The sequence below is a fragment of the Chenopodium album genome, chromosome 14, assembly GCF_948465745.1.
Source record: "Chenopodium album chromosome 14, dcCheAlbu1.1, whole genome shotgun sequence".
Classification (NCBI taxonomy): Eukaryota; Viridiplantae; Streptophyta; class Magnoliopsida; order Caryophyllales; family Amaranthaceae; genus Chenopodium; species Chenopodium album.
In genome coordinates, this window is record NC_137847.1 from 53,235,908 (window position 1) to 53,373,874 (window position 137,967).

The 137,967-nt window shown below is 32.7% G+C and overlaps 9 protein-coding genes, 1 long non-coding RNA gene and 4 pseudogenes across 11 annotated transcripts; 6 read left to right on the forward strand and 8 right to left on the reverse strand.

Annotated features, from left to right (window-relative positions):
• The first annotated feature begins 7,597 nt into the window (after window positions 1-7,597).
• Window positions 7,598-8,782, forward strand: LOC145579574 (uncharacterized). Its single transcript, XR_014099164.1, has 3 exons — window positions 7,598-7,689; window positions 8,559-8,635; window positions 8,746-8,782. It is a non-coding gene; the product is annotated as an uncharacterized LOC145579574 (long non-coding RNA).
• A 5,268-nt stretch (window positions 8,783-14,050) lies between these two features.
• On the forward strand, window positions 14,051-14,607 carry LOC145578372 (uncharacterized). Its single transcript, XM_081635702.1, has 2 exons — window positions 14,051-14,165; window positions 14,207-14,607. Exons 1-2 carry the CDS (start codon window positions 14,051-14,053, stop codon window positions 14,605-14,607), a joined length of 516 nt encoding a protein of 171 aa, XP_081491828.1.
• A 13,109-nt stretch (window positions 14,608-27,716) lies between these two features.
• LOC145577554 (uncharacterized) lies at window positions 27,717-33,434 on the reverse strand. 2 transcript variants are annotated; one of them, XM_081635040.1, is made up of 7 exons: window positions 33,203-33,434; window positions 30,875-31,147; window positions 30,676-30,795; window positions 30,400-30,558; window positions 29,395-29,567; window positions 28,442-28,547; window positions 27,717-27,896 (listed from the first exon to the last, which is right to left on the reverse strand). In XM_081635040.1, the coding sequence occupies exons 2-7, from the start codon at window positions 31,118-31,120 to the stop codon at window positions 27,867-27,869; spliced, it is 834 nt and encodes a 277-aa protein (XP_081491166.1). In that variant the 5' UTR covers window positions 31,121-31,147; window positions 33,203-33,434; the 3' UTR covers window positions 27,717-27,866. The 2 variants fall into 2 exon arrangements, with proteins under 2 accessions (XP_081491166.1, XP_081491167.1); XM_081635041.1 differs by lacking the exon at window positions 33,203-33,434 and having other exon boundaries at window positions 30,882-31,096.
• Window positions 33,435-35,169: 1,735 nt separating this feature from the next.
• On the reverse strand, window positions 35,170-42,427 carry LOC145577555 (dihydrolipoyllysine-residue succinyltransferase component of 2-oxoglutarate dehydrogenase complex 1, mitochondrial-like). The gene is made up of 15 exons (XM_081635042.1): window positions 42,254-42,427; window positions 41,979-42,027; window positions 41,749-41,832; window positions 39,179-39,239; window positions 39,063-39,090; window positions 38,854-38,921; window positions 38,690-38,764; window positions 38,505-38,560; window positions 38,375-38,419; window positions 37,981-38,265; window positions 37,773-37,867; window positions 36,787-36,877; window positions 36,593-36,703; window positions 35,725-35,919; window positions 35,170-35,632 (listed from the first exon to the last, which is right to left on the reverse strand). The coding sequence occupies exons 2-15, from the start codon at window positions 42,021-42,023 to the stop codon at window positions 35,441-35,443; spliced, it is 1,431 nt and encodes a 476-aa protein (XP_081491168.1). The 5' UTR covers window positions 42,024-42,027; window positions 42,254-42,427; the 3' UTR covers window positions 35,170-35,440.
• A 1,476-nt stretch (window positions 42,428-43,903) lies between these two features.
• On the reverse strand, window positions 43,904-45,402 carry LOC145579575 (putative F-box protein At4g22030 pseudogene; annotated as a pseudogene).
• Window positions 45,403-47,738: 2,336 nt separating this feature from the next.
• Window positions 47,739-51,559, reverse strand: LOC145579576 (peroxisomal membrane protein PMP22-like). The gene is made up of 7 exons (XM_081636815.1): window positions 51,252-51,559; window positions 50,994-51,092; window positions 49,865-49,966; window positions 49,159-49,234; window positions 48,537-48,607; window positions 48,355-48,440; window positions 47,739-48,236 (listed from the first exon to the last, which is right to left on the reverse strand). The coding sequence occupies exons 1-7, from the start codon at window positions 51,324-51,326 to the stop codon at window positions 48,185-48,187; spliced, it is 561 nt and encodes a 186-aa protein (XP_081492941.1). The 5' UTR covers window positions 51,327-51,559; the 3' UTR covers window positions 47,739-48,184.
• Window positions 51,560-56,317: 4,758 nt separating this feature from the next.
• On the forward strand, window positions 56,318-57,859 carry LOC145579577 (putative F-box protein At4g22030 pseudogene; annotated as a pseudogene).
• A 2,031-nt stretch (window positions 57,860-59,890) lies between these two features.
• LOC145579578 (putative F-box protein At4g22030 pseudogene) lies at window positions 59,891-61,138 on the forward strand (annotated as a pseudogene).
• Window positions 61,139-69,965: 8,827 nt separating this feature from the next.
• Window positions 69,966-71,430, forward strand: LOC145579579 (putative F-box protein At4g22030 pseudogene; annotated as a pseudogene).
• An 867-nt stretch (window positions 71,431-72,297) lies between these two features.
• LOC145579580 (uncharacterized) lies at window positions 72,298-74,536 on the forward strand. The gene is made up of 2 exons (XM_081636816.1): window positions 72,298-72,741; window positions 73,885-74,536. The coding sequence occupies exons 1-2, from the start codon at window positions 72,447-72,449 to the stop codon at window positions 74,256-74,258; spliced, it is 669 nt and encodes a 222-aa protein (XP_081492942.1). The 5' UTR covers window positions 72,298-72,446; the 3' UTR covers window positions 74,259-74,536.
• A 223-nt stretch (window positions 74,537-74,759) lies between these two features.
• On the reverse strand, window positions 74,760-77,087 carry LOC145579581 (S-type anion channel SLAH4-like). The gene is made up of 2 exons (XM_081636817.1): window positions 75,924-77,087; window positions 74,760-75,234 (listed from the first exon to the last, which is right to left on the reverse strand). The coding sequence occupies exons 1-2, from the start codon at window positions 76,830-76,832 to the stop codon at window positions 74,986-74,988; spliced, it is 1,158 nt and encodes a 385-aa protein (XP_081492943.1). The 5' UTR covers window positions 76,833-77,087; the 3' UTR covers window positions 74,760-74,985.
• Window positions 77,088-80,076: 2,989 nt separating this feature from the next.
• Window positions 80,077-81,372, reverse strand: LOC145578373 (mitogen-activated protein kinase kinase kinase 18-like). Its single transcript, XM_081635703.1, has one exon. The coding sequence runs from the start codon at window positions 81,370-81,372 to the stop codon at window positions 80,077-80,079; it is 1,296 nt and encodes a 431-aa protein (XP_081491829.1).
• A 2,956-nt stretch (window positions 81,373-84,328) lies between these two features.
• LOC145579582 (aspartic proteinase A2-like) lies at window positions 84,329-90,510 on the reverse strand. Its single transcript, XM_081636818.1, has 14 exons — window positions 90,380-90,510; window positions 88,796-89,167; window positions 88,647-88,707; window positions 87,870-87,964; window positions 87,674-87,786; window positions 87,210-87,378; window positions 87,088-87,127; window positions 86,831-86,895; window positions 86,145-86,258; window positions 85,686-85,750; window positions 85,235-85,382; window positions 85,032-85,151; window positions 84,719-84,807; window positions 84,329-84,623 (listed from the first exon to the last, which is right to left on the reverse strand). Exons 2-14 carry the CDS (start codon window positions 89,159-89,161, stop codon window positions 84,539-84,541), a joined length of 1,530 nt encoding a protein of 509 aa, XP_081492944.1. The 5' UTR covers window positions 89,162-89,167; window positions 90,380-90,510; the 3' UTR covers window positions 84,329-84,538.
• A 9,895-nt stretch (window positions 90,511-100,405) lies between these two features.
• LOC145579584 (putative WRKY transcription factor 31) lies at window positions 100,406-104,033 on the reverse strand. The gene is made up of 6 exons (XM_081636819.1): window positions 103,605-104,033; window positions 102,790-102,888; window positions 102,509-102,679; window positions 101,906-102,304; window positions 101,683-101,796; window positions 100,406-101,458 (listed from the first exon to the last, which is right to left on the reverse strand). The coding sequence occupies exons 1-6, from the start codon at window positions 104,016-104,018 to the stop codon at window positions 100,748-100,750; spliced, it is 1,908 nt and encodes a 635-aa protein (XP_081492945.1). The 5' UTR covers window positions 104,019-104,033; the 3' UTR covers window positions 100,406-100,747.
• Between the last annotated feature and the right edge of the window lie 33,934 nt (window positions 104,034-137,967).

Consider the following 137,967-nt stretch of genomic DNA (forward strand, 5'->3'; position numbering starts at 1 on the left):
ATTCCCACGCAGCCTCCTCCTACCTCCCCATCCCTCTTCTATACCCACCATAACCACCACCCCAGCATCTCCCTCACCCAACCCTGACAATCGCATCTAAAGGGTTTCGAAATTGGGGTCGAAAATATGCAAATGAGGGTTCTTTGTTCGAATTGGTGGTGCGACAGTGGAGCAGCACTGCAGTAGAGCAGCACCGCCGAATTGGGTGACTGGAATATTGACGGATGCTTGCGGTCAATTGGAGCTGCTGTGGTGGCTTAATTGTTGCCGGTTGTTGCTGGTGACTGGACGCGGCTGTGATGGAGTGTGCAAGAGAGGAGTTGCGACGGTGGAGTTGTTTGGTAAGGGATGAGTGAGGAGGTGGCTGCAACGGCGGCTAATTTGGGTGGAGATGGAGCAGGGAGTAGCAATTGGTGTGGGTTGGAGCAGGCGCGGCGACAGTATAATTGGTGGCTGGTTTGGGATTTCGGGCTGCTACTATTGGTTGGCCGTGATTATGGCTAGGCGGTTTGGAGTCGGTGGTTGCGGTTTGTAGGTTGCTGAAATGGAGGGTGGAAATGGAGATATTGGACGGTGGTGTGAGCTGGATTTGCTGATTAGTGGCTGTGACTGTTGTGGCGCGGCGGTGTGATTGTGTTGCTGGTTTCTCTGGGTTATGGTGGGCGGTGGGGATGGGGTGGTCAGGGACGGTGGGGATGGGGTGGTCAGGGAAGCAGGTGGGGTTGGCTTTTCTATTCCTTGCACTATTGGTGATGTTAATTTTTCTAAAGCTTTATGTGACTTAGGTGCAAGTGTGTCGCTAATGCCATTGTCTATTTACAAGAAGCTTGGTTTAAATGATTTAAAACGCACTACTATTTCTTTGCAACTTGATGATAGGTCTGTTAAATATCCTCTAGGCGTAGTAGAAAATGTGCTAATGAAAGTTGGTAAATTCATTATACCTGTTGATTTCGTTATTCTTGATATGGATGAGGATGTTGACGTGCCTATTATTCTTGGAAGACCATTTTTGGCTACTGCTGGTACTGTAATTGATGTTAAAAATGGCAAGTTAACTTTTAAAATTGGTGAAGAAGAAGTGCAATTCAATTTATTTAAATCTGCCAAATATCCTTCTTTTACTGACCATGTGTTTAGAGTTGATGTGCTTGATGAATTAAATAAAGAAATGATTGATTCTATTTCTAAAGATACCCTTGAAGTATGTCTAACAAGTGCAGGTACATCTCATAATGATGATATTGAGGTGTTGGAAATGGCCAATGCTTTAGAGGCATGCCCTCCATGGAAGAAAAGAGGTAATCAATTTGAGAAACTCGAGAAAGGTAATCCTCTTCCTCCTCCCTCTACTGTGCAAGCACCTACTTTAGAGTCAAAGCCTCTGCCATCACATCTAAAATATGCTTTTCTAGGTGAAAATGATTCCTTTTCCTGTGATTGTAAATGCTTCACTATCTGATGAACAATTAGATAAACTTTTGCGTGTTTTAAGAGAAAGAAAGAAAGCAATTGGTTGGACTATTTCTGATCTTAATGGAATAAGCCCATCTGTTTGTATGCATAAAATTTTGCTAGAAGAAGATTATAAACCTGTTGTTCAAAATCAAAGAAGATTAAACCCTAACATGCAAGAAGTAGTTAAGAAAGAAGTTTTAAAATGGTTAGATGCAGGAATAATTTATCCTATTTCTGATAGTCCTTGGATTAGTCCTGTACAAGTGGTACCTAAAAAGGTGGAATGACGGTTGTGCCTAATGATAAAGATAATTTAATGACATAAAATGAGTATTAAAATGTATTGTACTGTTCTTCACTTGTTGCACTTAGTAAAAAGAAGAAAATAGTGCGACTTTATAAGAGTACACCACTTAAAGGCTTATGATTTCATTATAAAATTAGAGACATTTCCTCCACGAGTGATTATTCTCACTTATAATATAAAACACACAAATACTTTGGGTTTGATTAGGCCTTGCTCAACTTTTGTTTAGTAAAATTAATTTTAGTTCAATGAAAATAAGTTCAATTTAACAAAAATAATTTCAGTTCAGTAAAAATAATTTTAGTTTAATAAAAATCAATAAACTTAAAGAAAAAATATATAAAGAATCTATATAAATAATTTAAGTTCCTGTAAAATAAATTTCAGTTTAGTAAAAATAATTAAATTCTGCAAAAATTAGGTAAACTCAACAGGACCTTAGGCCCTGTTCACTTCATCTTAAAAAAATAATATTAAGTAAAATTAATTTCAGTTCAGTAAAATTAATTTCAGTTCTGTAAAAATAATTCTAGTTCAGTAAAAATAAGTTCAGTTCAAAAAAATTCAGTTTTTTAAAGAAGAATTATAACAGAAAATCAGTAAAAATAATTTTAGTTTAGCAAAAATAATTTCAGTTCAGTAAAATTAATTTAAGTCCAGTAAAAATAATTTAAGTTCAGCAAATATAATCTTGTTTCAGTAAAAATAATTTCAGTTCAGCAAAAATAAAGTGAAGTGAACAGGGCCTTAGTCTATTAATCCCAAAATGTTAACATAAGATCTCCTCTATTATTTTCCACTTTTGGTACAAAATCAATATTGATTTATTACCTTTTTCAATTGATTCTATGTCTTTGTTGATTTATTTCCTAAAATACATATGTTGATGTGTACATCTAATCTCTCTTTGAATGTAGTTAACCTATTCTATGATTCTATCCACCAATAATTGCTCTTACTAGATAATGGGTGTTCAAATCCTTAATGGGTGCCTTTGTTCTTCCATCTTTATGTTGATTTTTATGTCATTGCAGTAATGGTGGGTAGGAAATTCAAGTTGTCAATCTCATTCATATAGCTCCAAATTTATTGTTGTAATAATTAATAATTAATTATAAATTAACAATAATTAATTATTAATTATGAATTAATAAATATTAGTCATTAATTAATACATAGTAATTAATAATTAATAATTAATAATTATTATTATTCAACAATAATTAAAACTTAATATACAATAATTAATAATTATGGAGTATTAATAGCGATCATTCTAACAATAAAAATAATAAAAAATTAATATAATAATAATAGTAGTAGTAGTAGTAGTAGTATGAAAATAATAATAATGCAGTGTCTTGTGGTGGGATGGTGGGTATTAAACATCGGCACAACGTTGTTCATGATACCCTAGTTGATATTTGTTTTCTGTTTGGGATTTCTGCAAGAAAGGAGGTTAACGTTGGGTTGACTAGAGGAAACGATGGGCTCTTCGACCTGCAGATGTGCTGCTTTATTCGTGGGACAGAAGTCTTGATGTTTGTGTTGACTTGAGGGGGTCTGCTCCTTTGACACAATCTGGGTTGTTTGACTTCATTCCTGGTCGTGTTGTGTCAGTTGCGACTCAGCGAAAGTGGGACAAGTATGGGACACATTGCAGGGCTGTTGGCTATGGATTTCTTCCTTTCTCTCCTTTTCTTCACTGGGGGAATTAGAAAAGGATGTTGCTTCGTTGCTGAAGAGGGTTCAAGCGTTCGCTAGGACTCAGGATATTGGTGCTTGTGCTATCGGTTTCGCTATAACTAGCTAGAGGGGCGGGGGCCCAGATTGTATCTCGACTCTCCATTAATTTCTTGTAAATTGATTGATTTTGTAGGTTTTTGTTATTTATAATAATAATAATAATAATAATAATAATAATAATAATAATATCTTATAGCCCGAAGCTCCCACCCTTGGCCACCACTAACTGAAAACCCTTCCCCTCTAGCACCATAATTGAAATTCCTTAAAAAAGGGTAGGGGGTCTCGCGGGATAGTCTAGGCAAGGGTTGTGGTTAGGATTGAGGGTCGGAGTGGTAAGGGTTGCGTGGTCTGGCAAGGGTCGGAGAAGAGGAGCGAGGGTTTTGCGAACTAGCGTAGGTCAGGGTCGAAGATAGGGAGATAGCGATCTAGTGCGGCAGGAAATAGATGGTAGGAGACTAGGAGGGGCTGAGAGCACTATAAGGTGGCTGACCAGGGGAAGGGAGATTAGAGGGGGGATTTTTTTGTAAAAAAAATTCATCAATTTTTTAAAAGAAATATGTTAAAATTGAAATTTAAAAATTCTAACCAATCATATTGTGGCATGTGTTCTTTCTTAACCTATGAAACCATTCACCGATTTTTTATCCTATTTGTGAAGATCGGTATCGAATGTTGTTTTATTAAAAAATAAGCAAAAAAATTGTTTTATTTATGGAAGATAGACTAAAGGTCATATTGTTCTTGACAATTTTTCCTATAAAATACTCATATTAGTTTAGATTAGTGACAATCAATTGAATAACACACATTATTTCTCCGTGCAAAGAGTGAGAATACGGACAAAGAAATTACAGTAAATAAATTATAATTTTAAAAAAAACTTGTTTAGGCGCGTGCACTACCATGAAAATCGACTAGGACATTTATGGTTTAACTGAAATGAATAATTTAGGATATTAAGATTAAGTTTTTTTTATTGGTGTTTAGAGAGCCACAAGGGCGGGATGATGAGAATCGAACCTAGAATCACCTGGAACCGAGAGGGGAGGTTTAACCACTTGAACTATCCATCACTCTCATATAAAGATTAAGTTATTAGTTGAATCCTGAGTATATAAGATTTTAGAACTATCCCTTTTTCAAAAAATAAAAAATAATTAATTACTTACTTTATACTAGGAGTATATATTCACTTCAACTTTAAAAATTTACAAATTTTTTTTTAGCTTAACCTAAATATCATGACAGATTAAAATCAACTTCAATTCTATAACATAGCACAATTTATATAGTACAACAGTTTCTTTAACCCTAAGCTAATCACATTAGGAAACTTAACATAAACTTATCTTTACAATGTGAGACAATAAGACATTTCTTAATTGTATCTTAATTAACAAAAGTGTAACCACTTTTTTGAAACACATGTGATACAATTAGGAATGATAATTACTCTAAATAATTATTTATGTTCATAGAATAAAATAGGAGTACAAAATCTTAGTACTACATGAAAGAATGGATTGAATTGATAGATGGTTCTTTCACTACAAGGTGAAGAATACTTCCTAATTTCTATATAGAGGCATTGTCCCCTTTTTAAACGGAAAGAATCTAATAAATTCTGAACCAAATTTATATACGAACTAGCATGGATGCATGCATTACAATATACGTTAAAGACAAACAATATGGAATCTGTAACTGCTTAATTATGTACAGTAATACTCTCTCTGTTTTTTTTTTTTTTTAAATGCATCACTTTTCTTTTGTGGGTGGTTTTTTTTTAATTGTATTACTTCCTTATTTAGTAACTTTATACTATATTTTATCATACCCCACTTAAATTATTTTATCATTTCTCACTCTTCCATGGTCCCCACTTATATAATAAAAATATCTACTCTTCCTCACTACTTACTTTTACATGGTCCTAATTTTACTTTTACAATAATAAATTATTAACCCACTCACAATATAATATTACACTCCTAAAACTCCGCGCATCACCAAGTGATGCAAATAAAAAAAAACGAAGGAAGTATATTAGTACGCATGCTTTTTAGTAATTGATTTGTTGAATTTTTAGTTTTCATCACATTTACATTTTTTTTTTATTACTTCGTACTTTTTTCAGGAAGCAATTTGCCAACCAATAACATTCTTATAGACATTGAACCCACATTGGATCTGATATGCCATTGCACTTAATGTGTGCTTATAAACACCCTTAAGGGTTCAGGATTGTGGGTCAAGGCATGAGTGAGATAGTTTTAGATCATCAAGTAGACCTCCCTTAGCTTAGATGTACCTTTATGCCTAGGTCTAAAAATGTACGTACTCTTATGGTTAAGTTAAGTTTGAAGGCTTTAACACACTAAATCGGACTATTTTCAAAGATATTTTGGATTTGGTGTCAAAAAGTCCAGAGATGGTAAGGGATGGATTCGTCCCAAGGAAATATTATTAATAATTTAGAACCGTATATGACCTGTTTATTACATCAAGGCCAGTGGTGACTTTAGTTAATGAAAAGAGGCATGTGTATATACATAACTAGTTAAATTTGTAATTTAAAACCAAAGTAGATGGTTCCCACTGCCCAAGGGAAGCACTTTGACTTCTCTTTTTTCAGACCTTGAAAAACTTACAAAAATTTCAAACTTAAAGCAAACTATAATTCATACTTTTGGATTCAAAATTTTTTTTCTAAATTGAAGTGAAAGTGAGAGGAGGGGGGGGGGGGGGGGATCCCTCTAGGTCATCACAGTTGGTTTGGAACCATAATAAATAGCAATAGGTCTACAATATCACAGTATTGAGTTCAATTATATTATATGGTTATTTTAAGTTTCTTGTGTTGTGATAGTTAAGAGTCATTCCAAAATTCCAATCATGTAATTGACTTAGCATTTTGAGGTCCTAATGTCCTATATAGGCTTTGAGAATTCTTCATTGGTTTATTAAACCCAAACACACGCCAACACCATTGTCCGTTCACTTCGTTGTTGCATAGGTTGTTTATAGTGCTATACAATCATGTTTGATTATGGTTGTTTACAATTGTTTATAGTGAAATCTTAGTTCATGAAAGTATACATGATGCATGAAACCTCATCGATCTCAAGCAATTAAGAATAATCAATGATAATTATGTATTGTAGGATCACTACCTTATTTTACTAGCTACTTGTATTATCTGATCAATTTTCCACCGTTTTAATGCCTCTAAATTTTTTTATTAAAAATATTTCTGTTCAACATGCACGACAATTTTAGTGGGATGAAGAGAGTATTAGATTATACGAAGTATTAGTGAGATTATTATGTTGAAAACAAAAATCCATATAAATTACTTGTAACAATTTCTCCTACAGAGGAGCAAGTACTATGCATGCATGTTGTCATCAATTGTCTGCATGTATGATAACCTACAGAAATTCAAAATTCACTGTCTTTATAATTACCAATCCCACTTTTTTCTACGGGATCATGAAAACTAAATTGAACATTCACAAATAAAGTCTAAAATTCCGTGAGGAATATTATGCCATTTCAAGAATTCATCCATTTTTCTTTTTTCATAATTCCTTCATTAAGTTGCACCTACCTCTTTTATATCGTGCATAAATTCAACAAATACTTTTATCATCAACAATGAATCAAAATTAATAAAAATTGATATTTTGAATGTTTAAGTTGAAACTATATCTAACATGATTATATATAAATTTTTTATTAATTGCTCTGTGCAAATTAGTTGCTCCATTATATTAGAACATTTTGTATGTAGAAGTAATATGAATTATCAGCGCAAAAATTAAAGGGGTGCAACTAATTAAAAAAACCCAATAAAAACACATAACTGACCATTATGTGCGCAAGCTAGAAGCCAAGGCTTTAGTATAAAGACAAGGCATAAAAACAGCCTATCTTTCTTCCCCTTCTCATTTTCTAGTCAGTAGTAAATATATTTATTCTCTTTTGTTCCATTCTTATCTCTCTTTTATTCTTTTCAACAGCAAGAAGAAACTAAGACTAGTATATGATGGAGATGAAAGGTAGATCGAGAGGTGTTAGACCGTACGTGAGATCGAACGCGCCACGACTTCGTTGGACGGGTGATCTTCATCACTGCTTTGTTCGTGCTGTTGAAAGACTTGGTGGTGAAGATAGTAAGCCTTACTTAATTACAAGCTTTAAATTAATATTTCTTATTAACTCTAGTATAAGTAATCACTTTTCTTGTTCATTATGTTGTATGTTTTTTTCTTGTATAAATATACTTGCAATTTTTTTTTTGGTGTAGTGCTCATGAATAAGTGTTTTTTTCCAAAGCATTTTGAAAGTATAGTACTTCCAATTATAATAATTAATATGTATCTTACAATTTTTCAATTAATTTATACATATAAATACTTGTTGTGTTTAGAAAATTAATAGATGAATTAAAGTCGCTTATAAATTATTTAGAGATAAAGAGAGTATTTTGTTATTAGCTAGGAACCATTTTCCTTGATCAAAGTACCCATGCACCCTTAAGAAGAACATGATACAGGCGTATATATAATACGAAGTAGGTTGCTTTAGAGGTAACGGATACCTCGCTCCCAAAATTTATCAGTTGGTATATATATATATTCTTATACATCAAATAGTAAGCTGAAATGGTGCTTTCTCTGTGTGGCCAGAGTTAGTTATTTAGGGGTTACTTAGTCGATCAGCAGTTACTTATAGAGGTTACTCAGTCGGTCAGGGATTACTTATAGAGGTTACATATAAATAACCCCTGCTACATGGTATAGCCAGCTACATATAAAAATTTGTGTAGCTGAAATAATTTCAATTATATCTTTTAGTTAATCAAACTTTACTCTAAGATGTCACAATAATCAGGTCATATATATAGTCTAATGTACTTTAAAGTGATCATACAACTCAGAAATATGTGCCATTAATCAAGAGTACAGTGAAATCCCTTAGTTTTCTTAGTTAGTTATTATTTTCTTTTTCTGACAAACATGATTATGGTTAATTAAATTAGGGGCTACTCCGAAAATGATTCTGCAAATAATGGGGGTGAAAGGCATAAGTTTATCTCATGTGAAGAGTCATCTTCAGGTACTCTATATAATCAATAAAATTATATTAACCACTTTTTATATACTTGTTGTATAGTTTTAATGTGTCCTATATTTCTAATTTATTCACATTCTATACTTGTAAAACAGATGTATAGAAGCATGAAGCAAGAGCAAATTATCAGAGGTAATTATTTTCTATATTATGATATCTATCTCTTATATTGAAGAATAAATATTAAAGAGATTAAAATAATGATTGGATAGTACTCATTAGGTCTACTTATTATATTTTAAGCACATAATATAGAGTGGATCAGACTAATAAAGTTTCTTTTACTTTTTAAACTAAACTACCGCTAAAATTTAACCTAAGATTGAGTATCGAATATGATGGCAAATGTCCCAAAGAAGTATGAAGTATTTTTTTTAATAATTGTGAAAGGTATGTACTTTTATCATTTCATTTTGAAGAAAAATACATGAAATCAACAAAAGTCTTCAACTAAAATATAGTACTTAAACTTACAAATTTAGGAAAAATCAAAGAAGATAGGTGCCATACGTTCAAAATTATTATTGTTGTAACATCTGTTCATTTTCAAAAAAGATATTATGCCAAAAATATACGGAGTATAATATTAATATTGTTGTAGGTAGGCACTAAGCGAAAAAAAAAAAAAAAAAAAAAAAAAAAATAAAAAAAAAAAAAATAAAAAAATTAAGCAATGTCAATATAACATTATACAAGTATATAATTTTCTTAATAAATATTTTCAAACATTTTGTTACAACGGACTATTCATACGTGATACGTCTATAGTCTCTACTAAATTTAATGAAAGAGTCCTATTAAGGTCATACATACGACAAATTTTCTTACACGAGAGGAATGTTTTTTGATTTGTTCAAATATTTCTTGTAATAAAAGTAATAAGAATCCGATATTTCTGCCTTGGAATTTTCATGAAATTAAGTGGAGCCATAATCAAGTTGTGGAATTTTATTCACTTTAAATTGCACAAAAATATATGCTCAAAAAGAGCCAAATTCGTGTGACTTTGGTTTAATTTCACGTGTATTGAACATAGAATAATAGAATAGAAATTACCAAGTAAACTAGTAAAAAATTGACGAATTAATTTCAAACTACTATGAAAGTTCCTCTTTTTATGGCTAATTGACTACTATGTAATTTTCAAAATATACTATAAATTTAATGATTTTATCATCTAGGGCTTATTATATAAATTTGAAACCAAATTATGGGGGAAAAAAACCACTATGGATATGGAGTACTTAACAGTACAACAATTAAGAAATACTTAAAAAAGGGAAAAAGCTTATACCAAATAAATCTTTTTGTATTAACTCTGTTACTTTGTGTATACATTAATAGGATCGGATATCTTAATTAAAGTAGTGTTTATTTTTTACTTCGTATTATATCCTTGCACATTTACTTATTAATATGATGATTAATATCTTCTAGACAAACGATCGATAACACCAATTTCATAATACTTTAACATCGTCGCCTTTGTAAAGCTAGATAAAGAAGCGACATAAGGTTGTAAATTTAAAATAAATAAATTATGTACTCTTTATAAGAATAATTGAAGTTTGTTTATTAAATTATGTCAAGAATTAAAGAGAGAGAGAGAGAGAGAGAGAGAGAGAGAGAGAGAGAGAGAGAATGGTTTTCATATAATCCATCACATATGCTTCGTATTATACATCCTCAATATTTCCTTTATTATAGAATAACATGAAAATAAATTAATTTAAAGAAAATCCCTATAATTATGAAACAATTTCATCAAATTAAAGTATCTTTTCACTAAAAATAATTTTTTTCCTCAACAAAATTATTAAAGTAAGACTTGTTCACTTCACCTTAAAAACATAATACTTCGTATTTAGTATGATATATCTCCTTTTACATTATATATTGGAAACATTTGTTTCGGTTTGATTTGTTTTGTTACCTTGAATTTTGTTTGACAGATATAATTGAAAATACGAAGATGAGTACAATTATGCAAGAAAACGTTCATTTCACTCTGTCACGTCCATTTCACCGCAGAAAAACTAAAATACCCATGTTTAAGGCCTTTGATCAAAATATACTTGTTCATGATCATTTTTCACCCCATGAAAATATTCCCATAAGTTGCAATTCTATGGTAACATCCCCTCATCAAGAGATAGCTACCACTTATAAGCAAGGTGACACGGTACAACGTTCACATCCCTACTTATGCTTCCACGATATCCTCAACAGTTGCCCTAATCTCGTAAGTTGCAATTTTTTGTATGTCTATATGCTCGATCTATATATCAGCTAGCTAGCTTAACTAGTAAAATTATTGAATCTTACATTTGAAAAATTTTAGCCTTAAATCGAATCTTGTCTTCATTATCAATTGTAACCTATATACTCCATACAAATATAAATCCAAGAGATTTTTTAAAATATTTTTATCAAGAGTTAATTTTACGATATAGTTAAGCTAAATAATAGACCAATGTATTATACTATTAGTGATATAATATTATTGATAACCTAATTTTTTTTTTGGGTGCAAATTAACGAGGGGCTAGGCCCTTAAAAACTAAAACAATAAATAGAAATTAGGGAGGGACAAAACGCGGCATAGCTACACATACACCATTATTATATAATATACGATATAAAGCTAGAGGAGGGACTTGTTGAAAATGCAACACTCGTATGAACTTAAGGTATAACTTTCAAAGTATATATGAGTATTATAGAAGGTGGCCCACTTGTCTATACATCCTTAAGTCAGGCCCATTTGTTGTGGGCTACAGAGTCCAATATAAGTTTGCAGGATCTTTTTCCTATATAAATGCCCAATACTCATTATTTAAGTTTTTATTTTATTTTATTTTATTTTATTTATTTATTTATTTGGCAGAAGGGCTACAAGCAAGGTGAAGAGTCTGGATGTACGTCTTCATCATCATCGTCGTTATCGTTGTCGTTATCGTTATCGTTATCGTTAGCAACTTGAATACCGAAATTAATTTAGATTGGAACTCATCATGTAGGATTATGGCAGCTGGTGTTCAAAATGTTTCTCTAGACCTTACTCTTTCTTAGCTAATTTTATGAAAGTCATGTTTAACTAATTAAGAGATACATTATATATTTTAGAACATTATAATAATTATTTAAGCATGCATGTTGAAAGTACGTAGAAGGGTTTGTAGCTTCTAAGAAAAATAATCTTCTTTAATGAATTAGTGTCTTTAAATTAAACTCAAATAGTCAAATAAGAATATATGAGTAACTAGTATGGTACCATATTTTTAGTAAAGTTAGTTAGCTTTTTTGGAGTAGAGAGAATAACAAAACGCAATGATATAGCTGAGATTTGATTCGATACAACGGAGCTAGGTGACGCCCATACTTCAATATACATACTTCAATATACATCTAGCTAGCAAGTAGAAACTATCCCATCCACGCGCACTTCGATTTATCCACAAAAAGAAAACAGGAATCAAGTGATTCTCTTAAATTCCAACCGCTTACTATGTCATATATTCCTTTACTACAAATGGAAATGCATAATTGTAGTATTCACGATGTTTTTGTTGAGGGCAAACCTAACAAAATTAATGTCGGTGTACTATATATAAACTCTTGTTAAAGGTACAAAGAAATAATTCCGACCATAAATATTACTATGAAAAAGGCGAAATTACTGTTAAAGTTGAATAAAAATTGGTTATATGTAGTTTTCAAAGCATATATATGATGTGACATAATATATACTTACCATATTTAGTAGAGCAAAGGTAGCACGGGCATAAAATGACTTGGATAAAAATAAATAAATAAATAAAAATAAAAGTAAAAAATAAAAAATTGGTGCTTTAATTTGTCAATTAATATTGCTTCATCTAGTTGCCCTAAAAATTTAATACGTACGTACCTATACATCTATATATATCCCCTTATTTGGAGTTACAATGTATAACATCCAATTTATTTAGGTTAACATATATATTACTATATTGTAAGAAAAAAAATATGGCTAACAAAATTGTTGTTTTAGTACTCATGAGTGCCCTTGTTTGCACCACCATTGATGCTAGGAAGCTCGTTGGTGGACTTGATGAGCAAAAAACCTTCCTTCCCAGTGAGCCTCTCCAACCTGGTGGTGGTGGACTTGGAATCGGGACGGGAGGAGGCCTCGGTTTAGGGATAGGTCTTGGTCATGTTGGATTGGGTGTTGGTAGCGTGTTTGGAGGTGGAATAGGGCTTGGGCATGGGGGTGGAGCTGGAGGAGGGTTTGGCGGTGGTGTTGGTGGTGCAGGTGGTGGTCTTGGTGGTGGTGGTGCCGGTGGTGGTGGAGGGCTTGGAAGTGGAATCATCCCCTAGGCTAAATATTCTCATGCTATATTAACTAAATTTATTGGCAAATGTTGCTAGTAATTATTAACTTTAGTACATCTAATATTATTGTGTTTTCTAATTTAGCTTATTAGCCTATGGGTTAACTATGTTCCCAATGTTGATATAGTGCCCACTAGGTCATTTGAATTATGATTAATGTTACTGTCTTTGTTGCAGTTAAATCATCTGCATTATTTCCAAGTAAACTAATAAAGCCATAAGTATGTTTCTACTAATGTAAGTTGTGCACTCGGTCACTTTTTAACGTGTTATATGAGCGATATAAACATGTATCAATGTATGTAGATTACGCACCTTTTTTTTAACTTTTTTTTGTTGCTTAATTAGCCTTTTTACAAAATTATTATTAAATTGTTAACATGTTAAAAATAATACACCGAGTCGTATAATAAGATTTGTTAAACACACTGAAGATACTGTGACTCATAGCAAGCCACACATCACAGTCAGTCACAGTAAAGCAGCTTAGCAGGGCTCCTTATTCTGTTATAGCAAAATGATCTAGTCAGCAGAGTTTATTACAAGGCTCTCCAGCCCAGTAGTTGTATTAGAAGTTTCTAGTCTTATTCGTTGCTTTGTAATAACAACATATATATATGCTTATCCTACTGTAATTGTTCATTCATTCAATTACACAGAAATAAAATCAATTTTCCCTATTTTTCTCTCTAAATTCTGGAATTCATATTGATTGATTGTGCTTCAAATTCCTCTTTGTTTCTTCAACAATTCGATCCTATCAAATTGTAACATGGTATCAGAGCTAGCAAATTTCGTTTCCTGATTTGTTTCTTCAAATTTTGTTGCTGCATTCAATCGATTCTACAATTTTAGTAAGATCTTCTGATTTCAACTTGTGTGTTTCCAGTTTTTCTTCATTCTGAGAGTTCTGTAAGCTTGCTACTGTGTTGAATCGTTGTTTGAGGATTGTTATTTTGCCGATTTGCTTCAATTATTGAGGTTTCCTGGAATTTTTGTTTGATTTCAAGTATTTGATCCTTGATAATGGCTGCACATACTGATTCATTGAGTGATCCTGCATTAGATCCTACTTCACCTTATTATCTACATACTAGTGATTCACAGTATAAGCTGGTTTCTGAGAAGTTTAATGGCAGTGGTTATAATGACTGAAAAGGTCTGTTATGATTGGATTATCAGCTAATAATAAGCTTGGATTCATTGATGGATCAATAGAGAAACTAGATACAACTAATTCTGCTTTACACAAAGCTTGGTACAGATGCAATGGCACTCTTATTTCCTGGTTTATTCAAGCTCTTGATGTCACAATTGCTCGTAGTGTTCTCTACTTTGATACTGCTAGAGAGATCTGGATAAACTTGGAAGAATGGTTTGGTCAAACCTCTGGTGCACAGATTTATTCTATACAGCAACAGTTGGCTAATGTTTATCAAGGTTCTAAGAACATTGCTACTTTCTTTACTAAGATGAAGATGCTTTGGGATGAGTATGATACACATAATCCTTTACCTGTATGTACTTGTGCTAATTGTACATGCCAAATTACAAAGAAAATTCTGAAGGCTCAAGAAGATTAAAGGCTTACACAGTTTTTAATGAAGCTCAGAGAAGAATTCAATCAAGTCAGGGCTAATATCTTGATGATCTATCCTCTTCCTACAATTTCTCATGCATACAGATTGTTAATGCAAGAAGAAAGACACGAAGAAGTGTACACTGCTTCTCATTCAGCAGAGGGGATGGCATTTACAGCAGCAAACAAGAGAAGGTTCTATGAATCTAACAATCAGCAGAGGAACAGGTTTACTAGAGTTAATAATGCTGGAATGAATAAAGCTGGTGGCTCACAAGGTTTTCAGTCATGGAACCAGTCACAAAGGAGACAATCCAACTATTTTTGTGATCACTGCAAGATCTCAGGACATTCTATTGACAGATGCTGGAAGGTTAATGGTTATCCAGCTCATTTCAAGAACAACTGGAAAGGAAAGGGAGTTGCAGCAGCAGTACATGGTGATCTTGATGAAGAGGAGTTTCAGAACAACACTGATGCTGGAAATACAGCAACAATTTCTTTAGAACAGTATAATCATCTAATTGCTCTTCTAGACAAGAAATCCGATGATGAGAAGACTAAAATAGCTGCATTGGTAGCAGGTACTTTCTGCCTTTTATCTTTCAGCACTTCTCAATGGATTATAAATAGTGGTGCAACTGATCATATGATTCATGATCTTAGCCTTTTTCATGAGTATTCCAGTTTAGATAATTCTACAAGAAATATAACTATACCAGATGGAAGAAAACTATCAGTTCAGAATAAAGGAACAATTAAGTTTGGTGACACACTTTTGCTGAAGGATGTGATGCATGTGCCTAGATTTTAGTTTAATCTGATTTCAATTCCTAAATTGTGCAAAGACATGAATTGTGGGGCTTATTTCTCCTGTGATGAATGTTATATTCAAGGCCCTACTCTGACCAAGCCACTGCTGCTTGGTAGATTAAGATATGGCTTGTATTGCTTGGAGAAGTCCTTCTTTCAAGATATACAAGAGTCAAGTTATGCTGCAGTTCATAGTCAATCACATTCCTACCTAGATTCTCATTCTATTAGTAATGTCAAGCTTTGGAATCTAAGATTAGGTCATATGCCTATAGCTCATTTGAATAAGATAAAGCAAGACTTAGACACTAAAGAATATCTGGTATCTTGTACTTGTCAGGTTTGCCACTTTGCTAGGCAACATAAGTTATCTTTTGTTCATAGCTGTATTAAGACATCTAATGTGTTTGACCTCCTACATTTAGATGTTTGGGGTCCAAATAAAGTGGCCACTCATAATGGTTGTAATATTTTTATGACTATAGTGGATGATTTTACAAGATTTACTTGGATATTTCTGTTAAAAAGTAGATCAGATGTTGTCCAAGTTCTTTGTGATTTTGCAGTGTTTATTGCAAATCAAATTGGGGCTAAAATTAAGAGTGTAAGGACTGATAATGCACCAGAATTATGTAAGGGTGATATGAAGAAATTCTATGCTAAGGAAGGGATTTTTCATCAATCTAGCTGTACTGAAACTCCACAGCAAAATGGAGTTGTTGAAAGAAAGCATAAATACCTCCTGGAAACAGCAAGGGCTCTCCGTTTTCAGTCTAAAGTGCCAGCAAGGTTTTGGGGTGAATGTGTCATGACTGCAACTCACTTAATTAACAGAATGCCCTTGTAGTGCCTTGGTTTTGTTTCTCCCTTTGAAAAATTCTTCAACAAGAAGCCAGATATTGATCATCTTAGAGTTTTTGGTTGCCTATGTTACATGTCTACTATCAAACAAGGAAGAACTAAGTTTGATGCAAGAGCTAACCCATGTGTGTTCCTTGGTTACCCTGCATCTCAGAAAGGATATAGGGTTCTAGACTTGACTACTGGTAAAATTCATATTACCAAAGATGTCACTTTCTATGAGAAACATTTCCCTTACACTATTCCAGAACCTAATTCATCATCAGTCTCACAGCTACCATTTCAAAATCTTCTGCCTATTTCTACACCAATCACACCTTCCTATGATGATGACATTCCAAATATTTTACGACCTACCCTACAAAATATCCCAAACACATCCCAAAATATCCCAAACATATCCTAAACACATCCCAAAACATCCCAAACACCTCACCTAATAACCAGAACATTGAATTTTAAAGTTGTCTTGTTCCTGTGCTGGATCAGGATACAGTGGATTCTTCTGCAGATATTGAACTCAGGAGATCAAATCTTCCTAGAAACCCTCCTAAACATCACAAAGATTATGTTTCTCATGTTAAACATGTTACTAAACCTACTACTCTTGCATCACAACATTGGTGCAACATGGTAATATTTGAGAATTTACCAGTACAACATAGAGCTTTCATTTGTTCCCTTGATAACATAGCTGAGCCAACATGCTATACTGAAGCTGCTTCAGATCCCAATTGGGTAGAAGCAATGGCTAAAGATATTGCAACACTTCAAGCTAATCAAACATGGATTTTAGTAGACCTACCAAAAGGGAAGAAAGTCATTGGGTGTAAATGGTTATACAAAATCAAGTTAAAAGCTGATGGCACTATAGAGAGGTTTAAAGCAAGGTTAGTAGCAAAAGGGTACAATCAGAAACATGGCATTGATTATCAGGAAACTTTTTCTCCTGTAATCAAAATGGCCACTGTTAGGTGCTTAATTTCCTTGGCTGCTTCTAAGTCTTGGCATTTGTTTCAATTGGATGTCAACAATGCATTTTTGCATGGTGACTTAGATGAAACTGTGTATATGCAAGTTCCTGCTGGTATTCCTAATCCTAATGGTAAGGTTTTTCTTCTTCAGAAATTCTTGTATGGTCTCAAACAGGCATCTAGACAGTGGTTTTCCAAGCTCTTAACCGAGCTCAGGACACTTGGTTATAAGCAGTCTTAATATGACAACAATCTGTTTATCAAGAAAATTGGTGATCTCTTAGTTCTTGCAGCTGTTTATGTTGATGACATCATTATTATTGGTAATGATGCCCATGCTATACAGTCCTTAAAAGCTCATTTGCATCAAGTCGTTACAATCAAGGATTTAGGACAGCTAAGCTATTTTTTGGGTATAGAGATTGGATATCTTGATAATGGGATTTCAATGACTCAAAAGAAGTTTACTAAAGAGCTCTTGAAGGATTCTGGTTTCAGTGATTTCAAGCCAGTTGTTACTCCCTTGCCTTTGAATTTGAAGCTGACAGCTGCAGATGATAACTTGCTAGATGAACCTGAATATTATAGAACAATGGTGGGCAAGTTGAATTTCTTAACCCATACTAGACCTGATTTAACTTATATTGTGCAACATCTAAGTCAGTTTCTTCAGTCCCCTGGTTCTACTAACTTACAGGCTCTTTATCATACTCTGAGGTATGTTGCTTGCACAGCTGGTAAAGGGATCTTGCTCAATGGATCAACAGAGCCTGTTCTACAAGCTTACTCAGATTCTGATTAGGGTTCTTGTTTGGACAACAGAAAGTCCATTTCTGGTTATGTTATGATGTTGGGTTCTTCTCCATTGAGTTGGAAGTCTAAGAAACAACCAACAGTTTCAAAATCTTCCAGTGAGGCTGAATATAAGGCCTTAGCTTCAACAGCTAGTGAGATTACTTGGCTTGTTAATTAGCTAGAAGAATTGGGTTTGGACAAACTCAGGCCTGTCACCCTTCACTGTGATAATCAAAGCTCCATTTACATTGCTAAGAACCCGGTTTTACATGAATGAACCAAGCATATAGAGATTGATTGTCATTTCACTAGAGACAAGGTTTTGGAAGGGTTGATCCAACTGAACTACCTACCTACTACAGATCAGTTAGCTGATGTATTTACAAAGATTCTACCCTCAGCACATCATGAGTTCCTTATTTCCAAACTTGGTATGATTGGATACCATCCCAAGTTTGAGGGGGGGTGTTAAACACACTGAAGACACTGTGACTCACAGCAAGCCACACATCACAGTCAGTCACAGCAAAGCAGCTTAGCAGGGCTCCTTATTCTGTTATAACAGAATGATCTAGTCAGCAGAGTTTGTTACAAGGCTCTCCAGCCCAACAGTTGTATTAGAAGTTTCTAGTCTTATTCGTTGCTTTGTAATAACAGCATATATATATGCTTATCCTACTGTAATTGTTCATTCATTCAATTACACAAAAATAAAATCAATTTTCCCTATTTTTCTCTCTAAATTCTGGAATTCATATTGATTGATTGTGCTTCAAATTCCTCTTTGTTTCTTCAACAATTCGATCCTATCACATTGTAACAAGATTGCATCTTAATATATTTTTCATGCATGTATATGTAGCGTTGAAGACTCATCGTCCAAAATCTCACTCTATATATATAAATGAAATTGAATAATCAGTTTATGTGTATACAAATAAAATGAAACAAAGGGAGTAGTTTCTTGAATGAAAATCAAAAGGTATACTAATATATGAGGGCTATACAAGTGGTTAAATACTTTGCATTAGTTAGCATAACATGCATGCTTCAAGAGAGCTAGATATTTCTCCATACATACAGATTAAGTTGGGGTTGCATGTGAGATTTATTATATGTTTGACTTTTATAAAATAGTCCTTCGATTAAAATAATTATCACAATTATAATGTAAATCGAACTAAGATCGTATTCTTTATCCTAATAATAAAAAATTGGACAACACTTTAAGGAGAAAAAATTAAGGAAATAAATTGCATACTCTATATTACTTTTTGCATGTTAATTAGTGAAGAAACAGCTGCAGAACATGTATGCATGTTCTACTTACCTCCTAATTATCTCGACAATTAATGATTATCCTAATATAAATCATATAATATGGTTTAATTTAACATACTTTTGGTATAATTCTTAGTTAATTATATTAATTAATAAATAGCCGCGGCGATTTGTTGGTTGTTAATGAGATCCATATTTCTGGGATATTTGCAATTTGAAAGAATAAATATAAAGCTTTGCATGCGACATTTTTTGGTGGGGAAATCTACTAATTTGAAATTAATACAGATCAAAATTATGATTTTTATTTAGACTATATTTCATTGTAAAGCGGATCTTAAGCTGTATCATCAATTATTGTTAAATTCCAACAACATAGCTTTACAGGAGAAAAATAAAGATTACTTTGTAAATTAGATAAACTTTTTGGTCGGTCAGAATACAAATTTAAGAGAATGAAAATGGAATTTGACTACTATCCAAGAAAAAAGGAGAAGCATTTAGATCATTTACATGTCTAAAGAAGGTTTCATCCTAAAACTTATTGACTTTAAATTAATTAAATACGAAATACTTGTATCGGTATAAGTTTAGCTAGAACATAGGTTGATATACGGAGTATAATTTCGAGAGATAAATTAAGCCAAATAGAGTACATGTAAGTTGTTCACGTGACTATTAAGCTGGCACCTACTTGCGAAAATCAAATATGGGAGATAGGGCGGCCGGAAGGCTGCCTAGCTTATTGTACGTAGCACAGTAGAGTAAACATGGTATAACATATACTACAATATAGTGCAATAGATGAATTGCAAGGAAATGGAGCTTAGATGTTGTTTTGGTAGTACATTAATTGAGATGCATCACAAACAAATGTCTAAGGGCCTGTTCTGTTTAGCTCAATTTCAGTTCACTTCAATTCAATTTAGCTCCAATCAGTTCAATTCAGTTCCTAGTTTCCTTCGCTCATAAACAGTTCAGTTCAGTTCAGTTCAGTTCAATTCAGCTCAGTTCAGTAAATCAGAACATGCCCTAAAAGGGACATTTTAGTTTACCTTCGAAAACGTTTTAATTAACACATGCATATTTTGCGATAAATTGATGGATATATAATAGTATCCCCTAATGATTTGAGAGATATTTGACAAATTAAAGCTTAGGTCCAATTAAGCTAGAACCTTCCCCGGCCCCTTGAATGTCTTGGAAATTATTGTATGATTACATAACATTACACTAATATATACATACATACAATGCAATGATACAAGTATAAGTTTGATTTCTATAAAGACAAGGAATTCCACTAAATGCACATCAAAATTGAGATTCTTGGTACTTGCACAAATTTAAATTGATTTTTCTAGAACATACATTAAGTAATTACAACAACAAAAAATGACTCTTTTTTGACAACATTGATCTTATCTTCTAGCTAGCTTCAAAGTCAATAACCATTAGGTTGATTATATTGGAGGTATGGGTAGCACAAAGGTAGTGGACCTGCATGCATGTGTGGAAGCAACGATAAGCTAGACCAAATCAGCTATAACTTGGTCAATAACACAATAACATAAAATTTGATATTGATATATTATGACAAAAAGAAAGGTTGTTATTTTTAGAATAATGTTTTGATGCCTAAAAGGTAACAATATTGGGTTCACTTTAGTTCAAGTTCTTCCAAATCTAGTACCAACTCCCACTAGTCCAATTGCCTTAGGAATTATAAGAGATTTAAATTAGTGAAATTTGCTAAAACTTTGAAAAAAAAAGTATCCCCAATCTAGCAACTAATTTTGCTCCATAAAGGTCTTTAGCCTTAATACTACATTCGTCTGAATTTTGTTGTCATATTACTAATTTGGCTAGCTTCATATTTAAAGTACTATATAACAAGGAATGGATTCGAGACAAGCTAGAGTGTGCAAATTTATAAAATTTGTTGTACTCCATCTTATCAATATGTATGTCGCTTTAGACAATTTATTTTGATCCACATTTATGTGTCATTCAAATATTACGGAGTAGTTAGAATATAACTCTGATATTATATATATATATATTACCGTTTAATTTTATCTTTTTAGTCAAATTATTAATGCATGAAAGTGACTAACGTTTGTGGGGAAAAAAAAATAGATTGTACTTAATTAACAAATATTTAGGACCAAGGGATGTTAAATCAGATTATGAATTATATATTATAGCCAATTCTATCTTTGAATGCCAAATAATTTTATTTTTTTTTTGAGGGAATTGAATGCCAAATAATTAAAAGATTGTTACTACATTATTTTGAAAATATAAAAATGTAGTCTATTATATAAAATATGATAAAAGTAATGTATTATATAATCGTGAGATAGAGACAAAATTGTATAAAGAAATTAAAATATGAGTGAAAATTGTAGAAAAGCAAAAAAAAAAAAAAAAAAAAAAAAGGAAATACAAACAAAAACCCAAAAATTCAATAATGAAAAAACATATTTAGCTAGTTTTTCAAACAAGGTGTCACATGGGCTTACTACCAAAGGAATGTGTTTGTTATTAATAATTTCTTTCTCTTCCAATTTCTATCAACACAAATCATACGCAATTTGTGCAGTTATGCTGTCTTCCAATGTCTATTAAGCAAGACAAAATTACAATGTGACCCACTATTTGGATATGTATGCCTGCCAATGCAAGTTATTAAAAGTGCTTTAGATTTTATTTTTTGTAGAAAAAATATCCATGTTTGCACCATTTTATGAGTTAACCCTAATTATGCTCTAAAGCTCATTAAACACAATAATTATGAAAGCAATATTGACTAAGACGGCTCTGTTTACTACACCTTATTTCTTACAAATTGAATCCACACATCAAGTATGTCCGATTGTCTAAAATGTTGATTAGTTTAGATAAAGAAAAAAGATATCAGTGGAGCCTTAAATAAGAACAAAGCCTCATTTCACCAAGTTTGAGAAAGCATCACCGAGTTTGAAAAAGCAGATGTAAATGCAAACGATTGCTAAGTATGCGCGGTTTTAAAGCAATTTAGGTATCTAAATAACTTAAAAGATGAAATTGATTATTGATTAAAGAAATAATTCTCTAAGCTGAGCTTTTAAAGTTGAGGGCTTCCTATAAAATGGGTGCAAATGTGGGAGAAATTTTACAAAAAAAAGGCTTAAATATACAAGTATGAGGTTAATTCCGATGTTATTTATATCATTTTAATTTTTACGTGCCAACACACATCATTGATTTATATATCTATTTCTGTGTTGATAAAACGTAATCTTGGATCAAATAAAGAAAAATTGAAATTTGTGGTACTTACATATATATGGAGTAGTAATTTTTATTCAATTTGAAGAAAAACAAAGAGCATTTATTTAAGGAATGTTACATATCTTAAGTATTTGGAAATATGAGAGTTCTAGGTGTTTTGAACTTTTGTTTTTTAGATGAACTTTGATTACTTGGCAACAATGAGATAATATTCATATTTTAAAATTTAGGAAATTTTGACAATTACCACCTACAATTGTTGCTGTTTTAGCAATTACCACCTACATTTTATTTTTTTTTTGAATTTTACTACCAATTATTTTTAAAAACATCAAAACTTCCCACCTACTTTAGCTCTGAACTGAAGTGTGATGTCATATGGGCCCACAAACTACCTTCTCACCTTATTTCCCTCCCTTTTTTTCTTTCTCACTCAATTTCTCATTCCCCTATATTGTACACCTCTCAAAATCGGGGAAAACCTCAAATTAAATTACATATTCATGTTAATTATTTCACGGATTGAAGTTTTTCTCCAATTTTGAGAGGAGTACAATACATGAGAATAAAAAATCGAGTGAAAAGGAAAGAAAGGGAGGGAAAAGGTTGCTAGTGGGCCCCACATAACGTCACATTTGAGTTGAGAGTCAAGTAGGTGGGAAGTTTTGATGTTTTAAAAAATAGTTGGTGGTAAAATTCAAAAAAAAATTACTGTAGGTGGTAATTGCATGCTAAAACAGTAACAATTGTAGGTGATAATTGTTAAATTTTCCTAAAATTTATTGGAAATGACATTCCTATATATATTTTTTAATCTACTTTCGTATATTTATAAAGTGTAAGATAATTCGGAAAAAAAAAAATTATAGCTTTTAGGTGTATTTAGATACAGACTTTGACATTTGCTCAAATCATTGGTAGCTGGTGCTAAGATGGTCCAATTGGTCTTTGCTTCGAAGGAATTTCATGAAGATATGGTCACCCACTCCACTATTTCTTGTTTCATCAAAAATATAGTATGCATATTAATTAAAAAAACACCTATATTACCTTTATAATTAAAATAAATAATTCAATAACTTTACCTGATTATGCATTATGCTACTATTATTAGCTATAAACCATATAAAATAATCAAGTGGAAATATATGCTAGGCAAGAAATTAATGTTGGTTTTCTAGTGAAGAAAATTTTAACATTTGACTAAAAATCAAGTGTGTACATCATGTAGCACAAACAATTGCTGACAGTACTAGTGTTGACATTGAGAACAAATGTAAGTTCACATTATACATTTAATTCATATATATATCTAATTGTATGTTATTATATATTAATTTATGTGTATTTGATCTTGGTAAACAGTCTAAACACTTATAAGGATTTTTACATGGTCATTTTCTTTATACAATACAATCGGTGGTACCTTGTAAATGGTATAACCAATTAACCATGTGGTTATTTCTTTACACACTTGTTTGTGACTTTTGAACACACATGCCAAAAAGTTGTCTTGGTTAAACCTTGTACCCGTTGTACAGTGAGTGTATACTTATGTTCATGTACTGATGTACGTAAAGATTAACAGTGTGATCGACCCATCATTGTGTCTTAGTTAGTTTATCTTTCTCCTTTAGGAAGGAGAGGTTGTTAATTAATCTGAGTAGGTTATATCGTACACAAGATATTATATTAATCTTGTGTTGGTAGATTGATCAATAAGACAAACAAAAATAATAAGCAATGATAATTGACTATGACTATTAAAAAAAAATGCCAATTTTTTTCTCCAACTTTTCTCCAATTATATCAATTCACATTATTAATTTAATATTATCTCCGATCGAATATATAGGAGATATTAGGTGTCAAATGTCAAATAGTGATAGTAATAGTAATAACTCAAAGAAAGGGTTTACAAATAAGTGAACCATATATGGTTCGCGTGAGATGTTTGAGATCTAGGCGATGATTCTTCGTTAAATTGAGTATATATATCTCAAATGGTATTATGAAAGTAAGCTTTGTTCTACTCAACTTATTTTCATCAAATTTTTCTTGTATTTTTGTCTAAAAAAATCCCTGAAGCGGAAGGAAGATTAAGTATAAAGAATAAAACAAGAAACTACGATCATATCTATCAAATGTTGTATAAAGAATATTAAAAGGAATGTCTACTTAATTAAAGAATAAAACAAGAAATTACTAGAATTTTATAGCATTATACTCATAGTGATATAGTGGTTAGACTAGGCAACTCATAGAATTGACCAATGTTGTATAAAGAATATCAAAAGGAATGTCTACTTAAATCTAATCAAATCAATGATTGAATAAATGGTATTTGTTTATTGGAACTTGAGACACTTGACATGTGTATATAAAGTACGGAAACCTCGAGCAAAAAATCATATCTATCAAACAAAGTGGGAGATAATTACTACAAAGAGAATCTAATCATATTATCACTTACACAACTAATAAGTCCCATTAAGAGACATGGCTTTATCTGCCAAAGCTCTCTATTCCATTGCACTTCTTCTCATGATAACACTTACCTCTTTAAGTAATACAATTCATGGTGACGAAGAAGATGGTGGTGGATTCTTTGGTCATTGTGCATATCGGTGGAGAGGTTGTGGAAGCTTCGTTAACAATGCATTTGGGGGCGGGGGGAGGCGTAGCTTTGGAGTTGGTAGTGGACAAGGAGGTGGTGGTGATGATAGCGAAGGTGGAGGAGGAGGTAAGAATAGGGAAGTAAGTAGCGGGTCAGCTTTAGGGCAAGGGTTTGGATTTGGAGGTGGCAATGTTGGTTATAGTGTTCAAAAGACTATTAATAGTGGTGGTGGTGGTGGTGGTGGTGGAGGGGGCAGTGGTAGTGGTAGTGGTTCAATAGAAGGTTCAGGTCATGCAGAAGGTCATGGAGAAGGTGCTGGTGGTGGAGAAACAACCAGCGGTATTGTTAGTGGAGGTGGAGGAGGAGAAGGTGGTGGTTCGGCTGAAGGAAAAAATGGTCATGGGGAGGGTCATGGAGAAGGTGCTGGTGCTGGAATTGGAGACACAAGTGGCAATACGGTTGGTGGAGGTGGAGGAGGAGAAGGTGGTGGTGCAACTGAAGGAATAGATGGTCATGTTGAAGGGCATGGAAGTGGTGCCGGTGCTGGAGTTGGAAGTACAGTTGGAGGTGATGTAGGAGGAGGTGGAGGAGGTAGTGGAGGAGCAATAGTAGAAGGATTAGGTGCACATGCTGAAGGGCATGGTCAAGGTCTTGGTGCTGGAGTCACAAGTGGGGGTGTAGCTGGAGGAGGTGGTGGTGGAGGAGGAGAAGGTTCAACAGAAGGGTTAGGTGGACATGCTGAAGGTCATGGAGAAGGTATTGGTGCCGGCATTGGAGTTACAAAAGTTGGTACAACAGGAGGTGGTGGGGGTGGAGGAGGAGGAGGAGGTTTAACGGAAGGATTAGATGGTCATGCGGAAGGACATGGAGAAGGTGTTGGTGCTGGAATTGGAGTCACGACTAGTGGTGCAGCAGGGGGAGGTGGTGAAGGAGGAGGTTCAGCAGAAGGGTTAGGTGGACATGCAGAGGGACATGGACAAGGTCTTGGTGCTGGTATTGGAGTCACAAGCAGTAATACAATTGGCGGAGGTGGCGGTGGACAGGGAGGTGGCTCAGTAGAAGGTTTAGGTGGACATAGTGAAGGGCATGGAGAAGGTTTTGGTGCTGGTTTTGCACACACAAGTGGTGGTTCTACTGGAGTTGGTGGTGGGGGCGGAGGTGGAGGTGGAGGAGGATCATCATCACATGATTTAGGCGTTCATGCAAAAGGGCATGGAGAAGGAGCAGGTATAGGTGGTGGAGTTGGAGGTGTAGGTGGTGGCTTTGGAGGGGGTGGTGGTGGTGGTAGTTTTTCACAAGGTTTAAGTCATGGTGAAGGACATGGAGAAGGTGCAGGTGGTGGGTTTGGCAGCTCAAGTGGAGGCGGCGGTAGTGGTGGTGGAGGTGGCGGAGGGGGTGTTGGTAGAGAAACCGGTGGTTTTGGAGAAGGTTTTGGCCACGGTAGTGGATATGGTGTAGGAGGTGGAGTAAATAGCTTTGGTGGTGGTGAAGGCGCGGGAGGTGGAGGTGGAGGTGGTAATGGTAGCGGTTTGGGCTCAGGGAGAGGATTCGGTCATGGTTTTGGCTTTGGTGCAGGTTTTGGAATAGGAGGTGGCGAAGGTGGAGGAGGCGGTGAAGGTGGTGGAAGTGGAGGTAATGGTCAAGGGTATGGTCAAGGAGAAGGTAGGGGTTTTGGGGCGGGTGGTACTAGTGGAGGCAATACTGGTTTGGGTCATGGTGGTGGAAAAAATTTTGGTGGCAGCCAAGGAATAGGCATGGGATTTGGTATGGGTATGGGATTTGGATTTGGGATGGGTGTAGGTGCTAATAAACGTTTAGATACTAATAGCAATGTTGAAAATCACAAGCACTAAGTATCTATGTAACAATATTATACTATCACATTTTTCTATTTGCGATTTATTAATAGGTAAATTGTCACAACTAGTTAGTATAGTAAAGTACAAGAATATGAAGAAAATCAATTGAAGAATTATTCTTCCATATGTAGAACATCAATATCAGTATTGTATTGATAAGATTCAAGAATTATAAAATCCTAGATCGACATTTCTCATAATACTTTTCGTAATTTAGTTTAGAATATGCATATACTTCTTCAAATTATTGTAGTTAATTTTTTTTTTTTTTAACTAACTTAAACCGCAAACAATTTTATATATATATATATATAGCATGCCACGGGACTTTTAATTTTAGTCAACAGCAAGACAAAAGTCCGCTATAGTATCTTCAACAACACAAAAACCACATCTAACCCAAACTCTAGTAGAGAATATTATTGGATGGAGATGAGCTACAATATGAGCCGCCTTATAAGCGTCTCAAGTAGCTAAACAAAAAATCTCTTATAGTAACACAACTTTAGGAACCATCAAAAGTCTAGATTTTAGCTTGTTTATGATCAGCAGATAGCAGATTGTTGAATCTTGTTCTCTTGTTTAAAACTAGTGATATATTCATCCCCCATAAAGTGCTGAATTACTCAAAAAGCAATTGAAAGAAAAAATAATTAATAAAGATCGATGAAGGGTTCTTTCAAGCATACACTATCGAGCAACATGATACATATATATGATTTACAACTGCAATTTTGCCACTATGAACAGATAACAAAGATCTTCAACCTTCAAAATTGATGTAGAGTTATGCCTGAGGCCACTGTGGACTAACCACCTGCATTAACCAGCACTTGGGTAAGAATTCTCGGATTAACATAAAATCGTGATAGACAGAATTCTCTGAACATTATTTTTATTGAGAAAAGCAAGCTTTAACCTAAAAGAGTCCTCAAAAGTCTCTAAACTGAAGGAGAAAGGTGGGGTTCATCACTATCAGGCTCCTTACTTAAACGGTTAAACCTTTTCTACCCCATAGCCACTAGCTCTAAAGCTTTCATATTATGAGTAATCATATTCTCAGATCAAGAAGATAAAGATAAGCGCATAATGAGATCAGCAAATTCTAGAGATTTTATATGACAAATTGTTTCTGATGTGTTGACTATCACATTGAACTTAAATGAATCATTCCTTTTACAATAGAAAATCCTCCCACCAAAAATAGTTCATACAACTTCTGCATGTTAAGCACTCCTATGCTTTCTAGAAAAAGCTCACAACAGAAAATGTCATGAAACAAACAACAAATATGTATTAACACATTCTACAATGAAGAAAGTGGCAGCTATGGAGAGGGGAAAAGAGAATATGAAGACTCACCTCAAGGGTACTGAATACCAAACGCATTCTACTCGCAACAACAGAAGGTTCCTCAGCATGCCCTGCCACTGCCATCTGCTCTAACTGAAGAGTCTTGACAGGGAGCCTTTCAGTCATCAAAAAAGGAGCCTTAATAACAAAAAATTATACTTCACAGTATAAAATCATCTATTGGTAGAAAAGTAAACACTATATATGGAACAAAGTGAGAAAATAGCATACTACACGAGTATGCAACATTACTAAAATTGGAACTATGTTTTTCTCTTGTAACTTAGGCCAATGTATAGCAAATGGATTACATAGCAGATTTGACAAACGTATATTTGCTAACTTAGGCCAATGTATAGCAATGCTAAGGTCTTCGCCTCTTCGGACGGATAGGGATTCTCTTCAGTAACTGATAATCCAATTACTAGGGAAATTGGGAAACTACTTTTTGTTGAAAGTTCTCACATATAATCCATTACATGGATTGTACAGTAACTGGAGAGAATCTTCCCTCCTTCCAGAGACAACCAATTTAAGACTTAAAACCACTTTAACAGTTTCAAATATGTTGCTTGGCCTCCTGGATCTATGTTACAGTGAAATTTTTTTTAAAGTAACGTCGTACAAAGGAAAAAGAGCTCACTTTGAGGTAGACCTTAAACCACATAACATTTTCCATGTTTTACTAAAGAGGGAAGAGGAAAAAAGAAAAGGTATTACCAACATTAAATTCACAAGAAAGATGAATAGTTCAATGGATATATTGACCGGGAAAAGAGTGCCACGATAGGCAAAGTTTCCTCAGCATATGAAATCATTCTTCAGAACACAATAAGATCAGTGGAGATTGTGGACTAAGGAAGAGGGGCAAATGTATTGGGCGAACCCCACTACATTGTACACAACAACTCAACATGATAAATAGTTAATCTTTAAAATAGATGATAAAAGATATCACTTACCAAGCCATTCCCCTCATATAATATGCATTTGCAATGATTGCACAAAAGCCTTTCCACAGGTGTAATACATCTTCAGAAACTGGAGGTGAAGCAGACCATCTAACAACTGTTGGTTGTGGTGTACACAAGATGGTGATGAATATAATGCTCAACCAAAGAATACACTCATCAACCTGCATTAAATAAGCACAAAAAAAGAGCACTAGTCAACAAATCCCAGCTCAAAAATACAAAATGACCAAGATGTCAAGAGAAAAATTCGCCTTTTAGGCAAGAGGTGGGCAGCAAGCCAGCAAGGCTACTGGTCACTTATAATCAGATAATAGAGTTTTGAGCACGTAAATGTCAAAAACACACACAGAGGATAACATATAGATCAGAGAATAATAACTTTTGAGTTAGAAACAAATAAAGTCCTAATGATAGGGCCTATACTTGATCATTGCTAAACAGCTCAAAAAGTAGGAGGTGAAGCTCAAAGCCCCAAAGTGTTCTATGTTTGAGTTGAAAGATAGGACCAAGCTACTTTCATAGGCTCGTTCGTCAGTACATTAATTACCATAAAAGAAAATACTACACTTTGCATTGACCAAATGGGTGAGAGGTAGTTAAAATGTTGGAATACCAAAGGCAGTTAATTTTCTAATTTTAGAATTAGTGTTTAATTGTACACAAGTTTAAGCAGAGAAATGGTAACATAATAGGCACTTGTACAAGGGATTTTTAAGTTCTTTCAAATCTCTCCAACTGACATGAAGCAACCTTAAATTGAAAACTTTGGGTCCTGCCCAAGACTTGCAAGTGATCCAAACCACAACTAACTAAACCATAACTAACCTCATCCACCTGTTTAAGGGGTCTATATGTAGCACCATATGAACCACAGAAGCCAGTAAAAATGATTCTAAAGCAAAATCACAGGACTCCAGAACACAACAGAATTCATCAACTACTCATTTTAAGATACATATAGCAGTTCAAGGTGCAATGGTACGCACAACTCACTTCCTCAGATAATATTTTAGACTTCAGACTGGTACTTCCTCCATAATTTTCCATTGATTCTATTGTAACTCCAGATTCCTTCATCTTTGCCAGCTCTTTCCTCAAACCTTCATCAGTGCATCCTAATGCATATGCATTCACCCCAGCTTCAATGAATTCCTATATCATAAAAGCATAAAAGGAAATTCAAAGAAAATATTAACTATCTTAATATAAAATGAATATAGTATAGCAATGTAAGTAGAAGAAAAACATAAGTTAAAAGGAATTCCTAACCTTTAAATTATCAATGCCACCACGATCAATCACATTTCTGTACCGTCTAAATAAGCTGACAGCAATATTTGTTGATGAACGATATTCATCATCTGATGAAGTTGGATCTGAAGACCGGCACTGCAACAAGTCATACATAAATATGTATGTATGTCAACAATCAAAACCAGATTGTTAAATTAAAATCAACTATGCATACCAGCCACCTCTTGGGAAGAGTGTCCTGAGAGAGAGAGCAGCCTTTCAATCGTCCATACCCTTGTCTGGAAAGAAAGCATTTGCGAAGACCTTCGGTATTGGAAAGACTTGATTGACTAGGACAGTTTAGAGGACTGAGCAATGGTATGACATTTGCAGTCTTAGGAAGGCCGAATTCGTGAAATATATTACTATCCACGTAACTCAAGCAGTTTCCAATAGCTCCCCCAGCATGCACCATCAGCATGGTTGAACCATGATATATGTCTTCAAGCTGCAAATTACCAATCCAAGACCAAAAGTGTTTTAGAACTACATACACTAATAGTTTCTTAAAGTTCACAAAAGTTCATAGGTTTGTTTCTTAAAGTCCTCACTTCATGTAGGTGTTATTATGGTGAGTAGATTAATCATACAGAGTAATTCCCAGAATAAGTTAAGAGTCACTCAGAATTTCTCTGATTATTAACAAGTAATGTGCAAATTTTAGGTCTGTATCCTTATGAGATCCAGAAATCAGCTTAATGCCAGATCATGCTATGAGGAAAAAGTCATCAAAGCTAGGGGGTCTAGGGGATGGCAAGGCTCCCTATCCACCAAACAACTGGAATATACAGAGCATTGTCCAATTCTCATTATAAACGGTGTATTCTGTTAAAATAACTCTCCCAAGAAAAATTATCTTTTATCACCTGCTTTTAGAAGCCTTTTGCGACTGAAGTAGTGCTTCTCTTCAAAGGCACTACTTATAGTGTAAGTTGTGTGCTTAGTCAATCACAGCAGATCTCATACCAAGGTTTTATGTTTGCTGTAACTTTATTCAGTTCTGTAGGTTTATCCTGCTAGACCTCGCTAAACTAGTACTATTTGCTCACTAGAAACCTTAAATCATATAGTTATGAAGATAACGACCTCTTCATTCAAATCCACGTATCCACACTTCGGGGATAATTCCACTAAAGCAAGCCATTAGTCGCAAGGGAGAATTACTGAATCATACATTTACTTTTCCTAGTTCTGACCTTACAAAATTGTGAGGAAGGGCTATTAACCCAGTTCGTGGCTAGTAAATAAAGGCTTGGCTGCATCGAACATCATCCATCTCTCACACGGGAGTATCATGGGACAATAAGTTAAGTAAGCAGCATACATGTAAACACCATGTTTTAATAGCAGCAATCACGTTTATTAGGAAAGAAGACTTTTTGCTTGGAACCAAAAATTAAGATGTTCATTTTGCTAGGCACTCATTAAGAATGACCAACATGGGATGTCTTCATAAGTTGCTGCTATTCTTTTAAAACCAGACCACCCAAACTCTCTGGACCCCAAAAATTAACAAGGAAGTCCTCTATAGTTTAATCCTTAAAGACAATCCTAAAAATGACACAGATTCCTCATCATCTAACATTGATTCATGCTGTTTCCAGCATCTCCACAAATCATTCGACTAAAATGAACTTCATATCAAAGCCTTATCTTACTGGTTATGATTGACCTGGTATAATTGAATCATCTCAGACAAAATTCAGAACCCAAAATGCAGAGTAGCTGCTCTACAATTTTCTCACATCAAGCAATTATCAGATATATTTTCTAAAAAAGAGGTAGCCACTTTCCTGTGAAAACTCCAGTGCTTCCATGTTACAATAAGTAACATTAGTATAGTTAAAATGTTTTTTTCATATATATATCCCTAAGGACAAAGACGCTTAGTATAAGTAAAAAATTCATCCCCTAAAAAGTTAAGATACAACTCCCTTCTTCATTTTTCAATCTTTACATTTCGATATGAGAGAAAAATGGTCAAAGCGGAAAGATTAAAAAGTAACAGGAGTAATTTAGGAATTCATGACATAATCAAGCTTTCAACCATGATATTCATAATATTTTATAATTCTAATTACAGGTTGTTATACAGTTATACATAGTCCTTAGAGTGTATGATTATCCCAGAATTAGTCACTCATAAAGGAAGGCATTAAGAAACTCCTACTTCCATGCCATTTTAAGTGCACCCACAGTACATATATCATTGTATAGATTTTACTCCACCCAAAGCAAAACTTATACAGTAATAAAAATTACAAAAGACTACAACTTTAACATGAGAATATAAGGCATACATCAAAACATGGGTAAAAAAGGAAATGGCAAATAATTCTAAATAAATCAAAGCATGGGTAATGAAGAAAATAGCAAATAATTCTAAGTCAAGAATATATGATTTCAAATTGAGTATACGGTAAAAATTAAAGCAATAAAAAAAATTGGCAAAAATTATTCACAAAATAAAAATAAACAACAAAAAATAAATAAATAAAGTTACCTTTTCTAAGGCAAATATGATTGCCTGTGAAATTAATAGTGCAACCTGAAAAAAAAAAAAAAAGAAGAAAATCCCAGAAAAATAACCTTGGACAATTATTTAGAGAGAGGATAGAAGAAGGATCAGTTGGGGCTATGCAAACCACCAACTTATTGTATGGTTCCAAAATATTTATGTGGAATTTTGAAATATGATTGATCGGAAAATGAAAGGGAAGATCTTTTCTCATTTTTTTTTTCTGGTGTTAGAAAGACTGAAAATTTGACTGTATCTATTTTCCCCAAATCGCTGCATTTAAAGAGTTGTCTGTTTCTGACCCGAATCGTTAAATCCGACTGTTTCGAACCGATTCGAAAAAGAACTGAATTGTTTAAAACCCGTTTTTTGGAAACCGAAAACTGACCCGACCTAATTTTTTCCAACCCAAAACTGAATTGAACCGAATTTGTGCGAACTATTACTAACCCAACCCGTTATCAAGCCAAACCGTTACAACCCGAAACTGAAAACAACCCAAACCGTTTACATCTAAACTCAATAGTAACCCGATCCAATTAAACCGAAAACCGTTAAAACCCGGCAAAAATCTGATAAACCTAAATCATTCCAACCCATAACCCGTTGTAACAGAACCATTTATAATCCGTAACCCGTTGTGACCGAACCGTTTACGACCCGTAACCCGTTGAGACCAAACCGTTTAAAACCCGTAACCCGTTATGACTGAGTCATTTATAACCTGTAACCCAATATGTTTATGATTTAATCTGTTTCAATCCACTACTCGATAAACCTAACTTATTTATGACTTAACTTGATTATAACATGACCTGTTCCTACCCGTTATCTGACTAACTCGACTCGATAATCATTCGACTCAATTTTAACCCGATATGATTTGAACTGAAACCAGCTTCAAATTGGGTAAACTCATTTTCAAACCAACCAAGTTCAATCTAAACCGATTATAACCTGAAACGATAATGATTGGACCCGATTTTACCTGATATGTTTTGAACCGAAACCCATTTTCGAACCGACCCAGTTTAACCCAAACTGATTATGACCCGAACCAATTACGACCCATCCTGATTAAGACCCGAACTGTTTTTAACCGAAACCCACTTTAAACGAGCTAAATCCGTTTTCAAACCGACCCAGTTCAACCCAAATTGATTATGACCCGAACTGACTAGAACCCAACCCGATAAGGACCCGATCCGAATAGAAATTGCAATTAAAAAAACCAAACTGAACTGACCTGATAATTTTCGAAACCGACCGGCTAATTATTTCAACCCGTTATAAACCGACCCGTTATAACCCGAAACTGATAAACTCAACCCAAACCCGAACTATTTACTCGAATTGACACCCCTACAGTGCATTTGTCATTGTTACTTTAGTCTCTACAGTTTTTTTTTTTTTTTTTTTTTTTTTTTTCTTTTCTGGCTAAACTTTGGGTAAATACTAAATAATGATTTAAGGCCGTGCTGTGCTGCTAGACTCGACCCATTGGTTATCTGTCCCAACCTCACTTATTTTTATTGGAAACTACTCGTACCTTGAACCCACAAAATTTTTCAACTTGCTTGTTCACATTCACAGTCCAAAATATTTCAAGATCAAAACTCAAATAAACTCGATTATTAGTGTCTTGTATAGTTGTATTACTCCTTAACCAAAACTTGTTTGATTGTTTCTGTCTATATTAGCAACTGAAACCACACTCCCTTACTCCCTCTAGCCTCTTGAAAAACTTCTTTCACTCCATATAATGTCATCTAATAATAAATCAGTGCGATAAGAATGGAGCAACGGTACTCTACTGAGCACTCTTCTGATCATTAGGGAAGGAGACTTCATGCACTCCAGTCTACCTTCCTCAAAAGCACATGCCATAAAATCCACACACAGTTACGCTATTGAAATGAAGATAAAAGTATTTCATCAATTCTAGAGCGAAATCATCAATTCAGTAGTCATTATTGCCCAAAAATTACAAACTATTTTAAGGGTGTATCGTACTCTTCCTGAGAGTAAAATCTCAAAATTTTCAGAATAATCGAGCCAGGGAGTCTACAATTACATCCCTAGGTACTTGAGAAAGTATACCAAAAACATAATGCACCAGTTATAAATAAAAGGTAGGGAAGATCTTGATCCCCAAAATTATGTGATTACAAGACATGGTAATTTATTTTACTATGACTGAAAAACGGAACCACATTTCTTTTCTCATATATCAAGAAGCAACCTCCTGGGATCTTCCACCACATCCTTGACACGGCGCAAAAAGAGGACAGCCTCTCTCCCATCAATCAGCCTGTGATCATATGTCAGAGCAACATTCATCATTGGCCGTGAAACTACCTGACCACCAACCACCATTGGACGGTTCACAATTGAGTGCATGCCCAATATTGCTGACTGCCAAATTGAAAAGAAGAACATTAGACCAATAAACAAAGTTTGTGCATTACTCTCTAATACATATGAAATAGTATGAGAAATCCTCTGACCTGTGGAGGGTTGATAATCGGGGTACTCAGAAGGCTTCCATAAACACCACCATTAGATATTGTGAATGATCCTCCAGCCATCTCATCGATCGATATAGTACCCTCAGTGGCCTTCTTGGCAAGAGAGTTGATTCCTTTTTCTATATCAGCAAAGTTCATTTTGTCCGCATCTCGAATAACAGGTACCACAAGACCCTAGAAGCAATAAATCAGCATCAAGATCCAAGTTAGAGATAACTTCAGTTGACGTCGTGCAAAGGCACCCTAAATGTTTAAGTAACTAATAGTAGATAAATGAGCACATCTAACTCTCAGGAAAATCATATAAACCAAATAAGCCAACTCCACTTGACTTTACAGCATATGCGCGATATAATTGTATATACAAATTCAATACAGTTTATCTGAATGTAAACATGGTAAACCACTCAATGAAGGTCATGATAATATTAATTTTCTCTTCAAGCTGAAAAATGACTAAATGAGTGAGAAACGACAACAAATGTATAATTAAGAATAGTGGTCTCAATCAATGATTATGATTTACACATCACTTACAAGAGAATTCTTCTGGTTTCCATACTGTATTCTACTCCATAGACCATGTAAAAAATCAAGAGTGGTAATCTAATTCACTTATAATTTGGCTTTATATAAACAACCCAATTCATATCATACGGTATCTACAGTGTCCAGTCCATCAGCAAGTTTGACAAATAGCTAGAAGAATGAAGAATGGAATTTGTGGCAAATTTACAAAGGCATTTCATTGGTTCCCTAAGTGTATAGATATCTTTTCTTTCCAGGTTTTAATTTTAAAAAAACGTATATATAAGAATATACTAGATATGATAGATCAAAAACAGACCTTCGGAGTGCCCACAGCGATACTAATGTCAATGTATTCTCGGTATATGATGTCATCCCCATCAATAACAGCATTAACAATAGGTTGGCTCTGGAGTGCACTCACTGCTCCCTAGAAATCACAACAACAAAAAACAGCATTAGCAATTCTAACCAATCACATAGCAAAAAACCACAACAAAGAAAATGACTTACTTTGACAAATCCTGACATAAATCCCAACTTCACTCCATGCTTCTCAACAAAGGTATCTTTATAATCAGAGCGCAGCTTCATCAAGTTTGTCCTAACAAAATTATATTGTCCACATTAGGCATATTAAATGACGAATCATTACCCTCTCAATGTAGAGATGCAATAATAAGCTTCTACTACAGCTTATTTAAAAAGATGGACTTCTAATTGAGCTGTTCAAAACATGGTTAAAATTACATTGGATTGTGTAAAACCAAAAATGTGTCCTTAAGCATTGGTAATCACACTAATCAGTGAAAAGTCTGCATGAATATATATTTCTTTGATATTGCTTTATATATTTTATACATCAAAATGTATCCAATTTTCGGAATTTTCTTAACTAGAACTGTTATATTAAATCCCAGAAAGCACATAAATACTACTTACTCGCTGCTATAAAAGCCAGTGATCATTCCATTTGAATGAACCTTTCTTGGTGGAGGAAAGAGATAATTTAGACACCAGAATGTGTATACACACCTCTAGAACGCCAACAAATAACTACTGTACCAACAGTTTTTGGTTACCACAGGTACACAACACCCAATTACATGGCTGTTACTCCAATGGAGTATATGAAATTCCCAGAGAAGAAAGTTCCATCGCTATAAACTCATCTATGCGGTAGATGTTAATCATGTCATGAGGAGAGTTTTAAAAATGGTAGAGAAGAGAAACTACAATGATAACTACAGCTGTGAAATCAGAGATTTGTGTGGTACCATACTTCATTTTTGTTAGTTTTTTCAGCACAAGAGCACTACAAAAATACTTAAAATTTGGAAGTGTATCAACTAATTACTTATTATTTCAATATTTACAGTAAATTTTAGATTTTTTTCCCCCTTGCATTATAATATACAAGAAAATTAATGGTTTAACTTAGTAAATTTTAAACAAAATATTCAACTTAAATTGATTACATCAGAAAAGTAATAGCTTACATATCAACTTCATTGAAAGTAGTCAACATGGCATAAGTGTTCTGAGAGTCTTTCAAACGGGTAGCAACTCGCTTTCTTAGTCTTGTCATTGGAACCTGAATAAATCATAAGTTCAAAAAACAATGAACTTCTAAATCAATGATTCAATCATCAAAGATTTACGAATACAAGTAACCATCCCAAATGATTGGCAAAAGAATTCACTTACCCTTCTCTCTCTGTCCTTGGGAGGTAGTTGAGGTTCTGATGGTGAGGGTTTTGTAGATGGTGGAGAAGGAGCTTTAGGCTTTTCCTTGGGAGCAGAATCTTCTGTTACAGGCTTTTCTGGAGCAGGAGTTTTAGCTTTTACCTTCTCATCCGTCTTGTCCTTATTAGTTGCATCAGCCTTGTTGGTTGGTGACTCGGATGGAGCTACATGTGCGTGATCGCCAGATTTTGAAATGATAGCTATCTTAGTGCCAGGCTCTACGGTATCACCAACTTTGGCTAGAAGCTAAAGTTATAGGAAAGCCACATTAGTCAACAACAAGGTGCAGTGTTCAAAAAAGGACCAGAGCATTACCCAAGAAAAATAGAATAATTATTGAGACTAATTCACATACCTGTTGAATGATTCCAGCTTCAGGACTACCCACATCCATAGTGACCTAATAAAATACAAAAATTAGCCTACCCCTTTTTTAATCAGTGAAAAACTACAGAAACAAGGTGGCAACATATTCCAAAATATACCTTATCTGTTTCAATTTGAGCAATTGGCTCATCAACTTCAACACGGTCTCCAGGATCTGATTAAAGTACGATAATGAGTTGCATGAGATACAATTTTAAGAAAAGATGAACCTTAGACTCCTTGGCCAACTAACTAAACTTTTTCTCACTTGCAATGCAAAACATTATAAATCAGAAAGACATACGCTTTAAAAATGAAGCCAAAGTGCCATCAGTAATAGACTCTCCCATGAAAGGTACAACGGCTTCCACAACATCACCTGTATTGGAAATAACAAACTTGATTATATAACCACCTAGCTAGGTGCAAAGATTATCAACAGGGATCACTAAATAGACATTATCCCACCATCTGATGAGTAGGACCTCTTCCATATTTGCCTAGAAGGACCAGTTTGCAAACAAGATCCAACTTCCCTGCGGATCCACACATAGATAAACAAATATAAGCCAAGTCCAAAAGTCATGGATGAACTGACATCGGCTCATATAGCAACATATAAATTTTATGTCATTAGGATAGGTAAAGGAATGATTAAGGCAAAGCGACAAACAAACCTTAGCGACCTTAGACTAGCCTGACAACCTGTGATAAGTTTGGAGGACGATTTAGATTTCAGAACATGCATCATACTAGCATAATCAATTAGTTTGTTGATTGTAAGAAGACATACCCAAGTTCCCATGTAAACCAATAATCCTGACGAGATTCGATCCTTGTCTGAGATGCAAAGTCTACACAATAACATGCACATTTTGCAAATAAGAATTACTAAGTAATCATCCAAACAAATCTCTGCTAATAAATGAATTGTTAGTCAGGATTAAGAAAATATGATTATATTAACCACAACCACACCAATAAATCAATATTGCAGTCAGATGATCAGCTACTTTACATTTATAACCACCCAGATAAATTGAGAGATCTGAATATCTGTTTTGCAAGATAAATGTGAAATTATCTCACTTCTTGAATCATGTCACTACATACTGAGCTGAGCATGGAAAATCAGAAAACATGGTAAGAGTATAAGACAGTAGAGACTTTATCACAGCCCTAGCCAGTTTATTAAGAAATCATACTATATCTGGAGCTGTCCTTTCCAATATGGCAATATGTGGACTAGAGGACCTAGTTTCAAAGAAAGAATAAGGGACTGCAGAATGTTTGGAAGCACAATGTACATATTTCAAGCTGTACTAATTTGAAAGGTATTGAATAAAAAGTTAAGATCTTTAGCTATTTGAACCTTGTTTGATGATTAAAAAAAAAAAAAAAAAAATTGCCAGTAAGGCTTTCCAGAAGCTTGTTAAATGTCAATCAATGCTGCAAAATGACTTCAAACTTATCCAGCCAGTAATGTATATCTAGGAAGTACAAATATCCTAGCCTGGAGCTGAAGATAGCCTTTGAGGCAACAATCCAAGATCAAGTGACTAAAAGAGTAGAATTATAACAAGTTTGTTTTCATGCTTGTAATACTTGTCCTGGGTAGGGAAAAAGGCGGAGTCATTTTTATTTTTTTTTTATCAAGGATGCCAAAGGTGAAGGGCCAATTATCCTTGTGATGTGCCTTACAAAATGCATAGACTATAACATTAGTCCTCTTGTAATTGGTGTTATTCATAGAACTGCTGTAAATATTATACTAGTTTCATAGAACTGCTGTAAATATTACACTAGTTTAAGTAAGCGACTTATCATAATGCTATGATGCTAATATAAGAATCCCAGACATTTCTAATTTGAGATAAGATCAATTAGGTAGAGGCTACTTTGTCTTAAAAGAGAATTGAGGAGGCTGAGTGTGATGCTCTTGTTGAAACGTTGTTTAGCGGGAAAAAATATGGGGAGTGAAGGCATCCACCTTTGATGGGCAAACTTAAATTGTCGAGCTTTGTTATGGTGCATATGCATTCTTATTAGGCTGATTTAATTATGTTCACTAGCTTGCGCTTGGAATAAGCATTGGATCATGCAGCTTATTTGCTGGGTGACAAACCAATTCACCCCAAGAATCTCATTGTAGACTGGGAAGTCATTAGTAAAATCAAGTAAATAAAAGGACATGGGGTTGAAAAGTGCTTCATTTTGAACATTTCTGGTCTAAGGAAACATGTTTGACATCTTGCTTATAGACTGACCTGTGAAAGAGGGTTCATATTTAAGCCAGGGTGATTACAACCCTAATAGTCATGCAAATTGGACTCGGAAATGAGTATGTGAGTAGTTGTTTTTTTTCTTGAGGGAGAAAATGAGAGTTGTTGAGCTAAAAGAAAGAATGAAAAATGGTTCCTCTAGCAATACTTCACAAGATCAAAATCATGAATGATATTATAAACAATGGTCATGAATGATATTTGGGCTGTGAAAATCATGTTTAGAGCAAGGATAGGTTTGAAGCTGATAAAAATTAACCTATACACAATTCTATTTGCTAATCGTCAACTAGACCAAAACCTAATGCAGAGGAAAATCTTAGCAAAATTGAAGTTTTAATGGCCAATATTCGCACAAACTATTGGCCATCAAATCAAAGCATCATGTTTCCCTAGCATGTAAGGTGTGTCTGTGTGTGTACTACGTAAACGGTTCTTGTATAATAAGAAGCATTTGTTTCGGTATAAGGATATATTCTCATTCACTCACCCAAAAAAGAAAAGGTATTAGGCATGAATTTTGAAAGAAAAATCATACATAACAACTAACTTAATCAAATTCAGCATTTCTTATACTGATACATAATCCCGATCCCAAATTGTAGCATGCAGAAAAACCATCAAAAATCTTTTTTTCCATCCAAAACAATGGCACTTATAGATTAAGTTCCGGAATTACAAAATCAGGAGAACTATAATAATTACATAAAATGCACTCACTACTCCAAACACAAAACAAAAACAAAACCCTCAACCTCATCCATACAACATGACATACACAAGGTCACACATAACAAGAGGCCCTGTATTGACTACGGAGACAAGCCGCTTTTATACTTTCACAATCTACACAGCAAAAAAGATTGGCACAAACAATAACAGTATGACTACTACATGAAAACATTCACATTCACAACCTAAACCGCACCCCATGAGGTGATCAGTCTAGGGAAAAACACACTCAAACAACACAATTTCCAGCTAAAATCCTCAACTTAGCCAAAAAAATTCCAGCTAAAATCCTCAACTTAACCAATAAAAACACAAATTTCCGTCTAATTGAGCTTTATCTAAGAACTACCTCTTTCGCAGCAGTGGCATAGCCGTGAGATCCGAAAGCTTGAGCAGATGGTCCAGAATTCCTGTGAATTTGACGCCCTAGCACCTGAATAACATCGCAACAACAGCAATTTTCCATCAATGCAAAAATCACACAAACATTATTAAAAAAAAAAAAAAAAAAAAAAAAAAAAAAAAAAAAAAAAACACAATCAATAGAAATCAAATCAAGAAATTGTTCTGAAATTTTACCGAAACACCACCACGAACAGCTTTTCGCCGCGCAATCCCTAACATATTTCTACAACAAAAAAAAATTCAACGCAATTAATTTTCAAATATTTTCTAATATCCGATTTTGAAAATTCAAAAATAAAAAATTCATACAACAAAATTCGGATCTAAAATTTTTTGCTAATTTAACCGAAGTCTTCAAACATAGAGTATATCATAACAAAATGAAATCGAATAAATCTAGTCTAAAATCTGAAATTTAATCTAACATTAAATGGTTGAAATAAGTTTACCTAAAATGAAGAATCGCAATTAGTTAATACGAACAAAAGAGTAAGAATTGCAGATTAAGTCTGGGAGAAAAATGGGTTCCCGTATTCGTCGGTCGTCTCCGTTTCGCCGAGCGCCGCGTATGCCAGGAGAAGAAAGGGGTTTGAGTTTTTGTTTGTGTGTTTGTTCAAGGCTTTACTTGCGAAGGTTCTATAATTTGTCTGAAAAATTATTAAAATTAATTTTTTTGATTTTTCTCTTGGGCCATTGAGCATGTGTGGCGTTGTTTTGTTTTGTATTCTCTCTGTCCCTTCTTTTTTTATTATTGATATACTTAATTGTTAAAACTTTAAGGAGTCGGATTTAGAAATTCATTGGACCTGTATAGGATCCGTCATTGGAGTATGCTAGATTTAACCAACATAATGAAGAGAAAACAATCATTCCTCTGTGGTAAGAAATTGAGTAACAGTTTCTGTCTATGGTTATAATGTCTGGAAATATGTATTAACACGTGGTTTATCATGTTACAAGGGTGGGTCTTTATAATCACGAAAATGTCGCTCTCATTATGAGCTTTATTGTGACAAATAAACGAGACATGACACAAATCGGGACACAAAATGAAGATTAACATTCAAACTAGGAACATACAAGACAAACCTCAAAACTTGACCTTCTTTTGGGCGTTGTTTGATTACTCGATCTTAGTTGAACAACCTAGAGAGAAACTTATGTACACACTCACTCTATAATAGATTTATATTCCTAGTTTAGTTATATGATTCTAATAACCAGCGTCAATAATCCATGAGTAGAGCTACACTTACCAATTTACCATCAGATTTGCTAGAAGCATCATTGTTCATTGAGGACATTAGCCTATCAAACAATTTGCTTGTAGCATCATTGTTCTTCGAGGACATTAACATATCAAATAATTGTTGTCAATGTTTATCTAATAATTGCATACCTCACTGCAATCAACCTCTCCAATATATTACTAGAGATTGCTCTCATTTTGATGATTGTTTTCTGTTTAATATCATTAAATGAAGAGCAAAAATTAACCTTAAGTTAGTTGGGTGCACCGTGCACCAGGATGTATATAACAATCTCTAATATGTTACCTAGCTGAATTACTACTGTCTGCCTAAGGCTTTTCCATTAGTAGGCTCCGCCCTTGCTAGGCCAATGGCAAGTAATTCTTTTGAATGTGCCTTGCCTTACTACAAAAGTGTATGAGCCAATAGTGAGAGGCTTATCGCTCCCCTTGCCATGTGTAAATCCACGCCCACGACTCCATGAGCAGCACCTTAGGCCGCAAAATTGCCTTGTTTTCTTATCACTTTTGTCGAACAATGAAGTGATGTCTTTCCTTAAGCACTCAAACAAAGCCATCTCGTATATTTTTTAACAAATGCAACATTTGTACCACAAATTTAACCACAAAAATTCATCTATCCCAGAGGACAACATAAAATACCTCTAAACTAATTTTCTCTCAAATCTCACATAGATAGAACAAAAGAGACGGGATGCAGTCTTATTTTTACAACCAAATTTTTAAAATTTTTGTTCATGAGTAAACTTGTATCCAAAAATTATTCTTTGTAGAGATTTACAAAAGTGTTTCATTTGGAAGCTATCAAGTTAGTCATTTACAGCTTTTAATAATAAGTTCTTATTTCGCTTTTGCTTTCATACCTACATATATTAAACTTGCTTTCACATGTATGTACATGCAAGTAAATACATTTCCCTAAACGTGTGATCGTGTTCTATATACAAATACAATGCCATGTTCATACATTTACAAAATCACCTAATCATATCACAAATTAAATTCATAAAAGAATGAAAGAATTCCCTAATTACAATTTACAATTGTTCAACAACTAAATGATTAAAACAGCTTGCTTGCAAACTCATCAACAGAACCTCCATTTCTTCTTGATTTATCGGCAAATTCTCGGAGTTCAGACAAGCTCCGACCCAAATGCAAAGCCATCTTCAACTCGAAAACTTCACCATTTTCTCTCTTTTGTAAGTCCCCTTCTTCTAAGGTAGACTCTACATTTTCTTCCAAGAGCTTAAAAAAACCAGCACAATTTCTGTACATCTCAAACACCATTCCTACTTGCCCTCCATGCTCTATAGTATTCACTGCAACAGCCATAGACCCCGCTACACCCGCCACGATCCCTCCCCACGGTCCACCATGGCCTAAACAAGCAGCTCCCACGGCTGCAACACCGGTCAAAAGTGGACCCGAGACAGCTAACATTTTGCTCAACTTCAACGCCTTGTTACCTAACCTAACATAATCCTCAACATCCTTGTTCTTTGTCACGCCTACGATTTCTCGTATATCATCCTCCAATTCCCTAGTCCATCCATTCTGCTCATCATTGCCTTTGGAAGAATTATGTTTTAGTGATAAAGTTGATTGTTTCTTAGACGGCCACCATATAGCAGGCTCTAAACTCTCGGGGTACTTATCGAGCATGGCGCCTAGGAGAGGCAATGGGTACGCTCTATCCAAGGCTAACACCTTCTCCATGGCCTCCTCGACGTCTTCCTGAGTTGGTGTTCGAATAGAAAGAGTAGTTTGGATGTTGTTTTGAAGCCTCTTGAACAACCTTACCGCGTTTCTTTGCTCTTCTACCAACTGAGATGGTTGAATCTTGTTCATTATCAAAAGTATACCGGTGCCTGCAGCAAAGAGTAAGGCTGAAGACACCTTTAACCCTAACCCATTAGGCCCACTAGCCTCGGCTAGACCGGCCATTGTAACCGCGGTTAAGGTGATCATGTTAACCGAGTTTAACAACAATGAGTTCCAATTCTCACGTTGGTTACCGATGTTTTGATGCATTTCTATTCTATCACAAATAGCTTCTAAGATTGTATATAATTTGATGGTTTCTTTCGTGTTTTTCGTGGTTGTGATGGTAATTGGTTTCGCTTCTCTTAAAGGAAGATTTGTAAGCTTATCAAGCTGTTCAATAAGGTGCTGTTTTTGAGCATGATTTGGTAGTTTTGGGACTGTAATTTTTGGGTACCTTAAGTATTTTGAACCACTAATTGAACTTGTGATTATAGATTTGTTTGAAGAAACCGAGTTCAACGAAAATAACGAAAGAGTAAAGGATTTTTGTAAGGAAATCATGTTTTTTTGAAGATCTTGAGTTGAAACTTGTGTTTGTTGAATAATATGGTGTGGTTGGTGTTGTTGATTATATATATAAATACTTGTGGTTAAAGGTAGATATAAGGAAAGGCCAAAAAAAAAGAAGGGAAAACTTGGTCAAAATGTTGAATAATTTGTTAAATATTGAGGATATTAATTGACTAGTAAAGGAGAAGACTTTTTCATGGATTGTATACCATAATATTCAACTATTCATAGATTTGGATAGTACGAGTAATAATAATGGACTCTTCAAAGTTTAACATTAATGTAGTAAAACTCATGATACTTTGATTTGTTCTAATTTAGAGGCTGTTATTTAAGCTTATAATTCACACTTTACTGCCATATAGCTAAATGAAGTCTTATATTTGACATGATAGTGCTTAATTAGCATTGACATATACTCTCTCCGTCCCGTAATTACAGGCAAATATACTATTTTGGGTGTTCCAAAATGTTCCTCCTATTACTAAAAATAACACCTAATCATTACTTACTTTTTAGTTTTTCCATACAAATTACACACATACCTAAAAAATCATTACTTACTTTTTCTCTTTTTCATACAAAATACACACATACCTAAAAAATCATTACTTACTTTTTAACTTTTCCATACAATATTCTCTACTTTTTATTATCCTCATACAACATTCTTCACTTTTTATCTTTTTTCATACAATATTCCTCTACTTTTTCCATCCTCCTTAAAAACCGTACTTTTTAGAGTTATTTGCTTGTAATTATAGGACGGAGGGAGTAGAATGTAATTATGTCACCAACTTTAAAATTCAACTAAGATAAACTAAAGGCCAAAGGTGTATAAATACGAATATACCATATAAAAATTTTACGCTCTTTCTCAATAGGATTGACTTATGCGGCTTTTAAGCATGAAATGTGAATTCGACACCTTGACATCCTCGGCTATGCATGCCCAAACCCCCTCCTCATCCTTTTTGCTCACCTACTAAACATTCTCCGTACAAAAAGTAAAACTCCTTTTTACTTCAACTGTATTTTCATACTTTTACATGTTTTTTTTTTAAAAAAAAAAAGAAGAAAAAAAGAAAAAAATTACATGTTTTAAAACCGATCTTTTACAACTTACAAGTTGGTAATGTAAAGTCCTATCCACTTGAAAAAAATTTATCACAGGAATTAGGCAGCTCAATCTCATTATTACCTCTATATTCTTCCTTCGTCACATACTCATATCGCTATTAACCTTGCATTACTCACATACTTGTATATTATTTATAAGATGTTTAAATGAATATTTTTAACTAAAGATATTGATGGTCAAAATTATTTTATGTAATAATACGAGGAATCTTAATCGGAGAGACTATTTGGTAGTCCCTAATCACAAATCAACTTGAGTCATCTGAACACGGAAAAGTTTTGTAACTGCATAGTACTAGGAAAAAACTTCTGAACTCTATCTCAACATTTTCTATGTCAAAATTGTAAATCATGTTATCACGTGAACGTCATGTTCAATGCCAAAGTTAAATCGGTTTAAGGTAGGACGGTTTGAGGTTCTATTACTTCATACACGCTGAATGAATACGATTGTATAAAATAAGATGCCACCTTATAAGATAATTATAAATGTAGATTTCCCTCTTATATTATCTAGACTAGATTACAATTTTTTGAGCCGTAAATATAAGGGGGCTTGACTCAAGGTCGGATTTGGCTCGAATTAAAGAGCTAATCGTGAGTCATCCTTGGTTCATCTAAAAAGCTTGTTACGACTTAACGAGTAACATACTTGATACTTCACCTTTGTATGCTTTTTTCATACATAGTGTGATTTTTAACATAAAATTAGCTATTGCATATTTACATGTGGGTCTTGGACTCTTGGGACAAAAATTAGTATTTTAGGGTTTGTTCCGATTTATTGAAAATAACTGAACTGAACTGATTGGAGCCGAGCTGAGCTGAACTAAACTAAACCGAATAGAGCTAAATGAATTGTTTAAGATAGAAGGAAATTAGGAACTGAACTGAACTAAATGGAACTGAGCTGAACTGAAATTAAGCTGAACAAAAGAGGCCCTAAGTAGGGCATTTGGGTCCAGAGCACAAAATAAAGAATTTGAGCTTTGGGCCCAACTCAGTGCCAAGTTTGATTAAGCCTGGCGTCAATAGCTCGAGCCAAGACCAATTTTACAAGCTTGGTGAGGTTCTAATTCGAGCCATATCTCAGCTTGGTTAGTCAAGATTCCTATATGGGACCATTCTGTAGGAATATTCTAAGAAGGAAAACGAGGCAAACAAAAGACGATAGATGGATCATTGAATACAAACAATAAGCATATTACTACAATACCATTATATCAATTCCACCTTTCGTGAATCGTGATGATAACAAGATGAAAGACAAACTTCAGGGGAAGCTCTACCAACTATAAGCAAAAATGCTTTGTTGTTGGGAAAACTAGCCCTTTTTTGCAGAAGTTGCATAAAGATGTCTGAATCATCTCTAGGTTTAATTTAGCAATCACCTACGAAGACAATAGGCTTTGCAAGAGACTCCGAGAAGATTTATTGATTTACATTGTACATTTCAAAGGATCTAGCTAGTCGAAACAATGAATTTTAACTTCAAATCTAACCATCTGCGCCATGCTGACATAATGTAAAAATAGTATAATAGGATATCACTGATTCCACTTGCATTGAACATTCAATGCGGTAGTAGGCTCTAGTGATTAGTGATGAGTTGGATACGTACGCTTTTGTTTGGTCAAGCTTTGGCAAGAAGCATAGACCTTGCTCGTAAGTTCAAAAATATTCCCCTGAGAAGTTCAAAGAAAATAGAGAGCTCATATGTATCAGATTTCATTTTATGTTCCATATATACATATATAGACGCACGCAGCATAATTGGGAAAGACAAGAATATAATATCATTACCAGCCAAAAGCAATCATGCTCTGGAAAATCACCCGTAAATGCAGAGGCACATACTGGTGGTTAATCCACCCAAAAACGGGCCAAAACTGAGCCAACCATCAAATGGAGAATATTAGATCAGATAATAAGTCAGAATGTCACATTAAATAAATATAGAGTTCAGACAAATAATTGTGTATTACCGTCCATGCTGTCAACTGCACTGACGGATAATCTTTCCTAATTCTGCTTCTGACCTGGGTCCATGGTCTTCCTGCAATTTACAAATTGATAAAAGTCGTTCAATTCGAATAGTTAAATAAGATTAGTCAACTAACAACTGATACTTTCAAACACAGATCCTCAACATATGAGATACAACTGTACAATTAGTATCATGACTATCATCACAGTTGAGAGAAGTGGAGATGGCCATTAGACTATGTTAGCAGATTCTCCATAACATTGTGTGATGTCCAGGATTTTGAAGGTTTAGGACTGTAAATCCAGTATGCACAATATTCATAAAGCTATTCAAGCTGAGTGGTCAGCAATCAACACGTGTTATATGCAAATGGTGATATATAACTGCCATGATCATATTACACACATCACTACCAGTCCATAAAGTACATGATCATGCATGATTCCGCAAACTGAATGATACCAGAAGGGCAGAAGAAAGAAAAATACTCCCCTTAGCAGTTTTACCAAGTTGCTGGTTTTAGAGAGCATGTAAAAATGAGGAAATGGATCTCAATGCATAATGCACTCAGTTTTCCATTGCAGAGAAAAATTGCACACAATAAACTGAGATCAACTTACTCTCCACGATCCATCCATAATACATCATAAAGAGCATGTTGTTCAATGGGGAAACTGTCAATTGCTCAACAACAACCTGAAACATATAGAATATAGATTATATGAGCATTTTATTTTACTCATTTTCCTCTTCCAGTTTCAATAGAAAACATAGTAGGGAATCAAAAACAGAAGTAATATTGCTGATTTAACGATGGCTTGAATTTCACCATTTCCTTCTCTCAACCTGAAGTCCTGAACCACCCACCCCAAACATGTTAAAAGCATGTAAAGATGATTTTGGTAAACAGACTTGACCTCAATTGATGAAACGCTACATACTCCACATGATTATGACAAACAATCAGTTTGACATGAACTTGGCAACAATTAAACATGTGTTTGCGCTAATATCTGAAATTTTCCATTCGCTGGTCAATAAGGCCAAGCCTAAGGATGATAATATTACCCAGTACCCACACTAGCCAGCTTGTGTTGGATACAGAAAAGTGTCCACACATCAGATACATACAAATTTTAAATTGAATTTGTGTTTTTTTCATCTAGAAAGAATTCCTCAAGTCCAGAGTCATGCTTGATGATCAAGCACTTGACATTGGTGCTTGAGATAAAACGAAAAGTCTGATTAATACATTGATAACAGTAGTTTATAAACTTCTATTGCCTTTTTACCCAGTTCGGATAAATGAGAATGTCATACTGATACCTTCTTAGCCACTGTCTTTGGATCCTTCTTCCCTTTGAAAACCTTATCAAGCATGAGGTGAAAGAAATGCCCAAACGGTCCAAGATAAGCGAATCCTAAAAGCTGCATCGAGCCCACATAGGTTGGTAAATGGAAACAAGTAACAGAATTACAACAAATTGAATCACACGCATAATAACAAGATACTACGTATCTTCAATATAGATTGTCTATGCTCATTCTAATTGAATGCCATATTGCATACTGACATAATCCATTTCAGTTATCCACTAAAGGGTCTTCTATGTTAATTCCGATTCGAGGTAGCATAGTGTAGATAATAGCCATCTTCTTTAAAGGTCATTATTGTTAATTCTAATTTGAAGTAAAGTTGGTAAATGGAAACAAGTAACAGATTTTAAAACGAATTGAATCATACACATAATTACTACAAGATGCTCCCTATGCTCATTCTTATTGAAAAGATTAAATGACATATTGCATACGCCGTTCCAGTTATATTTTAATGTTTTTCCTGATTTGAAGTAGCACAGTGTATAAATTAGCAATCTTCTTAAAAGGTTGTCATTTTTTATTCTAGTTTGAAGTAGATTAGTGTGTATAGCAGCAGCAAAGATCCAGATACTAAGTCAAATCCCTCTCCAAACACCCATCAGAAAGCTATGAGCTCGTCGAGCCACTAATTTAGTCAGGCCGACAACGAGTTCAAACTAATTAACATTAGATAAGCCACATAACTGCACACTCTAAAAGCCCCTTATAATCTTCAATCTACTTTTATATTTTGACTTTCAAAATTCCACAAATCAAATTTTCTTGATTATCAAGCTAAACAAAAAGAACATGATTATAGTCAATTTGCTGCAATCTTGAATATTCACACACACACTAAGCCTAAAGTTAGACTGAAGTTTGAACAGTTGAGAATTCATCATTCATTGCGTCATAATTTAAGCAAAAAAGGGGGCAAACATTAAAAAGTCAACTACATATATCAATTAAAAATTGGAATTTGAGATCAATTCAAAATTAAACCAGCTGATCAAAAGAAAATCAAAATCCCAGAAATAATAGATTAATGGGTAGTCAAAAACTAAATCTACAATACCCAAAAGTACAAAATTTATACCACTTTAAGCAAAAGACGTCGAATTTGAAGCTTTTGAATACCAGAAAGCTTCTGAGAAACTATGTCACTAATTGCTGATAAAACCCCAGCTGTAATTGCCTGAAATTATCATCAAAATAACATTCAACAACAAAATTAACCCATAAAATTGTAAAATAAAAAATAATCAAACAGACAAACAAGAAAATTAACCCATAAATTGAACAAATAAATTGAAAAACAAAATACCCAGATTGCAAAATTTGAGGGAAAAATTACCTTAGTTCTTAAGGGGTGGCGCTGAAGCTGGGATAAATAACGTTGTAAACCTTTCTTTGCAATATTGCCAGTCATTTTTATTTATTTATTTTTATTTTTTTTGGAAATTTTTTTTGAAGTTTATGATTGATTAAGATGAATGAAAAATTTCTCAGTAAGCAGTAGTAGTTGTTCAACTGTCTTGAATTATTGTTTTAGATTTATGTATTGGTTTTTTGGGCATAAACATGGGCCCACGTTCAATAAATTCCCTCCTGATTGCTGAGTGAAATTTTAATGGTTGAGTTGTCTCTAACTCTCCATTAATGGTTGAGTTATACGAAGTACTCCGTATTTCCCAATTTTATAGGTACCCGTATTCCCGTTAGAGCATTCACAATGAATAGCTGCATACGAAGTACTCGTATTGTGTAACTTTGGGTTGTCAGACTTGCCATATGGCTCCAATCATCATTCTCAAACTAAATTAATTTAAGCTATAATAATAATCATTAAGTATCAATTTACAATATCTCATACTCCCTCCGTCCCCAAATGATAGTCCCTTATGACCTATTTTTAGTCCCAAATTGATAGTCCCATTTGCTTTTTTCAAGTACCATTAATATCAATTTTTTTTATCAAAATTTCCTCCAATTACAACAATATTTGTGCAAATTTAACTTTCCCATGTAAATTTTGTTTTTCAATGTACTTTTATTACTTTCTCTCTCTACTATTTTACATACCCAATGTAAATTTATATTTTCAATGTACTTTTACTACTTTTATTTAAGTTTCTTAATTCCCGTGATTTTTGCTCATAAGGGACTATCATTTGGGGACGGAGGGAGTATATTATTTAACTTTCCTAATATAAAAATTTTAAATAAATAAATAATTTAATCATCCAAAATGGACAATACATGCTTTGGCCTTTGGGTGTAGTAACACTACATAGCTTTGTAGAGCTAATTTTACCAAAGGTATAACACTTGTAGCTCCACCCACTTTTGGGATTAAGGCTTTGATTGATTGATTGATTGATTGATTGATAACACTTGTAGCTCCACAATGGTGAGCTACTAGCTCGAACTATTTAAAAATTGCAAACAATGACCTCTCCACAACCGTTGCTAATAATTAATACACTAGCTTTTGCATAGAGTTTTTTTTTTTTTTTTTTTGAATAATTATACTAAATAGATGGTGTATATTGTATCAATTTACGCAAATTGCATTCAATTTTGTAGTTTATTCAATATCTTTAAGGTGAAATTACACATACACTCCCATTTAATCTAAAATCCTTTTTAATTCTCAATTATCTACTCACCACAATCAACTTATTGGTCATTCTCAATCAACTTTAAGTAAGCAACTATTTACTAAACACTTTTATACAATCAACTATTCTTTCCATCCCTAATTTTTTGCCCCATAACAAAATTGTAGGTCAACTTTAAAATATTTAGCCATAAAATACCGTTAATCTATATGATATAATATAGTCATCTCATGTGGGATCTTGCTGAATATGTCTCATTGTATATTTTATTTATATTTAGTTTTCATAATTTTTACATGTATGAAAATGTAGATAAAATTGTTTTAAAATGCGTCTTAGGGTATGTTCTCTTTAACTTAACTTCAGTTCAATTCAGTTCAGTTCAGTTCCTAATTTCCTTCTTTCATAAACAATTTAGTTCAGTTCAGCTCCAATCAGCTCATTTTAGTTCAGTTCAATTCAGCTCAGTTCAGTAAATTAGAACAGGCCCTTAGTTACCGTAAAAAGTCAAATAGAGTAAAGTATTAGGGGACAAAGGGAGTGATAATAATTTAATACTAATATTAATACAACATCTAGAAAAAATAGTTAATACAATTAGCTTTAGCTTTCAAATTTTCACCAAAACGACCACAATCTTCTGCAATGAGACCCTTAACACATTTAATATTGGAAAAATTGACAGAAATAATCTGAACTATATATTCACTATCTTCTCATTTTAATCCGAACTAATTTTTAACTTAGAATAAACCAAAGTATAGGGGGTAGTTGCTCATATTAGTCTGAGTAGCTTAGTAACCTGCTAAACAGGTTAAATAACTCGTGTGGGGCCCACTTTTGTTTTTCTCCTCTACCGTTCATTTTTGTAACCTTTTACTTCTTCAAAATCACCATCTTCTACTACTCTATTTCATCTTCCTCTGGTCACTAAGACTTCATCTTTTTGTTCCTCCTTCCAAAATTAAATAATGTCTACTAGTGCAAACTCATTTAGCCACTCATCTATCTCAAATTTCTCAACTCATTCATTAAAATTATGGCTTAATGTGAATTGTCACAAGGATATTCTAGCAAATCTTAGGTAGTCAATAATGGATGAGTACATACTGGGAATCAATAATGGACGTGGGAACTTCCCACCAAATGTTTTTTTTTTTTTTCAATTTTAATTATTTTTTGACATGAATTTGAATTTAAAGATGTGGTTTTTTTTTGTTTTGTTTTGTTTTGTTTTGTTTTTTTTTTTTTTTTTTTTTTATTATTGAATTGTATTGTATGTTATTTTGTTAGTCTGAAAATCGCAATTATTTCATATGGGAGGAAGAGTTTATGCGAGATAAATTGAGGGAAAAACAAAAAATCATTGACGAGCTTGTAATTGAAACTTTATGGTAAAGGGGGAATCATCAAGAAGCTGAAGCGAAAGAACAAATAAATTGAGCAAGAATTGGTGGAACTTAAAGCTACAGCTTGGGGGGGAGAAACGAATGTTCGCCTCGTCTCGCCTCTACACTCCAATAACATGAGTTGCAATTGAATTTTAATGAAATATTAGAAGCAATGACATAATTGTAATCAAGAAGTGAAAAAAAAAATTGGAAATTTACAAAATTTGAAGACGAACTATCATACATGCGAAATTGTTTTTTTGATGAAGGCACTTCCATAGAGGAAACCCCAAACTTTAGAAAAGACATGAAAGTGGTGTTATGTATAGTTTCGGTGATTAGATAAGTTGGGGTTTGTTCTCTTTAGCTTAATTTCAATTCACTTCATCTCCAATCAGTTTAATTCCTAATTTCCTTCTCTCATAAAATGTTCATTTTAACTCTATTCAGTTCAGTTCAATTCAGCTCCAATCAGTTCAATTTCTAATTTTCTTCTTTTATAAAATATTCATTTTAGCTCTATACAGTTCAGTTCAGTTCATCTCCAATTAGTTCAGTTTAGTTTATTTTAGTTCAGATTAATTCAATAAATCAGAACAGGCCCTTAGAAGGAGAAGATGCAATTAAAAAAATTAAAAGTGGGGCCCACATATTTAATTTAACATGTTTAGTAGGTTGCTAACTTGCTTAAACTAATATGAGCAACTACCCCCTATACTTTGGTTCATTCTAAGTTAAAGAATAATTTGGATTAAAATGAGAAGATGGTCAATAGTTTGGATTATTTTTGTTAATTTTTCCTGTAATATTTATTATTGAACTGAATGCAATTAGTGTTCAATAAATGACAGCAAGAGATGTACTCATAAATGTACTATCCTCTATGTTTTACTACTCTTAATTAACATATTTAATATTTGAATTATTTTTATAATTTTTCTAATTAATTTACAAAGTTCAGTTTTTATTAATACTGAAATTAAAAAATAATTTATAAAGTAACTATAAAAAATATAAAAGAATTAAATTTTAAAAGTAAGGAAAAATATTTATAATTAATTTTAACATAAAAATAAATCAATTATCATACAATAAAAAAAAAAATAGTATGATGGTAGTCGTTTTAAGGATGACTACCATAAATTTTATTTATTTTTCTATAATTTTTAGTACATCAATAACCCCACTTATCTCTTATTCATATTCAGTCAAAATGTAACACTTAAAAACGGAGGGATTATTATATTTATCTCTTTCACTTAACTTTGGGTCCTAATTCAAGAGATTTAAGGGAAATTTTCAGATACATATAAATGAGGTAATAAGTAAATTTGTATTTAATCTGACGGATGATTTTATAGTGGTCGTTTGAAAAATGACTATCATATTATTTTAATGATATATAATATGATCGGTTTATTTTTTCATGTTATAAAATGACCACAATTACTCTTATAATATCTACAATGCAAATATAAATTTTGAAAATTTTAATTCAACATAAAATAAATAATTTTTAAGAAACTATAAAATAAGAATAAAAATTACATAAATGAAACTAAAAATTTGGTAAATCAAAAAAAGTTGATAATACTATTTAATACCATTAATAATAAAGTAATATAATTTTTCTCAAAATAAAATAAAATAAAGTAATATAATTAATTACTTGGAATATGTAAATTATGAACTATATAATCATTAAAACGTTATGATAGTCATATTTCAAAAGACTAATGTAAAATTTTCATAATTTGACCGGATGTCTCAAAGATATAAATTACGGAATACCACTTGAGTCATTACGAAGTACCGTAATTGAGAAAGCGCTAGTAACCAAAAATTCATGTATAAAGTTGATTTATACTTATACAAGTACTGTTTTATGTTTTTTCTAATAAGACAAACACAGGTTAAGGATAAATACTCCATACGTAGTACTCCGTATCCCGTATGAGCACTCCTAGCAACGTAAGGGATTGTAATATTGTCGGGAGTCACATATTAAAAATATTGCAGCAGTACTGATCTGAATTTTTCACGCATGCACATCGTCAGATTTCGTGACCCAAATTTAATTTGCAAGTTAGGAAAAGTATTTATTCCAAGTAGTAATAAAAATCCAACAAAAAAACAAACCAAAGAATGAATAGGTCCATTCAATGGGCTTAATGAGTCAAACCTAAATGCCTTGTACGTTATTGGTCAACATTGTCAAACCAACGGTGTTCTCTTACCAACTTGCATGCATATATATAAGATAACGCCTCTTAACATGAAAAATCCATCTACAAACTCACATTTCTTCTCCTCTTATCACAACATACAAGAGACCCAAGTTCATAAAAATATTTTCATACTACATTTTATTCATCTCTTATACACTACTCCTCCATAAATACATGTTTATGGCTACATTGCAATCTTCATCAATATTGGCTTCAAGGCCTATTATTGGATCAGACCATGTTACACATTCTTTAATTCGTTCTATGGCTCCTAGCCTCCAAATTAGATCTGCCTTATCAACTCCTAAATTACCGAACAGTAAGGTTTTAAAAGAGTTGTCCTTGAAAAATACCACCTTCTTAAAGAAAAACACAAAAATAAACCTACCATTGGAGAACACAACTAGTCCTCAAGATGAAGTTAGTCGTGAGGATAGTGCAACGTTGGAAACCGTTAAGTTACATGTAATTTTGGAGGCTGTATTAGATAGGATAGAGATGCACCAAAATATAGGTGACCAACGTGATAATTGGAACACCTTGTTGTTAAACTCCCTTAACATGATCACCCTAACCGCGGCCACCATGGCCGGCATGGCAGGGTTCTCCGGTGAGCCTATCTTGGGGTTAAACGTAGCTTCAACCCTACTCTTTGCCGCAGGAACTGGCATTCTTTTGATAATGAACAAGATACAACCTTCTCAACTAGTTGAGGAGCAAAGGAACGCGGTGAGGTTGCTTAAGCAGCTTCGAACCAAGATCCAAACCATTCTTTCTCTTCAATCACCAACTCATGAAGACGTGGAGGATGCCATGGAGAAGGTGTTAGCCTTGGATAGAGCATACCCTCTTCCTCTTCTAGGCGCGATGCTAGAAAAGTTCCCCAACACATTCAAGCCAGCCATGTGGTGGCCTTCAAAGAAATCCATGACTCAAGAAAATGGCAATGATAGTAGTACAAAACAAAACTTGTTTGACAAGAAAGAGGGAATAGTGAATAATGGATGGACAAAGGAGTTGGAGGAGGAAATGAAACTAATTGCCGGAGTTATAGATAAGAGGGATACCGAAGATTATGTTAGACTAGGGAGCAAAGCATTGAAGTTTAACAAAACCCTTGCCATGTCCGGCCCAATCCTTATGGGGATTGCCACCATAGGGTCAGCTTTCGCGGGGCATGGTGGCCCATGGGGAGGACTTGTAGCGGGTGTTGCAGGGTCCTTAGCTAGTGTGGTGAACTCCATAGAGCATGGTGGACAAGTAGGGATGGTATATGAGATGTATAGGAATTGTGCTGGAACTTTTAACTTGTTAGAAGAGAAAATTGAGTCCACTTTACAAGAGATAGATCTAGGAAAAAGAGAAAATGGTGAGTTGTTCGAGATGAAGGTGGCTTTACATTTGGGAAGGAGCTTGTCCGAGCTTAGAGATTTTGCGGCAGCTACAAGCTCCTCTGGTTCATGTACAAGCGAGCTAGGGAGTCCCAAAGGCGAATTTGCTAGCAAGCTCATTTAAATTTCTATTGCAGTTTAATTAACTGTGTATATATAGCTAGCTACACAGCATAGTTTGATGATCATGTAGTGTATATAGAACTAGTTGATCAAGTGTTTAGCTAGCTTAGATAGGATCGAGATATTTATTCATTCTTTCATTGATTTATTAAGTTACGTTGTACACTATTGTATAGGCTGTACAATGAACTTTTACCAATTTTGTTTTACTTGGTAAAACATCAAAATTAATTTGTAGTTCATTCTTCGAATAATCTTGTAACCTACAAAGGTTTAAGTTAAAAGCATTGCAATAATAATACATTCTTTGATTTTAAATTCTTTTTTTCTTGTGTAAAGTGTAAGACCATCACCCTTTTATAATTAGGAACCTAAATTTTAAACAATAATTTCATTCCTTACTCATTCATGATAAAATTTAAATCAAAATATGATGTGAAAGATAATATACATTATAATACTCCGTATGGTACTACCAAATAAGCTCTTCACGCGACGAGCCTATGCTACGTACAAATAAATACTCCACATATATACTACATACAGAGTATGATTAAATATTTATAATTACACGGAAAAATAGAGGCCATATATATTAGAGCAAGCTTGACAGTATTGTTTTGTACAAGTAATTCATAAGAAAATTGCACCTTTTGTTAAAGCTTGCATGATAGCGTGAAAAGTGTAGTAACAAATACAGTATTATTGATCTAAAACATCTTAAAATATTGGAATATGTCATTGTCACTTTGAAAGGCTTAAAACAATGACAGGGAAATAAAGGAATGATAAATGATTAAAATATAATGGAGCCCCAAAAAAGTTAAAGTTTAAAATTTGACTAATGAGATATGATTCGCAAATTCTTTATTTATGTTTAGTTGTTTTGCCACTTAAAATGTTTGTACTCCGTAATATTGAAGTAATATAAGGAGTCTAAGGACTACACATCTCGTATACTTAACTGGTGAAATTTTGATCATGGAGTATATTTAACGGAGTCCACCATTAAATAAAAGAATTACAATCAACAAAATTCAACACTTTGCAAATCCAATTAAATCGATCTCGAAGCGATGGAGCGAGATCCAAAATTGATATAGTATATAAACATATTCCTAAGCCTGTAATCAAAAGCCTTTGAGTAAGTCTTTTAACATGATATTAGAGTAAACATGACACATAGGCAAAGGTTTAAATCTTAGATCATCCACGTCACCTTTCAAAGTGGCATTTATTTAATTTTGCGCTGGGTACGAAGAGCCCCAAAGCCGCTTCCTCATAAACTTGCTTCAAACTCAACGACTCTCGTGTGATCAAGAGGACGTAATAGAGTATATACTTAACATATTTCTAGGCCTTAACCGTTAGCTTAAGCTTTAAAATAATATTACCTTAATTGGCCTCCCACATCTAAAAAAGTCTAGCATGCACATTGATGTTACCTAAATTGTTTTAATTAATTGTGTTAATATAATGAAAATTGATCGAGAATCCTTATAGCTTAATATAATTATGTTCATATTCCTTGTCGTTTTTATTAAAGATAAGGTAAAAGCCTACATCAATCAGGAGATCGAGAGGAGAAATTCTTTTTAAAATAAGCTTAGTGAGAATTTAAGGGAGTCGTTGATAGATAATTGTTACATGGTATCGCGGGTGGGCCAAATGTGTTGGCTAAAGGATGGTGTTAAGCCATCAACCTTTTATATGTTTGATGTGGCACTTTTCCATTAGTTGAATGACTTGAATCTTGAATCTTGCATCAAGCTACATGGCATTCTATATGCTCATGCTACTAAAGCACTATCATGTAGGGGGCATGTACGTCAACTATATAGACCTAATTAAAGAAGTAAAGAACAGTTCAAAGTGCATGTTCTAAATTTTACTACGGAGTACATTAACATTGAACAAACCACATCTCTACAATTCTACAAAGATTATAATCCGTAATAGTTGAATATTAGATCATGAAAAAGTCTTTACACTTTACCCTAGAATTTAGTTTTGACGACCAAGTCAATAATTAATTTTATATTAAACTAGTCAAGATCCTCATATTTGACTAAGCTTCATTCCTATTTTTTATAGTTTTGTTCATTAGTTAGTTGTATAAATAATTAACAACCCCAACTAATTAATCTTCAATCATATTCGCCATTCATCAACAAATTAAACAACCAAAAAAACACAGAGAAAACCAAGATTAATATTCAATTTTAAGATCTTTTTAAACATGATTTCTTTACAAACATCCGCAAAAACTTTTGTTCCATCAAACAAATTCACCATAAAAAATGCAATTATTGGTCCTAAATACCTTAAATACCCAAAAATAACAGTCCCAAAACTACCAAATCAAGCTCAAAAACAAATATTCATCGATGATTTTAACAAGCTTACAAACCTCTCTTCAAAAGAAGCTGAACCAATCACCATCACAACGACGAAAAACACGAAAGAAGCCATCAAATTATATACAATCTTAGAAGCTATTTGTGATAGAATAGAAATGCATCAAAACATCGGTAACCAACGTGAGAATTGGAACTCATTGTTGTTAAATTCGGTTAACATGATCACCTTAACCGCGGTTACAATGGCCGGTCTAGCCGAGGCTAGTGGGCCTAATGGGTTAGGGTTAAAGGTGTCTTCAGCCTTACTCTTTGCTGCAGGCACCGGTATACTTTTGATAATGAACAAGATTCAACCATCTCAGTTGGTAGAAGAGCAAAGAAACGCGGTAAGGTTGTTCAAGAGGCTTCAAAACAACATCCAAACTACTCTTTCTATTCGAACACCAACTCAGGAAGACGTCGAGGAGGCCATGGAGAAGGTGTTAGCCTTGGATAGAGCGTACCCATTGCCTCTCCTAGGCGCCATGCTCGATAAGTACCCCGAGAGTTTAGAGCCTGCTATATGGTGGCCGTCTAAGAAACAATCAACTTCATCACTAAAACATAATTCTTCCAAAGGCAATGATGAGCAGAATGGATGGACTAGGGAATTGGAGGATGATATACGAGAAATCGTAGGCGTGACAAAGAACAAGGATGTTGAGGATTATGTTAGGTTAGGTAACAAGGCGTTGAAGTTGAGCAAAATGTTAGCTGTCTCGGGTCCACTTTTGACCGGTGTTGCAGCCGTGGGAGCTGCTTGTTTAGGCCATGGTGGACCGTGGGGAGGGATCGTGGCGGGTGTAGCGGGGTCTATGGCTGTTGCAGTGAATACTATAGAGCATGGAGGGCAAGTAGGAATGGTGTTTGAGATGTACAGAAATTGTGCTGGTTTTTTTAAGCTCTTGGAAGAAAATGTAGAGTCTACCTTAGAAGAAGGGGACTTACAAAAGAGAGAAAATGGTGAAGTTTTCGAGTTGAAGATGGCTTTGCATTTGGGTCGGAGCTTGTCTGAACTCCGAGAATTTGCCGATAAATCAAGAAGAAATGGAGGTTCTGTTGATGAGTTTGCTAGCAAGCTCTTCTAGTCTTTCTAGTCACCATGCATGCAATGGACATATATAGCTAGTAGCGTAGTAGTAAAATTGTAATTAAGAATTAATTCTTTCATTCTTTTATTTGTAAAAAGGTTAAATTGAAATTAATTGTAAATTAACATGACATTCTAAATCACTTCTACATAATTAGATGCAAAGATTTTAGCCATCACACTTTAATTTTAAAAGTTGAATTTGGACGTAGATGTATGTGATTATGTGGATACTAGTGTAAAATTGCACATTCAAATTCGTAATTTGAAATTTCTTCAAACCATGTTGCATTGTTACGAGAAGCCAATGATTGAATCTACAATTAAACTAAAACAAACGTTAGTAGGCTGTTTGATTTTGTTATTGGAAATTCTGTATAAAAATCTCGAATGTTAATGCACATGCACATATATTATGGAGCTATTCCATAATATACTCCCCCGTTTTATAATAATCGTAATATTTTAATCGACACATATGTCAATGCACAACTTTAACCATTAATATTTCTAATTACGTAGTACTCCGTATATATTATCAAGAAGTATAAAAGTTTGATCTAATGAAAATGTACATAAAGATTAATCCATCAAATTAAGTGTTGCGATTATCACGAAACAACAGGAGTAAAAAAAAAAATTCCTTTGTAATTTGTACTTGCAACGTATATATTTATTGAAAAACATAGTCATATATCTATCAAATTTTGTTAGATCCATCTTAGTGTGTACTTTATTAAAATTTATTTAGTATTTAGTAGTAATCCTAAAATTATTGAGGATGATTGTGTCATAATATTTTGGAATGTTAAGATTATTTACATTGATTATCATTAATCAAATAATCGTCAAGCTAGGCTAGTCTCGAGTAAGTTTGACTCGAATTTGGCCTGGTGTTGTTCGAGATCTTAATAAGCCACGCGTTGTAGCTATAATTGGCTTGGCTCACAAGTAATGTGAAGAAGAGAGACAACTAGGCTAATTAGACTAATTAGTTTTAGCTAAGAGACACAGTCAATCGAATATTTTATACTAGTACGTACTGTTACAAGTTATGAAAATTACGAAATTATATATAGTAGTAGTTATTAGCGAGGTGAAAACCGACCCAAACGGGTGAATCCGAATCGTTCCGAATTGTTTCGAAAAGGAACCGAATCGCTAAGAACCTGTTATTTTAAAACCGTAAACCGACTCGGCCCGATTTTTTAAAACCTGAAACTGAACCGATCCTAATGTTTGAGAACCGTTGTTAATGAACTTTACCCGTTATCAAGCCGAACTGATACAACCCGAAATCGAGAACAACCCGAACCGAGTACTTCCGAACCTGATAGCAACCCGACCCATTGTAAACCGAAACCGTTTAAACCCGACAAAAACCTGATAAACCCAAATCGTTTACAACCTGTAACTGGTTAAGATTGAACCATTTATAACCAGTAATAAGTTATGTCCGAACCGTTTACAACCCGTACCGGTTATAATCGAACTGTTTATAATCCGTAAGTCCGTAACCCATTATGACCATAGAGCTTTTTTTTTGGGTATATTTTATCAATAGTGAAACAAAAGGGTTTAATTTGAATTACAAAGTATTTATATTGAAAAAGTTTGGAATTTTGATGTCATTGAAACTCTTATGCTAAAATATTATCTTCCTCTAACGAGTAATGGCTTATGGAACACAATATTGTATTAAAAAAATAAAAATCTAAATCAAAAGCTAATTCTAGATTTGTTATTATTATTTGATCCTGAAAATCATTATACAAAAAAGGGACATAAATCTAAACAACTAATTAATACTGTATATGATCTACTGGAATAACTAATTAAAGAATATTGAGGATATACTAGAAGATATACGTTAACGAAACCCGTTTAAAATTGGCAAAACCAGTTGTCAAACCGACTGAGTTCAATTCGAACCGATTATGACCTGAACCGATTACAACCCGATATGTGTTGACCAAAAACCCGCTTTAAACTGACAAATTTTGTTTTTAAACCAATCGAATTTAACCCGAACCGATTATTAGAGCTGTCAAAAGTTGACCTGACCCGAAATACCGACTCAAACCCGACTATTAACCGACCCATCTGAACCCGAAAAAATGGTGACCCGAACCCGACCTGAAACCAACCCTAGACCCGAGTTGACCCGTGTATGTGAGACCCAAATCCGAACATGAACTGACCCGGAGATGACCCGACCCAAATGTAACCCGTAAATTATTGACCTGAACCGAACCCGACTTGAACCGAAATTGACCCAAACCCGTTTTAACCCCTAAAAACCCAAATTTAACCCAACTTGTTACTAACCTGACCTGAATTCAACTCGACCCGTTCCTAACCCGACCCGAATTTAACCTAACCTGTTACAAACCCGATCTGAAATCAATCCGACTTGTTATTGACCTGGCCCAAAATCAACCCGACTTGTTATTGACTTGACCCAAATTTTACTAGACCTATTACTAACCTGACCCAAAAATTCAACCCCGATCTGTTACTAACCCGACTCGAAATCAACATGACTTGTTATTGACCCAACCTAAATTCAACCCAAATTGTTCCTGACCTGATTTCAAATCACCTTAAATGCAATTTAGACCACATTATTATTGTTGATCAAAGCATTTTGCCTAGGGAGACCAAGTCGGTCCAGGCCAGCAAAAGAAAGGAGCATCATCCTCAAATTTAAGAGTTAAATATAGTATATATTTGTTGTATGGTCAAAGGAGATAATTATCTTCCTAAATTATAGAATATAGTTCCCTAGTATATTGCCATATATATTATAGTCAAAAGAAATAATTAGCTTGATAAAAATGATAATTATCTATTTATAATTAGTTGAACCCGAATACGACCTGACTTGGAAACGACCTGACCTAATTGTAACCTGCAAATTATTGACTTGAACATAACCCGACTTGACTTTGAGAATGACCCGACTTGAAAATGACCCAACCTGATTATAACGCGCCAATTATTGACTTGAACCGAACCCGACTTGAACCCGAGAATGACCCGAATTGAAAATGATCCAACCTGATTATAACCCACAAATTATTGACTTGAACTGAATCTGACTCAAACCCAAGAATGACCCGACCTTATTCTAACCCACAAATTATTGACTTAAACCGAACCCGACTCGAACCCGAGAATTACCCTATCCCGTGAAACCCGAATTAAACCCGACCTATTGTTCACCCGGTCAGAATGTAACCCGACTTGTTATTAACTTAACCTAAACCCGACCCAAACCCGATAAGAAGTATGACCCGATGTGACCCGACTCAAGCATGACCCAACCCAAACCCGACCCGCACAGGTTAAGGAATTAATCCGAATTGACCCGACCCACTCTTACCGACCAAAACCTGACCGGTTTACCCGAATTGACAACTCTACCCGAAACCTCCAAAATTTCTCAAAAAGCGTGGATATTAGCCGTCAATTTTGGAATTTTTTGACTTTTTTTCACCCCGAAATAAAAATTGCTGAAATGTTTACCATGGTCCCTAATACCCTCCGGGAGTCCAATTGGTTGGGTGGAACCATCCAATTTGCCTTTAAACAACCAATTTACCGGTTTACAACTTGCACCGATTTCATTAACTCAAGCTTACCACGAACATTTATGACAACATATAATGATCATATATGGATCCAAACGGCATTATATGACCACGAGGTGTATCCCCTAAAATCTCAATGCTTTTCGACACCGGGCCCCAAAACATTCAAAATTTCTCAAAAAGCGTGGATATTAGCTTTCAATTTTAGAATTTTTTTACTTTTTCGCCCGGATATAAAAACTGCTGAAATGTTTACCATGGTCCCAAATACCCTCCGAGAGTCCAATTGGGTGGGTGGAACCATCCAATTTGCCTTTAAACGACCAATTTACCGGTTTACAACCTACACCGATTTCATTAATTTAGGCCTACCACGAACATTTATGACAACAAATAATGATCATATATGGTTCCAAACGACATTATATGACCCCGAGATGTATTCCCTAGAATTTCAAGACTTTTCGACACCGGGCCTCGAAGACTCCAAAAATTCTCAAAAAACTTGGATATAGACTTCAATTTTTGAATTTTTTGACTTTTTTTCGCCCGAAAATAAAAATTGCCGAAATGTTTGTCATGGTCTCTAATACCCTCCGCGAGTCCAATTGGGTGGGTGAAACCATCAAATTTGCCTTTAAATGGCCAACTTACCGGTTTACAACTTGCGCCGATTTCATTAACTCAAGCATACCACAAACATTTATGAAAACATATAATGATCATATATGGTTCCAAACGACATTATATGACCATGAGATGTATCTCCTAAAATCTAAAGGTTTTTTGACACCGGACCGCGAAACCTCCAAAATTCCTCAAAAAGCGTGGGTATATGCCTTTAATTTTGGAATTTTTTGACATTTTTCTTGCCCGAAAATAAAAATTGTGAAATTTTTACCATGGTCCCTAATATCCTTCGGGAGTCCAATTGAGTGGGTGTATCAATCCAATTTGCCTTTAAACGACCAATTTACCGGTTTATAACTTGCACTGATTTCTTTAAATCAAGCCTACAACGAACATTTATGACACTTATAGTGATCATAAATGGTTCCAAACAATATTATATGACCATGAGATGTATCCCCTAAAATTTTAAAGCTTTCCGACACCATGCCTCGAAACCTCTAAAATTTCTCAAAAAGCGTGGATCTTAGCCTTCAATTTTGGAATTTTTTTGACTTTTTTTCTTTGAAAATTAAAATTGCCGAAATGTTTACCATGGTCCCTAATACCCTTCGGGAATCCAATTTGGTGGGTGGAACCATCCAATTTGCCTTTAAACGGCCAATTTATAGGTTTACAACTTGCACCGATTTCATTAACTCAAGCGTACCACTAACATCTATGATAACATAAAATGATAATATATGGTTCCAAACAGCATTATATGACCCCCAGATGTATTCCCTAAATCGTCAAGACTTTGCGACATCGGGCCCCGAAACTTCCAAAATTTTTCAAAAAGCAAGGACATTAGCCTTCAATTTTGGAAATTTTTGACTTTTTTTCGCCAGAAAATAAAAAATGCCGAAATGTTTACCATGTTCCCTAATATCCTCCGGTAGTCCAATTGGGTGGGTGAAACCATCTAATTTGCCTTTAAACGGCCAATTTACCGGTTTACAACTTACACCGATTTCATTAATTCAAGCCTACCACGAACATTTATGACAACAAATAGTGATCATATATGATTCTAAACGACATTATATGACCCCGAGATGTATTCTCTAGAATCTCAAGGCTTTTCGATACCGGGCCCCGAAACCTCCAAAATTCTCAAAAAGCGTGGATATTAGCCTTTAATTTTGGAATTTTTAGACTTTTTTTCACCCGGAAATAATAATTTCCGAAATGTTTACCATGGTTCCTAATGCCCTTCGGAAGTCCAATTGGGTGGGTGGAACCATCCAATTAACCTTTAAACGGCCTATTTACCGGTTTATAACTTGCACCGATTTCATTATCTCAAGCCTACCACGAACATTTATGACAATAAATAATGATCATATATGGTTCCAAACGGCATTAAACGACCTCGAGATGTATCCCCTAGAATTTTAAGACTTTTCGACACCAGGGCCAAAATTCTCCAAAATTTCTCAAAAAGCGTGGATATTAGCCTTCAATTTTGAAATTTTTGACTTTTTTCGCCCGAAAATAAAAATTGCCGAAATGTTTACCATGGTCCCTAATACCGTCTGGGAGTCTCATTAGGGGGGTGGAACCATCCAATTTGCCTTTAAACGACCAATTTACCGGTTTACAACTTGCACCGATTTCATTAACTCAAGTCTACCACGAACATTTATGACAACAAATAATGATCATATATGGTTCCAAACAGCATTATATGACCCCGAGATGTATCCCCTATAATTTCAAGACTTTTCGACATTAGGCCCCGAAACCTCCAAAATTTCTCAAAAAGCGTGGATATATTAGCCTTCAATTTTGGAATTTTTTTGACTTTTTTCGCCCGAAAATAAAAATTACCGAAATGTTTACCATGGTCCCTAATACCTTTGGGAGTCCAATTGGGTGTGTGGAACCATTCAATTTGCTTTTAAACGGCCAATTTACCGGTTTACAACTTGCACCAATTTACCGGTTTACAACGGCCAATTTAATTAACTTGCACCGAACCCGACTTGAACCGAAATTGACCCAAATTCGTTTTAACCCGTCAAAACACGAATTTAACCCGACTTGTTACTAACTTGACCTGAATTCAACCCGACCCGAATTTAACCCAACCTGTTACAAACTTGACCCGAAATCAACCCGACTTGTTATTGACCTGACCCAAATTCAACCCGACTTGTTATTGACCTGACCAGAATTTTACCATACCTATTACTTACCCAACCCAAAATACCCGATCTGTTACTAACCCGACTCGAATTTAACACGACTTGTTATTGACCCAACCTAAATTCAACCCACATTGTTCCTTACCCGATGTCAAATCACCTTAAATGCAATTTAGACCACCTTATTATTGTTGATCAAAACATTTTATCTTGGGAGACCAAGTCGGTCCAGGCCAGCAAAAGAAAGGAGCATCATCCTCAAATTTAAGAGTTAAATATAATATATATTTGTTATATGGTCAAAGGAGATAATTATCTTCCTAAATTATAGACTATAGTTCCCTAGTATATTGCCATATATATTATAGTCAAAGGAAATAATTATCTTGATAAAAATGATAATTATCTATTTATAGTTAGTTGAATCCGAATATGACCTGACTTGGAAATGACCCGACCTGATTGTAACCTGCAAATTATTGACTTGAATGTAACTCGACTTCAATCCGAGAATGACCCGACTTGGAAATGACCCAACCTAATTATATCCCGCAAATTATTGACTTGAACCGAACCCGACTTGAACCCGAGAATGACCCGACTTGAACCCGAGAATGACCCGACTTGAAAATGACCCGACTTGGTTATAATCCGTAAATTATTGACTTGAACCGAACCCGACTCAAACCCGAGAATGACCCGACCTGATTCTAACCTGCAAATTATTGACTTGAACCAAACCCGACTAGAACCTGAGAATTATCCTAACCCGTGAAAACCCGAATTAAACCCGACCTATTGTTCACCCGACCCGAATGTAACCTGACCTGTTATTAACCCGACCTAAACCCGACCCAAACCCGATAAGAAGTATGACCCAACGTGACCCGACTCAAGCATGACCCAACCCAAACCCGACCCGCATAGGTTATGGAATTAATCTGAATTGACCCGACCCGTTTACCCGAATTGACAGCTCTACCGATTATGACCTGAACCAATTATAATTCGATCCGATTAGAAACTGTAATAAAAATAAACCAAACCGACCCGAAATTATTTAAAACCGACCCGGACTGACCCGATAATAATTCCAACCCGTTAAAAACCGACCCGTTATAAACCGAAAATCGATAAATCGAACCCAAAACTGAACTGAAAACCCGATGGACACCCCTAGTAGTTATCAATCAAGTACCTAATTAACGGATTAGTCTAATTAATTATTTATGTCCTAATTTAAATGATTTAAAAATTAAAAAAAAAATCAGGTATGTTTGGGTCAATTATTGAAGTCATATATTCATATTCAACTTAGGTCAGTTTGAGTCAATTTATTTGGGTTAAAATCAATTTTGGCTAATTCGTGTTTTTGTTTAAGGGTATGATTGTTTCATATAATTTAATCTTATTATTTAGAAAAATATAAATTCTGATAATTTCTAATAAAGTTAAATTAAATAAGATAAGTTTAGATAATACAAAATAAAATAAGTTTAGATAATATTAAACAAGTAAAATAAGTTTAGACAAATTAAGTTCAAAAATTTTATAAGTAGTATAAAACAAGTGAAGACTAAACAAAAATTTCAAATAATTTTAAAAAAATAAGTTTAAATAAAATAAAATAATTTCATACAATATTATATTAATTAACCAAAGTATTTACCAAACGGATTAATTTCAAGTGCAAACCAAGTATTAGATTGGGTAAATAGGTAAGAGTCAATATTGTTAAGTCTAAAAATCCCTCTTACAAAATGACAAAAAATCGAACTGATAGCCAACATAGCTATTGTTTACTGTATCTCTATTTTATTTTTACTACTTAAGTCGAGTCTTTTAGGTCTATAATCATATTGAAACATATACACCTCCATGCCCATTTCCAAGCACTAACGTGTCAAATATAAGCTAAGACCTTGGTATGATGGCAATTAATTGTAATTATATAGTCTCAAAGTATTTACTTGAAGTCTCAAACTTAGAAGTAAGAACAAATCAAAATGTTTAATTTTATACCAATTACCCCCTCAAATTGAACGTTGAAGAGACCAAACCAAAGCCCCCTCCCTCAAACCCAAATAAATGAATAATTGAATTCATTAAATATATGAAAAAGTCTAACCTATCATAGCTCATTGGCCAAGTCAATTAATCCAATTTGTGCTACTAGTCAACATCTCAAAAGTTGGCCCACTTTTATTTTTTCTTTTTTATCTTTGATGAACCATGAGTATAAATAACAACCCCAATCCACCATCATAAATCATAAACATATACAATTAAAGTACAAAAGCAACCAAACCATCAAAAAAATTCAGAGAAAAACTAGACCATTTTTTTTTTTCCAACTTTTATATATAATATTTATACACAAAAACAAGATTCAATCTCAAGATCTTCAAACAACATGGTTGCCTTACAAACATCAACAACAACTCTTTCGACATCATCAATAAACTCGGTTTCTTCAAACAAATCAATGATCACAAGTTCAATAAGTGGTCCAAAATACTTAAGGTACCCAAAAATTACAGTCCCAAAACTACCAAATCATGCTCAAAAACAGCACCTTATTGAACAGCTTGATAAGCTTACAAATCTTCCTTTAAGAGAAGCGAAACCAATTACCATAACAACCACGAAAAACACGAAAGAAGCCATCAAATTATATACAATCTTAGAAGCCGTTAGTGATAGAATAGAAATGCATCAAAACATCGGTAACCAACGTGAGAATTGGAACTCATTGCTGTTAAACTCGGTTAACATGATCACCTTAACCGCGGTTACAATGGCTGGTCTAGCCGAGGCTAGTGAGCCTCACGGGTTAGGATTGAAGGTTTCTTCAGCGTTACTCTTTGCTGCAGGCACCGGGATCTTATTGATTATGAATAAGATCCAACCTTCTCAGCTAGTTGAGGAGCAAAGGAACGCAGTAAGGTTGTTCAAGCAGCTAAAAACTAAAATCCAAACCACATTTTCTCTTCGAACTCCAACTCAAGAAGATGTTGAGGAGGCCTTGGCAAAGGTGTTAGCCTTGGATAGAGCGTACCCATTGCCTCTCATAGGCGCAATGCTCGATAAGTACCCCGAGAGTTTAGAGCCAGCTGTATGGTGGCCGTCTAAGAAACAATCAACTTCATCACTAAAACATAATTCTTCCAAAGGTAATGATGAGCAGAATGGATGGACTAAGGAATTGGAGGATGATATACGAGAAATCATAGGCGTGACAAAGAGCAGGGATGTTGAGGATTATGTTAGGTTAGGTAACAAGGCGTTGAAGTTGAGCAAAATGTTGGCTGTCTCAGGTCCAATTTTGACAGGTATCGCGACTGTTGGAGCTGCTTGTGTAGGTCAAGGTGGACCGTGGGGTGGTCTTGTTGCAGCTGTCGCCGGGTCAATGGCTGCTGCTGTGAACACCATTGAGCATGGAGGGCAAGTAGGGATGGTATTTGAGATGTACAGAAATTGTGCTGGTTTCTTTAAGCTCTTGGAAGAGACTGTAGAGTCTACCTTAGAAGAAGGGGACTTACAAAAGAGAGAAAATGGTGAGGTTTTCGAGTTGAAGATGGCTCTGCATTTGGGTCGGAGCTTGTCTGAACTCAGGGAATTCGCCGATAAATCAAGAAGGAATGGAGGTTGTGTGGATGAATTTGCAAGCAAGCTGTTTTGATCATGCATATAATGGTAGTGAAAATAGTACAGTAATTAGGAAATTCTTTCATTCTTTCATCAGTTCAAAGTTTAGATGATTCCTTAATAGTGTATAGGCTAGTTTAGGTAATCTTGTACATGTAGTACTGAACATGACATTGTATAGTCTAAGTACAGTAATTAATAACATATTCTTTCATTCTTTTAACAGTTCATTATTTGAGTCTTGTAAAACTGTATGCTTCGTATTTTTAAAAACTGCATTGCTACCAATTTAGCTAACACAATCACTAATGATTCTTTAGCAGCTTACCATATACCAAGTCCTCATAATCCATGTCACCGTTATAACTAGGCATCCATTTATAAAAGCCTTAAGACAAAACATTCCAAAAGACTATTAGGCTCGAATTGAATGTATGTCTAAAAATGGAGCCAAAATTATACTTGTATATAGTTAGGCTAGGCAAATTTGGTCGGACGTGATCAAGTCTACTTTCATCCTAGTTGTACCATCCAAAATAAATTGACCCTATTTTCAAATGAATAAACAATGGATCTCTTATGAAAATAAATTCTCATTATTTGTTAGGTTGTTATACTCGGAAAGACTATATTAGAATAATCAAACCCATATTACTCGATCACTAAACGAAAATCTCTAGATGACCCAATTCGATCTGAATAAACCCAAACACATAATTAATGTTTATGATAGTAACCTCTATTATATAAATCAAGGTGTGAAGTACTGCTATATTGGTGTCTTCTTAAAAGACAATGAATGTCCTTAATTTCATTTCTCTTTATATAAATGATTAATGTAGGTAAGTTTAGAAACTTAAAACACACATCACGTGCATATAAATGTAGTTATTGCATGTATTAAAGTAAGTATAAATAAATCCACTGAACATAAACCAAAAATTAAACTGAACGAATATTACTCTATCTTAACCCGATTCGAACCACCTATTTGCCACCATAAGCTCTAACATTTTACATTTTGTACTTTCCTATGGCTCTCTAGTCTCAATGCCAACAACAACAAAAATACTTTAAAATAAAATAAGAGCCCCTGAGCCGCCCAAACGAAACACCCAGAAATAGTATTGCCCCGCATTACTCTTCTCCATCCCTCTCCTCTTCTCTCTCTCTTTTTCTCTTTTCATTCATCTGCATTTCTCACCCAGAAAAACCAGAGAATTTCATAACAAACAATTGAATAAAGATGATACATCTTCTATACACTGTAATCTTCATTGAAGCAGCCATAATTTTGCTGCTACTTTTCAAAACTCCATTAAGAAAGCTTGTAATTGCTGTTCTTGACAAAATCAAACGTGGGCGTGGTCCAATTGTCATCAAAACTGTCTCTGCTACAATTGCCATCGTTCTCTTTTCCACCATTTATAGCACTCTTAAGATCCAACGTCGCGCTATTGGGGAAGATGGTGGGCCCGATACTCTCAATCCCACTGATCAAGTCATCTTTTCCAGGCATCTTCTTGAAGCTTCTCTTATGGGTATTCTTCAATTCTCTTCATTTCTCATCTAATTTTTTTGGGTTCATTTTGATTTTGTCCTGTTTTGGTATTTGCATTGAATTTTGATGATTTTTTGGGATTAATTTTTGGGTTATTGATGAATGTCCTATTGATTAGGGTTGGTTTGATTAATTTTTGAATTTTGTGTTTGGTTGAATTGTGAAATATTGCACCTTTTTCGAAGATATTTTGGTGGGTATTGATCACAATTGTGTCTTTTTGTCCCAATTATTTTTGGGTCGGTTTAGATTTTTATTTTTTTTGCCCATAATACTGTATTTGGCTTAAAAACTTTGGGTTGTGGGTTTTCTGAATGTGGAATTTGTTGTTATCAAAATTGAATTTGGCTATAATATTGAAGATTCTAGTTAATGCCTCATTTGGTGTTGCTATCCTATTAATTTGAGAAATTGATTGATTTGCTATGTTTTAGCAAAAGATTGCCAATGCTATTTGCACTTCGTATTATACTTCTATGTTGTGTAGTATATCGTTTTGTTCCTTTTTATAATTCAAATGATTGAATGAATTCTCCATTAGTTTGTTTTCCAAATATCGAATTCAAAAATCAGGCTGGTTTTGTTTTGTTTAAAGTAAGTAGAAACATCTCTTTAATACTGCTGTATGGATGGAATTCAGGAGAACAATGTGTTGTCATTCTCTATGGTTTAGTGCAACATATTGCGATTGCTAAGATGCCAAAGAGAGACAGACAAGGCTATGAATGCCAGTCATTATTGAAGATGGAGTTTGACATTCTCTATGGCATTCTTCTTGCAAAGTTACCTCCTCGATCAATTTCTAGCTTAGTATTGGAATTGCAATTGGAATTTAGTGTGGTATCTTAATATACAATACAAAGTATAAGTTATTAGATTACCTTTGCTTCATGTCCTTGATTGTTCCAAACAAAATTATTCAGGATATGGGGTTTCTAACTTTCTATATGTGTTTTGCTGTTACAGTTTGTTGGACTTATTAGCTTAGTTGATAGCTTTTTTAGGACAATCTTAAGTGATTTCATATAGAGTACCATTTCATTATTCAAGTTCTCTCGTTGTAGATTACTAAATGTAATATTCACTTTGCATCTAAGCCCACAGTTGTCTTTGATTGCTGCAGGATTCATATTGTTTCTTGCACTAATGATCGATCGTCTGCACCACTACATCAGAGAACTTCGTTTGAGGAGGAAGACCATGGAGGCTGTGAAGCGGAATGACATGAAATCTGCTGGCCCTAGCTCTGAGGAATTAAAAGCCAGAGAGCAGCAGGTAGACACATTTAAAGATATGATTAGGCAGCTGGAATCAGATCTTGAAAGCAAGGTTAAGGAAGCAAGTACATCAGAAGCTACTGTTGAGGCTCTTAGGAAGCAATCTGAGGGGCTACTTCTTGAATATGATCGTTTGTTAGAAGAAAATCAAGAACTTCGGAATCAATTGCAGACGCTGGACCACAAAATTTCACTTTCCACTGGCAAGAAGGACTCATAATGAATACTTTGCAACCCCCTGTTAAAGATTTTGTAGGTTCCTTGGTCTTCCTTCGAAGTCACACAAGTTTTTGATTTTTTCCATTATACTTTACGCCATTGTGCCACTTGAGAGAGCAAGATATAGGACAAGAAATACTGACACAGGAAGGAATACAAATAGAGTAATTCTGAAGTGTGTGTTTGCTCATCACCCCAGTATGCATAGGCTTTTGATAGTTTTTCTTCATTTCTTTTTCTGTCAAAAAATTTCTATTCATTTATATGTTTATTGATACATAGAGTTCTGTTACTTCAATCTTCCAGTTTGTCAGACTCTGTTATGCTTGTGCTTTCTTCGATCTAGAAGAGATTCTCAACTTACTAATCTATTGAGATTGATGAATTTTTATCACCTATTTGCTGCTGCCTCATTTTTTTTCTGTATAATCTTCATGGCTTAGCAGATGAATTTCGTTTCTGTATAGAATACTGTGAATCTTTGGATACAATGCTTAGGGGTTTGATGACCAATTCATATTTGTATCTTTGAATTATTGAATTGTCTTGAGAAGGGTGCGAATTAGATTGCTGATAGTACTTGAGGAGAAATTCCCCTGGGATTATATATGGGAATTATTCACCTATGTTTGTCAAGCATGCATGTAACTCTGCCAAATTTGTGCCCAATGCATAAAGGCTTGCCGATGGATATGATTTAAGACATGGATTGTTTACGTTAACAGTATTTATCGAGCCATAGGATCATTTTCGCGAAGCAGCTTAGCAACATTGAGCACAGTAAACAACAGCAGTCCGATGAAAACTAGGAGTGAGAGTCCTGAGGTTATGAGCATCAAAGCTGCTGCTGCATGGCTCTTTACCTCCTGTGCATACTCTGCAGATGCAAGAGCTAGCATGGTTAGCGGGAACGAGTATGCCCACCATACGATGTTATACTTCCTCATTGATTTCTTGAATAAGGTTGGTCTGCTCACCTGAAATACAAGCCAAAGGATTGAGGTCAGTATATTATAAAAACATATTATGATTTTCTGTTTGCTTTTATTTCAAATTAAATGACGAATGTTCTGATCTATTTACATCAGATGTTTCAGCTTTAAGAAAGGTTAACTTATCTCCAGCTGTAATTAAGTTTCCACTAACATAAGACAAAATAAAGATTATGTTCTTGATTAGCATGTACATATAAACTATACGTGTATTACTACTGCCTTAATCTGTCTTTTTGCTTCTAATTTGAATGATTCCATAAATCATGTTTAAGTCAATGTATATTACGGCCTGTGCACGCAGTGTTAATTAGATTGCTTCTTTTTCTCAAATTTTATAATATTGTATCCTTCTTTGTTAATCTTTAATTAGTCAAGTGCTATGACCGGTTGGTGAAAGTTTGTTCGGTATCACTGCTAGTCGTCGTTAGTGGTTCTTTTTGTTATAATTAACTTGATTTTCTGTTTCCTGAGCCTGTGGATGCAAGGCTTTCCAACCTGCAAGGCTGCAAGATCTGTCTTTGAACCATACGGTCGCTCTTCGGTTGCCCTGCCTTTCCAATCCACAATAGGATCACTGAAAGATGAGACGTGGGCAGTAGAGCAGCACCTATACATACAGTTGTCCCTTCCTGTTAAGAAATCTTCATAACCTAGAGAAGTAAAAAAATTACCAATGATGCAAAGAGGAAGAGTGAGAGGTAGAATAGCATCTTTGATTCAGTATCGTACGATCCGGAGATAGAGCTCCAAGCCAAGCTAGCCATGCTTGGGACTGCGAGGAAGAGGAAGAAAACAGGACGGAGCATGGCAGGAAGGCGGTCTCTACCAGACAACCGTTGGTAAAGTGTGACGAATAGCACCAAGTAGTGAGCCATCCCTAAAGAGAACATGCACACTGCACTTTCCTTCCATCCCATTTGAGCCGCAGCCCTAGCCCCTACTAGATTTCCTAGGACCGATAATTGGCTTGTAGGGTTTGCCACCATCGAGAGGAACTTCTTCTCGGTGGTGAACCATTGACCATAGATTTTTACATCGAGGGCTATGATTGGGATGGAAAATGCCCACCAGAGGATTAGATGGGGGATGGTCTTTGGAGCAATGGCGATAGGGGTGGATTGGAGGAGGAGAAGCCAAGAGGTCCATGGGGCGTAAAGGTAATTCACATCCACATGGTGTGAGAGCTCTACTTTCACCAAGTGGAAGTGAAAGAAGCATCGAAGGACATAGAAGGAGGAGAGTAATGTTAGGATTAACAGAGAGATGCACCATAAGAAAAAGGATATCGTCGATGGGAGGTTGTGAAAGACATCTAGAAGAGGCGGTGGCTTGTCACTAGTACCATGATTGTGGTTAGTAGTTTGGAGAAGCATTTTCAATAGGAGTGCTTGGCTTCCAAAAGCAAGGCTGATTCTAAAATACCCTGCATGGAGTCGAGCTAGAATGGGAGACAACGATTTCCTCGAGGAGAACGAAGGGTTAGAATTTGATCGCGGAGCTTTAGTAGTGGTGTTGGCGATAGTGGTGGAAGAATCGATAACTAGCTGAATAGAAGGGTGTTGTAGCTCGCTACCGGACATTTTGTTGTATGGCGAAATTTAGAGGTTTATGTTTTGTTCTATTGCTTAGATGGGTGTTTATATAAGCAAACAAATATAGGGTTAAGATTATGACAAAGAGTATCTTTCTAGATAGTGACTAGGAAAAATCAAACCGATGTTCTCCCTCTTAGTTGGTACTTCAATATTTTCTGCATGATATGATATGTTACGTAACATTATTGTAAATTATGAGTATAGTATACAGCAAGTAATTGAACAAAGTATATATGCACCTTGGAGCTATTTGAGTTTGAAATGTGGGGGTTTGATTGTAATTTTCATCGAAGTCAAAATGTTTTTAAATGCTTAAATTATTGAAGTCAAACAATTTAGAAACTATAAAACTTGAGGAATCTTGAAAAGTTTGAAAGAATAGTACAAATTAGACATATGATTAAAGTTTCAAAGCACGTCCATATATGTTCCTCATGTATTGAAGGGATGTAAGGTTGGTCAAGCTCCTACCACAATAGGTTGTATTACCGCAGTTAATTTATTGCAATGCTTTAAAAAAAAAAAAAAAAAAAAAAAAACTGGCTTAATAGATTAGGCTTACATCCTTACCAGAATGTTCTGTCGACCAGTTACTTTCATAACTTGGCGCATTACTTACATGTAAGTTGAGAATAATTTTTTTTCAAAATCTTCTTCGTATATCAAGTTAATTTCCATAGTGGTGTGTTTAGTCTAATTAATTACCTACTCTACTTTAACATACTCAAATGAGGTGATTTACACGTTAGAACACAACTCATTAAATCCAGCTAATTCGATCAAATTGTAAATTGTAAATTGAATGGTAAAAGTATTTTATAGAGAATAAAAGAGTTCATGATGAGTAGACAAAACTTATAGACTAATAAAAGAAGCAATGAAGGCTAACTTTTCGTGTACAATTTCAAAAATACAGCTTTGTGATCAAAATTCCTTTTGTATTTTAATTAGTTGGTACATAATTTTCATTATTAAAACATTAGCTAAATTGATTCATATGTATCATTTCATTAAATTTATGTAGTGGCGTATTATAAAAAGCTAAGCATATTAGAAAAAATTTTAAATTGTTTTTTCGTCTTTTCTAAACAAAAGTAAATACTCCATATTACATGTACTATTAATTCGCTTTAGAGGGAGTAGTTGAGTAATTAAAACCGCATCTCACCAAGTCATAACAAATGGAGTACTTCTACCGTTCTACGTACTTAATTAGTTAAAGACTTCATATTCTTTGCACCTTTTAACTAATTTGGTCGTTGTAATAATGTTCCTACATCTACTCAATTGTATTACTGGAGACAAATGAGTCTTTCAAATATGTTCGATTTAGGTTGATTTACGTGTCACTTAGTTCGTATATCATTATATTCTCTGGTAATAATGTGATCCTAAATATATATACAAGTATTAACCATTTCTTCAATAATTATTGTAACTATAAACATATACCTGAAATGGTGAAACATATGCAATAATTAGATATATAGCTAGGATGATGGATTATCATTTAATCTAACAAAAACAAAATACTTCACATGCAAAATTTACGATGAGGAGTTATTTTCAGTGTACAACAAGACGCCTATAAAAATGATGTAATTTATCATACAAAAATATCAAAATTATACAAGAATAAACATTATTACATTGAATATATACTTACTACCCAATACTTTATTAACTTAACTAGCTAGCGAACATCCACAATAGTCGAATGCTTACTCGATTGCATTATGCCCTAAAATTAATAACAGAAACTACTTTGTTTAGGAATATATAGGTGAACCACCAATAAACCAGTGGCTTTGCAAGTTGCTTGAGTGAAACCGTGACTACGACTAGAAAAGCTGAAGTAAAGGTAAAGAAAAACAAACCAATGGTTTACAATTACAAAGCATAATGACTCTATATGGTAAAGAGGCAAAATAAAGAACCCTTGGTATTTTTCCTACTATCATAAAAGTATAATGTGTGGTAAACTTTCATCTTTGCTAATTGCTCCTAATTAGTGGAGTTTCAATGGTTGTTAACTTTGACGTACTCGTGTATTACATAATTAGTATAAACCCTATTATATCTATCCTATTAATTTGAATATTTTAATAATGTATATAAAAGCAAAATATATATCTATGATAATACAATTTTTGATATGAGTAATGCACTCACTACTTACATAGAAAACATTCGAATAACTAAGGTAAAAGAATTATACTTTGTATTAAAACTACGGTGCTTTTTTCTGTGTGGCTAGCCACATTGTGCGGCTAGGGTTACTTATTAAAGGGTTACTCAATCGGTCATGAATTACTTATAAAGATTACTTATTTAGGGGTTATTTAGTCGGTCAGAGGTTACTTATTCAAAGATTACTTAGTCGGTCAAATGTTACTTATAAAGATTACTTATTTTGAGGTTACTTATAAATAACCCCAAAATAAGTAACTCTGGCCACACGGTGTGGCCAGCCACATATAAACATTTGTGTTAAAACAAACTCAAAAACAACAACAATAAAAAAATGATAAATTTTGAATAACGAAAGTAACATAAAAAGTATGACGTACGTTTATATGTCAAATGCTAATGCTGTTACATGGTCTTTTAATGAGTTGGACAACTTCCTTTTGTGGATGTTGTTTGAAAAGGAGACACAAACTTTGGTTAAATTTGGTTTATGTATGTATTCAACTTTATATTATTTTGGCGTTATTGATCAATTCATGTAATATGACCCTTTGTTGCTAAAGAAAGTTAGTTGCCAAGATGAAGTAACAAAATTAAAGTAAATTGTATGGTCGTTACCTAAGGTAGCTAACTAGTTAGGGAGTACGGCATACAATATTTTGGTACTCAATTTATTCATGTATTCGTTCCTAAAGCTAAGGTTTATGCTTTACATGAGTTTACATCTCATTTAGAATATAAGAATATTCCATTCTAAAAACAATCGTACGTAGAGGTTGATCGATTGATATTTTCGACTAAGATACATTGATCAACTTGCTTGTTTAATTTGCATTAGATTCCTTACAAGATTCATTGCCATTAGAGGTTGATCGATAGGCTGGGTGGCAATGATATGAGGGTGATATTAGTTACGTACATGGTTTTAAGAATCACAATTCGAATTACCAAATGCAATAGTATAATATATGTTACGCGATATTAATTGTTTACTAAGAACTTAATTCTAAAAAATATTGTCCGTAAGATGCTAGCAACCCTAAGCTACCGAAATTGGCAAGAAATTACTCGAAAAATTTTCTTCATAACATTGATGACATAAGATTATACAATTACAAGTAAAATCACATTTTATAAAATAACTATACATGCTACAAATTGTATCTCTACAACATTTTAACACATCAAAACTAACAAATGGAAGGTTCTGCTCAATGGATGAGCATAATAACCCAACTAATAGAATAATATTTCTACTTGTCCTATTGGGCTTGAAATTTTGGGCCAATGTAAGGTCCAGCCCACTAGTAACATCTTCTGTTACATCAGTAGCTTTGTTGCTTCTAACTGTGATCCAATCTTCATCACAGGCCCAATTAGGAAATTCATCCCAAGCTGAATTTTCCATCAAATCCTTTATTCTCTCAATTGGAGACTTGTTGGATTCTTCTTGGGCCTCATTTTTCTGGGCTGAATTCGATATCTCCCAAATTCCTTGGTCCAATATGCTGGTTGGAGAGTCTGAAATAGGCCCAAGGTCTGGCCCAATATCTATTACAAAAGGATGCTTAAGGAGTTCAGCAACTGACCACCTTTCTTTTGGGTCTCTCTTCAAGCATTTACACAAAAAGTCCTTGGCTTGATCCGACAAAAGGCCCGGTATTTCGGGCATCGAACCCGAAAACCCGATATGATAGAGGGCTGAAAATGGGTCTTGGCTGATATTGGGCCATGGACTCAGCCCAGTAGCCATTTCAAAAACAGTACAGCCCAAAGCCCAAACATCGGCTGGGTAGCTTTGCTGTTCGCCACGTGCCACCTCAGGAGCCATGTACATTGGGGTCCCACTTATCTCCGTAATGGACGAATTGAATCCAGCCATGTCATCAACCTGCTTGCAACACCCAAAGTCCCCAATTTTCACCCCTTCACTTGTTACCAAAATGTTAGCACCCTTAATATCACAATGTACCATACCTTTAAAATGTAGGTACTCTAGACCTCGGAGAATTTCGCTGGTATACCGTCTTACTAAGGGATCGCTTAGGCCACCGCCTTTTTTCTGAATTGCATCAACAAGTGTACCACAAGAGGCATACTCTAGGAAAATATTGTACAAGACCTTACCATTCTCAAGAGTAACATCATACCCTTTGTACTCGATAATTCGATTACATCTCAATCTTGAATGAATTTCTTGCTCCTTTCGAAGGGCATTTGACCTCAAGTACTCAATAGACTTGACCGCGAGTAATTCTCCATTAGGGAGGCACTTTCCTAGGGAGACAACAGCCGAGGAGCCATGGCCAATGGCCTTACCTCTACTCCATTTCATTGCAAGCTAGCTAATAGGCTTTGTAGGAGGAATTCAAACAAGTTTTTTCTTTTCAAAGAAAGAGAGAGCAATTATGATTTTTGTGGCGTTGGTTAAGGTTTGTTGTGAGATCCAATTCAAGTGATCATTTATATATTAAGAATTTGGTTGAAAAGAGAATATTAAATTAATGATATTAATTAGTAATTATTTTGTCCAATGAGTGCCGTTCTTTTCTACTATACTCTATCCAAAATATGACGGCTCCTTTTAAATTTGAAGGGATCTTCACATGCCAAAAGCAAAGAATAAAACATAGGAGACGAATTGGAAGAATAGCATATTTAACATGGTTTAGGACGGCGGAAATTTAATTATTTTTTATTAGTTTATAACAAAAATATTTGCCCTTTTAAAAATTATGTTTAATGAAATAGAAAAAATATTTTCAAGTACTCGTACATATTTTCATACAAGTAAAAAGAAAATAAAATATACCAATTGTAAAAGTTATGCAAGTATTAACATGCAAACCAAGACTTGAGTATGCAAAGGTGTTACCTCATTGGATAGCACAAGCTAAGAGAATATACTTTTGATTTATCAATGTTATTGGCTTTAATTATTAATTAAGAAACCAACATGATTGAAATTTCAAATTAGTTTACAATAAAATTGTGCTTATTCTTTTAGCACCTCAATCTAGATTGAATTATGAGTAGAAGGATTAATTTTGAATAGATGAGTTGTAACATTTTTTTTTTTTTAACAACTTAATTTACATGTAAGTCCTATGTATGTAACATGAAAATAATAATTCTTGTAGTCACAATATATTTAAAAAGTGACTTGAGTTGAACTCTCATAAGACACGTCACATAAACTTATAAAAAGAATCACTCTGGTGATATGATAAGTAACTCCGTTATTATAACGTCCTCGTTGGTACCCTAGCCTCGTACCATCGAGGACTTTGTCTAGATTTAACATATAAGAGAGCCAATTTTGTGGGGTTAGGCAGGTGCATGGAGCCAAGGCGCGGTTGCTTATACAAGTGAATGATACTCCTCATTGGATTTCTCACATGGCGGCACGTGAGCACGTGCTATGAGAGCTACGGCCAGATGACCTGAATCTATGTTGAAAATATTTCAGCTTCTAGCTGTACGTCCAAAAATAAAATGAAAACCATAGATTATATCCTGTATAATTGGTACGACTTCTTATATTATAATCCTGATGATAATTATTTGTGCATTGTATTATCATTAGATGGCTTGATTTGAGGGAATAATTAGAGGTAAAAAAATGGTCCTAGGATATTAGAATAGACTGATTTGCGAAAGTCTATGTGTTAGATAATTTAAACTATATTATTATTAGTCTTCTAATCATTAGGATTAAAAGTTTAAAACTATCACTGTTTCTTAAGATTAATTAACATGCAACGAATTTAGACTTGAATGTTTATTATATGTCTGTACACTATAGTACAAGTAGCTGCCAACAATATAATACTATTACGTACAAATGATGGCAATTCGACTATATTTAACGCGGTTTACTTTATTTAAATTAGCTATAGTTCTATTGTTTGATTTTGAATAATGGTACACTTTATTATGAGTGTAATTTGTAATGACCTTCTTTTCAAGTCAAGAAATACGTTTTTTTCCCAATAACTCGTAGTGCGAGATTATTACTCCGTACCTTAAATAAATCATACAAGGGGTGTTTTTATTTTATACTGTAGTATGTACTTTGTTCGAAATCAATGAATTGGACAAATAGACTTAAATTCTGTTTATCTCAATTGTGCGAGTTTCTACTCATTCTAAAGAAGTAAAGATAGTAAGTCGAATGTTGCATTAGTAGATTTTGTATTCCCATAAAGAACCTCCCTCACAAAAGTGGTGGTTGGAAGCAAAAAATATTTCTTTTTGGTGCAAAAATTTCTTCCAAGTAGTGAAAATTGTGTGAACAAATAAGTTGCAAAGAAAGAATACTGGAATTGTTATTCTGAAGCAAAGTTGTGTTTTTTTGCGTTGAGATTTAAGACCAAAATAGTGAAATACACGTTGAAAGTTTCTTCTGTAACATAAGCCTACCGTTAGCACATAAAGTCTAGCAATTTATTTACTCTGCTTTTCTTTTCTGTTTTTTTGCAATTGACTTTGTATCTGAGATTCTGAGTTGTGAATTTGATGCTCCCACTAAGAAGCAATACAGTTGAACTTTTATTGCTTTGTTACTATGCAAACTATATTAAAAGTGGGATTCAACTTTCAAATCTAGGGGCGATGTGCCAATGTAGCATAGATGTACTAAAACGCAACTATTTGAATCACTTTGTGTATCTTATGTATGCTACTTTTTATATCGATCTAAGGGTTGAAATTAGTTTCATATATCACAGACTCGAATAACAAGTTTTCTGTTTAAGACGGGTCTAGGCTAGGATGGCTGGGGTTGGAAAGCTATTGCTGTACACGGACCATTTTACATCCGAACCAGACTAGTCATGGTTTAGTCCATGCAAGTCTTGACTTAAGTCTGTTTGCTTAGAAATATTGAACCCACGGGCCACAACCTACCCACCTCACTCCACCACCGGCCCTAGCCAATTCTGACCTACCCACCTCACTCCACCACCGGCCCTAGCCAATTCTGTTCCTATCTCACCAATCGTTCAGTCATTGGATTTTGTTCATGATCATGGTGTGAGTCCAGTAGATATCTGGTCATCCTTTTCAAACTCCTTGCACGCCCTTCACCTAAGCTTTAGACATTGAGGTCCTTTTAAAGTATCCGAAGTTTAGGGGTTTGAAGTTTCCTTTGAACTCTCTAGATTATCGACAGGAAGTAATAGGTCGTAAACTCTGATTACAGTTAGTCAGTTAGCACCACAGAAAAAATGTTCCTGAATTATATACATAGTAACGGAGTACTTCAGATTAGGAAACAACCAATAGAGCAAAAGCGAAAGGGGTGTTGATAAGCCATTTGTATTGCTTTAACTTAAGTAAATAAAACTAACATTTGGATATTTACAAAAGCATATCTGCCATTCTACAGAATAGTCTGGTAACTTAAAGAAGCGAAAATTCCAGTCTCAAGCTTACAAGGGAAACCATGGCTTAACACTTTAACAGTAACTGAACACGCGAAATAAGGTATACAAGGCAATTTATGCTGCTTCAGCAAATCCAACCTGGAGATTTCCATAGTCAAATACAGTATGATACCGCCCCATGAAGATATCTCCCAGAATCCTGCATCATTTTCGAGTGCATGTGTTGAATGTCAAAATGTGTTCTCTCTATGAAAGTGAAATACATTTTCAAGTTGATGGATACAAAATACATACCAGATTGGTCCACGGGGAGGGGGTACATCCAAAGCGGTAAATCCACTGATACACTGTGCAGCAGAACCCTCACCAACCTTGAGTATGTACTGAGCATAAAAACACACGAAAGTGTTAGTGTAAGCGACATTATGCCAGTTTATTTGCTATAACCATTAAGCATTAACACGACAAGTTAATAGCGTAGAGCTAAAAGAAGCCCAACCAGAACCATGCATTGATGAATACTGATTTCCAATTTCGTATGTATGACCATAAACAAAAAATAGCTACCCAACATAGCAATTACAATGCATATAAAGCATTTTTTTACCTCCTCAGGTCTAAGTACGAACTCCTTTCCTGAAATAGTAAAGGCCACCGGGGGCATCTTAGAAACTTGGGAACAGTCAACACCTGATTGTCCCAATTGGTTTGGAATTCGATCACATAGCTGCGTATTATCAAATAGCAAAGTTAGAACAAACAATAATTTCTAATCAAGAATTAGCTTGTAACATTCTTGAGATGACCCACCTGATCGGCATAACTTATTACACGATCCTGGGTCGCATTCTGCTTGAGTTGACTCTCCATCCACACAACAGCCATCTCACAAGCAGAGCACATACCATCAGGTGAACTGTCAGAATTTTGCTCATCTACTACTGACTCGATCCCCATGCTGCAAGAAGTAAATTAATCTCTTTCAATAATCACACAATTTTCAATGACCCTCCATCGATTTATAGCCATGATTGACTCTTTTAAAGTCACTAAAATGGATGTTTGCAACGATTTCTTTAAGATCTTTCGAACAATCATTTTCAAATATATAATCCAAAAAATCTGTACGATCATTTTAGGATTGCAAAGATTTAAAATCTCGATATATAGTCAGTTAAAAGCATTTAAACCAAGGACAAAAGAAATACAGTATATAATTTGATAAATATCACAAATTAGAATGTTCAGTTCCAACACCTACCTAACACCATGTCTGCCATCATAAGCACAGACACCAATTTGAGAGCAGACCTTCTTAGGGGACTCCTATCAAAACAAAACAGAAGTAAAATCAGTAAGTACTACGAAAAAGTTCTACTCTACTAAAAGTATTTATATATAAATGCCAAATAAATGTAAGCGCCTAAATCCAGCACAAGTCCGCAACTGTATTGACTATTGAGCATGCATGGAGTTGCAACAAGTTTAACTAAGGATTTTTTGTCATTTTCTTTTACCATTGTATTGATGAATCTCCACTAAAGGCTCCATTTGTTTTAATTACTACATGCCAATAGTGACAATCAAGAAAAATCGAATTGTTCATACTCCTTAACTCCTTTCACTTCAGATTCTTCAGAAAAGTAGTCAATAATTTTAACACTTTTAGCAAGAGTATGAAGCATCAAACAAATAATATGTAACAACAAACTTAACTCACCTCTGAAAACAACAGATTGATCATTGTTTGTCCATACTGCTGAACTACATTCTTACATGCCCGACTGGCAACACCTGAAGCCCCAATGGCCTCGTTTATCTGGGTAATAACGGTCTGCATAAAATGTGATAGCCATTAGTATCTGCATTTGCACGAGTAATATATACAAAAAACTTTAAGCTATGTCCTTTAGATCTTATCTAACATATTAATCCTACGAAGTACTACAGAGTACTTATGCTAGGGAAATCCAAAGCCAAATGTGAAAAGTTACACGTAAATTTATCATCTGACCAGATGGTAACAAATGCAAATAGTTTTAACTTTTAACATACAGTGCTAGCTCCACATTTCTGCCTATCCACATGACACTCATAGAGTTATATCTAAAGTGGAGCCTGTCATGCCAAAATTTAATACAAATGTAAAACCTATGCTACTCCGACTCAAGTATTGGTGTTAAAATTGGTGTGCAAGTATCAGAATCAGCTATTCACAAATATTTCCATGAACTCTGAACCAATTTAAGCATCAAGTTTACAAACCCATATCGTAGTGTGACATGGGTATTTAAGTAAATTATCGAGTCCAAGTAACATAGTGTACACCATCAACAAGCGTGAGGCTAGGACACCAATCTTGTAGAGCTACAATATAATGCAATACAGATGACAAAGAAGACTAACCGTAGGGCCAGCCAACAAAGATGTTCCAGAATCTGCAATAGCTGCGCATCCACCTGAGCAGTACCCTACAGATAACAGCAGAGTCCATCCGCATCATAAATAACAAAACAGAGGAAATTCAAAACAATGGACAAATTCCTTAGATGTTGAAGTGTTTATCTTATTGTTATGAATATAGTCCAATAACTCCGATTTCCCACCCCTTATAATTGTTATAATTGGCCCATGCCTGCATTTTATAGTAACAAGATGCATACCTGTAGTTTTACCATTGATAAGAACATCACCCATATCGAACTGCCAACAAACAGATTCTTTAAGTAAGATCCATGAATATACTAATTTGTCTAACATGAACCTTTCACAATCAAACAAATACCTGCCAATAACCCTTCCTTGTTACAGGAGCATATGTGTGCTTGCCTTTAAAGTGCTTTGGGTCGACCCCTCCAAAGACAAGTTCACCACCTTCATTGTCTTCTTCTTTACGGTTAAGCCAGAATGAAAATACTGGCTCCTTGATAAGCCCTTGCTTAACCATATTGTACCTTGAACAAGTATTATCAAGTTAGTTTTTCATTATATTGAAATGACAACTGCCCAAACCATCCTACTTATAATGAGTGTAAGTCAAATTAGTATGTTATTGTACTTGATTATATGGTAGAAGATAAAGTACTGTATAAGACAATAAAAGGAAATGATAACATATATTTCCTTTTGACTTATGACATTAAGGTATCTCAAAATCAATTGTGTATGGTCCTATTCGATGCATAGAGAAGATTATATTTACAAGGAAAATATTATGATTTTAGTTCATGGGGTAACTGCAAAACTTACCAAACTGGAACAGCATTCCCAACTGCTATTTCTTGGAACCCTAGTCCAAGTATCCCGTCAAACTTGGCAACCACGAATGTGATGCTAGGCTCTCTAGTGGTTTCAATGAATTTCTGAGAAATGAACGCAATGTTATCAAAAGATGACTAATTAGCCAATTACCACTAAGAACTGAAGTTAAGTTGATTCTACTTGCCTGGTCCTTTACAACAAGGTCACCGACCTCCACGTTATCTTCACTGAAGAAACCAGATACAGATCCAGAACCATATTGAATGGCAGCAGATTCTCCTGCATTGGATATAGTCAAAAACTAAGATCCGTGAGAAATCTCAACAATGATCAGTATGATGTTAAGAAAAATACAAAAGGATACATGATCATGTTAGCAGAAAATACTCAATTACATAATAAAGATCCGATCATAATTTACACTTAGACAATTACTCGTATAAGTTTATAACGGTGTTATATTATGATACAGCACTGGACTTCTTATACAGCATACAGAGTATTGAGTAATTCTCCTTTTTTCTGCTAGTCTGTTCATTATCATTTGTAATATTCCTATCAATATATCCATGCTACAATTCACATACACACTCGCACACGAGTACAACAAAAACATAACAGAATACAGGCAAATAGCACAGAGACCGTCATTATCATTTGTAGAGGTATAAACTATAAAGTTGTAAAGGCTGAAGTGATAATCCTTGAACCCTGTAAACTATAAATGAAAAGGCGAATACAATATGCAAAGCATCAAAACATCATGAAGTTAAGCTAATTGTGTCCGTTAGACAGAATTGAAAAAGGTATGTATGTCAACATGTCCAATTACAGTATTACAGAACTATCATAAAAGTGAGCCAGTGGCCGTCTTGGCCAAGTACAAATTTCATAAGCTGTTCGATATATAAATTAAGGCATATCAAGAGAACTCGAAAATTGATAAGGAAAGATGACATACCATCCTTCTGGTAAGTACTAGAAGAACCAGAGTTGTACTTGGCATGGAAGAAGCAAGCAATCTGCACACAAAAACTCATAAACATAAGACTTTAAGAAAATTGATAAGCTGACAAATATTATTCATAATAGTGATTATGAGTTACTGACCGAGAAGTAGCACTTTGCCGAAGGCACCCACAAGTTAGAGCTACCAGTATCAAAAATAACAGTGAATTTCTGAGGGGGAGTACCAACACCAATCTCCCCAAAGTATTGAGCATCCATATAATTCTTCAGGGCAACAATATCACCCTCCTCTACATCTCTAAGTTCGCCAAGAACATATTTTCCTAGGGAGGATCTCAGTTTCTCCCTATCTTTCAACCCAAGCCGAGAAGCAACATGAGTATTCTGATCGATTTTCTTCTTTTTTAATCCAACTCTAAGTAATCCATCATTGGATGTTGCAAGGACCAGTGGCATCAGAAATAATGAAAGAAACAGCGGAATCACAAGCACCTTGACTTTAACCATCTTTACCTATCAAAGAATTTTCAGTTTACATCAGATATGAATGCTACGAAAACGAACTGCAATAGACAGGAAATGATGACTCTTGATTTCAGAAAAAGAGTGATCATGTCCTTATTGTAAGAAGCATACCCTCCTGCCTACTTAGGGCGTTTTGCCAACCAAACAACTTTAATTTTCTTACTTACTAAGAACTTCTATCACCTTTTAATGAGAAAAAGAGTAGCATACATAACATTATCATGTTCTGCATTCTACATAGGCTTTATAATTCGCTCAACAATGTTCCATACAAAAGCAAGGGATTTCATGTATTTCCAGGATTCCTATACACGTTTATGTCAAACAAACAAGCACTTGGACACTTCTAGCTAGAACAAACCTAATCAAATCTTATGCATACTGTCTAACTCTATCTCGTCAATAATTGTAACCCTAAACCAAATGGTGTTACACTATTATACCATTAATTCATGTATTCATATAGCATAAATCTTTGATGCTCAAAACATCATCTTTTCCAAATAAAGCTAATAGTTACACCATACCAATTTTTACAATTATAAAATACCTCTAACAAATTTACAAAAGTTCCATTCAAGGTAAAGGTGCTAGTAACACATTATAACTCAAAAAATAAAACAAATTTACAAAAAAATAATGATCAAAATTTGTAAATTTAACTGCCAAACTACTTCAAAACAGAAGTTAAAATCTCATTTTATATTTAATCACCTACCAGTCTAAATAATTCCCTACAAGCCTAATGGCATCCACAACAGTACTGAAAGTCTGAAACAAACTCCTGGAATAACAGATTAAATATTGTTTCTTTTGTTTTGAAAATTAAATAATGGTACACGCAAATTATACAATGCCAGAAAATTCTCTCTTTAATTTCTCCTTATTTTATGATGCACACCATAAAGATGGCTCCTTTATAACGGCTAAATATCAGTAAATACAGCTCAATATTTTTGTGGTAAAATCAATGAAATATAACTAATTATACAATGCATGCACTCAGAAAATGACCTTAAATTTTCCTTAATTAACACAAAATTGAAAAATAAAAAAAAAAAACCCAGGTACAGAAATTAACAGAACTTCATATAAAAATTTAATCAACAAAAAAAATGTACACAAATTAGATAAAAGATTCAAAATTTGAACAAAATTGTAATGATAACTGCAAAATTAATCAAAAAGATGATATCTTACCGAGTTCTACAGGTGATGAGAGAGAGAGTGTGTGAGTGTAGGAGAGAAGAGAGAAAACGGTGAAGTTTTTAAGACTTTGACAAGTTTTTTAAAGTCCCCTGTTTTTTCAATGTGTAGAGAAAGAGGTTTATTTATATAGAATTATAATAGACTGGTAGGTGATTAAAATTAGCACTAGTACTACCTAGTGCCAGGAGTTTTCTGTTTTGTTTTTCTTAAAAGCGTTCTGGATTAATTATAAGCATCGAATACATTTCATACACGACATACACAAAATGCAATTACTTGTTAATTGATGTATTAGTTTATTTTAATTAATAATTTTTCCGTTATTTTAGATAAAACATGCTTCTTTTCATGTTTGTCAATTCACATTATAATATATTCCATATCTGATATCTTTAATTGATTGTAAAATTTATATCTTTGATTAATTAATAAAGAATTTGTTATGGAAAAATGATAATTTGAAGATATACAATGAATCGAGTTTAATAAAAAATCTCACATAACTATATTTTTTCTTGTAAGTTTAAATCACCATAAATAATGATACCAAGGATGCAATCTATATACTTAAATTTTATTTTATACGTAATTGAATTCATTAATCTAATTTTAACTTATCTGAAATGATTAACTCAATCAAATTGTAGTACCAAAGTAAAGATGTACTCGTGTAAATATAACAAAAATCAAACTGTGTGTTTTGTATGCGGTTGATCACATATAAAAATTGGTGAAATTCAAATGTTTTAGCTATAATAAAACAAAGGAAGTATTTTTCGAACAAAAATTCAATATACTCTCCGCCCCTTAATTATATGCCTATCATATAATATATAACTAATAAATAAAGCTAAACTTTTAGGAAGGTCACGAGACAGCGACACTTGGCGTTCTAACTTTTCGCCAAGTGTCGCGCCACATTGGATAGATTTAAATAGACTTCATAAAATAAAAAAGTTAGTTTAGAATTCTATTTGGATAGAATTGTAGGATAAAATTGTTATTTTAGAGTTTTATTTTCGATAAAATACCAATATTTCATATGTATAAATTGAATTATAATTTTATTCAAAAAAATTATTAGATTATAATCTCAAAAATTATCATAAAAATTTATTTTTTATATCATAATATTTTTTTTAGTAAAGGAAGTAGTTTAAAACATAAAACATCCATTTACAAAATATATTAATCGATTAAAATAATATACTTCACAATCCAATAGAATTTTATCACTGTGTAGACCTGTCAATTAGGGTGGGGTCATGAGTCATCTCGAATTGAGTCACTTCAAATTACGAGTCAAGAAATGTTCAACCCTTATCCAAAATTTTGGGTTTGGGTCAACTCAACGGGCTTTGAACATTTATTTTATTTAATTTATTTTTTGCTAATTTTTTATTTTTTTTAATGTATTAAATTAAATCGAACATTTCCACCAACATTATTATTAGTCATTACCTGCCTACTAAATAGCAAATCATCACAAAAGCGCATCAATTTCTAAATAATTTTGTATTAATGATATATTTTAAAATTTGACATATAGATTAAAAATTTATCTTAATATTCATTAAACAACCCGGGCATCGCACGGGGCATAAAACTGGTAACTATGAAGCTAAACTTTTAGCCAGGGCACGAGACAACGACACTTGGTATTCCAGCTTTTGCCAAGTGTCGTGCCACATAGGCGGAAATTAGTTATTAATATAACACGTAGGATTTATTTGAATATATTTTTTTGTAAAATAGGATAAAAAAGTTAAATAGATTGGTAGGATAAAAAAGGTTATTTTAGAGTTTTATTTTCAATAAATTTTAGATAGATTTAATAGGATAAAAAAGTTATTTTAGAGTTTTGTTTTCAATAAAACTTTTGGTTTAGAATTTTATTTTCAATAAGATATCAATATTTCTATACAAATGACAGATCCAGAGACGTATAAAGGGAAAAAAAATTTAAAAAAAAAATCAAAAAGACCTATGATTATATATAATAATATAATCGTTCTCATAAGTCTTAACATGCAATCGGTCTTTCCCATATTCAGAGAAAGTAAAAAGAGATCACAGCTTTGGACGACCATTCTTTTTGGTTGTACATTATTAATACCATAAACGGACAAGTATGATTGTCAAGTGATTATTAATCCATGAAAAGAAAATTCAAATAACATATATATATTTTAGATATAAAAAGTTTAATTTTAAAATTCGATAAACAATTCGGGTATCGTACGGGCACAAAATTAGATTCTTATAAATGAAAGAAATAGGCATATAATTAAGGGATGGAGGGAGTACTTATCACTTAAGGTTATATTAATGCATTAATAAAATGCCAAAAAGAAACTTGCATGTAATGTAGGTCGTTCGTTCTAAAAAGTTAATTGATCCTAGCCGTTTGATTAGGATAGAGTGGAATGTTGTTTGAGTTGAGTTAATTTAGTGAGTCGTTTTGTTTAGAGGGGGAAGATCATGTGTGGTAAGGTGTAGAGTAATGGGATATTGAATTGACTGTGATGAACGGTGAGGATGAAAGATGAAGTGAAAAGTGGGTTTGTGGGGCCCACTTCTTTGGAGTAATGGATTTCGTGGGTATTGTGATTTGTGCGTGAACGACAAGAGAATTCGGAATTTAGAGAAAAAGATTGCAAGAAACAACAACTGAATTTAGATTACGTGGCTTTGAAGGGGGGTGTAGTTCGTTTTACAAACCTTTTTTGCACTCGTCATATTTCATATACCACCACCTTTTATATTGTATCAAGTCGTTTCCTTGTGTACACTTTACCTCACAATTAACATTCCTTGTGTACACCTTTTATATTATGACAAAACTGATTAGCTTAATACATGTGAATTGAACAGGGTAAAACACTACGTATTAAATAAGGCTTAGTCTAATTGTAAAATTTACATCGCACAAATCACAATATTGAGGTTACGGGAACAAATCCCATTAATAAAGACGCTAACTTGCAAACTCGAGATGAGTAGATCTGTGTACACCTTTTATATTGTATTAAATCTGATTAGCCGAATACAGTATATGTAAATTGAATAGGGTAAAACACTATCAAATAAGGCTTGGTGTAATCCTAAAGTTTGCATCTTACACATCACAACATTGAGATTGTGGGAACAAATCCCACTAATAAAAACAATAGCTTGCATACACGAGAATAGGATAAACACCAATATGAAATCAAATAATTAAAAAAAAAATTAACGGAGAGAGTATTATGTAATACTCCTAGTAGCTTAGCTAGTAGGAATGCACATATGAAACGGTTGGCATATCTTGTCATGCACATACCCAAACAAAAAATGAAGTGTTGCGCCCGAAGTAAGGTGTAGAGTGCAAGGAACACGTAGTTTTAGGTAACACTATGTTGTTTGCACGCATTGTACTTAGCAATTTGCTATCACAGCTAGTAGTGGAGCCAATTCTGATGTTTAAGCCTTTAAGTAGAGGATACCTTCTTGTTTTTCAGTAATCTTATGTTCCATATTTGTGGATGTGTGAACAATTTAAATGTGTTTCACGTCAACACGTTAACTCTTCTAATGTCAGTATGTTACCGCTATGTAGCCATGCCTAAAAGTAGATTTGATTTTTTGTGTTGTAACTTGTAAGGTGTGTCTAATACTCCGTACCACTGCAAAGATGAATGTAGGCTTTTGGTATCGTAGATATGCAACATGCTAATATATAGGAAAACATACATTCCTTTGTTTAAAGTTGCATATGCATTGTACCATATGCCTAAATCATTTGTTATAATTATTTGCAAAATAAATAATGTCCACAATCCTTACGACCTAACCTATACAAAAAGTGGTGAATGATTTATTTTCCACATTCATCTAGTATCATCCTCTCTTCTTCCAAATTTAAGTGTTCCATTATCAACCATTTATAGCTTATACAAGTATAATTTAAATGTAAATTATGTAATTGTTAGGATTAGGTTTGAAACCAAATGGTTGGAGAGATAGTCTTACCTTTTCCCTTACTCTTAAAAAGATTTTTAATTTCCACTAACATTGAGACGGAATGATCTGTGCGAAATTTTTATTGACTCCATAGAATTTTTCTCTAAAAGTTAAAAATAAAATAAATTTTGGTGAGGGAGATGGGCTGAAAGGTAGAGTGAGTTTAGAGTTTAATGAGCCCAGTCCAAAGACTGTTAACTTATAAAATTTCAGTAAAGAGCCCAAAATACTAATTATTGGACCCTTAATTTATTGGCCCGTATATGTATGGCCATGTAAAAGAGCCCAAAGAAAAACCAACTAAGCCATGAAATGATAATCTATAAGGCTGCCTATATCATTTGGGCTGGTCAATAGCTCATTAAACTTTCCATATACTTTCCATCAAATAAACATTAAACTTGCTTTTTGTGAGTAAAATGTTCTATGTTAATCCAACTTTCCATCAAAATACTACAATATCCATATAAATACTTTTCATAAGTTATGTTGCTTGGAAAAAAGAGAGAGAGAGAGAGAAATGTCAAAAACAAATTACTCCTCGAGTTATTTATTGCTTCATATAAACAAAATACGAAGTATTAAGCTATGCTTGTAAAAATTCAGTAAATAGCTATTTGGAATTAAATACTTCATACACTTCACATATCAATAACTTATAAAGAAATGGAGATTAGTTTGAGATCGGATAGCTAAAGTTATTTAGTTATTACTTTATTCATCTAAATTATGAGTATGTTTCAAAATTATTTTAATTTTTTTCTTACAACGTATTATTATTCGGCCTTATCAGCCTTTAAAATTTAAAATGTATAGGCAAATATTCCCTTCAAGTTAAAGGGAAAAAAAATGTTTTTCTCGGTCTTTATTTTAGAATGGAAAAATCTATTATTAAATTTATTTTAGTAACAAAAAATCTTTTTTTTTTTAGATATATTGTAAGGTTATTAGCCCTAAGAGGGAAGTAGAAGGTTATTTTTCATTTTAGCCTTTCAATAGAAGTCATATTTCTTTTGAAGGTCTTAACCATTAATTCATAACTTCAAATCTTTACACAAATCAAAACACCCTAACGCGAAGCGAAAGGCTAATTTATATATTGCTGTAATTAGCATTTCCTTAATCCTAAAAAGCCATAAATCTGCAGACTTTTTCTCACAATTGCAATATTTTTTTTTATATACATAACATACATTACATCAGTTTCTATTGTACGTACTCGTTTCGGTGACAGAGATGCAGATAGCGATGATGTAGAGTCTGTAAACTGTCAACGAGCTAAGTTCACATTTAGACTTCAACAACAAACCTAGTTGACATACATCCACGGATCGTTGTAGATATCTAAGTTCTTACGTTGTTCTATTTACCAATTTTTGTCAATTTTAGACAGTTGTTATATGATCAACCTAAGACATTAATTAACATTGGTTAAAAATTATGACGTATAGATTATGATAGCATGATGCAAGTAAACTTGACAAACATATATACGAACATTTAATCATTGCTGTGTCTTCTAGCAACGTCTTAAAACAGCTGTTTTTTTCTCAATCACTTGTCAATTACAGCTAGTTTTCTAACCATAATATAATAGTTTATATTGTACAAGAAAGTGAGAACACGAAAGTATATAATCAAGTTTAGTTCTAATAAATTAAGACTAATTGGCATCCTTAATTTTGATTAGGGATGAGATATGCGCGGACCTAAGACTCCTAACGTCAATTAGATGATAAATTTTTATATTAAGCGCTAGAAACGCTCAATGTTCGTTGAAAATGCTAATGCTTTAAAGGAAAGTCCTTCACATTCAGATAATCTAACAGGCAATCTACATGTATTTCATTTTGAATAATCGGTACTTATTTTGAACAAGTTTAAATTATAAATAATATAAGCTTGATGATATGGTTATACACTTAGGGCCTGTTCACATTTACTTAATTTCAGTTCAGTTCAATTCAGCTCCAATCAGTTCAATTCAACTCCTAATTTCCCTCTCTCATAAAATATTCATTTCAGCTCATTTCAATTCAGTTCAGTTCAGCTCGGTTCAATAAATGTGAACAGGCCCTTATACACGTGTATCTGAGTACGTGTGTGCTAAGTTGTTCTATGCTAAGATTCGATTCATAGATTATCCTGTACGTACTAAGGGCTTGTTCTGATACGATTATTTTCAGTTCAGTTCAACTCTAATAAGTTTAGTTCAGTTCAGTTCAGCTCTAATAAGTTCAGTTCAGTTCAGCTCTAATAAGTTAAGTTCGGTTCAGTTCAGTTCAGCTCCTAATTTCCTTCTCTTATAAAATATTCAGTTCAGTTTAGTTCAGTTCATCTTTAATAAGTTCAGTTCAGTTCAGCTTTGATAAGTCCAGTTCAGTCCAGTTCACCTCAGTTCAGTCAATCAGAACAGGCCCTAATATTATATTAATACATCCGTTAAATATTAATTAGAACTTTGGGGCATTATTTAAGAGACATAAATTGTTCCAAAGTTGCAACTAATATTTAACGAAGGGTTATATACTAAGAGTGTTGGAGTTAATATGTTTTTGGTCGAGTATTGATATTAGTCCTGTTAATTAATCAATTGAAGCTTGGACGTACGAAACATTTGAGAAATTAAAGTCTTCCATCGATTTATCTTTACTTGATGATTTGTATATAATATAGTTTGAGAAAAATTGAATAATTATGCTATATTTCAAACTACAGAATCAATTGTCAACACCTTACGATAACTCTATGAATAAGTTGTCTAAATCAGTAGTATAGTAGTCTTAATGAAACACTGCACCTTGAATAGTAGAAAATTAAAAGTTGGAAGTAGAGTACATACAAATATATCTAATGCAGTAGTTCAATTCATGTGTTTGACAAAAGTTTGATTGCATGCAATACTCATATTTATATTGAGATTTCTAAATTATAATCATATCATATACGATATAAACTAGTAGCTTCGTACATACTGATTTACACATTGTTTGACCAAGTAAGCTAAAGAAACACTCAACTTTGCTAACCTTAGCTAGAAAATAATTTCTTGATTTTTTGTTGAAAGCATGTTTAACTTGTCGTTATAGTTTGTTTATTTATTAGGTTCAAACTCAATTGTACATACCGCCTTGCAACAATTCTACCAAGATTCAATATGTACATAGTGTGTTTATTTGAAAAGTTCAAACTCTCTAAATCAACTGTACATACCTTCTTAATTACCATCGATCATATTGTTTATTATTTTATTAGGGATTTTAACGAAACTAAATCGTACATACCTTCATATATGATACCGTTTTCCATAGTCTTGAAATTTTAAACATAAGCAAAAATGTTAAAATGATTATTGAGGGATGAAACTAGAAAGTGGTTGGGCAGCTTATAGGGCCAAGTGTTTTTGGGCTGTTGATAATATGTCGGCCCAAACTTGAATGAAGCAAAATTTACAAGAACTATAACAATACAAGGCTTTCCTCTTTTCTTTCTTTTTTCTTTTTTTTAATTGTAATATTAAAAATTATAGTAATACATTCACTAATATATATAACCTTATTTAAGAATATCTTTAATCATCATCAATAAGTAAAAACTATAAAAGATGATATTTTAAAATTCATATCGTGATGAATTATAACTATATATTCCTTATGTGTGAAATCATCAAGCATGCTCCAAGCATTTGAATAATCTTGATATTGTTGTACTACTAATTCACGTCATTAGCATATACTATGTATGTGTTTCCTATTCATTTTTTTATATATATATTTATATATGCATAAACTCCATCCTCAGCTCCTTAAATCCTTTCAATTATCACCACCTTCATCCCTAGTTGTGAAATTTATTTATTTTTAACTATGTTCCGCTAATGAGGCCGCCACAAACTTAGATTTACTATTTCAGAGTTCTCAAAAGGTAATATAATACTTTCTATACCTTAAACCTAGGCTTGTTCTCTTCAGCTTAATTTCAGTTTATTTTCTAATTTCCTTCTCTTATAAACAATTTAGTTCAGTTCAGTTCTACTTAGCTTCAATCAGTTCAGTTCACTTCACTAAATCAGAACAGATCCCGAGTCTAATAAACACGAATTTTTTACAGAACATTAACTTATATTATACTTTGTATTTTATAATATTATAAATCTATTATTTATATTATATATCGGCAATTATCGCATGAGCCACAAAACTAGTTAATCCGTCTACGTATATGCAACGTAAATCCACGTAATAGAAAGATGATTAAGGTAGGTATTATTATGCAAAATTACCAAAAACTAGGGCTACTCGTAGTATCGAAATATCCACATGCAACCACGTGTAGAAGTTGACTGAATGTAGAAAAAGAGACATGGGGAGATGAATGTACGGTTTGATTAAGTACGGTTTCCTAAACTCCGATCCCAATTCATTTTTTTATTTTCAAAATCCTCTACTACTATTACACGTTCACCTTCAACCCTTTTTTTTTTTTTTTTTTTTTTCATTACTTTATTCATCACCAAAGTCCTAACTCCTACGTACTCATCATTGATTAGGCTGAGCAGGTATTCGTTAACGTCAATTCTTGCACGGAAAGTCAACATTTCTTTTCTTTCTAGCTTGCTTCTTCCAGTTATATGCTTTCTTCATTCCTTAATACTCGCTCCCATCCATCTACCGCTCTTATTTTAAAACAAGGCAATCATGTTTACAACTCGCACATATAAATTTATCGAAACTCGAAACCCAAATATATGAGGTAAAAAAGCTTATTACTAAGTGAGCTAACATTGTAATTTATTAGTAGCAATTCATAGAAAGTATAAGATTATGTTATGCACGTCACTAATCCTAACATGAAATTACCAGCAAGATAGAATACACGATTATTTTGTGGAAAATTCAAAAATAATTTTGGCCACTGTTAATTATTTTGAACCAAGAGAGTATTATACTCATCTAATACCAAACAACTCTTACAATTATTGAATACATATGGTTAAAAATAAAATTATACTATAAACATTTTTATAATTAAGAGTCCATGACTTGCTACGAAACCTCCTTCTATCTACCTTACGTGTCAAACGACCATTAGCCGGTATTGTTGACCTTGAAATTCAAGAATATACCTTAGACTTGGCCTTTTCTTACTTAAACTTTTTTCCTTCTTTCAAACGTCTACTATCTTTCTTCTTCGGTCTTCGATATTGTTTGGGACCACACACATATTATATATCATATTAAAATACTGTAATATGACTTAAAAGAAATCAAGAGATCAACATTGAATTCTGCCTCGTCTTATATCTTAATATTTTTTAATTAATCATCATTTTACATCAGCCAATTAATTTATTTAATTAAACAAAATGATATCTTGTGTACAGTAACAACGTGAAAGGTTCATATTTTCATACCACACGTACGTATATAATGTGGCGTTTTCCTTGTTATAAGTTGACACTCCAACAAGTTACTTCTTACTTTATTAGTGCATCTTCCATTGAAATAAATTTCATGTCAATTCATGTCAAAAAAATATCGGAGTATATGTATATAAAATAAAATTAAAATAATGGCAAAACATATACTTCTATATATTATTAAAAAAATAAAATAAATAAAATAAAATAAAAAGTCTAAAGTGGTGTTATGATGTAATCAAAATGAAATTTGTAACCAAAAAAAATGTAAAGTTATTGTAGAAATCGTACTGATTAGACCGACTATTTGTTATAGGTATCACTTGGTATATTATCTTTTATCATATCAAACCAGATTCTATATATATTCAAAGTACATATATTTAAAAAAATAATAATAATAAAAACTTATTCGTAATGAATTTTTTAAATTTTAATTTCTAGTTTTTATGATGATATTCGTACCTTCGTCAAAACTGCATCATCAGCTAACAATTAATATAAAGCTTAGACGTGGAAATTGTATAATGCGTGAGGTGTAACAATAAAAGAAACATTGAAATGAAATGACAATAAATTTAAATTTGTATCTCCCATATATATCTATCCGAAAATGGATAAATTATTCAAAAACAAAATAATGATGTGATTAAAGAATGAACTTGTCTTCTGTAAGTCTTCTCAAAGACCTACTAGAGAAGGAAAAAAAAAAAGGAAAAATGAAAAAAAAAAAAAAAAAAAAAAAAGTATATGAACATTTTTTTTTACCTCATTCTTATCCTTTTCCTAAGAACTACTATGATAAGTAATATACTAAACCAAAAGATATAGGCCCAAAAAAAAAAAAAAAAAAAAAGGTTTTAGCTAAAAACAAAGCAACATATTATCAAGGTAATAATATTTGTCTATTTGCAAAACTGCCTCCTTTTGTTGCCTTTCTATTGTTGTTGCATGCTACTACTTGTAGTGACGTTATTTGCATTGTTTCCATTAGTAGTGGCATCACTAGGGGCATTATTGTTTTCTGCCGGGCCACGTGCCCCACCGATGATCGACGAGATGGCAGCCGCCAGTGCGGCTGTGAAGTTCGGGTCGTTGGCGATTGCAGCCGTGGCTGCGCTTAGAGTGTCGGCGAAAGCCGGGTTTTGGTTAGCGTGTTGCAGGTGTGAAGCGTCCAACCCTTGGGGAGTGGTAGTTTGTAGACCAGAAAATTTTGATTGGTTATTATTATTATTATTATTACTAGAATTTAGCAAAGCTTGACCAAATATTTGAGGAATTGAGCCCAAAAAATTGGGCCCCACTTGGGAAGTTTGAGGTTGAAAGGGTACTTGAAAAGGTCCATTTGTTTGAGAAACTGATTGCCTCATTTGAAGAGGGTTTGGTGAATGGGTTAAGTCCAACGTAACAGTTGGAAAAGGTGCTGATGCTGAGATTGTAGCCATACTTGATGAGCATGGAAGTATGGTCCTAGCTAGGAAATTCGGGTTCATTAACCCATCTCCACTCGGCATTGATCCTGAGAGGAGCATGCTCGCCGCTGCTGAGGTTGTCGAGGCCATCGCCATCGCGGCTGGTGGTAGTGGGTGGTTGTGGTTACCTTCATATGTTGTGATCAGAATTGACCTGTCCTCCGCACACCTTTGAACCTATACAAAAAAATTGTTGACATGCTGATTATTAGTCTTCAATTTGTAATCGCAGTACGTAAATATCTATGAATGTACATGTTGTTAGTCATTATGGATTTGTTATGTATGACCATATTGATTATTGACCAAAATTTAAGAAAAAAAAATTAGTTACAAAAAAAGTAATTTAATTATAGAGAACTATTAACTCTTGTAATTTGGAAATTAAGATGAGTACATACTTGTTTTCGGACGGGACAACCAACCGCCATTGTGCAACGATAATAAGCTCTAGGGCAAGGGTTACCCTTTGCCATCTTTTGTCCATACTTTCGCCATTGACATCCGTCGCTTATCTACATTAATTTCCATCCAAATATTAGACTTCGTAACACTTAATTTAATCATGTGAAATCATCAAACTTCATACGTGCATGAACACTAATTAAGTAATTAATAACTAACCATGGGTGCTTCAGATCGAGCTCGAACTGATACACGAGCTTTCCTCATTGTAGCCTCGGCTGCTGCTTGATCCACGGGAGGACTAGTAGGCTTGACGACATTGTTCATCAACTTAGTCACCTTATTATGCCCCCACCCTTGCGCGTCCGATCCTTCCGGACTTTCTTCCCTTATTCTCTTCCCATTATCATAGTTAGCAAGGTTCAACTCCTTATTATTGTTGGCCCTTGACGCTACTTCCATGGAGTTTAACGGTGATCCAGAGCGGTCGACCGTCCTCTCGTCATCCGACAAGGTTTGAGATGTTCGCTCATCGGTCTCAGTATTTGCACCCGAAACCAAGTCTAAGAATTGACGTGGTACCATTGGCTTCTCCTCGGCCTTTCCTTGCATAATTGCCTATATATATGAAATAAAATCATATCCTAAGTAAACTTGCAAAATGATAATAATAAAAAAAAAAACCGAGTAAAATGGTAATAATGATATAGATGATTCTATTATAGTCTTATGACTTTTGACTAAAATAACTTTTTAAAATGAACAGCGTGACAAATAACGAAAAACAAAATCAAATGTACAATCGATGGTTATTGTACGTACCTCATGTTGCGAATTTTCGCCCTTTCGAAGGTTTTGTTGTTGTTGGTGCTGCATTACATTTACGAGGTGCATTTGAAGAGAATTGTAACTGTTGCTCATTTGATTTAACATGGATTTCAACTTTTGATTTTCAGTATTCATACGTTGTAGCTCAGCTTGAAGTAAAACTAGCTGATAATTAAAATCATACACAAATATATGATGTTAATGAACTAAGATGAAAAAGTATTAATGGTTGTTAAATTTTATACATTATATTCTTTCTTAATGATATTAATTACCTCATTTTTGTTTCTCTTGTCTTCTGCATCCGAAGAAGCACCATCATCTACCGTAGATTGATCGCTTCCCGTATTAGTGGTGAGAAGATGTAGACCAGTCTATAATTTCAAATATAAATAAATTAATACTTCGTATATACATAAATTAAAATTATCATTTAATAATTATACAAATAAATAAATTAACCCAATACACACAATTTCTCAAACTAAAATTTTACTAGACTATTTGGATATATTTACTATAATTATGATAAACTTAATATTCGATTCCCATATTAATTTTATAATAATAAAATAAAAATAAAAATAATTATTAACTAAGACTAAAACTCTTTCATTCTTAATTAAGAAAGTTTGGGAAAAACTAAATTACTTGTATATACAATGGGTTTTATGATATATTATAGACTTTTTTTTTTTTTAACATCTATATAATAGACTTAACCATCACAATTCACCTAATTTTACGAAAAAAAAAGTTCTCCTTTATTACAAATTTCTACTACTTGTACTAATAAAATGGATTAATAATAAATACACTGTCATACCAAATAAATAGGATCTTAAGTACTCCGTATGTCTTAAGTTTATTTTTTATTTAATTTTGTGAAAAAATTATCACCTTCGTTAAAGTAGGACAACATAAATTTAACTTTGAGAGAAAGTAGAACAATATTTAGTTAGACAACAAGGGAGTAGATTTAACTCCGTAAAACATTTTAGCAAAGAATAAAAGATTAGGTAGGATCTGAAAATAGCAATAAATGAAGAAATTAAAAAAAAAAAAAAAAAATAAAGAGAGAGAAAGTTACATTAACATTATTATTATCGAGAAGAGGTGCGGAATCAGGAAGAGCAGTAGCAGATTGATGATGATCAAGAGAAGAAGCTTCCTCTTTCACACGATTTAGAGGTGCACCAGAACAAGATGTACTCCTATGTACTGTATTATTATTATCAGAGAAGAAATCTACTTCACCAACAACTTTCTTCTTATCCTGATTTTGATCATCATCATCATGTTCTTGATCACGATCGTGTTCGGCTGATTGACGGTGGATGTTCATTGGAAATTCTAGACTTTGGAACACCGGATTATTATTATTATTCTTGTTATGTTTTTTGTGATGAAGATGGTGGTGGTGGTGGTGGTGGGGGTGGAGGAGAAGATCAGACGGTGATGATGATGATGATTCAAGAGCAAGACCCCATCCTCTGCCGTCCATTTACGAGATGATTTTAATTTGATTGGTTGGATCAATGGATTTTTATTTTTATTATTATTTGGAAATGGAAATGGAAATGAAAATGAAAGAAATGGGTTTGGGTTTATAAGAGAGACAAGAGAGAGAGGAGAAGGAGAAATGTTTGGAAGTCTCAAGTCTTTTAACTGATGAGCCTATAAAAAGGGTTTGGAATGAAGACCAATGACTCTTTTTTTTTATTATTATTTATATTTATTTTCATTTTCTTTGTTTTCAAAAGAAAAATACTTGTATTGGTAGGTGTAATAAAAGTGTAATACACTAATACTATGACATATAAATAAATATGCTATACTTCTTCTGTTTTTCTATACTTGCAACACACATTTTATCACGTTTATCGATGAGATGATTAAACTAGGTAAACGAATGAATTAATTTATGAAAATTAAACCGTAACAACTTATCCCTTTCTTCTTATAGGTGTTAAAATTTTGTAAATTAATTTATCCGTTTACCTAGTCTAATATCTTTCTTAACATGCGTGCCAAAGGGGTGTGTTGCAACTAAATAAAAACGGAGGAAGTAATAAATAAGTACATACGTAGGATTTGTCTAATGATTATATTATCTTACCTTGTATAAATACATACCAGTATATATATATATATATATATATATATATATATATATATATATATATATATATATATATATATATATATATATATATAGTAGGTTTTGTTATCTGCGTCTTATTTAATGTGTTTTTAATATGAATAAATTTATGTTTTACGATGGTATGAGGTCTGAATTTTTATGGTCTTGATTGTTTTTTATTTATGTTTTGATTTGTTATATTTATATTGTATGGAGTATTGTGAAATTATATGCCCTAGTCTGATCTCATTTTAACAAGATTTAGAAATTAATGATCCGATGAGAATAAGCTAAGGTGAATTGAACACAGTTTAAAGATGAAAATTGAGTTATTAGATCATCTACAAGTAAGGTAATTTATACTTCATAGGTGATTTATTAATTACGTTGTTCTAAGGGTAATGACGATCAAGTAGTTATCTGATTTGGCTAAGTTGGTTTGGGTCTAATTAAGTCATATGTAGGTTTATTTCGTGTCAATTTAGCTTATTATGATAATGCGTTATATTAAAAATTGTATGCTCATATCAAGTTGAGTTAGTTCATCTATTAAAAAAGTGATTTTAGGTTGATTAGGGCTCATATAATTTTTTTTTTCTACGTTTGATATTATTATGTTAAGACATTTGTGAGAATAAGGACAAATGATTGGGATAATTTCAATTTGTAGATGCATAGTCATTAATCAAATCGGATGATAATTTAGTTTACTCTATAACACAATCAAAATAAAAATGTGTTACACAGTAGAAAAAGTCTATAAAAGTAAAGATACACGACGTATTTATCAAAAAAGAAAAAGAAAAATATACAACATATAAAATATTATTATAAATAGTTTTCATTTAGTATTGTCCTTCACTATTTAATAAGTTTATGTCCACACACTACATACATTGAAAGATTTTTAATTTAGAGAGGAAATACAAAAGAAAAAAAAGTCAATATTTAACCAATTAAAACGTCAGCCTATGCGTAAGAGTGAGAAATAAAATAAAATAATTAGTCTTAAATAGAAGAAGAAAAAAACAAAATAAAAATAGGAGAGTTTCGTCTACATTTCGTCAAAAAGGAAGTTGACTCATTCTTTCTTCAAAGAAATACCACCGCCCCGTGGGATGCGGCGCCTTCCACGTGACGGTATTCAACTCTCTTCTTCACTACTCCAAACACGACCTTATTTCTCACCTTAGCTTCTTACTACGTATTATTATACGGAGTACCTTCTAGTATTTCTGTACTTGCTTCTTTATGTATAAAAGTATAGTACACTTTTATCAAGAAAGATATCGGATAGTACACATTTATTATTTTTGAAATCTATTGTATATACAATACCCACTTATGACTTTATGAGTGTCCCACGTTAAAAAAAAAAAAAATGGTTCGGTTCATTTATTTATAAGGTAGATGAGTTATGTTTATTATCACTAATTAATTTCAGTAAAAAGCTTCTTGTGCCTTGTTTGTGGACTGAATTTTTCTCCTTTTATCGAGTAAATTGAATAATTTCAATATTTGGGGTGATAAGAAGATCTTATATATTTCCTCAAAAAAAATTAAAAAAAACATAGATAAATCTTAGCTTATACTCGTATTTAATTTCGTAGTTAAAAAATGCAAAATTTTTATATTTGAAATTAAATTGCATAAATTACAAATTTAATAACTTTTTATTTGATAGTTTTATTTTCATCTTACACTTCGTACATAGATTGGTGTACAAATAGAATCAAAGTTTAGTCAAATTTGAAAATCGAATTAGACGATTAGGTTAAATTAAACACAGTGTAGATCTAATTGAGAGAATGGATATTTTTGGTTAATTGAGGTTCAATAACCTCAAAGATTCAAGTGTCTAAATTCTGACACTATTATTAGATAAAAAAAATCGTGAAGGTTGATATCTATATTAAAATATTTTTCAATTATAAGTCAATTAGTATTATCTTTGATACGAATAATTACTTAATATTTACTGCAAGGCTATGTTTATCAATTTTCATCAAATTAACTTGTAACTAATAATGTCATAGAAATAATACTCCGTATTTTTAAAAAAAATTATCGTCACACTTTTACGCACAACGTATGGTAGTATTATTTTCATACAAATGGGTTAAAGTACGCTCTCAATCCGATTTTATTATTTTGAGAAAAATTTACATATCCTCATTCGATATATATTTTGAAAAATATGAATTCAAGCAACCATTCAAGATTCTTACAAAAAATGATGCCTATTCAATTTGAATAGCACCTCTATAACCCATGATATCACCAACTTTTTTTTGTACAATTCAAACTTCTCTATATATATACAATTAACAATTAAGCCAGCTTAGTTACAATTATTGTTTTACACAATTCACATTTTAACTTTAATTTGAACAATTGATTTTGCAAAATTACTACTACTACTATTATTATTATTATTATTATTATTATTATTATTATTATTATTATTTGTTACGTTTTACTTATATTTCAATAGATTCAATTTTAATAAATTTTTACGAATAAAAAATTAAGATAATAATGGTCAAAATTGTACATTTCAATTTCAATATGAGACTTTGAGGTTTGTTGACTTGGTACAAAGAGAGCAGTAAATTAAAGGTCTAATACAAAAATGGTAAGAGTTGTATACGTGATAATCAAATTGTTAAACTAGTAATTTTAAGAAGGATCTTGCTAACGCAGGCCCCTGGAGCGTTAGATAACCCTTTAAAATAGTTCATCAATTGATACTAATTAATTTGAGAATGCACGTCAAAATCTCGCATTAATCAATGTAATTAATTTTTATTTCAAATTAATAATTCTACTTTTAGTAATCTTATTCAACGCCCCCGATTATATTTTAGCTTTTGTCAAAGACAATGGGGAAAGTATACCAAGAAAATAAAAATAAAAATTCACGCAATAAGTAGTAGTGTACTAGATACATGTAGAAATGTGGGGCAAAATAAAGGAGGAAGAGTTGACTGGGCCCACAAAGAAGAAGAGGTGCAATGCAAATGCAAGTATGGAGAGTTTAAACAGCACGTTTTCAGATCTTGCGTGAGTGGAAACAATAAGACGAGGATTAGCTGATCAGCTTATTACGTTGACTGTTTTTACGGTTTTTGCCGTGACAATTTTTTTTTTTCTTTTTTTATGTGGGACCCGCTCATTTAAAAAAAAAAATTAAATACTGTATATTTTATTTTTTGAGAAAGAGAGGTGGGCCCATCTAGACAAGCTGTTGACTAGGGTATCATACACATTGATGCCGGTATTAATTTTTGTTTGATTTTTCTTGTATAAAAATTTAGTAGTAGAATATTGTGGAAAAGCATAAAATTCAAGGGAAGTTGGTTATAACTTACAGCTATATACACGAAATAGAAAGAATAATACTATTCCCTAGTCATGTTTATGACTATATTCTTCTTGAAATTTTGTAACAAATTGAACTAATTTGACATGTGTTTTGGCTATTAAGACGGTGTATTCGTGTTTTGGCAATTTATTAGCGTTTGGCCAATTAAAACTTTACAAATTTTCGAGTTATACAATTTGACCAATCTAGATACATTAAAACTTGTAAAAATAAAAAAACTTACCCTTATTTTACTAGGTCTTATTATTCAATTCTTTACAAATAAAAAATTAAGAAAATAATTAATTTATATATTTCAATCCGTTGAGATATGCTTGATATCATACGAAATATTCGCAACGATTGTACCAAATTTTTGGGATCCATTGATGAACTCTAAAATTTAGTTAATTGGTGAATTCAACTTCTAAGAGGCACATATAAATAATCTTACTATTTTTAGCATTGCGTTATCTTTTCAAGTACAGTTGCACATAAGTACATCACTTGTCACTTGATGAAAGGATGTTGAATATTTGATCATACTTTGTATGAAATGTCATTATAAAATCAATAATTTTCTATAAGATATTATACTTAGGCATATAGAGTCGAACTAATTTCAACTCTTCATTAAAGTCCACTAATCTTAACCATTAGGAGAAAGCAACAGTTTTCCCTATGTGTACGCAATTTATTCCATATGTAATGACTTCCATGTTTGGCTGTTTAGGGATGAGATTTTTAATTTTCTACAAATTGAATTATGTTCAGTCCAAATCTTTTTTTTTTTTTTTTTTCTAAATCAGTCTATTTCAACTTTCATCATAGATGTTTACTAAGTAGTTTAGGGCTCATATGGCATCGCTGTGGTTTTCTGTTTTTTGGTTTTTTGTTTTTTAAAAGTATATTATATGTGTCACATAATGAATCAAAAAATATTTAGACTTATTAAAATCTTGATAATTTTGAAAACTAACAACAGAAAAGTGGAAACACCTTTTTCTTGTTTCCTGTTTTTGGTTTTTAGTTTTCAAAAAAACAGGAAACTAAAAACAAAAAATGATGCCAAACAAACCCTTAGTTTTTTTTTTGGGCCTAGTCACTTAATTTTCGTTGAAATTTTTTGTAAATAATACGAGATTATCAGATTAATAATCATATGGTCATTTTAGTCCTAATTCTATTAATAAGACGAAAATGTCATTTTAAAAAGTCTTATAATAAAATAAAATCAAATTAAAGTGATATGAATTTATATTTTTTACTCTTTTTTTTTTTTTTTTTTTTTTTTTACTTTTATAGTTTGCTTAAAGAAACATAATTTATCTTTTTAAGTAAAATTAGAGTTGTACATTCTTATCTTCTTTGCATGGCCACCAAATTCAAGCATTTAACGTGCTTTTATTGAATTCTTTCTTGGGTTGTCCACACAAAAGCTTCTTTTCTTTACGGTGAGTAGCTAGAGTCTTCAAGGATAGAAACTTCAACATCACATACCAAAAACATAAAAACTACCATGCTAATAACGAGGATGCATAAAAACTACTATGATAATAAAGAGGATGAAGAATGGTGTGGCTTGATGAAATTGACCTAAGTTAGGTTAAGCCCTACAACTACTATTATCTCACATTTATTTGACCTACTACAATTAGATAGGTATTTTCCTAAAATTGAATTAAAGTGTCACCATACCTCTTTGATGAGCTTATAAATGTATAAATAATTTATTTTAATTTTTTTTTTGTTTTGTTTTTTCTTATCTTGAATTTGCATTGGCTTTAAGAAAATAAATCATATAATATCTATCAACGAGGTTTAGAGTAGATCGGGTATGAGTTATACTGGTAAGCTTGCTACTAAATTGGTTTGACATAGCATGACATACACGTTATACGTTGGGGTCATGGGTCATACATGGATATCATATTAAATTATATAAGTATGAGGCCCGCTTAGTTTATACAACATGATCTTGCACCATTTAACCCATGAATTGTGCATATATAAACTTCATTTATATAAGAGCATGCACAATGAAAACGACAACGCCATGGGCGGAGCTACAGGGGGGCTGGCAGGGGCCCGGCCCCTGTAGCCCAATCCCACGGCCCCTTTTTTTTTTAATTAATTGGCCCCTGCTAGTTTTTAGGATATATAGTAAACAAATCCTTTATATAATATTGGGATTTTGTTGGCTCTGTGGTTAGTGGGTTTAGAATTTACCACATGGTCGAGGTTTCGATTCTCATAATTAAAAATCCATTAGGTAAAACACTTGAGTATAAGAATGCTAAGCACAAGCAAACTCTCACTATAGGAACTCACAAAGAAATAGTTAAAATATAAATAGTGGATTAGGGTAACAATATGGAGGTTTACTCATAAAGTATATGATCAGGACATTGAAGGATGATACAAGTGGATACATGGTCCCAAATAATGTCCAACATAATATTTATAATTGAGGTATGAAGACGGAAGAAGTGTGTAGAAACATCTTCGCACATCTTTGAGTTCTCCTATCCACATAAATCTTTCACAAACTCTCAACATGCTAGAACTATCTATAACTCTATAAGCCTTTAGAAACCTTGAGACATACTACAATTAGTTGGGCTTATGGAATTTAGTTCACATTTAACCCATTATAAATATAGTGCTTTATAGGCAAAATTTGATCAAATTTCCAATCACCGAACCATCCATTTCATGTGAACAATTAATCTAATACCAGTCTAAGACGCACAATAATGCATGTTAAGTTGAAAAACATGAAAGTGCAAAGACCAGAGCCATCTCCTTTGTAGAAAATTGACGGAGAAAAACGTAATTAAAGATACGAGAGCAAGTTAAGGGAATTCAGCCAGGATTGTGTATATCCAAACAAACGGCGCCCTAAGAAAGCGGTAAACGTAACAAAACACAGGTTATATAGTCCAAAGTTGAGATTCTGTTCTCATTTTCTTTTCGATTAAAGTGACTTACTATTAATTGGTCCATGCATTAACCAAAATATATTAGATACTCCGTATATATTATGACGTGGCCTAACTTATTTTTACGACGATTAAGGGCCTGTTCATATTTACAGAACTTAACTGATTGGAGCTGAACTAAACTGAATTGAATAGAGCTAAAATGAATATATTTTGATAGAAGGAAATTAGAAGTTGAACTGAACTGATTAAAGCTGAACTGAACTGAACTGAAATTAAGCTGAACTGAACAGTCCCTAAATTAGGGATAATTTGTTGTAATACCTCCATTTCATATTATCTAATTTTATAAGGCAACATGAGGAGTAGATGGGTACTTATAAAGTATTTATTTTTTCATTTTTTGTGAAGATAATTTTTTTCATAGGGAAAAAAGGCTGATCATTAGTGCATTTTGTGGTATGATTTTTAATTACAAAAGACAGATTTAACACGTGAGGGAAATTGTTAGTGATAAGATTTTCTGATTTTGTTAGAATTGCTTTAAATTTAGCACAAATTAAAATATTATGGACATTTGATGCTAATTAAGTTATTAGAAGACTCGACTTCATTTGCTTGCACGGTTGTTCATCGTCTGAAACCGAATTTAACAAAATAATTTGTCATGCTTTATCACCATAGTCAACATAATTGAGCTGCAAATATCAATTTAGTAATTGATAATTTTAGTGTGTATATCCAGCTCAAACTGGTTTTTGGACCAGGATGTTTCATTGTCAGAATTTATTAGGAAATTAGAAATAATTTTTATAATGTAGGTATGATATTGATGAATTTTATACAGTCTTTTGCTAATAATTAAAAGAGAAATCAACTAAACTGTAATTCTTGAATTGAAATTTATACTCCCATTTCACTAGCTAAATATACCCCCATTCCATTATAGAAAAGAAGTAAAGTTTTAGCATACTAAGGTACAACGACATGCTTTTGCTAGCTAAGATAAACTGCCTGATATACCTAAGGCTCATTAGGTTCCAACTATTAAGCGTAATAGGCAGGTCAACATTTGAGCGTAAATGAAGAGATAAGGTAATTGAATTTGAATATGTTAAATACGAGTTTAAACTGCACCCGCAAATCAAGAGAAAAAATCCACTTTATAAGACTAAAGGAGATTCCATCCTAAAACCATATGGCAATAAGAGGAGTAGTCCCTTAGCCTTATAAAGTGATTAACTCTCTGTTCTGCAACCAATAAGATAATACTTGAGAAGTCTATTATTTAACACTCCTCTCACATGTAAGGTCCCTTTTTAACTTTGTCTTATGATTTTTCGAGTTAGATTGCTTCTTCAGAATCCCCTTAATCCCAAGGGTAAGTAGACGATGAAACACAAATTTGATGAATTTTACACCATTTCGACCAAGCAAGGTTAGTTATATACGAAGTGCTTAGAGTATCTCATTTTGTTAAAGAATTATAAAAGGAAGAAATTGAAATTATTAGAATCGGGTGAACATAATGAGTCAGCAAATGCAGGTAGTATACTAGTATTAGCCACATGCGTACATCTGGTTCCACTTTTCTTTTCAACGTTTAAAAGACAAGTACTTTTCTCCTTGATAAGGTCCAACCAACGACCATATTAGTCACATAATTAATTTATTAATTACTGTATAATATTCTAATAATACCTTATAATAAGCACTTGTGACTTGCCCTAGTCATTGTTGTTCCATTAATCACCTAACCTAGCTACCAGATATTTAATTGTAACCTAAAAACTATATACTATACATGATGAATTATGTAGGCTTATCATTTTGTGTAGGAATTTTCAATGTTGAAATCACATATTTTGTCATTAAGTGCACATATTTTTCTTTGTTATCACTGTTCTTCTTTTGGCTGCCATGATCTAGCTAGTGACAGTGAAATTGCCTATTTTAGAGATTAAAAATACATGCTAAAATTGCTAACAAACAAAGTACATATCTTTAGAGGTTAAATCTCTAGATTTAAGTCTTGATAATTCACTTTAAATTGCTTTAAGCTAACAAACAAATCAGATAAACCCAATAATGATATAGTTGGGTTTTTAGATTGGGCAGTGATGACTCTGATGAAAGAGAGTGGTTTGACAATCTTTGTACCTTATAAATAAAATAATTGATCAAATTCATACCTCAGTAATTAGTAGAATCCATGCATGAATTTGGGTGTATTTGGCAACAATTTTTAGAGTACTATTAGAATATTGATAGATCTAAACAACAGTGTTCAACAAAGTAAAATCAATCATGGGTTTCAATCATCATTATTTTAAACTTTTGGTTGAGATGATTCGTGAACATGGTATCAGTGCCAACATATTAACACAAGTTTTAATGGGAAATATTTGGTGTTTAATATAGAGGAGCATATGCTACATTCACATTTCACTCTATAATAAGGCTCTCGTGTGAAGTTAGAGGCATGATAAAGTGTATATGTATAAGTCAATCCTAAACTTCAATCATAAACTTAAACTTAATTCATAGAGTTCAAAATTGACTAAAAATTATCAAAAAGTTACATAAATTTCAACAATACTTATTAAATCAGATGAAGGCAAACACATCATTCAAACAAATCTAATTGAATCGAATAAAAGTCCAACATATTTTAACAAAGCAAATTAAATCAAATAAAAGTCAAATGCATTCAACAAAGCTAATTGATGATGAATAAAATTAAATTTAAACACATTCAAACAAGGTATGAATCAAATGAAATCTAAATGGATTCAAACAAAGCTAATTAAATCAAATAAAGTCAAATGCATTTAACAAAGTTAATTGAATGAAAAGAAAGTTGAACAAATTCAAACAAAGCAATTTGAATCAAATGAAATTTCAATTCATTCAACAAAGCTAATTGAATCAAGTGATCGAAAGTCAAATTTCTTTAACAAAGTTAATTGAATCAAATGAAAGTCAAACACATTCAAACAAAGTTAATGAATCAAAGAAAGTCAAATAAAATCAACAAAGGCAATTGAATCAAATGAAAGTCAAATGCATTTAACAAATTAATATTGAATCAAATAAAAGTCAAATAAAGTTAATTGAATAAAATAAAAGTCAAATGCATTTAACAAAACTTATTGAATAAAAAAAAAGTCAAAGGCATTCAAACAAAAGTTAGTTGAATAAAATGAAAGTCAAATGCATTATTCAAAACCAATAAAATCAAATGACAGTCAAACAAAGTTAATCGAATCAAATGAAAGTCAAATGCATTCAACAAAATTTATTAAATCAAATTAAAGTCAAACACATTCAAACCAAACTAATTGAATCAAATGAAAGACAATTGCATTATTCAACTAAGCTTATTGAATCAAGTGAAAGTCAAACACATTCAAACAAAGTTAATTGAATCAAATGAAAAGTTAAATGCATTCTACAAAGCTTATGTAACCAAATGAAAGCTAATTGAATTAAATGAAAGTCAAACACATTCAAACAAAGCTAATTGAATTAAATGAAAGTCGAACACATTCAAATAAGGGCCTGTTCTGGTTTACTGAACTGAGCTGAATTGAACTGAGTTGAAATGAATATTTTATGAGAGAAGGAAATTATGAACTAAAGTGAACTGAAATTAAGCTGAAGAGAACATATCCTAAATCTAATGGAAAAATGAAAGTCAAATACATTCAACAAATCTTATTGAATTAAATAAAAGTCAAATACATTCAAACAAAGGTTATTGAATCAAATGAAAATCAATTTAATATTTTTTTGTTTACTATAATTTGAGAAACAACTGGTCAATAATGTCAATATGTTTTGTTGAGGCTTAATAAGTTGCCATACTCTTAATCCATTATTATTGCTTATCCTACCTACAATAAAAAATTACAGAATACTATCCTAATTAAGCTATAAAATGTAATTACTCCGTATTATATATAGGCAAAAGCTAACGAACGCTCCGGAGGCGTTGGATAATTAAGCTAGCTAAAAATAGAAAGATTAAATTAAAATGAACATTAGTTACACCGATTGATGCGTGATTTTGTCATGCTTTCCCAAATTAATACCATTTTAAGTAATATTTTAAATGCTTATCCAACACCCCGGGTGCGTTCGTTAGCAACATCCTTAATTCCTAATATCTTTTATATATATATATATATATATATATATATATATATATATATATATATATATATATATATATATATATATATATATATATATATATATATATATATAAGTGATTCAATTAAAATGTAGAATTTTAGGAGGTATGGAGCTGACTGAGATTGATTGGTGCTGACTAAAACACCAACTACTCACGTGGCTTACTTGCATGATTTAGAATTTATTTTTATTTTTGTATGGTTAGGTTAGGAATTTCAATCAATTAACTTTGATTAATTTTCAAAGAATAGAAACTCCAAAGACTTCTTAGATGCCTTATTGAATGATCCCAAAAGATAAAATAGATAATTCTTCGATATTTACGTCCGAAACACATGTTACATTGTAGCATGTGAAGCATTTTATTTCATGCTTTATAAGTTTATTACGGAGTAACAATTTGCCTTTTCATGCCTAGTTTGTTAATGTAAAGCTTTTTTTTTTTTTTTTTTTTTTTTTTTTTTTTTTTTTTTTTTTTTTTACAAAGCAATGTAAAGCTTTATTCACTATTATCTTTAAGTGTATATTTTTAGAAATGATCATAAAAAGTTTTTTTTTTATTTTTTATTTTTTATTTTTTTATTTTTTATGTTTCTTATAAAAAACATATTAAGATAATTACAATTAACAAGACCTCATAAAAATAATTTTTCGAATATAAAAGTTACAAATATTAGTATAAATGTTTTTGAACATTGTCAAAAGTACGTCAATTATTAATATATATTGAGAACTTTCATAAACAAAAGTAGTACTCCCTCCGTCCCTTTATTAAGTGCCTATTTCTAGCATTTATTACTTATATAATAAAGAGAAGTAGACATCTAATTAAGGAACGGAAGGAGTACTATAAATTTATTATACTCGTATTTTCTTTATTTGAACTAAGGTATCAAAATGTTAAACAGTACGGAGGAGTAAATTTTAGACCTAGAACAATATATATATGAAAATTTTAATTTACACATTGAAAGTTTAAATTCCTTTTACTCAAAAAGGCTAAAATTATTACATTTTTTTTTACACCTATTATATAAAGTTTCAATCAAAGTTGCACATAATTAATTCGATACATTTTTAAATATTTCTAAACAAAAAATTGCTAATACATAAGAACAAGACAAAAAAAAATCTTTTATATTATAAAGTAATTAGTTAACCACATATTCACATTATCCTTAATATTTATATATATGTTCATACCACCTTGTTTGGTGCCTTGGTTGTGGTAGACATCTTGGATACTTCCTTCACCAAAACAAGGCATCTTTTGTTGATTCATGCTGGTCAATAATAATAGTAGTACGTACTAACATTATTAATTTATTAAGTGCCTTTTATTTTATATATTTTCACATAAAACCATCTTTGAACGGACAAAAATTAAATCATTCATACATACTACGTATATATAGTTACATGACTTACATCTAGATATATATTCTTAAATTTCTAAAAGGAGCTATATGTATTTTAGTTACATTAACAATTAACATACATTGGTTAAATTTGACATTATAATAAATAAAACCAAAGTAAATGAAGAAAAATGTTCCATTTAATTTCTTCATCACAAAATTGTCAATGAAACAGCTAGCTTGTTCCTAATTTCACGCTCCTTATTTCACTCGATCTACGAAGGTAGGCAAGCATGGGCGATTTGAACATTATAATTGGTTGAATTTGGAAGTTGGGATGACTTTGGCCTTTTAACTTGTATTGTGATATATATAACCTTTTCATATATCAAACTTATTAAGCTAATGACGTTGAACAATGGGAAATTATGGCTTGCATTTAGACTTATTATGAGTTTCAATTCTTTTTAAAGTCATTGTTTATAAGCCTTACCTATTTGAATGTTTTTTTTGGTTTTAATTGGTTGACATATGATATTTACAACCCGTTATGTCATATAGGATTGTCTTCATTTGATTTTTATTAAACTAAACCATTAAAAATACTTCATAAACATCTATTTTTGATCAAATTTGACTTAAACTAATAGAAACACTTTAGTGTTTTTTCCAACACGCGGTTACTGTATATAGAAAAATATAGTCGTGGTTTCAGTCAATAATCAATCCCTTTAATTTGATGCTCGTAGTATAAAGACATACATCAACCATGGATGACCATCCCCTTAACAAGCTTTTGGTTGAGTTGGTAATTTGACATGAGATCATGAGCTGAGCCAACAATGTAAAAAGGTCACAAATCCATCCCTTATTATTATAAAGTGATAAAACATTCATCCATCCCTCGTAAGAGGAGGCCCATGCTTAATGCAAAGGGTGTGATATAGTATAACAACATTCCTAAGGCGGCTTTAATCATCAATTTAATAACCTTTTGGTTGAGTATGTCCTAACTTTAATATTCTTTGCCTATACTCTTGGACACTATAATGGTATTGCAATTTGTACCAATATGCTCGTTCATTATTCTATTAACCTGATTTTTCATGTATCTGAATGTAAAAAAGTCTCTAAGCGTATCCTACTATGATCTGGATATAAAAGGTGCCCTACCTAGCTTACCTCAATTGACCTTTGCAATTTTGCATTATGTATTAAACATGTGCATGGACACCCTATTCACATTACCATCCTAGGAAATGTGGTTGAAGAAGTTTACAGAGATTCTGGTTATTAATAGAGTATACTCATAAAACGTACCTTTCTCTTTCTCAATAATTTCCAAAACAGCGGCAAATACGCAGTACAATATATTCCAGGATTTTTTCTGTACAGATGTACTAAGTATAATTTTGTGTCTGAAACAAATACTAGGTGGCGCTTGACTTGTTGACCATAGACTTTCATTCACTACGTTGTCAATAGTTTAAATTACTTTGAGCAATAATTAGTTGAAAAACATCGATCAAAAGTTTTCTCTTCTTACTTGGCTTATACTCATCATTGAAATTTTATTGTAGATGTGGATTAACTTGGGTAACTTTAATAGAAATTATTAATACTTAATTAATCGAAAGTTTGAAAATTTTTCTCCTTTAACCAACCGAGTGTTGTTTATAGAGTGGTCAAAGATAAATCGGTACATAATTAGGGGGAAAAAAAACACACAAAAGTTAAACACATAATTAAAATTAATACTCCGTTGTTAAAAGGTCCAAAAAAAAATTCAGTTTTATTGTGAAAAACGTATATCACCCCATTTTTCAAAATTAATACTATAGTATGAAGTGCTAAATATAAATGATGAGATGGCGTGTATGATAAGTCAATAATATATCACCCCGTTTTTAATAATTAATTAATATATATGTTTGTAAAACAGGCATTACCTTTTAATCATCTAAAAACTTTTGTGTGTGGCCAGCTAACACACGAGTAACCCCTGACCAAGCAATCCATGACCGATCGAGTAACCCATAACTGAGTAACCCCAAACCAATCAAGTACGTAACCCTTGACCGAGCGAGTAACTCCTGATCAAGTATCTCTTAACTGGTCGAGTGAGTAATCTCTGACTGACCGAATAATCCCTAACCAAGTAACCCCGACCATTCTTTTGGGGAAAAAAAAATGTGGCTGGCCACATATAAAAGATTGTGTTAATTATACATATATATGGTCATATGGAGTATAGTAAATGTCATTGTCAAATTAATTGTGAACTTAAAATCTTGTACATATCATTCAAAGGTGATAAATCTGAAAATGACATTCGTCTTGTCTTTTTTCTTTCTAGTCACTTAACCAAAGCAAGTAATTATAGATTGAGTTGAGAGCAATAATCCCCCCTGCCTCCCCCAAGTTAAATTACTTATTTGTCTTACCCATGTACATATATTCTGTAATATTGAAAGACAGTCAGGACTTGAAAAAATTTATTATGGGACGACGGAGCCACAGAGGTAATAGTAAGTTCATATCTTTGAATTCAACGTTGAAGTTCAATCCTTTAATTTAAAGGATCATCAAATTAAGTTGAAAGTTAAAGCTATATAGTATATGGTTAAGACAAACTTGAGACAAAAGGTTGAATCATGCATTACTTGTTAATAAGACAGTCAAATAAACCGAGAGAGAGCCATAGACTTTCACGTTAATAGAAAAGGATGTTGGTGACATTTTTAGTTAGACTTTTAATTAATGGAAATGGGATTTATACCATTCGGTGTACTTCAATGATGCTTTTCACACTCGTCAATGATCAAAGATTCAAAGAAAACAACATAGGTTTTCTTCAATGTTAATGCCAAAAAGTCTATAATATCCAATTTGATGTTTTTATATGTTGAAACTCATATTTATTACTCCTACATAATTATTACTAGTAGAAAAATTTGGTGTATGAATATTCAACATAGAGTAGCTTTATTAGATAGTTAAAGTAATTTTTTTTTTTCTTGATTCCAAACAAATGAAAGTACTAGTTATAGCTCAAATTAAATCGTAATTTGAAATTTAAACCCATATAAGGAATTCAATTGGTCGAGATGATAATTGACAAGAATTCAAATTGAGTCTTAAATTTTCATTATTTTTGCTATATATAACAACCAAAAAAAACACAAAGTACTAAAAAATAATTGAATTTCTTGCCCACAAGTTTTGAATGAGATTGAAATTATACCACCACCAAAAAGGAATGAAGACTATTTAAGTCACAAATTAAAGTGTAAGAGAATTAAGTGCATGCATGGGCAATTATCCCAATTTACACGACGAAGACTTTTTGTGGGTCGTAACATCGACTTTTTGCTACAAAATTATTATTGTGTCTTCTTTCTTTTTCTTCTCTCTTTCTGAGTGGTTTCCATTATTGTTGTTGTCAACTAACCTTCAAATTTAGTCCAATGCTAAATGAAATTAAATGACATTAATATGATTGATTTTGTTGAGTAATGTAATCAACTTGTTAGCTCATACAATATTTCTATATTGATTATATACACCATACAATTAATTAGAGGCCTAGACCGCCTTGACGATTAGTACCAAACTAGTTTTTAGCCCGGGCGATGCCCCGAATAATTGTATGTATGTTAAAACTAAATTTTTAATATGATAAATTAAGTGAAATATAATTATTGATTAGTTAATCTTTTTACATGATTATTGTTTTTTTATTTTTATTTTTTATAAAAGTACTTGTACTTGTTTTTCAAAAAATATTGAACACCAAAATTCATTATCTAATAGTGAGTATCCAAAGTTCTTCAACTGTTATAAGAATTCTCCTAAAATGAAATTATTTTTTTTTTCTAAAAGAAAAAACATTATTAGCATGAAAAGTACTACATGTTTGTTAGTTATATATTCTAAATAGTTGTAGAGTTGTATGTTTGAGCAAATTTAAGAGATGAGATTAATTTTGTTATTATATTAAACCCCGTACACTGTTGTTAAATGTATTTGAATAAAAATTGTATATATATATTACTAAAGCTTGGAATTTACAAACGTAATTCACTATTAAAGTGGTGGTAAAAATTAAATCATAATGATGTAATGAATATGGAAATAATGATGATAATTAATGGTACTATATGGCGCCACATCATATGTCAAGTAATGGCGTCACATGGCGCAATTACATGCCTTTGTTGACACATGGCAGAATTACATGTATTGTCATTGAGTTTTAATAATATATATATATTGATTGATTGATTGATTGATATTGATATATTGATATTGATATTGATATTGATATTGATACTTTAGTCTTTTGATTATTAATTATATATACCGAAATATATTACTCCCTCCGTCCCCAAATGATAGTCCCTTATGGGCAAAAATCACGGGAATTAAGAAACTTAAATAAAAGTAGTAAAATTACATTGAAAAGATAAATTTGCATAGGGTATGTAAAATAGTAGAGAGAGAGAAAGTAATAAAAGTACATTGAAAAACAAAATTTACATGGGAAAGTTAAATTTGCACAAATATTGTTGTAATTGGAGGAAATTTTGATAAAAAATTGATATTAATGGTACTTGAAAAAAAGCAAAGGGGACTATCAATTTGGGACTAAAAATAGGCCATAAGGGACTATCATTTGGGGACGGAGGGAGTATGATTTAAATTTCTTATAAATCCATTTTGAAGTCTTTTTATGGGTCTTTTTTTTTCCTGAAAATAATCATGTTTACAAACATAAATTAATGAGTTAACATGAACTAAATTATGAAAAAATACGTGTGAGTGCGTGTGCGTTTATGTATTGTGTCACCCTTTTAATAAATGAGTGTTAGGATTTGTAAAGCTTGACTCATTCATTAAATAAACGAACATAGCAATTTTTACTCATACTTAGGCTTGAATAGCTTATTGAGAGTTTTGGGTTGTTTGCATCCCTAGTTTTAACAATAAGGTCCATACATACAATCAATATTGCAGAATTAATGAAATTTAGCCAAAACGAGTCGTCTTAAAGACTTTTAATTAATTAATACTCAATAATAATTCACGTTGCCATTACCAACTTCTAAGGACCACTACTTGTAAGTAGTGGCGGAGCCATGATTTTTGTAATGATAGGGCACTGTACTACTAGAATACTTTTATCATGGTTTTAAATTTTTTTTGTAAAAAAATCAAGACACATCTACGTTCCGCAATAAGACATTAAGCCAAAAAAAAATAAAGAAAAAAGATAAGGACATTAAACAAAAAAAAAAGAAAAAAAAAGAGAAGGAAAAAAAATATACATTAAGCAAAAAAAAAAAAAAAAAAAAGGGGGGGGGGGGAAATTGAATATTGGGTAAGAGGATTAAAACCCATGACCTCAGGTAAATAAGGTAATTTTCTAATCACTAGGCTATTAGTAAATTTAAACATCATGGTGCACTTTTTATTTTATTTAAACAAATTTTTACTAACTCTTTCTTTCTTTCTTTTTTTTTTATTATTATTTTTATTATATATATATATAAATCTAGTAGGGCACGTGCTCTACCAAGACCTATAATGGCTCTGCCACTGCTTGTAAGAAAAAAAATCGAGTGAAATTCACTGTGATTTATTCTCTTAATTAAGTGGTTGAATGGCCAATTATTGGCCACTAATTAAGTCTATGGAAGTGATAGAAGAATGACTACCTATGTCATAAACATGACAATGAGAGTCCTTCTAATTTCTAAACACCAATTAATTAAAATCTCTACAAAATAATTTCAATGAAATTTTATTGTCTTTTAAGACTGCTCGCTTAATCTAAATCATTTCTAAAGACCAAGACAAAGAAATGATATTTCATCAATTGTTGCCGCTCCCTCTTTACCAAGCTCTAATTGAATAACAAAGTAAAAAAACTACCAACCACACCCGAAATCTGATCTTTTAACAGAAGACGGAGTTGGACTACGGTAATTTGCATAAATTGCTCGGTATGTACAGTACAATCTACTACGTATAATAATAATATTATTATTTTTTTTTTTGTCATTAGTTTGACCAGCACATTTGTCGAGATATAACTTTGACCATCAATATTTTTAATTGTTAATTAGTAAAAAATATAACAAAAATATATTTTGAAACTAGGCATTATGACGAATTTAATGATATATTATATAATAACATTTATTTATTTTATAGAGGTGAAAAAATTAAGTCAACCATGGTATATGAATAGGGCAAAAATCAAAGTGATGCATTTAAAAAAAACGGAGGGAGTAAAACTCAATGGGATAACATGGTAACGTCATGTGTCACCTTTCCCTCAACATGACTAGGTGCCACATGTGTCTTATGTGACATCTTATGTGTCATCTTATGTGTCACATCTTTCCTTTAATATCTATTGATATCAATATCAATCAATCTATATTATTAAAACCCTTGGAAAGACATGCAATTTTGCCATGTGTCACCAAAGTCATGTAATTTTGCTATGTGTTGCCAATTCGCTATTACTTGGCACATGATATGACGTCTGTCATTTCAGTCTATGCATGATCACTATTATTTCACCAAACAAAAAATTGTTAGCATTGATGTTTGAACCCTTGACCTTGTGTTTATTAGAATTCCACTTTTATCACCATTCCAATGGCACATTTTATGTCAACAATTGTAGGGAATATTTCAAGCATTATGATAACCCCAAACTTGAACCCCACTGTAATCATACACTAAAGTACGGTGGCGTTCCAAAGGGAAAGAAAAAGAGCAAAAAGAGTCGCCAACAAGTTTTAGGAACTTGTAAACCCAAAAGACAATCCAAAGGACCGTCAACTACTCCATAAGGTCTTGAACCAAATAGAGTCCGGGGATGAGGGTACGAATCCAATCTACAAAAGAAAGGACCCGCCCTATAAAATAGGCCTCTACTTTGTTCTGCTCGTATTCATGCGCGCTTTTCGAATAACATACAAACATTATATTAAACCTACCCTGTTTAATCTATGTTGGTTGAATATTAATGCACAAATAATACTATTATTGGCGATCACTTGAATTAAAATCACATTAGCCTAAACCAAATTATTAATTATCTTATTAAGCGTGATTTCAAGAACAAATTCCCTTTAAACCTGCATAAAAGGCGTGATCAAGCAATAACAATAAAATATAAATTAAGCAACATAATAATAAATCAATAAACAATAATGATAATAGCATGATAAGGCATAATAAAGCTTAAATACAATAGCAAGATCCTAGGCATGATACTAACAAGATTAATAACGAATCCTAGCATGTCACAAGCAATAAAGATCGAAGCTTTAAACCTAACATGGTACTAACATGATATCATGATATTAGAAATAAGTAAAGGCACCCTAAACATGATACTAGAAAGCATAAAATAACATCCTAACATGATACTAGAAAGCAATAAAAGTATCCTAACATGATACTAGGAATTAACAATAATAAGCATGCAATCTACATTGAAAGAGAGTAATAAGATTACATACTTTGAAGCCTCGTACCTCTTTCTAATAACAAAATACACAAGTTAGTAAACTTCAATGAAAATAATAAACAATAATTAAAGAATTAAATTAAAATCAAATTAAATAAAGTTTAGACTAGTTTTGGACCAAACCCTCAGAAAATATCAACCTTGCACGTCTAGGGCGAAGGCAACTTCGAACTTGGCTAAGAGACTCTAAGTCTTGTGTATGCGGAATATTGTATGTGAAAACTAGTTTAGAAAAAGAAAGAAAGAAAAGAATTAAGCTATATTTCTTAGAGAGAGAATAGAGAGAATTGAAAAAGAGTTGATGATTGTGAAAATTGATAATTGTGAATGATTTTTGAAAACAGGGATTCGGACGCTATTTATAATGAAAATAATCCGGAAAAACATAGAATTTGATAAGGAATAAAACTCCACGCTGTCGCCAGGAATTAACTCTGTCGCGACGCGACAATGTCTGTCGTGAGGCGACAGGGTCTGTCGCGCGGCAACAGGGTCTGTCGCGCGGCGACAGACTTGTCGTTTGGCGACAGTCTGTATTAGCGCGTTTTTCTTCACGCGGAATCCGATCTTTAATCAACTTGATCTACGGAATCCGTACAGAAGATAAAATACGTATTTTTAAGATAACAAAACAATATTTTATTTCAAATAAAAATCTTTTAAAGATAATTAATTATTAAATCTAACAATATTAGAATTAAAAGGAACTTTCTAGAAACTTCTAGAAAACTATAATTAATCCTAATAATTTTAGGAATAATAATTAATATTGGGCCCTCCTCTAGATCATTGGGCCGTATTAAAATAAATAACTGGGCCCAGTTTAGTATTTTGGCCATAACTTCCTCAATATTCATCGGAATCGGGTTTATAATATATCGTTGGAAAGGTCTTTTCGAGCCCCATCCATCTACACCATTATTGGACCCTTATTATGGACCAAAATAAACTGAAATAGACGTTTTCAAATAAATAAGGTCGTTTTCAAAAACAGAGAGAGAAGAATTTAATTAAAACTAAACCGCAACACTTGACTTTCGAATCACTTTCACCTAATTCGATAATAACACAACGTGCAAGGCATTCATCACTGGGTTTGGTTTTGGGGAGACACAAATGGGTGTCTACAACAATGTTATATTAAAAAGAGTTAAACATGTTCATGAATTTCAAAATTAATAATATATATGAATTTAATACACGTATATTTAACAACAGCCCATAATAACAAAAGTGATCTTATCTCTTTCAAATATGTAATCCAAAAATATGTTGCACTTTTACATACAATTTACTATCCACTAACTGCTCTCTAAAAAATATCAGCCTTATCTTAATCTATTTCTAATCTTTTCAAAAAAAAAAAAAAAAAAAAAAAAAAAAAAAAAAAACCACTTAACGTGCTAAGCAGTTGTAAAACTCCACACCTCCACTTTAATTTTCAATCCCCATAAATCCATAATATACCAAACTTAAGATTACTACTACACTTATCAATACTCATACTTCATAGTGAAAAATTCTAAACAAAGACAAAATCAAATTTGGTGATATAGTAGATTATTGTATTGGATATCTTCGCTTTCTGATTTGGTAAGTAATCAATTCTCGCTTATAATGTTATGCATATTATGTGATATAGTATGAGGACTCCTAGTTTAGTATATGATTATAAACTTTTAATTTACAGATTATATAACGAATTATCAACGTATGATTATAATGAATGTTATCAATGTACTGATTCAGATAAATAATGTTGGTTTTCTTTTTTTGGACAGGAAGCAATAATGTTGGTTTGATCTTTAATTACCAAACGTAGGGAAAGGAAGTATGTGATTAAGGAGAGGAATTGATTTAGTGTTTTTTTTTTTTATGGGTTATTTTTTTTTTTAATTTTTTTTTTTTTTGCAGGTTTTCAACATTGACAAGTTGCAAATTTGCAGTTAGTAGAAGCAGAGAAGAAGATTAGGCATGTTTTATTTATTTATTTTTTTTAAATATTATTACCTTGATTTTATCCTACCTTTGGTTTTAACAAATTTGTATTTTTCGATTTGTTTTTATTCTCCATTTTTTTGTTGATTTTCTTTTCTAAATTTTACATTCTACTATGCTAGATATTCAGTCTTTGATAATGAATTTTGTTATTTTTCCTTCTATTTTCTGTCTTTCTATCTCTTATAAGAACCGTTGATTTAATTATTTTTGTTGTTTCTGATTATGTGTATTTTGCAGGTGAAAATTCAATGTTCATACAATACATTTGGTTGTAGCTATATCAATTTTGTTAGAAGAAAATTGTCATAATTTTTGAAGTTTGAGAGGATTAGATATGTAAAAATGATTATTCCTTTAACTTATTTAATTTGTATTTTATGAGATTTTATAAAGGTTAGTTTTAATCACTTCTATTATAATTTTGTTAGGTGTTCCAATTTCCCTCCTATAAAAAAGATAAGACCTTTTTCTCCAAATCATTCATCTAATTATATATATATATATATATATATTTATATATTTATGTAGCATAATCATATGTTTGATTTGTTTATTCACTCGTCATCATGCCTATTAAATTTGTTTTTGAAATTTGGCTTTATGAAGATGATATTTGTTGGTCAATTAAATTAGCGGTTTAACAACTCGAGTCGGGTCAATCCGGATTAATGTCGTAATTTATGCGGGTCAGGTTTAGGTCAAGTCAATAATAGGTTGGGTTACATTCGGGTCGGGTGAATAATAGGTCGGGTTTAATTTGGGTTTTCACGGCTTAAAATAAGTTAGGGTCATTCTAGGGTATGAGTCAAGTTCGGTTGAAGTCAATAATTTGTTGGTTATTCTTAGGTCGATGTGTTCGAGTCATGTTCGATTGAAGTAAAAAATTGGCAGTTTATAATTAGGTTGGGTCATTTCCAAGTCGAGTGATTCTCAGATTCAAGTCGAGTTCGGTTGAAGTCAATAATTTGCAGGTTATAATCAGGTCGATCGGGCCATACATACTCGGGTTCGAGTTGAGTTCGATTCAAGTAAAAATTTGCGGGTTCTAATAGGGTCATTTCTAAGTCGGGTCGTGTTTGGGTTCATGTCTTAAATTAAATATTGGGTTAATCTTGGTTTCGGGTTGATTTCAGGTCAGGTCACAAAGGTCATATACTTCATATTAAGAATAAATGCTCCAATTTCTTCATTTATTGTAAGAGAAATAATTTCAGATAATTTCAAATTCGAGCTAATTAGTTCAAATAAGTTTTGATAAGATATACGTAATACTTTCATTAAAAAAAAAAAAAAAAAAAAAAAAAAAAAAAAAAAAAAAAAAACAGAATCAACATAACTATATAACTATATACTTTGATCAATATTAACAATGCGGTCTACATTGAATTTAAGTTAGTTGATTTGAAATTAGATCAGGTCAATAACATGTTAGGTTTAGTTCGAAATGGGTTAAGAACAATACGAGTTGAATTTGGTTCGATCAGATCAATAACATGTCATTTTGATTTAGGATCGGGTTGGTAACAGATCGGGTTGGGATAGTAATAGGCCGTGTAAAATTCGAGTCGGGTTAATAACAAGTCGGTTTAAATTCGGTTCGGTTAAGTAACAAGTCGGGTTAAATTCGGGGTGGGTTAGTAATGGGTTACATTCGGGTTTGACAGGTTAAACAGGTTTGGGTCAATTTCGATTCAGGTCGGGTTTGGTTCAGGTCAATAATTCACGGGTTATATTCAGGTCGTGTCATCTCCAGGTCAGTTGATGTTCGGTTCGGGTCTCAAATTCTTGGATTCACTAGGGTCTAGAGTTGGTATCGGGTCGGGTCATATCAGGTTCGGGTCACCATTTTTTCGGGTTAAAACGGATCGCTTAATGACTGGGTTCGGGTCGAGTCAGCTTTGATAGGTCTAGATACATCAATAATTTTATTAACATGTAGCATATTTATGGAATTTTGTTCTCTTCTTAGATTATCCATGGAAATCAATCTTTAGTAACTAATAACTTGGTAATCACTTCTATAAAAATATTGGAGTACTACTAACCAATTTTTTTTTTAAATTTTTTTTGTTGTTGTTACTAATTTATGTTTTATTAAAGACTATCTGCATCTATAAACTGTATTTTATAATCCTATCTTTAATGATAACACGTGCATTTGCACGTGCACATTCTAGTCTATAATATAATTGTAAAGTCGTTTTAATGAGAGCCTTCCAAAACCCCAATGCTCAACTCTCATGCATTTAAGGATTGTTTTTTAAATTTTTTTTGAAGGAAAAAATAACTACCAATCCCACTACTTTATTTTTATATTTTTTTTATCATTTTAAAAAAAAAAAAAATCAATAACTACCCATTCACTAATTTTTTTTTTTTTTTTTTTTTTTTTTTTTTTTTTTTTTTTTTTTTTATGGGACTACTACTAACAATTCACTTTTTTTTTTTAAGTGTTATTTTTTTTTTGGTACATAGTATAACATTTGACATGTATTAACACGAATATATAGTTCCTTTATCAACAATTCACTATAGCACTCAAAATCCCCAACATTTCACTCTTTTTTAAACACTATGTACTAACATTTCACTTTGTTTTATGAGTATTTTTTTTTGGTACAGTATAATATATGTCATGCATTAGCACGAGTATACAGTTACTTTATCAACATTTCACTATAGTACTCTAAATCCCCAACCCTTCAATTATATGCATTTATTTAGGGACTACCCTCCAAACATTTTCCACTTCTTTAATCATAAAAAAAAATGTACAACACGTTTTTGTGCAACTGGCCTCAGCGAATAACTACTTGCAACAGAACAAATTATGTAACTCCTAAAGCAAGACACTAACCCATATGACACTAACTAAGTAACCGTATAACACTAAACGGATAACCTCTATAACTTTGAAAAAGTAAACCCCATAATAGCATTGCGTGGCCACGGACATAAAAGAGTAAGACCCTGTTTTTTGAGCTTCTAAGCAAAGCATAGAATATCATATTTCAGTATAGAACAACAGGTGTCATCACATTATTAATACGATTATTAATACTCAATACAACAGAGCTAATTAGGGTTCAACAGAACCGACCAGTCCAAAACCGACCATTACAGCTCAAGTCTAAATTACAACATCAAAATCAACTTTCCACATTTTAAATATATTTTTTCTTATATATCCCGTGCATTTTGCACGGGTACACTATAGTATTCACAATGCTCCGCCCTCCGGGGTATCGCCCGGGTGAAAAACTAGTTATATTATTAAAACTCAATGGGACAACATGGTAAAGCCATGTGTCATCTTTCCCTCAGCATGACTAGACGCCACATGTGTCTAATATGTCATCTTACGTGTCACATCTTTCCCTCAATATTAAATGTCTTCATATAGAATTGGAAGAAAATTACAAAAATACATAAAAATAATAAAATATATAAATAAATAAGACACAAGCAAAGAGATGACAATTAGAAACTTAAAGCCCAATACTTAAAAATAACTAAATAAAAATAAGTTACAAATCTGATAAAACCAAAACCCATTTTTGACAAGCTAAAACCAAAACCTCCAACTAAATGAAAGTTGTAACTTGTATCAATAACTTAATCTATACTTAGTATTTAAAAAGACAAACTACAGTCACCTATATGGCTCATGTCATCATAATTCACCCATATGCCACATAACACATCCATTAATATTTCCTCTTTATACTCCCTTTTAAAGTAAAACATAAAATAAAATGTTATTGAATGCTAAAGTCTTTATGCATTCCTAAATTGCAAATTTGAGTAAGAAAATGGAGTGTTCCATTTTCACTATAAAAAAAAGTTGTACTCCTCTCTATACCCCTTTTAATGTAAAAGTTAAAATAACAAATTATTTAATGTTAAAATCTTATTTATTCCTAACTTGCAAATTATAAGTAAGAAAATTAAGCAAATTATTACAAAAAATCACCGACACATATGACACAAATAAGCAACACATTTCAAGAAAAATAAAATGAGCTACAACCCGTTCGTTGAACGGGCCAAAAGACTAGTTAATATTAAAACAAACACCGGAAGTGACACGTGTCATATCGTGGTGCTGTTTTTTCCCTCTAAAAAACTCCCTTTTTTTAATTTTTTTTATTTTTGTTAACATTTGATTTGATAATAATATAATTACAAATATTTTATGTTATCTTTATAACAATTTTTTTTTTGTTAATATTTGATTTTGATTCTATAATAATACTATTTCAAATATTTTGTATTATATTTATGATAAATATATTCTTTTATTTTACTTGGTGTTCATAATTTTTTTATACACATTTACCTAAATATTATTCCAAAACCTTTTTAATTGTCTTTCAAATGGAGTATTATTAAATTTTTTCCAAAAAAAGTAATAATAAATTGATTCATATAATATATGCTAAAGAAATTACTTTGAAAAGACACTTTTTTTTTTCAATTTCAATATGACTATATATTCAAATTAATTATAATTTTGTTTTTGAAATTTTACTATTACGTATATATTATTACAAATTAAGGACTTATAAAGTATAGTATAACTATAAAATAAATGTTGTATTTGACAATTATATCATATATGTAATTCTTTTTTTTTTTTTTTGACAAAAATATATGTAATTCTAGGAAAAGGTAAAATATCAATTAATTTTAGTCTATTGTTTGATTTATTTTTTTATGTTTATTAAAAATTCTTTTATAAATAAGTATTTACGAATATGACCACTAGACCTGATCAAACCAGGCTAAGCCCTGCCCGAAAAAATTCTCGGGTTTAGGCAGCCCAAAAAATCCATTTTGTTTAATTTTTTGCTTGCTTATTAATATAGATTATGACATTATAATTTCTATATTTGATGTGTATGTTATATCAAATTTTATTTGTTGGATATTCTTACAAAAATTAGACTTATCGTGCATGGCACGGGCCTTAAGCTAGTTCTTTACTAGAGTGTATCTGTGCAAAATGCACAGGATATATATCACATAGTAAGATATTAAAATAAATACAATGTAGGAAGTTTTTTTAAAAAAAAATTAAAATAGTGAAACTTATGCTAGCGCTTTTTCTGTGCGTTGCAAGACCGTATGATCACTGGTAGAAAAATAGAGTAACCCCTATTATATTGACATGGTAACCCTTTATTATACTTTTTGAGTAACTCTGAAATAACAAAGTAACCCCTAAAACACTGACAGCATGACCCCTATATTATTAACTAAGTAACTTCTATATTTGTAACGGAGTAACCCTTATAACACTAACCAAGTAATTCCATAAAGTGGCCAGCTAAAAGTTAGTGAACTTTTGAAGGGCTATATTATTTTCAAAAAAAGTAAATAAATAAAATGCCTATAATTTTAAGATGAAGTTTTCAAGATTTGGGATAATAAAAAGTTAAATAATGAAAAGTGCAATTATAATATAAATTCCTTCCAATATTAAGTAAGTGGGTAGTTTCCTCAAAAATTAAAGTGCAATTAGTGTGTATATATATATTTGTAATACTTTATTAACTAAAGTGGGTAGCTCCCTCAAAAATTAAAAAGTAAAGCGGGTAGTTTATATATTACTTGTAACTTTTTTATAAGAAGAAAAAACATACTAAATATGCTTATGGTTGAATGTTGTAAAAAAAAAAAATGCAATTACATATGGAGATATAATATGTTGCATTCGTAAAATAGTAAAAGTGGAAGTTATCTGGAGGTTTTTTTTTTTAATTAGAGAAGTGAAAGTTATTGACGATAAAAAAAATAAAATAAAAAAGAGAGAAAGCACACACAATTAAAGGATTGGGGTTTTGGAGTGATGTGGTGAGAAGTTGAGAAAACATCTCTTAATTTATATAAAAGATTTGGCAAAAGGAAAACATAGAACCACCATTTTTTAGTGTTCTTAAAATTTGGTTCCTCTACATAAGCTTAAACAATGGCGCCACCACCACCCGATTCTAAACCTCGCTGCTTCACTCCATGTCACCATCACATGTTGGAGAATTGAAGGGTCTCACTTCTTAACCACCGCCGTAACGGAAAGTGTTTTAGTAAATTATTGTCATTTACTCCTAATTGTTTTGCTTGTTATATTCTTCATAATAATTATCTTTAATTGGAGCAAACATTATTGCTTAATTAAATTTGGTAACCGATCACCATTACAATTTCCAACTAATTTGAGTTGAATAATTGTACTAAATACATAACGTTGCTCATTTCTTTTTAATTTTTGTAACTTATGTTTTTAATTACAGCCAAAAAATAAATTCATACGGAGTACCATTATTTCTTCCTTTCATATTTGAAACAAATTTGGACATTAACACATTCCTATGGAGTACCAGACTGTGCAGTGGTAGACTTTGTAGTAATTCTGTAATTGAAACCCTTGAGGTAAAATATTTTTGATATGTAGCCTAAAGTTTATTTTGTGACGAGTATTTGTTGTTGGTGCTAATTACTTTTTGCCTACTTTTCTGTTTAAAATTGTTGAAGACCAAATTGCATATTGGTAGTTTTTTTCTCTTTTGGTAAGTAAGTCATTTTTGAGTTGTTTATCTATATTATTATTAAAACTCCAAGACAAGGAGTGTCATTTTGCCATTTGTTCTTTCTTTTTCGTCATTTTGCCACATCACTTTAAATTTTTGCCACGTCACTTTTGCTATTGTAGTTATATGTGCTTGATTTAATATACACCTTAAAATAATGATCAATTGAATTATTGATTACAACTTTAAAGAAAGAGAAGATGTTACTTGCAAACCAATAAACTAGCCTTTATTAGTAATTAGTTTTGTCATAATTGAAAAGTTGAAAAATTAAATTGTTTTTAAATTGCTTTGACCCATTTAATTTGTAAAATATGTATTCAATATATTTATCCCTATATATTAACTTATCCAAGAAAATGATACACTAAACATTCTAAACCTATTGGAGAAACATTTTATTACTGGCCTATATATGATTTTCTTTATGTATAATTTACTCAAAAGTTAGTACGTGTAAAATTCTTCATTATTCACTATTTATGCTCGGGGGTTGAATATTAGGGCCTGTTCATATTTACTGAATTGAGCTGAACTGAACTGAACTGAACTGATTGGAGCTGAACTGAACTGAACTGAACTGATTGGAATTGAACTGAACTGAACTGAACTGAATTGAGCTGAAATGAATATTTTATGTGAGAGGGAAATTAAGAGCTGAACTGAACTGAACTGAACTGAACTGATTGGAACTGAACTGAACTGAACTGAACTGATTGGAGCTGAACTGAACTGAACTGAACTGAAATTAAGTAAATGTGAACAGGCCCTTAGTTTGATGATTCATTTGTGCATCCAATTTGAAAATGATATTACATTTTTTTTTTTTACAAAAAAAAATTGATATAGTGCATTTAATTATTTGTCATGTAATTGAAATATGAAGAAGAGAAACAAGCCCGGGGCATAACCCGGGTCACCAACTAGTTTTTGAATTTTAAAACTAACCACTAAGACCCCATTCTCTACACCTTATTTTTGCTGAAATGAAATTATTTTTACTAAAACAAAATTATATTTGCTGAACTTAAATTATTTTTACTGAATTTAAATTAATTTTACTGAACTGAAATTATTTTTGCTGAACTGAAATTATTTTTACTGATTTTCTATTATAATTCTTTAAGAAAACTGAATTTTACTGGATTGAACTTATTTTTACTGAACTGAAATTAATTTTACTGAACTGAAATTATTTTTACTTAATATTATTGTTTTAAGGTAAAGAGAACAGGGCCTAATGCATTTCTTTCCACCCATTTATTTTCCCAAATAAATATAATCTTTAGAATTAAATATTGTTTACAAAATATTATTATCACTAAAGAAAAATGCGGGACATCGCCCGGGCCACAAACTAGTTGCTAATTAAAAAGCAAGGTTTAAGATATATAGAGTATAAAACTTATTATTGGGCCTTAAACATCAGTTTAAATTCCTGGGCCTTAAACATCAGTTTAATTGATCTCTATGGTATGGACAGATCCATCGTGACGCAAAGGCCACGGGTCCATCCACCCCTTCTTTCTAAGTAAGTGAAATTTATTTATTTTGCACTATGTGTATATGGAGGCCAAACTACATCTATATTTCAAGCCCAATCAGATTCGGATTAGGGGGGGGGGGGGTCGGGGAAGGCCATGGAACCCCCATTGATTTTATATAAATGAATTTTGTATGATGTTTAGTAGTTATATTAACTTGCCAAATTTGTAGATAGTTTAGATAATTTTTGTGCGTGCAAGACATTAGTTCAAATATGAAGTGTGATTGATCTTGCCCCCTCCCGAAGTAAAATTTATGGTTTCGTGATCGTGTCCAATGACCTTGCATGCATGTAAGAGAGTATGATAGAGTATATATAAATATGCTTATATTTGAGCGTAGCTTAAGTAAAATATGAAGTATATAATATCTATTTCAAACTCGGCTTATTTAGAAAACTAGTCAAAATAAGAACCCTTTTTATTTATTATTATTTTTTTATTTTTATTTTATGTGATCCAACTTTTACTCATGATCCAACTTTTACTAAGCAAGAAAGGAACGTTTCAAGTCTAAGTCTACCATTAATTTTGAAATTAGTTAAAGAAGAAAAGATAAGATCTCACCTTTTTGAAGCCAAAATCCAACAAGTCCATTCAAGTCAATGTAATCAACTACTACACTACATACTACTTATATATCTACAATAATAATGTTAACGTAGCTTTCACAGTTACATGCATGCTTCATAACCTCAAGTCCTCAATGTAGGGATAATGTTTTGGACTTTTATACAGTATCTTATTTCAATATATATCATCATGAAAATATGTCCCTAAATTAAATTACAACGTACATCTTCCGGCATTAATTTGATTAGATGGTTTTAAATTAGGAAAGGTGAGGTCCATTATGTAGTTGCGTTGAGATTTAATGACTATTTGAAGAAAAAGTTCCGTCTTTTTAAGACCCACCATACATACAAGTACTATATAACTTCGAGAATTCCGTGACCTTATACGTTTACAACTTGCCAATTTGAGTATTGTTTAATTTTTTGATTACCACAAGTATTTGGATTGTGACCCCAAATATTTATGAAATTAAGTGGAAACCATAAAGGTGGGCCATTTTCTTAGAATATTTTGTACTCATATTTATATTCTCTTCCGTTTCATTTTAGTTGACACATTTTCGCCACTATTTACATAAATTAATTTGACATCATTTTGTAATTTATATTTCAGAAAAAGTATAATAAAGTGGCGCCTTGTTTGAGTCATTTCAACGTTTATTTCCCAATATCAAATTTATTACCTTAGTTAATTATTATGAACAACTTTGTAAATGTTTGTCTCTCACAAATAATACCACGAACTTGTACATCATAATTAATGGAGGTAGTATAAATTTAGGTTGTATATAATTGAAGAAATCATTATTTGAAGTTTTACATTGGTAAATGCGTTTAATAAAAATGTATTAACTCATATAAAACGGAGGAAAAATTAGCAATCAACATATTTAGTCAAGAAACGTGTGGGTCAAGTTATCACCCTGATGTTAGAAGGTCGGAAAGATAATTTGAGGGTCAAAAAGTCGTGTCGTGACATGTACGTTAGTGTTTGATCTCGTGTTGTGCACTAAACCTCTCAAAAACTATGTACTCCGTATTATGTAAGATAATTGCATTATTTAACCAAATTATTAAAACGATCATGTTTGGGTTAATTTGTGTCGTATTGTGTCGATTTCGTGTTTTCTGTCACTAAATTTGTCTTTTTGTTTATATTATGTGTCGATTTTGGTCGTGTTGTCGTCTCAGAGATTGTGAGTTCTAGTTATGAGCTTTGAATAGAAGCTTCGTTAAATGAGAGAGCTTTGGTCGATTATGATTGGATCGGGCTGGATCAATGGACCCAAGCATGGATTGTTAAGGCGGGTTAGAACGTTTGTAGAGTCGTACTTGTCATTTTGTCCAATTTACAGTATTTAAAAATTAAAATTTGCTTAAGTGATGCATTATATGGGCCGGGTCAAAATTTTGTTGTTGAGCCCAAAAGGGCTTTGACCCACCCAATTATTGCCCAAACTCTAACTTTATTCAAGCCCAATAAATTTCTGGGTTTCTAACTAGCTCAAATTACAACTCCACTACAAATGATGTTGTGAGCTGTATTATTTTTCTTATTCTATAATTCTCCTAAATTTGCACCAAAAGAAGGCATTATATGAATTTGATGAATTTTTAACAGAAAAATTATCCTACATTTAACCTTTTTATAATCATACTTTACATTTATTGCAGTATATTTTTACATAATTTCAGTAGCATATTATATTTTGATGCTTTACTCTGAAAATCTCTAATCTCTCCAAGACTCCAAACATATGCTTTTATTAGTCTTAGCCTCTTAGGACTCTTAAGTCTTAACCACTAGGCTAAGGATAATAATATCAGATAATTATCAATTCAATAATTCGTGGGATATTACTATATTAGTAATCCTAAGGTTTCAGCTAATACTGTTAATCTTAGAATAAAGCTTAATTTCTTAGCTTGTCATATTATTAAATAAATTATTAGGTTATACAAGAAGTAACCTCCATATCTAATCTCGGTTATTTAAAAAATCCTAATGCATTGCAGTACAAATATCCTACAAAAATTACTAAACCATATCTTTAACGGGCTGGCCCCGGTTAATCAGCCTGATTAACAAAACTTTGTTAATCAGGTAGCAATATTGTAAATTGAGAGCTTTGGTATTTGTGTTATATTAATTTATTATTGCATTGTACGTTTTGCTAAAGTAGAACAGGTTACTTTCATCTTCTTCCTACCCATATATCCACCATTAAAGCACCATTGAAGCTTCCTCTTTCACCTCCACCAACACCAAACACCAACACCATCTCCTTCCTCTTTCGCCTCCACCGACAACAACCAGCAACACCATCTTCTTCCTCTTTCGTCTGAATCATCTCCACCGACGTCAACCACCATGTCGCGCGACAAATATAAGCGGCTTCGCCGCCAAATCAAATGAAAAACCCTATAAATTCCTCCATTGAATCTATCAGCAATTAAGCATCCTTAACAATCTCAAATTCCTCCATTGAAGTTCATTCTAGTTATCAGATGCAATTCTATGTTTTATTTTACTTTAATACCCCCAACTTGCCCTGGAAAAGACAAATTTACCCCCTGATAAACATTACAAGTTTATCAGCCTGATAAACTTGTATTTCCTCTATCTTTAACTTAGATGATTGAAGAAATATTATCTATCTATAATAAAAATATATCACAAAATAAATACCTTCCAATATTGTAAACGTCTATATATAATTAATCAGAGCTTTTTTGGTGCAGTAGGCCACACCGTGTGGCCTGCTGCCAAGTCAGTAAAAATAACGGATTCCGACGCGTGCATAATGGGGTTACTATTCACGCGCATAATGGGATTACTGGTTTTGTCAGGGTTACTTGTATTTTTTTTTTCAGGGGTTACTTGTATGGATTACTTATTCAGGGGTTACTTGTATTTTCAGGGGTTACTTGTATTTTTTTTTTTCAGGAGTTACTTGTATTTTTTTTTTAGGGGTTGCTTGTATTTTTTTTTTCTTCAGGGATTACTTGTATGGGATAATTCAAGGATTACTTGTATGAGTTACTTATTCAAGGGTTACTTGTATGAGTTACTTATTCAGGGGTTACTTATATGAGTTACTTCAAAGGTTACTTGTATGAATTACTTATTTAATGGTTACTTGTTACTTATTCAAGAGTTTCTTGTAGGCCCCATACCAAACTAGTAACA

What these genes read in the sequence shown, in the direction of transcription:
- LOC145577554 (XM_081635040.1), bottom strand. Translation starts at nt 31,120, where the DNA reads ATGCTGATGGTGCATGCTGGGGGAGCTATTGGAAACTGCTTGAGTTAC. An exon ending in CTCTTCCCAAGAGGTGGCTG is followed by an intron (nt 30,796 to 30,874) that starts GTATGCATAGTT and finishes GACTTGTTGCAG; the next exon opens with TGCCGGTCTTCAGATCCAAC. An exon ending in TGGTATTCAGTACCCTTGAG is followed by an intron (nt 27,897 to 28,441) that starts GTGAGTCTTCAT and finishes TGGTTAATGCAG; the next exon opens with GTGGTTAGTCCACAGTGGCC.
- LOC145579580 (XM_081636816.1), top strand. Translation starts at nt 72,447, where the DNA reads ATGATACATCTTCTATACACTGTAATCTTCATTGAAGCAGCCATAATT. An exon ending in TCTTGAAGCTTCTCTTATGG is followed by an intron (nt 72,742 to 73,884) that starts GTATTCTTCAAT and finishes TGATTGCTGCAG; the next exon opens with GATTCATATTGTTTCTTGCA.
- LOC145578372 (XM_081635702.1), top strand. Translation starts at nt 14,051, where the DNA reads ATGGCTGCACATACTGATTCATTGAGTGATCCTGCATTAGATCCTACT. An exon ending in TGAGAAGTTTAATGGCAGTG is followed by an intron (nt 14,166 to 14,206) that starts GTTATAATGACT and finishes TTGGATTATCAG; the next exon opens with CTAATAATAAGCTTGGATTC.
- LOC145579584 (XM_081636819.1), bottom strand. Translation starts at nt 104,018, where the DNA reads ATGGACGGCAGAGGATGGGGTCTTGCTCTTGAATCATCATCATCATCA. An exon ending in ACAAGAGAAACAAAAATGAG is followed by an intron (nt 102,680 to 102,789) that starts GTAATTAATATC and finishes TTTAATTATCAG; the next exon opens with CTAGTTTTACTTCAAGCTGA. An exon ending in GTTGTCCCGTCCGAAAACAA is followed by an intron (nt 101,459 to 101,682) that starts GTATGTACTCAT and finishes TTTTTTGTATAG; the next exon opens with GTTCAAAGGTGTGCGGAGGA.
- LOC145579582 (XM_081636818.1), bottom strand. Translation starts at nt 89,161, where the DNA reads ATGGTTAAAGTCAAGGTGCTTGTGATTCCGCTGTTTCTTTCATTATTT. An exon ending in CAAGGAAGGGTTATTGGCAG is followed by an intron (nt 87,128 to 87,209) that starts GTATTTGTTTGA and finishes GTTTGTTGGCAG; the next exon opens with TTCGATATGGGTGATGTTCT. An exon ending in TATCAATGGTAAAACTACAG is followed by an intron (nt 86,896 to 87,087) that starts GTATGCATCTTG and finishes TGTTATCTGTAG; the next exon opens with GGTACTGCTCAGGTGGATGC.
- LOC145578373 (XM_081635703.1), bottom strand. Translation starts at nt 81,372, where the DNA reads ATGAAATGGAGTAGAGGTAAGGCCATTGGCCATGGCTCCTCGGCTGTT.
- LOC145577555 (XM_081635042.1), bottom strand. Translation starts at nt 42,023, where the DNA reads ATGTTAGGGATTGCGCGGCGAAAAGCTGTTCGTGGTGGTGTTTCG. An exon ending in CTCAAATTGAAACAGATAAG is followed by an intron (nt 38,420 to 38,504) that starts GTATATTTTGGA and finishes GTATTTTATTAG; the next exon opens with GTCACTATGGATGTGGGTAG. An exon ending in AAGCTGGAATCATTCAACAG is followed by an intron (nt 38,266 to 38,374) that starts GTATGTGAATTA and finishes CTATAACTTTAG; the next exon opens with CTTCTAGCCAAAGTTGGTGA.
- LOC145579576 (XM_081636815.1), bottom strand. Translation starts at nt 51,326, where the DNA reads ATGACTGGCAATATTGCAAAGAAAGGTTTACAACGTTATTTATCCCAG. An exon ending in TTATGGATGGATCGTGGAGA is followed by an intron (nt 48,608 to 49,158) that starts GTAAGTTGATCT and finishes TGTAAATTGCAG; the next exon opens with GAAGACCATGGACCCAGGTC. An exon ending in AGCATGATTGCTTTTGGCTG is followed by an intron (nt 48,237 to 48,354) that starts GTAATGATATTA and finishes TGAACTTCTCAG; the next exon opens with GGGAATATTTTTGAACTTAC.
- LOC145579581 (XM_081636817.1), bottom strand. Translation starts at nt 76,832, where the DNA reads ATGTCCGGTAGCGAGCTACAACACCCTTCTATTCAGCTAGTTATCGAT. An exon ending in TCTTCCTCTTTGCATCATTG is followed by an intron (nt 75,235 to 75,923) that starts GTAATTTTTTTA and finishes CTTGTATTTCAG; the next exon opens with GTGAGCAGACCAACCTTATT.